The following is a 144,179-nucleotide window of genomic DNA, read 5'->3' as shown; positions in this document are numbered from 1 at the left end:
GCATGGGCTGTCATAGAATACTACTGGCAGTTTATTTATTAGTCAGTGTAAACCATACTGGATTACATCAAAGTATAACTAAAGGCAAAACTTTTCTTTTTTTTATTACGAATAGAGGGAGATGGATTAGAACACCTGTCATTTTGTATTTCTGTCTGTGTCCCCAATAGGGAGATTCACCCTCTATATCTGTCCTGTTTACCATTGTCATTTAAAATTTAAAGTAAATGAAAATCCAAAGTTTTGGGTTGTCCCCAGAAAAGTAATAGAGGGGACATTTTCCAATGGGGACACTAATTCTGATTAACTAGGGGTCCTCAAGAGCTTCCTTTAATTTGCAGGGATTTCCTCTCCTGTTTTGGCTAAGGAACAGGAAGTGAAGGCAAATCTCTCTAATGGGGTAAATAAGGCAAAAATAAATTCCACAGGGGTTATAACCCTCCCTTACTCTATCCAAAATAAACAAAAAAAGTTTTGCTATTGTTCTACTTTTAGTATTATAAAGCACTGTGTAACAAAAAAAATGATGTTTACAATTTTAGAAAATACTGCTTTCACATTTTTCCTCTCTTGTTGAATCTCAGCGCAGCTGTTCTTTTCCAGCCTTTTTGCAGCCAACATTCTATTAAATTGTATATACTCCAGCAGAGGCTACATGACTTTGCTCTGGGTGGGCTTAATGGTGACAATAGAAAAACATTCCTGTTCAATGAGGGCCAGAATAGCCACTTATGGTCTTCACTGCGCACACATGTGACAGGGTTACAATGCAGGAGAGCAACTGGGAAACAGGGCCAGAGCCTTGGATTCCAGAAGAACATACTGAAAAAGGGTCTGGGAACTTTTAGTTTTGCTTGTATAGTCAGATGAAGGAAAACCTTAAACACGCTCAAGAGCTTTAGTGAGACAGCTCTCATACACCTTCCCTCGATGGGTAACTAGCAGAACTTGGGTGGACTCAGCAACTGCTGTCAAGTTGTTGTTACATGTATAGTGTTCAATACTGATATAGTATTATAATATAGATCTAATAGAGATATAGATCTGTTAGGTTTAGGTGGGTTTGATAATAAGGTTGGCAGTGCCTCCACATAGAAAAGGGCCTTTGTAAACAGAAGGGATTCCCTTCCTAGGAAATTAAGCAGTAATCTAATCAAAGTAATTGGGAGAAGAGGAACTACTGCTACCCACATATAATATTACCATACGTATAAAGATTCACACCAGTATGGAAATAATAGAAGCCTCACATAAGAAAAGAATAATTATAATACATACATCCAATGTACAAACAGGTATTATCAGCAAAAAGTTTGATAGAAGTCCTGGTGGAATTGTGTGCATATACCCTGATACATACAGTATAGTTACAGTATGAAAATAAATACCTCTAGATAAACGTTGCAGCAAAATCCGGCTTCAGGGGTCTCTTAGGATGATTATGTGTCAGAGACTTGAAGACAAGTTCAGCAGTAATGGGGAGATCCTCCAACTATTGTCCAACCAGCCTGAAACACAGTTGCACAAATTGTGATGTGGCACTAGAACTTGAAATCAGCTCACGCTTTAGTCCCTTCCTAGTAGTTTCTAATCTGACATACAACTGGACCTCTAATTACCATAAGTGACCATTGGATGCTTTACATAAAAAATTTAAAATTAAAATAACATAGAAAGTGAAAAGTTCATATATCATAAAGAATAAATACAAAAATATAAAGTTCATGCACAAAAATAATGAAAAGTCCAACACCAAATAGTATAATTCAAGATGAATCCTAGGATACAGAAGTTCAAGCAGAAGAAGACACTTTGTGTCCTTTCAACCAACATGTGAGTATGCTTACCAAAGCTAGTGGGACTCTCTTTGCAGAGAAGTCAGGAAGTGCTTATGTGAGTGACATAAAGGAATGAACCAAATGGAGCAGACAGTGTAAATCCACTTAAAAATGCATTAATCAAAATAAGGGAAATGCACTTACAGACATCCAAGGTATAAACACAAGTAGTGGACACATAAGTTAGGCTGTCTTTGGCTTGGCCCATTCCTTTATGTCATTGCTTGAATTGGAGCCTGCTTCTGCCTACACCTGCTATACGTTGGCATTAGAGTGTCCGAGATTACAGCACCAGTTTGGAGACCCATTACACACCATGTGAGCCTGTTTGACCCATGTACTATATGGTATTTTGGGTTCAATCTTTCTGGTGAGCGCATACATCAATCCCTGTTGGTGTCGGGATCTGGTGTGCACTGTGATCACACACATTATTTTTTATTGTTGTGTTTACTTTTATTTATATATTTATGGTATTCTCAACATATCATATAATTTCCAGCGCTGCACTTTTTATACACTTATGTCCCTTTGTCAACTTTTTTGTCAGTTGAATGTGCCAGCAGCTCATGCTATTGTTAGCGCAATATATCACATTTTCCTTTTCACTATTATTGGCATCCCTGGTTTACATGCCTTTGCTAAAGTCTGCTTAACTTCTGTAAAAATAAGGAATCATTTAAAAAGATTAGGGATGCAAGAAGAAGGTTTTAAGTTGAGTAGGGACTCATAAGAACTTTTGGGGATGTTTATATCTATGACTTTATAGATTAGTTTATAAACATTTGTCCAGAAACATTCATGTTTCGGACAATCCCACCATGTACTGTATGTACTAATGTGCCAGCCATGTCGCAGCCCCAAAAACAACTATCTGATGAGCTCTGTGTAAATCTTGCGAATCAGAAGGGTACCATGTACCAACAACGTAAAAGTTTATAATTGGTCTCCAAAAATGGGGAGTTGATAGATTGTGAGCTATATTATCGCAGATTTGGCACAACTGGCATACTTCCAGTGGGTATCTTAGAACTCTCTCCCATTGTGAAATGTAGAGTGGAGGACTCGATTCTCCAGATAAGATGGATTTTTTTAAATTAAAGACAGTACACCCTTGGATAAAGGATCTGTATGACAGATAAGTTCTAAAGAAGTCAGGGTAAGAGGTGATTTTTTTTGTTTGAAGTTATGTAATATATAGTCATGACACCCCCAGTGGGAGCAAACTGTGTCATGGGGGACAAACAACGTTCCAACCTAATGTAAGATATATGCTGTAGAAGGCATGTTAATGAAGTAAACAATTAAAGATCTTAGTTATAATACATTAGAGGCGTACCGGTGTGTGAAGAAGGAACTGACCAGCCACTCAAATAAGCAGAGGTCAGCCCTTCTCCCCTATGGGTAGACCAAACCCCTAATGAAGTAACTGATATGACTAATAAGGTAAATATGTTAATACTTGTTGAGCCAGTTAAGAAAGATTAGAACAGGAAAAAGTAAGATGATCTCAGCAAGAGGGATGGGTGAAGGACAGGGTGTCCATATAAGGAAAATAATAGGAGGCACCTAGGAGTCTTACAAGGCAAAGTAACTTGAGAGGAATCACAAAGGATGCTTGATGTAGTTCTTTCAAGCATCCCAGACTGCTTTACATTTTTCAGATGTGTCCAGTAGAAGATTAGCTGTCTTCTCCTGCACCATAATCTAGGATTCTTTTTGCTTAGCTGTTGTAAAGAATACTGAAGGTTGTTTCTAAGCCTGGGCTACTGTAATCTTAGCCCCCCAAAAATAAAGTGTATAAGTCTCTGGAGTGGTTTGGAACAGCTAGCTTGGTACGGTTAACCCAGTAACTTTATGCAGCAAACAAAATATTATATTCCAGAAGCCCCAGGTTCTAGGGCATTCCCACCAAATGTGTATGAAAGATCCCAGGAGGCCACAACCTCTGAGGCATAGTGGGGAGGAATCCAGGAAAATTTTGGCCAGGCAGGAGGGCACTAGATACCAACGAGTTATAACATTTATGTTAGCCTCCATAAGGGAGACATTTACCATTCCCTTAAAAGATTTTTGAAACAAAGAGAACCAGGTCTCTGACTGCCAACTGATCCACAAGTCCTGCTCCTAGCTCAACGCATATGGGTGTTTGTCTAAGATCTCCGTCAGTGAGGCATAGATCAAAGAAATGCACCCCACTGATCCATAGGTTCAGAACACCATTTTTCATAAGCAATAACTCTTGGGAGAACAGATTTCAAATCCCACATAGATAGAAGAAAATGGCAAATTTGATGCAAGTGAAATTGTTTGGATGCAGGCATATCCAATTTAATGATACAGTGGATAGCCGACAGAGGTCCTGAGGAGGAAAGGAAATGACCAATCCTATATAGGCCCTTATTTGTCCACCACTGAAACGCCCAAATATCAACACCCGGGAGAAAAAGAGGGTTATGAAAGAGATATGCTAAAGGTTTGAATCCAGAAACCAGGTAAGAATATTTATATAAGGAATCACATAAGGCCATTGATTGAGAGAGGGTGGGGAAGAGGATTGGGGGCTTGTCTTTAGCAGGGACTATACCAAATAATCAATAATATGTCCTGGAACTGCCTGTCTCTCTATATCTACCCAACTGGTTTACCTCCCTGGGAGTAAATAACGTAAAACTGAGCTTGGGCTGCTTAAAAATATTTCGCAAGATTGGGAACCCCTAGACCACCTTGAGTACGTTTTCTATATAAGATACTCTTCGGGCATCGATAGCCTTTATTTCCCCAAATAAGTCTCGTTATCTTAGGTTATCTCCCCACCTGTGAAGGACTTTAAACAAGTATGACTTATCGACCGTATCAAAGGCTTTCTGTAGGTCCACTGATAATAAATACCCTTCCTGGTGAGTGCCCCCATCCCATCATGTCCGCAAGAGCGATATTATTTTCACAGCTCTACATATTTGGTCCGTGCCTTGTCTCCCCAGGATGAAGCCCACCTGGTCTTTATGGATGTAGCCTCCTATAAATGTAGATAGTCTATTGGCCAAGATTTTGGTCAAAATTTTTAGATCATTGTTGATTAAGGATATAGGCCTATAATTGCACACATCTGGTCTTTACCCGGTTTAGGGATGTCCGAATTGGATCTCTTCCGAAGAGTGTTAAAAAATCGCATTAAATAAGGGGTGAGAGTGTGGGCTAAAGTTTTATAATAGCAGGAAGAAAACCAATCAGGACCTGGGGCAGATCCTTTTTTTTAAGGTTCTTGATATGTTCCAGAAGTTCAGAATCTGTTATAGGTTTTTCAAGATTTTGTCTATGCTCTTTTTTTTAGTTTGGGTAGCGAGATCTCATCCAAAAACTCAGATAGTGAGTGTGGGTAAGGTCCCCCATCTGCCTTATATAATTTAGCATAGAAATCATGGAAAGTATCCATGATCCATTTAAGATTCTGCCTGAGTGTCCCTGCTGAATCGCAAACTTTGGGGAATGAGAAGGAGCGGGGCTTAGGAGATAACTTAGCAGCCAGTTTGGGGCCTATTCTATCCCTATGAAGATAGAACCGGGCGTTTGTCCACCGGAGGTGTTTTTCTGCTTGGGTGGTCAGGACAAGGTTCAGGGAAACCCAACTGGATTCTAATAAGGCTTGCGACTTCGGGGTAGGATTATTCTTAGGATTTATAATATTTTTTGAAACTCTCGTTCTATTTGTTCTATATCTGCCTACCTACCACTCCTGGTTAAGCTTAGTGGAGAGTTGGATAATCTTCCTCCTGATCACAGCCTTATGAGCAGCCCATAGAGTTGAGGAATACGTTTTCCCATTGTCATTGACTCTAAAATATTCTCCGATGTCTTTTTCAATTATGGTACAGTGGACCGGGTTGTTTAACAGGGATTTGTTCAAGCGCCAATGGAACTGGCCGTCAGTCACATGTGATGTACTGATATGGATCATGACCATTGAGTAATCAGATAACAGGGAGTCCCTAATAAGCAATTTGGAGACAGAGGGGATTGTCGAGGCCGTCATAAAAATATTATCTATTCTTGCTAAGGTTGAGTGGGGGGCAGAGAAATGAGTGTAATCCTTTAGGGTTAAATTCCCTCCATATATCCACCATCCCATAAGAGTGTAGAAGCTTGGCTATCTTTAAACTTTGTTTAGGGGGCCGTAGTAAACAAGATTGACCATTCCCAGGTCTATCCAACATGTGGTCCAATGCAACATTGAAGTCTCCTCCCATAATTTGGGTGCCCAAAATATGAGGGGACAAAGAAGTTAACAGATTTGAAAAAAGGCGGCTTGTCCGCGATTTGGGGCATAGTACGAGACAAACGGGGATAGGAATCCCTCTAAGGACCCTGAAATGAGAATGTATCTGCCATCCAGGTCTCTGATTTCTTGCTGAGGGGAAAATGCAATATTTTTGGAGAAAAAGATCCCCACTTCTTTAGTCTTGTCTGAAGCATTAGCTAAGTAGAAATTGAGGAATTTAGAATGCAAAAATGAAGGGCTATATTGTTTTGGGAAATGGGATCCCTGTAAAAGAAGTACTTCAAGATGCTGAGAATGGGAGTGTTGGATATATTTGCAGCCTTTCAGTGGTGAATTGAAGCCCTGCACGTTATGTGAGGCTACTCTGATAGGTCTCCTTAAAACCTCTATGAAAACCTATCTGCCTCCTTAAAACCTCTATTGAGGACCGCCAGGTTGAGGAACACTGTGAGATACCAGCCTCGGGTGTTACACTTATGAAGCCTCCTTGGTGCCTGATAAAAAAGAAAAAAGTGAAATGAGAAGAAAATAAAGAGAGAGAACAAACAAAAAAAAGAGAAGGTCATGGGTAAAAACTACCAATGACCCCCCCCCCAAGACCCAGGAGATAGCAGCCGTAAACCCAGCTCCCATTCCAACATTGGAAAATTAAGCCATCAGACATACATCTAACCCCAAGTGCTCCCACATTTAGCACCTAGAGGCAGAGGAAGGCGCATAGCAACCCTTCCAGCCCCACTAACCCCCTGATGTAATTAAAAATGGAAAATATTGGAGGGCCTGTCTGTGTTGGAGTAACCTATAGTTGAGAACTGAGTAAAGACCCCATTCCTTCCAGACACCCCCCCCCCCCAAGAGTTCATAGAGCCAGTGGGAAATCCAGAGGAAAGAGGTACCCCAAAATAAGGATAAGGAACCCCCCAGGGCAGGGGATAACTAAAGCAAGGCATTGTCTCCATGCCTAAGGGGAAAACTTGTAACGATGGGGTAGCCGGAGCTCAAATAGACATGTTCAAATGTAAAATCTTAACCAATTCAAATCCCCATCAGGAAGGGTCCGGAGACTGATGATGAAGGCAAGACTTCACCCCCACGCCCCAGTCCTGGGACCTCCCGGGCAAGCAGAGAACTAGGTCTTTGAAGGACCAAAAAACAATAACAAAGTATGGAACAGAGACTGACATTGAACAAGTTAATAGTTGCCTCTCTGCAGTATAATGACCAATGTATGATCTAATATCACCATAAAAAAGAGTCTTTCAGACCAAAAAAAGATTGGAGCCCTTGAATACCAAACTCAGGGGAAACTTGTTGAGAAAAAATAGGCAAAAGATAGGAAGTCTTGGAGGGTGTGAGTCCTTGGACCTTTTGGATTGTTGTTTTTGCCAGATCGGAACAATATGGCTCTGCAGTGAGGGTCGTTTGCCAGAACCAACATTCTTGTGGCTTGAGGTCGAGGACGATTCCAAGGAGATAAGGTGGAGCTGGACCAGCAGATGTTCCCCATCATGGAAAGTAGAGAAGCCGTGCATTTTGTTTCTATATGAAAAGGAAAGGCGAAAAGGAAACAACCACCAATACTTGATAGATTTTTGGGATAACACCTGGAGAAGGGGATTCAGTGATCTCCTCTGTTGTATGGCGAAAGGCGATAAGTCCGCAAAGACCTGGACTGGGTAACCATGTATGGAAAGTTGATCGTTATTTCTTAAAAAACGCATAGAAGTGAGGTTTGACCACTAAAATTCATAGTCCTTCACCCCATAAAAGTGCGGTTTGACCACTATGTCCCTGTGTTTGATTGGTTATAAGGTGATGCACAGTGACAGAGTGGTAGCTTCAATCAGGTGGATTTACATTTCATCTCAGCAGTTTCAAGCTCATTTGACCCCCAGACTGAAACAGCTGAGGGTCTATTGTTTCTGGTGAGTGGGGGATTCAGGAGGGGAGTGAAACACCCTGCACGGCTTGATTAGTTTGAAGCACCCCAGCACTTTTTTGAGGCACTCCATGCCCTTTTTATTAACAAGCACTATTTGCACATTTTATGGACATTTTATAGCACTATTGCACCTATAAGGAATTTTTTTGCACTTTATTGTCATTTTTGCACATGAATATTTATTATAATATCATATGATTGTTAATTTCATCATTGCAAGGGCTGTTTTATTGTCAGTCATTCATCTCTGAGTTTATACTTGGTGAACAGCAGCTGCATTTTTAATATATATATTTTTTTAATAATATTATTTTTGTAATTTTATTTATTTAGCACTTACACTTAGTGCAGGTTTTTAATAAATATTTTTATCCCATATTCTTAACGTGTTTCTAGTCAACATACTTGTGCTATTTGCCAGATCCCGATATGCCCGTGGGATTCAGACCACCTTTCCCACATCTGTCCCACTCTGTGTATCTTCAATTCCCACCCAGCTCCTGCCTTCCTTATTATGAATCCAATCTGCTATTCATGCTATAGAGATTCCCTGATAGTATTTCCTTAAGCTGGGCACTGCAACCCCCCGACCCTTTTTCTCTTTATTAATACTGTATAGGCTATTCTAGGATATTTATGTGCCCAAATATATTTCAATATTAGATATTATATTATGAGTCACGCGCTGTCTCAGGAAATATAAATAAACACTTCCTAGATGCAGCATGTATCGTTACTGAAAACTATGCAGTAAAACGCTAAAAGTGGGGGATGGGGGATACAGCGCTTCTGGGAAGTGATATAGGTAAAAAACGAAATACTTAAGTGGAATTCCAATAAGAGTTTATAAAATGTGAAACTAAAATACATTAAATTCATATGTAAATTAATCCAGCTAGTGTAAAGTGCATTATTAGTGTATTCAATAAATAAAGTGGATAAACCAAATTTCACCAAATACCATCGGGTATATAGTGCATTGGTGTTCATACGTCACTTCCGGTATAGCGGCCCATATACCGGAAGTGACGTATGAACACCAATGCACATGTGACGTATGAACGCGGAAGTGAGGACCGCGACCTTCCTCGTTTGTTACTCTAAGGCTTAATTTCTTGAGAGACAAATGTAAGTCTTTTTAATCTAGTATAATAAACCGAATTTATACGGCAATATTGCACTATTGTGAGCTCTTTATTCCCGAGATTCGGTGACTACTGGAAAGTACAGGAATTTGAGGCGGATCGATTACTACCATTCACTGTAAGCAGGGAAGGAGTGGAGAGGAGCCCTGGAAATTGTTTACAAGGCGCATGATATAAGATATGGAGGTGAGCGATTAGCACACCCAGAGAGGTACACAAGCGAGAAGAAGTGCCCCAATATTTTCACACGGTGTATGGTGGAGGGCTAATACCATATAAGGAATTACTTTTGCTCAGATATATTATTGGAACACTTATTTCTCACCTTTGTATTATTTGGGCCACCTGGGGCATCTGTTAAAGGACTTTATGATTATATGCACAATATTGTTTTACGCACTGAACACTTTACTTGTCACTTAATTTATTCCTATACCTTATTTATTGGAACATATGAACTTTGTAATGCACTGTACACTTTTACCTGTCGTTTGATTATTTTTACACTATATTTATTGGCATAAGAGTGATTTTATTACCTCTATATATTTATTTATTGATTACACCAATGCACTATATACCCGATGGTATTTGGTGAAATTTGGTTTATCCACTTTATTTATTGAATACACTAATAATGCACTTTACACTAGCTGGATTCATTTACATATGAATTTAATGTATTTTAGTTTCACATTTTATACACTCTTATTGGAGTTCCACTTAGGTGTTTAGTTTTTTACCTATATCACTTCCCAGAAGCGCTGTATCCCCCATCCCCCACTTTTATATTTCAATATTATTTCTCCTAATTTTCAAAAATAAGCTTGGGGAGGGTGATTGGGATCATTTGGAATATATATATAAGTTTGGGGAGAATTTTCATTTTTACTGCATTGACTCTACCCAGCCAAGAGAGGGGTCCACATCTCAAGAGGCTTAGTTGTTCTTTTTACCTTGTTCAGTATGGGTATGTAATTAGCCTTAAAACAGGTTGCTAAAGATCTGGTTAATTTAATTCCAAGATATCCCAATTCCTCTCTGCACCATACAAAGAGGAATTTGGGCCGGATTGCCTGTTGTTCTTTCTTTGATATTGTGATATTCAAAATGTACAATTTAGCTATACTAACTTTAAAGTTTGATAGTTCCCCATATCCGCCTAATTCCCCTAGCACCAGTGGGGGAGTTAACCTAGGGTTGGTTATGTAAAATGATATATCATCTGCATATGCTGCCACTTTATACTCACTGTTCCCAACTCAAACCCCTTTCATATCTAGATTTTTATGAACTGCCGCCAAAAGGGGTTCTAAAGCCAGAACAAACAGCATGGGGGAGAGGGGGCACCCTTGCCTAGTTCCATTATATAGCTCAAAGGCAGATGATAGACTGCCATTCACTTTTATTCTTGCCCCTGGATGATGATAAAAGGCAGAAATCCAGCCCATCACCCTATCTTCAATACCTAGGTGCCTCAGAGTCTCCAACATGAAGCTCCAATCTACCCTATCGAAAGACTTTTCAGCATCTACCGATAGTAAAACAGACAGAAAGCCCTTCCCCTTCACTTCATGGATCAAAATAAGAGACTTGAGGCAGTTGTCCCTCCCCTCTCGGCCTGAAACAAAGCCTACCTGATCATTATGTTTCCATCTTGGCAAAAAGGGTTTTAACCTTTCTGCTATAATTTTTGTGAATATTTTTATATCGGTGTTTAAAAGGGATATTGTTCTATAGCTTGTCAGTGCAGATGGATCTTTCCCTTCCTTCAGGATAAGAGTTATATGAGCAAGAAGAGATTCTCTTCTCAAATTCTTCTCCTTCCTGACTGTATTGAAATACACACATATATTAGGTACCAATTTTTTTGGAACCTTTTATAGTACATGATAGGATATCCATCAGGCCCTGGGCTCTTCCCCAGTGCAATATTCCATTTGCCCATTCCCCCTCCTCCTGTGTATTCAGGGCCTCTAAATACTCAAGCTTCTTCTTAGGCAGCCTTGGAAGGTCGAGTTTCTGCAGATATTCCCTCACCATCTTCCTTTTTACTTTCACTACCTTACTTATTTTGTCTGAAATTATACAGCTGGCTATAGTATGAGTGGAAGCAATGACCGGGGATGATTCTTATCTTTAATTTTTGGGAATATAAGATGCATTTTTTTCTCCCTTACTGCTTCTGCTAGCTATTTCCCGGGTTTATTTCCCCATTGATATTTTTCCTTTATCACTATAGGAAATGCATTTTTTGTCTCGTACTCCATAAGCACCGTTAGTTCTCCTCTCTTCCCAATTATTTCTCACTGCTCTGGGGTGCCATTAGGTCTAAAAAAAACACACACAGAGCAAAAGAGCGCCTGAAGACAGGCTTGTAGGTGAAGAAAAAAACAAATGGTCAATAATCACTAATAACCGTACAGTGACAGACAGAAGGCTCCACGGTAGTTGACATAAAAATCCAGCTTTTATTAGCCGAACGAACACAGAATAAAACCACAATTAAAAACCTTTGGATGGCCACCTGGATGGATAACCTTACTGTATCACTGTGGCTGCATCTGTGTCCTTGTCACACAATGGAGAGGGATGACCACGGGTGCCAGTGGAGAGGCAGGGACCGAGATGCAACTCCGGGCGGGGGACACAATGGGTGTACCAAAGAAACCCGATTGGCAGATGGACTGAAGCCGGAAGCCGGAAACCGGAAGCCGGAAGAGGAGATGAAAGCCGCGTTCCGAGACCGTGGAACACACTTGACAGTCAGGTGTTGACAGGGTGCCAGTGATGACGTCAATCACCGCGCCAGGAAGTCAGACGGCAGTCAAGGGAACAAGCAGGCAGTGGAGGGCAAGCCAATCTGAGTTGGTCCCGTCTCTATAGCAACATGTTTCGCGCGCCTGCACCTTATCAAGCAATGTGACGGGACGGACCAATCCATCTTAAATAACGATAATGGGAGAAGAGAAGGGCCGGGGGCCACACCCAAAAGGGTGGACTTAAAATGCAAATTAACATGTATCCATCTTCGGATATGGAACATCTATTATATCATAAATCAGGGCTATGCAGACAGGATGCACAAATATATATATATATATATATATATATATATATATATACAATAAAACATGAGAAAAATTAGTAGAAGAAAATAAAATAAAATAAAGATTAATAAAAAAATATAGCAAGAGAGGCTCAATGTAAAAAAGGAGGAGACTCAATGTAAAAAAGAAAGGGAGGGGAAGACTCTATATAAAGGAAGACTATATATGATATAATCTCAAACCTTTTTATATATTAATGTGAATATAAATATAAACAGAATATAAAATATGCAATACAGTTCATAATAGACCCACATGTTGGCGTATCAGAATGGGTGGTTTATGGTCCTGTTGAATGATGTTAAAACATCTAACTAATAATAGGAGTCTGGACAATACTACGGTTCAGGCCACAAACCATTGTGTGGAAAAAAACATTGTATAGAATAAATCTCCTCGCTATACTCTGAGACTTATATGGAGTGAAACCTATTGAAAATGTAAAAATTATTTTTAAAAAATTTTGACCTATATAGAGTCCAAAAATATATAAAATTGCACATTTCGACTTCCGGTTCCGGCGCCACATGAGGAAGGAGTGAGCGACAGCGGCTCCGGCTTCACCCGCTTATAAAATCGCCTGCACACCGCTCCAGTCACCTCGATCTCCGGTCCACCTACCTCCTTGGCACACCGACGCCCGTGGCCGTCCGGATGGATCGTTTTGTGGTCCACAACGGGACCAGAGCCGGCGCTTCTTCCCGGCAGGACTTACAGCAGCAGGGAGCGCCCTCCCCCACAGGTAACATGGCCACTGCAGAGCCCATGGATGGCGCGGTATCCTCTCCCCCTGCGGCTGAACTTCCCAACGCATCGGATGATGCGCAGTGCCACAGGCTGGCTCAGGCTGTAGCCGCGATCCTCTTACCCACCATTACAGAGGCTGTGGAGAGGGCCATGGCGGCGGGAGTTACTCAGCTCCGCAAAGACCTGGCAGACCAGGTCAAACGCCTTAATGAGGTGGAACATAGAATATCAGACATTGAGGATGAAATACAGTCTTCATTTGCCAATGATGCCAAATATGCCCAAACGCAACATTACATTCTTGAAAAGTTGGACGACCTTGAAAATATGTTGCGCAGGAATAATCTTAGGATTATAGGGCTGCCAGAATCTGTTAATACCGGCATGCTTACTGAGGTATGCACCTCACAGATCCCACAGGCCCTTGGCATCACTACAGCCTGCACCATAGAACGTGCTCACCGCCTTGGGTCCCCCTCCAATGACCGTAAGACCCCTCGCCCAGTGATTGTACGCTTCCTCAATTACTCTGACAGACTGGCTATACTCAAGTCTTTCAAAAATGCCAAATGTTTAGTTTTGGATGGCCATAAACTTTTATTGTTTGCCGACTACTCCCAAGAAGTTGCCCGTAAACGCAAAGCTTTCCAGCCTTCCTGCAACGCCTTGTACCACAAAGGTATAAAATTTACGCTTGCCTACCCTGCGGTATTGCGCTTCACGGATCAGTTTGGCGAATCCATGTCTTTTTCTCACCCTGACGAGGCAGCTGAGTACATTAAATCCCACCTGCATCTATCCATGGACACCCCTGCCGCTCCCTCCCTCTCTCCCTCCACCAGGGATCTACTCAGCCCCAGGAGAAACTCGCCCAAGAGGGCCCGCATGTCCCACAACCGCCGCCAGGACAGACCTTGCTGAACATTCCCCCACTTTGCCTGCCCAGTCATTACTTGATACACAGGGAGGTCCCCGTGCCCCCTTACTTCGTTTTTTTTTTATTATTGTATTAAGTAATGCATGGCTCTTGCCTACAATTTACTATTCCTTGCACTTCTACTACCTGTAGGATGTTAACTGCTCTGTTGTAACATCAGTGCTCTTTTAATGGTATTATATGTAAATTACTGCCTTCTCACAGCCTTCTCGGAGTCCTGGATCTTCTCGCTATATGCTACAAGCATGCACTCTAAGACATCTCCGAGACTTCATTCTCCTATGAGCGATCATCTTGTTACCTTGCTAGTGAGCGCACTCAGCCTCAACGCCGGTAACGCTGTTAGATAGTGTGAGTCTCATGTGGAAAAAAGTGAAATCCACACTTCTTATGTTATGTGTTTTGTTGTTTTCCGTAAATCCTTTCGTTATCTTGCATGTTATTTCCTTTGTTTTTGCACGTCAGGTTAGCACGGTATCTCTACCCACCTCAATCTGCGATTGGTATACCTTCCCTGTCCGCTTACTCTTTAACAGCCACTGCCAAGAGCTACTTCATCTTCCCCTAGTTACCTTACAATGTCACACTGTAGAACCCCTCTTGTTTGACACTCCTTGATCTTCATGTGATATCATGGAATGTCAAGGGGCTTCGCTCACCGAGTAAACGCATGGCCGTCCTTAGACACTTGAAACGCCTTAAAACCGACATAGCCATGCTACAAGAAACGCACCTCTCTCCGGCCGACTTTGCCCCAATGCGCAAACTTTGGGTGGGCCGAGTTTTTGGCTCAACCGCATCCAAAGGCAAAGCCGGAGTTATGTTACTCGTACACAAGCGCATCACTCTTCCTGTTTACACTGACGTCCATGGTAGGATTCAAATCCTCAAACTGATACACGGTCCCAAGGAAATTATTCTGTCCAATATATATGCCCCACACCGCCGACACATTCCTTCTTTAAATCCCTCACGGGCACCCTGGCACCGTACATATATCTCCCTATGCTGATAGGTGGTGACTTTAATGTAGTCATGGACCCCAGGGAAGACAGATCTCTCAAAACGACCACTAGCTTTACCCCCTTACCCTCACCCGCACCCACTTTATCCACGTTTGCAAATAGCCTACGTCTCACGGATGTCTGGCGCCTGGCCCACCCTACTGATAGGGAATACACCTTTTATTCCTCCCCCCATGGCTCCTTCTCCGGCATTGATTATTTTCTCTGTAATTCGCTTCTTCTGCCCACATTACACAAGCGCTTGATTTCTGATTTGGTGATATCTGATCACTCTCCACTCTCGGTAGAACTGTCCCTTTCTGACTCACAATCCACGCAAAAACCCTGGAGATTTCAGTCCTATCTTGCAAATAATCCTGATCTTTTGTCGTCCCTTAAGCTCACCTGGGAAAACTTCCTCCTCGATAATGCTGGCCATACTTCTGACCCAATCTTGCTGTGGGAGGCTGGGAAAGCTGTCCTTCGGGCAGCATTATAGCTTTCGCCTCTGCTTACAAGAGGAGGCGGAGTCCAGTTACAAGACAGCCAGCGACTCCCTGCAACTGGCCCACTCCAATCTCCTACAGAAAGACTCCCCTACACATAGAGCACAATGGAAGGAGGCTAAACATAGTTTTGACAAATGGGCCTTGGCCCATGAACAATTCCACCAATCTCTGTTAGACCTGCAATATCACAAATTTGGGAATAAATCTGGTAAATTGCTAGCCCGTTTATGTAGGGGATCCTATGCCCCGACCCACATCTCTTCCCTTAAAGACCAGATGGGCACCTTGATTGATACCCGAAGGGAGTTAACGCCATCATGCAGAACTTTTACGCTAAATTGTATGGTCCAGACCCAATAGATGTGACGAAAGCTAATACGTTTCTAGAAAAGGTTCATCTGCCTTCGATCTCCGAAGGCCAATTGTCCCTTCTAAACGCCCCCATCACCCCTGTGGACGCAGCCTCCTCCATAGCCTCACTTTCCCCTGGTAAAGCCCCTGGACTGGACGGCTACACATCCGAGTTCTACAAGTTAGCTCAGGACTTGATCACCCCCTCTCTCACCGGGGTGTACCAGCACATCATGGATGGAGGGAGATACATGCCCACAGGATCCCAGGCTTTTATAAAGTGTATCCCTAAACCGGGGAAGGACACCACTGAGCCTGGCTCGTACCGTCCGATCTCCTTAATCAACCTTGACGCAAAACTTCTGTCAAAAATTATCGCATCCAGATTAGCCATGATTATGACATCTCTCCTCCATCCATCCCAAGTGGGCTTCACCAAGGGGCGCTCTGCCACAGCCAACATCCGTAAGGTACTGGCAGTCCTAGCACAGGCAAATGAACACCCACAGTTATTCTTAGACACTGGACATCCTCTTCTCCCCCACCTCTTAGTGAAGTTAAGTCGGATCTGGATACCCTACTCACCAAAGAACACCTTGACTTGACTATCTTCAAGTCCAACCTGCCTCGCTTCTAGAGAAAATGGACTGCCTACACTGCCCGGTTTCACCCCCCGAACTCTCCATGGACTGTGTGCGTTCCTGGCAGGCTGAAAAAGGCTTGCAGTCCTCCCCCTTGAAGTACATTCCTTCCTCTACGGACTCCTCTTAACATTCCATCACCAATCATTACTACCACTTAATTCCATGCCAAACTTCTCCTCATATTGTGTTCGCTCTCTTGGCGATTCAGAGCTCCTGGATATGTTCGCCACTAATACCACTACTTGATACCTCCCCCATTGGCTGAATGCTTGCAATAAGTACAACTTGGTATACCTCATAGGTTTTCTGTACTGTACTGTATGCTAACCCTTCTGCCCTTATTCTTTCTTTTCATTCTTTTCTCTCCTCTCTCTCTTTCCTGTCTACCTTACCCTACCTTCTCCTACCTCCCACCCCCCCTCCCCCTCTTTCCTACCCCCCATCCTACTTCCTCCCCCACATTTTCCTTCCTCCTCCCCCTCCCTCAATCCTTCTTTCTCTTCCCTCTTGGACCATTATAGGGCCCCCCCCTTGAGAATCCTATTCCCCTAGCTTAACCGCAGAGCGTTGGGCCCCTTCCCATTGTTGAATGATTTCAGTGTTTTCTCTTGTATGCTGTTGTTTTGGATGACTTTTCCTGCTTTGTTAATGTTTTCGAAAAACAATAAAAATTTATTTAGAAAAAAAAAAAATTGTTCATTTCAATTTCTTCATTCAAACCATTGGGGGACAGTGAGTTCAATTTAAGATCCAAAAAGCCTCACTTTGCAAATTTATTTTTAAAAAAATTTAAATTTTCAGTAGGTTTTACTCCATATTGGTCTCAGAGTATAGCGAGGAGATTTATTCCATAGAATATTTTATTCCACACAATGGTTTGTGGCCTGGACCGTAGTATTGTCCAGACTCCTATTATTAGTTTGATGTTTTAACATCAGTCAACAGGACCATAAACCACCCATTCTGATATGCCAACATGTGGGTCTATTAACTGTACTACATATGTTATATTCTATTTATATTTATATTCACATTAATATATAAGAAGCTTTGACATTATATTATATATAATTTCCACGGCCTTCTTTTATATAGAGTCTTTCCCTCCTTTTCTTTTTTACATCGAGTCTCCTCCTTTTTTACATTGAGCCTCTCCTGCTATATTTTTTATTAATCTTCATTTTATTTTATTATCTTCTACTTTTCTACTTATTTTTCTTATGTTTTATTGTATTTATATATATATATATATTTTTTTTTTGCATCCTGTCTGCGTACCCCTTTTTACATATGAGCCATTATGCTCATGATTTATAATATAATAGATGTTCCATATCCCAATTTGTTTTTGTTTCCGTTCCTTGTCTGAGCCTGCGTCCTTGTGCGACAGTCAGAGATGGATAAGTGTTCATTTGCATTTTAAGTCCACCCTTTAGGATGTGGCTCCCGGCCCTTCTCTCCTCCCATCATCGTTATTTAAGATGGATTGGTCCATCCCGTCACATGGCTTGATTCCCTTGTTCCCTTGACTGCCATCTGACTTCCTGGCGCGGTGATTGGCATCATCACCGGTGCCCTGTCAACATTTAGCTGTCCAGTGTGTTCCACGGGCTTGGAACGTGGCTTTCATCTCCTCTTCCGGCTTCCAGCTTCAGTCCATCTGCCGAATGGGTTTCCTTGGTACACCCAGTGTGTCCCCTGCCCGGAGTTCCATCTCGGTCCCTGCCTCTGCACTGGCACCCGTGGTCATCCCTCTCCATTGTGTGACAAGGACGCAGACGCAGCCACTGTGATACAGTAAGGTTATCCATCCAGGCGGCCATCTGAAGGTTTTTAATTGTGGTTTTATTCTGTGTATGTTTGGCTAATAAAAGCTGGATTGTTATGTCAACTACCGTGGAGCCTCCTGCCTGTCACTGTATGGTTATTAGTGATTATTGACCATTTGGTTTTTTCTTCACCTACAAGCCTGTCTTCAAGCGCTCTTTTGTTCTGTTTGTTTTTTGGCCATTGACTCTCCTTCCCATGGAGGTTTTCCTTAGCAGGTAAGACTATCCAAGCTGTACAATTTCACCACTATCTTCTCAGCGGGTTCCAGATCTTCTTTTGTGGATTTATTTGCCATTAGATCTAGCCTGTTGTTCTAAATTATTAATTTCCATTAATAGCTGTCTCTTCCTCTCCTTCTTTTCCCTCTTTCTTTGTTTGCCAATGCCTATCAATAACCCCCTTATATAAGTTTTATGTGTTTCCCAAAGAGTAGCCCGTGACCGTGAGATCTCCAATGTATCATTATTCGCAACAAAACTCTCCAATTCCTTTTCCACCTTCTCTATTATTTTGGGATCTTGGATAAGGGACTCACTGGGGCATGATCAGGGAGTGTAGTAGGCAAAATAGACACATCCTTGAGGGAGGTTAATAATTGATGTTCTATTAAAATATAATCAATCCTTGAATAGGACCCATGTACTGAGGAGTAACAAGTGTAGGCTCTTGTTTTTGGGTGTCTAATTCTCCAAGCATCGACCAGCTGACATTCCCCCTAGTAAATATTTAAATTCATTCTGCTATTGTAGTGGGAGACAAGAAAGTCCCATCGATGAATCCATACATGGGTCTAATCTGATATTAAAATCTCCCACTACAATAAGCCTGTCTTCTTTGAATGTCCACAGTTTTTTCAAAATTTTCCTCATAAACTTATTCGGCTCTCTATTGGGTGCATAAATATTTGCAAGAATATACTCCATATCCAATAGTTTCCCCTTAATAAACGTAAACCTTCTCCCAGGGTCTGCCAGTTGCTCCTTTATCACAAATACTGTACTTCTATCAAACCCAATCGCCTCTCCTCGTGAGTGACTTGAGGACGTGTCACCATAAAACCACACAGGGAAGTGGCGGGATGATAATTTAATACCTGAAGCATGTGTGTTATGTGTTTCTTGTAAACAAGCTATTCAACCACAGTAGAGCAGTTCTCCAGTACCTTGTGCCTTTTACTAGGTGTATTTAGGCCTCTAACATTATATGATACTAAATTAATCAAAACCATGTGCGGACAAAGGGACAATTTTTCCTGAGAGAGGTTCTGTATTAGCCCTGCTAATACTTCCTTGGTAAGTGGCAAGCTTGCTTGGGGGTCACCCAAGTCACCTTCCAATAAGGCTGGACTCTCCCCTTTAGGGCCACTGTTTTGCATCTTAGATCTCCCTTGAGGGGCCCCTCCAATACTGTTAGTATTGTTGCCCCTAGGCCACTAATCCTCCTTACTGGAGGTTCTTCCATTATCGGTCTTTGCTTTCCCATCTCATTCCGCCCTGGGGCTTCTTGTCTAAGATTATCAGGCCTTTCTTCCCCCAAGCTGATCTCTGGTGACATGTAATGCTGAATGCCACCTGGGCTAGAGGCAGGTTGATTTGCTTTACTGGTTTTAGATTTACCTCTCATCTTTAATCGCAGATGGAATCAGTTGTATATTTTAAAGGGCACCAGCATAGATCAAGTATTAATCCTGTCCCTTTAAGACAAAAAAAAAAAGTAAAGCTTTTCGCTAAACGTATAGCTTATATCACAGTTGATCAGAGTATACAGCAACCAATCAGAGATTTCAGCAGCCAGTCAGAGTATACAGCAGCAAGTCCAGTCCAAACTATCAGAGAAAAACAGCGCAAGTGGTCTCTGCCAAGTATCTATGAGAGAACAGTTCTCTCAGGGGTCTTCGCCCTGGCCTTCCCCTCTCAGGAAAACATTTTCCAAGCAGTTTACATATGTATGTTAAAGCAGGCGTACCCCCTCCAGTCCTCATCAACAGGCTACTTCACTTCAGCCGGCTCTTCCATTAAAAGAGGAGGGAGGGGTGGAGAGGGGGAGTCCAGCAGTTCCTGGAACAGTTTGGGGAGTCAATCAGGCCGATAGACGGGGCCCTTCATTTGGCTCTGTAGCGGGGGGATCTCAGGCCTTTCACTCCAGCTGCATAAGCATCAGCAAACTATCAGGCTCGGGGTCCTTCAGCACTCCACCACCCCGGGTGTGAATGCATCAGTGGCAGGCGGCGACGGGCGGAGACATGCAGTGGTGGGGTTCAGCGAGGGATCACTTCAGAGCGGGCGTGCGTGTCATCATGCCAGAGCTCCTTCCCCCAACCAGAGAGGGCAGTGTCTAATTGAGCTTGTAAATCTTGTATATGGGCTGTATTTTGGTTAGTCCTGCTTTTTTATAGTTAAGCTTGTATGGTGGAGGTAATTTGGGCCACCATTTGGCCAGTCTTCTGGAGAGCATTTTAGAAAAGGTATTCATCATAATGTGAAAGTCCATCAGGTTAGCAGGAGAATTGGGGCCTAGTATGTCTGACATCTAGCTCTCTTTCCAGTAGGGAGACTGTGGATGCTGGTGATGGTATTTGAGGGAGAAGATTACTCACTTCATTATGCCCAGGCGGTGGATTGGCTTGTGGGTTCCCTGCACCTGCCTCCACGTCTTCCTCCCTGTCTCCCTCCTCGTGTTGAGCTCTGGGCGCCATTTTGGCGGCTTCTCTCTCCTGGCTGATCCTGGGTGCATGGGACTGTTCCCTGGCAGCTCTGCTGTCAAATGAGCCCGGGAGGAGAGGTCTGCGATCGGTATTTTGGCTGGAAAGTCCGGAGCGGGCCAGGAGTCCGAACTTAAGCTTCCATCTTGGAAGTCCTGCATATGCGCCTCCGCCCATGCTATTTTTTTTACTTTTTTATACTGGCTCTTATTTTGTTTACATTCTGCTGCCAGTGGGGAAACCTGCTGACAGCAGATGAGTCATAGCTGTTAAGAACGCGGAAGGTGTCGGCTCCTTAACAGCCAGCTATTCACTGGTTGTTAGGAACACCAGCAACTGCCGCCATTTTAATACCGCAAGTTTTCACTGTTAAAATACCTCATCACTTTAAAAAAATAGCACATTCTATGTTAGGGTGCCAAAGATATTTGGGTTATGAGTCTTGTGCATTTTGGTGCTGTTGATATTGAGGGTACGGACTGTGCTGGTGGCACAGAAGATTTTGGACAGTAGAGGTTGTATTAGTGTGCAGTACATATGGGGAATGCAGAAATATGGACTGTTTGTATTGGACTGTTTGGTATTAGTGATGGGCTTGATGTTCGAGTTGAACAAAAGTTCGACTCTAACATCAGCTTTTTCGTGTGTTCGCCGAACACAAGAATAAATGGGGCACTCGGCGGGAAGTTCACCCGCCGATGAGTGCCCCATAATGCACTGCGCTGGTGCAGTGAATAAATTACTGATGATTGGCCAAAGCATGCACCTGACCTGTGTGCTTTGGCCAATCACAGCACAATGTTCTGTCAGGGCCATGATTGGCCAAAGGCCCACACTATATAAGGCTGCTGCTTACACCACAGCCATGTATAGTGTGTGATAATAGAGATTAGGCAGGTAGTTAGTGGACAGTGAGTTGAGTTAGTTAAGTGCAGTCAGTGTAGTGTTCAGGTTATACCCCACTTCTATATGTTGTAGTCCTGGGTCCCCTCTCGATGCTCCCCAAGTTTTGTGTCCCTGTCACTTATAGTTCGTGAGCAGTGCCATGCCAAGCTGGCCAACATTTCCCATAGACACCAATGTTAGACAGTCAGCAGTGCCATACCAAGCTGACCAATATTTCCATAGACATCAGTATTAAAGATGGAGAGTAGTGCCCTGTCAAGCTGACCAACATTTCCCATAGAGGCCAAAGTTAAAGATGGGGAGCAGTGCCATGTCAAGCTGTCATAATACCCATAGACGCCAAATGTTAAAGACGGGGAGCAGTGCCGTGCCAAGCTGACCAAGATTTCCCATAGATGCCAATGAGCGCTGATAGCTGAAAATTGGTCTAGGCAGGAAGGGGGTGAAAGTGCCCTGTATTTAAGTGGTTAAGGGGAACCCTATGACAGAGTTTAAGAAAAAAAAAGCATGGGCCCCCCCTTTGGGTCTGGTATAGATTTAAAGGGGAACTTCACACCAAAATGTAAAAAAAAAAAAAAAACGGCATAGGATCCCCCCAAAATCCAAACCAGGCCCTTTTGGTCTGGTACAGATTTTAAGGGGCACTCCATGTCAAAATTGAAAAAAAAAATGCCGTGGGGTCCCCCCAAAATTCATACCAGACCCTTATCCGAGCATGCAGCTTGGCAGGCCAGGATAGGGGGGAGATGAGCGAGTGTCCCTCGCCCCCCTGATCCATACCAGGCTGCTTGCCCTCAACATGGGGAGGGTGCTTTGGGGTGTCCCCCAATGCACCTTGTCCCCATGTTGATGGGGACAAGGGCCTCTTCCCGACAACCCTGGGCTGTGGTTGTGGGGGGTCTGCGGGTTGGGGGCTTATCGGAATCTTGAATCCCCCTTTAACAAGGGGGCCCTCAGATACCACCCCCCATGTGAATGGGTATCGGGTACATTGTGTGCAAAAAAACCCCACAAAAGACAGTTTTTAAAAAGTCCTTAATTCAAAAATAAAAAAATTGTATCTCCCAATGAAAATCCATCATCAATGACAACGCTTGCTGCACCCGAAAAATAAAAAAATTTAAATACGCTTCCGACTTTTCTGAGGCGTACCCACCAAATGACGTTCTTGAGCTTTAACAGCTCTTTTATAGATACCCAGTTATGTCACCCGGTGGCACCGCCCCCTTCTGACGTCCCCAAAGCACCCTCCCCATGTTGAGGGCAAGCAGCCTGGTATGATTCAAAGGGGGGGGTGCCCCATGCCGTTTTTTTCTTATTTTTTTTTATCTGTATTACCGGGAGCCGATGATACAGCCGCGAGCAAGTTTAAATGACATTTTTTCCTTTAGAAATGTCAGTATTGCTGCAACAGGCTACATACATTGTACAGATGCGCCACCTTACAGGCACATTAAGGGGACCCCCCCCCCCCCCCCCCGGGACGATATTTAAAGGAATTTTTCATTTTTATTGTTTCACTTTAAGCATTATTAAAATCACTACTCCTGTAAAAATGGTAAAACATATGAGCCTTTAAAATGAGAACTTTTGATTTTTCATGTTTGTGTCCCATAGACTATAGACTAATAGAGTTTGCATGTTTTCCCTGTTCGAGATGTTCTGGTGCGAACCGAACAGGGGGATGTTCGGCCCATCACTCTTTGGTATATTGAGGTAGATAATAGGAGCTATGAGCTATTGAGCTATTGAGCTCTGTCTATTTGGAGACCATAGTATGTTTAAAAACTGCATATATTGAGTGTATACCTTATGAATGGGGGTTTGTTGTGTGTTCGTGTGCAATATATAAGGTGGGCTAAGGGATTTGTACATTAAGGTGCATAATATATGTGGATGCAGTACATAATGGGGGTTTGGTCTCTGTATTTATGGGTGGTGGAGATTTTGTGGATTTGGTTTGTTTACAGTAAACTGGAGTGCTGTAGTTATTGAAAACATAGGCTCTTTTTCTTAAGATGCACTAGATATTGAGGTTATTGGTTGTGTGTATTTTAGGGAACCCAAACTTAGCAGCAAATCCAAATGAAGTCAATGCACGGGAGGTGGTGGGGGGGGGGGGGTGGCACTTCTGTTTGTTTTTGGGACTAATAGGCATACTACTGTAAAAAAATAAAACACTGGGCACTGCCGTGGCAGATATTTACCAATGTTCAGAGGGTCTTTTCATGTGACTTTGAGTGCAACATCAGAACAACACGGATGCTTTTAATACCATGCTTTGGGGATACTTTAAATCTGTGTGTGGTGTTATGGAACAGTGCAGTTTCTACAGGTTGCACTCTCAAGTGCAGTTGCTCCAGAGCTTAGTAAATGAGGTAAAGGTTCTCTTTGCAATACCCAATCACATGCAAGGAAAAAAAAAAAAAAAAAACTGCTTTTTGGCTTGTGCATGATTGGATCAGGAAGTCAGCAGAGCTTCTGCTTATTTATTAAACTCAGCAACTGCACTTGCAGAGTTCAACTGCACTTTGTAAAAGTGCACAGTCTCTTTGCCTTTAGTAAACCAACCCCTAAGTATCAGGAGACCACAGATAACCACAGATGATAATTTGGTGCATAATTGGACATTGTTTAATAAGGGAGAATAGGCTGAAATATACTTGAGAAAAAGAGAACAGGCAGGTTTTTTACTACCAAAATGAAGAGACCGCAGATGAGGCAAGGCAAGACCCTAATTTACTAGAGACAACAAATACAGGCTGAGGCTTTACCACAAGAATAAAAATTCTGCAGAGGATACAGCATTGTAGAACTAGTCAGCACTAGGCCTTTCTAAGCATGCTGACCATAGCTTGAGGGTCATGCAGTGCATTATGGTTTTTAAAAAATTTTGCTGGTTGAGTCTGTGCATAGATTTGTCCCAGACCCATGATATCAAGGAATCCAAACCTCATCCCTAATACTCACATTGCTATTTTTTTAAACAAAACATACTTGGACTAGTTAACCCCCTTAGCGGTAACCCCGAGCGTGACTCGGGGTGTTTTTTTCATGCTAGGATCGGTATCCCCAAGTCACGCTCAGGGTAGATGTGCAGAGCCTGCAGCGTGGTTCCTTACCTTCTCCTGGCGATCCAGCGATGATCTCCCATTGCTGTGATCGCCGCCGAGATCCCCGCTGCTCTGTCCGTCGCTCTGATGACTTCCTGGTTCCGTTCCCTGCAGCAGCAATGGTGCATGGGAGCGGAACTGGGAGGGAAATTCAAAGTTGCACCAGCACAAACACATAAAGAATATAGATTATAATTACAAATAATTATAATTATTTGTAATTATAATTATAAATTATACTTATTATACTTATTATAATTATATAAGTATTATAATTATATAAGTATATATTATATTTATTATGCTTATTATAATTATATAAGTATAATTATACTTATTATAATTATAAATATTATAAATTATTACAAATAATTATTATAATAATATAATATAGATTATAATTCATGCGGTTGTGTTTCAGATTTATCACATCTGGGATGTCTACTAGAGTCTTGTTTTGGTCAGGTTTAAGTAAGTAATTGCTAATGCAATACATTGTACCGCTTTTGGTACATAATTCCTGACATAATCATACCGCCAGGGAGGTTAAACCAACTGACGCAACTATTTCAGCATCTGATTTTTCCTCTTCCAATAGAGTTTTGTGATTTGGTTAGCTCAACAAATGTTACTGCATTGAAAAAGATTGCTAACAAATGTTACATTTCTCAGTGTGGTGGGATCCTATGCATGTTTGCCTCTAAGACATTGTTATTTTTCAGAAGAATGTGTTTTAAAGCCTAGGTGTCATTTGGAATCAGCTCAGTGTTTACCCTTAATACATGGTATTTAAACAACGCTGGGCATATCTGCTTACCAATGAGGCCAAATGGGGTTATATAATTAGAAAGCTATGACTGCCAAGTGCCAGGGAATGGGTGCCAAAGCTCAGGAAAGAGGAAAGAACGGGCTATTAGATCGTATCTAGGGGACCGCAGAGTAACAATGTAGGCTTTGTGCCATTGTACATGGTGGAGAATGTGGCAGTTACTGGCACAACTTGGCATAATTATAATATTAGGCATTTCTGAGGTGTCCTCATAACCCCTTACCTTCCGCGTGTTGAGATGCTTTGCTCTATTCGCTGCCAAAAAAAGAAAATATATCTAATCGCTATGAGTTTATACAGATACTGTATTTATACTAATTATTTCTAGACTTTGATTTTTATAGAACCAGAGTAAAACAAGATTTTAAAATATAGGTTCAAATGTGGATGATTTAATGGCAGTCAAGAAGACAATAAAAGGACTAAAAGTTCAGCTGTGGTGGAAAACTGCTAGAAAGCAGCAACATGAAAGAGTAAAGCCCCGTACACACGTACCGATTGTCGGCCGTAAATATTCGGCCGCCGACCGATCGGCCGATTGTAGGTTTGTTAGTATGATGCTTCCGACAGCCGACAGCGCATTTTCGGCTGAACAGAATCTGTCGTGCAGACTTTAAAATATTTGTTGGCCGTCACCAGAACGGCCGATTGTTCGCCAGTCAGTACAGATTTTGGCCGACAGACAGCAGATTAGCAAGACTGGGCATGCTCAGAAAAGAAAAAAGACAAGGAAAGTTAACCATCACATGACATCACTTCTGCAGTCGGCTGTTGTTGGCCAACAAAATTCGTGTGCAGTCTTTTGCAGTTTTCAACAGACACGACAGCCCTGGACAAAAGACGGCCGATCGTTCGGCCGACGGTCGCTACGTGTGTACGGGGCTTAAGATAAATACTGTCACGGAAAAAAATGGACAGTGGACCATCTGTGCTATCTGCACACTGGACAAGGTGTGAGCTCCTAAAGGTGCTGAGAGACAAAGTCTAGGCCTGCCCCAGTTTTTCATCAGAGCACCTCACAAGGGGTGATGGACTTTCAATAAATGGATGTAATGCACCCTTGAGGAGGAGTAGCAAAAGGGCATTTTAACAGGCTCAATAAATGGTTGCTATGTGTCCTTCAGATGGAAGGGAAAAGGGCCAGGAACTTTATGCTATGTAGCGCTACTCCCACAGGAGCTGTTGGTTACTGGTTCCCTATATTCCTGCACAGTCAGGCAATACACATTTCCAGACACAAGAAATCCGTCCATGGGTTTGTTTTTGTTGTTTTATTGGGGAAAACCACTTGGATAGGGTATAGGGATTATGAGATGCCTACTTTAACTTAAAGGATAACAGGTGAGGACAACTTCCTTCCTATGTACAGTGAAACGACCCTGGACTGCTCTCCTTGCTAGAAACATCCAGTCTATTGGATCAGTGGCAAAGCTCCTTACGGACCAGGAGCTCCTAGCCCCCTTTGGAAAATAGTACAAAATGTTGCAAAACTGCATGCAGGAGTATTTCATCCCCTCTTAATACTTATAACTGCTCCCAGCTTCACTACCTGCAGGTACTATCAGCCCTCCTGGCTGCTTGTCTACCAGCCCCCCCCCCCCCACCCCCCACCTGCTTGTCTCCCAGCCAGCCTGGCTGCTCCGAAGGTCTCCTAGGACAAGGGATAACAGAGTTAAGCACAACGCTGTCCTTTGAAAGCTTGCTACATGTGGCAGTCTCTCTCCTTGTGAATTCCTTGGTGTGCTGATGTACACACACTGTCCCCCTTGCTCCCTGCTGCTCTTAGGCAAGATTCCTTCTCAAACTGGATGCTTAAAGGATTCTTCCAAGCCAGTTTGAGCCCCAGCCTGGAGGCAAAGCCCCCCTCCCCACCTTAGACCGGGATCTCCTCCTAGGCCACCAACAGCCTCCTCAGCACTCCATCTTCCACCTGACTCCCCTGCTGGCCAGGCTCCACCATATTTAAGGGCTGACCCAACCACCCTGTTTTTTTGTGGGGAAAAAAAGGACGTAAATTCATTTGGGTACAGCGACCACGCAATTGTCCGTTAAAGTAAAAGAATCGCAAAATATGGCCTGGTCAGGAAGGGGGTAAAATCTTCCGGTCTTAAATTGGTTAAAAATACGCTCATTGAGAATTTTTTTGTCAAAGACATGTAGCTAAATACGTTTTGGCCTAAATACTGTGTATGACAAAAATTTAATATATTGGATATTTTTTAACTGTCAAAGAAGAAAATGTAAATTTTTCGCAGCATTTTCGCTCTTTTTTTATTAATATCGCAAAAAATAAAAAGCGCAGAGGTGATCAAATACCACCAAACGAAAGCTCTGTTTGCGGGGAAAAAAAGGGCATACATTTTGTTTAATTTAGGCTTACTAGTGTTGGATAAAAAAAATTAGGTGTAGCAACTAAAACTACCTAAAAAAGTTTTTTTCCATGAATTAATTAACCTGATTGCTTTTCTGCTGTTGTATTTAAGCAAAGCTAGAATGAAAAAAAAAACATTGCACATACAAATTTGTAATTCTATATATGGATATTATATAATAGATTGTTATATAGATTTTATAGACATACATCACTATACTTTTTATATGTGATGTTTATGGCTTGTTTCACTTTTTAATGTTCTCTGCATATTAGCCCTGAGAAAGGGGGAAGCCTTTCTGCTGTAACACGTTGGCTTTATTTGATGCTATTAACCAATAAACATTTCAAAAAGATCTCTGAGTGATTTTACCTTTTGTACTAGGTGTTACTCAATATGTACCCAAGAGTATAACATCAAATACAGCTCCCAAGCATGCAATTAAAAGGATTAGTATATTTTTAATGTCACTCTCAAAGTTGCATAAAAAAGAAGTAGGCCAGGACCTAGGGAGATGCTGGGGAGGACTGTGCCCCCCCCTTCAGATTTTAGCTGTGCCCCCCAGGTCTCTGAGAGTGCATTCATTGATTCATGGGCATTCTAATGAGGACAGCTGATGTAAGGGGGAACTCTGAAGGGGAAAATATATGTAAAGGCAAACTCTGATGGGGAGCTTGATGTAAAAGGGGACTCCTGATAGAGACACTGTCTCCTGATGGTAGACACTGCTGTGTAAACTGAACCATCTAAACAGTATGCTGAACATTGATATTCAAAGGTGTGAACTTTTTAACCCCTTATTACCCTTTAGTTAACCCTAATCAGCCCTAATTAAATCCCTTCTCTCCTCCTCATAGCTATTTATTTTTCTGCTGATTTTTTGTATTTCAGGTTTTTTAACCATTAATATACAAACTTTTTTTCATTTTCATTAGGTTTTTATATTACTTTCATTGGCGCTGCATTAAAAAAATGTGCAAAATGTCAAATATGTCTCTTTATTTAAAGTTTCATTAAACCCACATCATTAAAAACTTTCAATAAATGCTGTATTACATATTGTTCACACTCAGTCACTATGGGATTTGTTTTCTGTATCCTGCAAAAAACTTGGTTGATCCTGTTGTTCTTTATCTCCCCTTTCTGTCCATGTCTCCACTGCAGTTGGAGACTTTGCAGAGCAGTGTTGGCAGCTAGTGCACATGCTCAGTTTTCAGTGTATTTTCTACCCTGAGCATTTCCTGCCTATCATATCTGAGCAGCCTATGTGACTATAGAGTCACACGTGTGGGTGTATTTATTCTGGTAAGTGACAGCCCACTCCCTTCCTCCTTCTCCATGCCCACTACCCAGCTAAACACAGTGAGTGCAGGATTTTACATCTTGATTGATGGTGGCTCCACCTCTTCGTTATTCTAAGACACTGGAAGGGGGGTGGCACCTGAGGGGGACACTCTTTCTCCTACTGAACACAAATACAAAGGGTCATTCTTCCTCCTACTGACCACCAATGTATAGGAAATTCTTCCCCTTGACCACCAATGTAAGAGGCATTTTCCTCCTACTGACCATCAATGTAAGAAAATATACTCCTCTTTCTTACTACCAATATAAGGGGGCCTTCTTCCACCTCGTGAACACCTATGTATGGAAGCAATCTTTATTTTATTGACAATCCATGTAAAATACATTCCTCCTCTTACTGACCCCCAATGTAAGGAGGCATTCTTTATCCTACTGATCCCCAATGTAAGGAGGCATTTTTAATCCTACTGACCCCCAATGTAAGGAGGCATTCTTTATCCTACTGATCCCCAATATCAGGAGGCATTATTTATCCTACTGACCCCCAATGTAAGGAGGCATTCTTTATCCTACTGATCCCCAATGTAAGGAGGCATTCTTTATCCTACTGATCCCCAATGTAAGGAGGCATTCTTTATCCTATGGACCACCATTGTAAGGAAGCATTCTTTGTCCTACTGACCATCAATGTAAAGGACATTCTTCCTCCTACTGATTATCAATGTAAGGGGGCATTCATCCTCCAACTATTTACAATGTAAGGGAACATTCTTCCTCCCACTGACCATCAAGGTAAGGAAGCATTTTATTTATTACAGGTATTCATATAGCACTGACGATTGTACATTCACATCAGCCCCTACTGTCAAGGAGCTTACAATCTAAGGTATATAACTCACATTCATACATACACATATTAGGGCCAATTTGGACAGGAACCAATTAACCTACCAGCATGTCTTTGGAGCATGGAAGGAAACCAAAGAACCTGTAGGAAACCCATACAGGCACAGGGAGAACATGCAAACTCCGTGGTTGGGATTCGAATTGACGACCCTAGTGCTGCCAGCTAGAAGTGCTAATCAATTACCCACTGATTCTTCTAAGTTTTAAATAGTTTTTATTTACTATTTACTTTGTTTCATATGCTGTTTCCAAAAGATTTTCATATTTATTTTCAAATATGTTTTTTACAGTTTTTGTAATTGTATCGTTTAGCACAAAGTGTACACATTTAATCGATAGCTGTAAGACAACATGTCAGGCCTGACAAAGTGCCACCAACTACCTTAACAGGATGTAGACAGGTTTACAACAGTGCTTGCACCATACACTGTCATTGCTTGCTTTTTAGGACACTGATCTTCTAGTACAGTACCTGTCTGGGTCTGGCCTTTGTGATTAACTTGGAACCCCACAATTGCCCAAAGTTCTTGTAAGCTCCTGAATCTTTTCTGCTATAAAGCCATTCTTACACACTGAATTCCTGCAAGCGACTGCAAAACTATTATTTTTTATAAAATCTATATTTAATAATACTCTAGCTATGTGATTTTGTTGTTTCTCTGATTTTGTCATGTTCCCTACGTGCTTCTAAGCCTGTGACACCTAGGCTGTTGTTCATAAGAACTTTCTGTTGATTGATTGCTTCCCATTATATGTGATGGAGTACAGATCTCATTGGCTTCCATGGAAATAGGAAGTATGCTTGAGTTCCTTTCTCACTGGGTACATGGATATTTGGGGGATGAGTTGGTTACACTGCAGCGCATATTTCACTGGTGAGATAAATAGTGGGTAATGAATTCTGTGAGCTCAAGTAAATACCATAGTGGTGGCATGTATACAGGAGAGCCATGTGTGCTGGAGTGGATATCTCACTGGTGCAATAGAAACTGGGAAGGGGTAAGGGGTTATCAACCTCTGTGTGCAGAGTGTAGATCTAACTGTTGGCACCATGGAGTGAGCTGTGAGCTTGGTACACAACACATCTCACTGCTTTCATGCCCACTGTATACCAAGAAGTAAGCTAATAAACCAAGTCCATTTATCACAGTCTTCACAGATATCTTCATTCTAAATGGGGTTTCAAGATTTACAAACAGACAAATTAATCTCCAAAGGTTTCTAAACCTCCTAATCAACTAGCTTTAGACGTTTGATGTAATGGGGATTGGGGAGAGCTATTTGTTTGCAATGCAGAACCAGATAATGCACAGTGCACCCTAGGTAGGAACCTAGGACCTTATGGATGTCCCCAGATGGATGTAGGCTAGATACAATGTTCATGCTCCTTCAGTAAACCAGAGGGATAATGCTATTAATCAGAGCTGTGCACGTCTGCCAATTCACAAGGGATGCTGCGTATAAGCTGTTGGTGTCTGATGGGACATTCTATGTCAGTACAGACATTAAAAATAGGAAACATTCCCTGTGTCTATTGTAATCCTTATCAATTTACGTTAAAGGTATGGGTAGCAAAACTGCTTATTTTCCTATGGCCCAATGTTAGTTTATTCAGTCTCTGCTGCAAGGCTTCGCACACCTTTGCATTCAGAAAACCCTTTCAAGGGGTTGTCAACTTTTCCCTGAGGCTTAGTCAGTTCCATTGAGCCCATCCTTAATTGAAATATAAGGATGTCAGTTACTGCAAATTTTAGGTTTTCATGTATAAATTTATGATAAATGGGCCCATCTTCCCTACTCTAACTGTTACCACCACCCTAAAATGCTCATAGGTGATGAGATTTTCTCATGGTGTTGGATTGCACCTACCAGAATTTATCTTGTTTGTCAGCTTATGGAAATTTTTCTGCTCTGACTATTTAACCTTTAGCATATTTCCTGGTCTTCAGAGTGTCTTTTCCTAGGACATTTCCCACATATCCATGCATAAGTCCAGGGGAACATTGGCCAGGACTATACATTGTTTCTCAAATTATTTTACTTTTGGAACTCTTTCAATGGAAGAACAAAAAGCAATGTAACACCTGAATGGTATGTGTCAACTGGCTTTGGCCTTGTATCGTTGGCTTTAGTTTGACATCAGTTTGAGATGCTTCTGAGATCATTCAAAATTCATTGACAGGTGTGTTTGACCTTCAATTGACCTCTTTGTGACCTGCATTTGACCTGCTCCACGTGGGTTTTTAAATCCCATAGAAAAGCCGGTCAACAAAGACCTTTTCTTAGTAGAGTAGAGAGTTGTTGAGAACCTATGTCAGGCTGCTATTGCTGTTTCCTTCCCCAATGGTAGAAATTGTCTATCACTTCCTGCCCTTGTGACACTTTAAAGCAGTGGTTCTCAAGTCCAGTCCTTGGGACCCACTAACAGGCCAGATTTTAAGTATTACTTTGGGGAGATGCAGACAAGAATACTGCAATCACTGAGTAGCAAATGAGATCACCTGTGATGTAATTTAGTTATCTTGCAAACCTGGCCTGCTAGTGGGTCCCGAGGACCGGAATTGAGAACCACTGCTAAAATAAAATAGAACTTCCATTTTCTTTTCCACTTTATCCAAAACTAAAGAAAACTCCATAAAAGAAGATCAAGAAAATAAACAGACACGTTTTTTCCTTGTGATATGGTAGATTTTGTTTTATTGATATGATATTATTACAAAAAAAAGTACAATAGGTGCAGAATCTGGGTGGTTGTTAAGTTGCATATTATGCTGAGTGCACATACAGTTTGGACAAGCTACGACCAAAGTACCATAGCATTGCCATTAAAAAAATCCATCACTTAATAACATGAAAAGCCAACAGTCCAATGACAGTGCACAGGAAAACATTTCCTTCATGTAGTGCCGAGGCCACTAAATCCATCCATGTGATCATGGTAGTTCCAGTTCTGTAGATAACAGATATAAATTGCACTGCACTTTGGCTGTGTAACATATAAACCCTCATCCATTGTTTGCATCAATAACTGTTTTAATTTTTCCAATAAGGCAGAAAGTGTATGATACAATATAGTGACAAAAAAAGTCCTGTAAGATTGATTGGAATCTAAGGAAATGCTAACATGAAAGTTGCTGTAAAAAAAAAAAAAAAAAAAACGGACACAGATGCTGTTTATGCTGTGCATGAATTATATGAATGTCCATTAACTGTTCTGTAACTTAATGGATAGATAATGGTACATAATAAAGGCAGATGCTCTATAAATGATGTGACGGCTGAATTATGAGGTTGGTGTTTTCCATTCAGCTTCCTGAATACATGATCTGCTAAGAAAACATCTGCCAAAGCATGAAACATAAGCAAGACAACCATGTTGATAAAAACAATAAAATATATTCTAACAATCCCTGCAATAAGACATAGCCACATACTGTAGTGACAGTGGCAGTCCCTCCAACAGTGAATGCATATGTACACAATATCAAATATCAGACCTGAAGTATAGACATCATTGCATTGCTGGTTACACATACTTCATAGACATAACAAAGTTCTTAAATGAAATGGCTCAGACCTGCTACCCATGTATTTTATGTTTAATTCATTTTTCCATGTTTTTCCTCTCTTTATAATACTGAAACATATCAGTTGTATATGTGAAATATGGTTTGTGAAAGGCAGCCGGTAACTGTTTTATAAATGTGTTTCTTGCTTTTTTTTTTTCCTTTCATTTTTTGTTTACTTATATATATTTTTTTGCTTATTTTCTTTTTTTGGTAAAAAGCATTTACAAAGTTCTAAAAGTACAAAAAGAAGTTGTCATTAAATGTTGCTTTCTCTTTCCCATATGATTTGACACTTGAACATCGATCTTTTAAGATCCCTCCCATTAATTTTGTAATACCAATAAATAATGTTCAGTTTATATTTGTTCTTCATGTCCAACATATTGTGATGTAAGGTTTTAATTCTGCGTATTTCTTTTTTTTTTTTTTTTTAATTTTTAGGTTTATTTTTTTACAAAATGTATCATGGCTCAACATTGCAAGGAAATAATATTAATATCATAAAAAAGATTACAAAGTAAAAATGCCTAATTACACATCCTGCTCTCCTTTCTAGAGCCCCAGAGCCCCCCCCCCCCCCCCCCCCAAGCCCTATTTCTCCCCTGTGATATGAAATATTGTACAATTCAAGTAGTCTTCCCGTTGTAGGTTTTTTTTTTTTTCTTATTTAAAAGAACAGACAGAAAAACAAAGACAACCAATAAAGGCATAGTGCCACCTAGTTTAGCTGCTGACTTAATTGTTGCCTGGCATCAAAATTTTGTAAAAGCCAATAACCTACAGAATTATTAATATTATTTCAAATCTGTATTTGCTCAAATTTGCACAAAGAAAAAACAAGTTGCAGACAGAGGCTTTTGTTATAAGATGTTTAAGTGAAAGTTTTTCAAAGGTGTCATTTATATGGAGAATATGTAACAGAAGAACAAATTAAATGTTTAAAACATGTAGGCATTAGGTGACTATGTTCTATCATTCTGTCATTCAGTAATTAAACCTTATGGTGCAGCAGCCTAGTGAAATGATTTTCATTTTAAAAACCCACTTAAAGTATATTCAAATCCAAGAACAAAAATATTACCGTATATTTTACAGCTTATCTGGCCTTAGATGTTGTGATTGCATTATTTTTATATTTTTTACTTTTACTTTTAATTTTTACCTGGCGATTCTGTCAATAATCCACTTCCCTAAGCTTACAATGATCACTCACTCACTGTACTGTATCTATGGAAGGACAGCTTTGTTACCTTAGACTGCCTGCTCCTGATTTGGAATACAGAACAACCTCCACCAACTCATCTACAAAACACAAGGGGTTATGGAGGTGTTCCGTAAGGAGGTGTTCAACAGAGGTTAACAGGGCAGGGCTGATACCACTGCTTGAGATTATAGTGCAGTATATGCAGCTTATTACAGGAAGTTACCAGATCACTGGATTTCTGGAAGGATCAGCAAGCATTTTGTGCACTTATAGGCCAAATATAACAAAATGCTTTTAATATTATATTTACAGGCCAAAAAGGTAGCAAATAAGAGAAGTTTATAGTTCTGTTTTACATACACTTTAGGTGCAGGAAACGGGATGCAGAACTGTTTATAAATCACCCTCATAGATGGAAGCATCGCAGCTAAAATATGTTTTGAGGTTACTTGAACCTTATTGGAATATTCTATTAAAGGTGTGAACATGATGCCAATGTCTGCTTCTAGGGGCAAAGATAGTATAAATAATTAAAAAAAATCCTGCTAACCTGATTAGTTGTCTGAAAGTTAGCATGGGTCAGATGAGACTCATTGACCTCCATCTAGGATTACTGTATTCACAGTTTTAAAGGAAATATGTCTTTAAAGGTTAACTATACTTTATTTAGATTTTTTGAATATACAGGGGTTGACAAAAATATGGAAACATTACATGATTTGCGGGTGTAAAAGTGACAACATGTTTCGCATTGAAGGCGGAATCGATGTAACTTTCTTTTGTTTCCGTGGTGTGATGAGACACCTAGCTAACAGGTGGGAAGCCTCACTTTCGTCATTCACTGCATGCGCTGCTAGTAATACTGAGTCATGTCAGAGCTTCAAAGAGGGTAAACTGTTGGTGCCCACTAAGCTGGTGCCTCTGTGACTGAAGTTGCCAATTTATTTGTGTTGTCGCGAGCTACAGTATCAAAGGTTATGACGGTATATACAGTTTCCAGGAAAACGTTGTCTTATAGCATAACATAGCATAGCATGACATGGTCAAATGACTGAAAGAGACAAAAGGACATTGTGCAGGATTGTGAACTGGATTTTTGCATGAAGAGTGGTTTTCGATTCCATTATCAACCATCCTAGACTTGTCAATTCCTAGGAGAATTCAGGCTGTCTTGGATGGCAAAGGCAGTCAAAAACCATATTAGGTAACAAAATCATTCTTTTATCATATTTGTTTCCATAATTTTGTCCAACCCCTGTACATTTGAAATATGTTAACTTCATGTGAACAATCTTACCAATATGTGTTTATAACTTGACAAAAAAAATAGTTTTAACTATCTGTTCATAGAGGTTACCTTTAGATCCACTTATCTCACTAATTTTGCAAAACAGGACTTATCTCACCAATTTTGCAAACAGGAGTAATGATTGGTAGTCAGCAACCATGTGATCCATGGTATAGGGCTAGGCTGTCTAGGTAGAGAACCAAAAAACAGCATTGTTTTTAATTTGTGGCAAGAAAAAGCTCTTTTGTTTTACACAGAATAATTACATGATTTGGTCATGCTGACTTGTACCCTACTTATTTATATAGAATGTGAATTTAATGAAAGTCCCCTTTAAGGCAATGTGGCAGTAAACAATAGTTTGAATGCATTTGCATTTTAGGCAGTGCATACACAAAAGTGAATGCATATGGCAAAAACAATGCAGCTGTAGGAGTTTGCTATCTACCCTTTAATGAAAAAAAAAAAAAACTACACACAGCAATCGGAATAATATACTTTAGGAAACTCAGTGAATTATTTAGCAATGGCCACTACTCAGGAATTCATACTTCCAAAGTACACCATAGTACCTTTATAACCTTATATCATTTTATTTTAAAATGATATATGATGTATTATTTGTTCTGTTCTTAGTTATTTATAATTTCAATTATTCCTTATGATAGCTGTGAATATATAGAAGGAAAGTGATTTAGTGCTCAGTATGTTTAGGGTGAAGAATTAAACAAAAAGAGCTGCAAAATGGGTTTTTTTGTAAACCTCTAGGTTAAACCTTGGGTCAACTAAGTAATAAAATCTAGTAAAACAGCAGCAAATAACTCAAATTAAAAAAATAATTTCCAAAGGCAAATGGACATTGACATTTTCATTAGGTCAGAGATGGGCAGTTTTTGACAACTATCCATTGATTTCATACTTGATTGCCCTACCAGCTTTTTCCAACAGCTACATTTTCTGTTCTTTTTAAACAGATGAACTGCCTCCCTGACACCCTTGCTACAGCTGACAGAAGCCCTCTTTTTCCTTTGGTCATGTGGTTGGTTGACCTAGCTACTTAGCTATCAAACATCTGAAGAAACTATTTAGAAAGCACTAAGGAGGAATGGCATACTGTCAGCTGCATTTTAGGCTGGAGTTAGTTGACACAAAGAAGGAATTTGCACAGGGTCCTGACCCCCTTTTGATCAGAAAGGATGGAGCTGACTGGTAAAATGGCAACTCAAAACTGGGCCAGTCTCTTATTGGAGTCGTGTTTTCTAAAAGTTGCTCTGATTTCATCAAGGGATGGCCTTTACTTTTTCAGAAACTTCTGCAACAAAATTAAAGTGGCTAACCCCCAAATATAGTTGAGCTAGCCGCTATAATCCAATGAATGAAGTTCAAATATGGCAGTTTTCCATTTTCCCAGAATGCAAAAATTGCTTATTACTGAACCAATACAGATAATTCTTATGTATATTGTCTAAGTAAGACTTCATTTACCTAAATTTTTAGTGGTGAAATGAATTTTGAAAATTAGGCTATGGCAAATAAAAAATGTCCTATTAATTTACTGGTCACATACTACCCCATACTAAAAATGTTCATGATATCATCACAGCTGTGATATTCCCAATATTATATAGGTAGTGTTTGCACTAGCTGCAGCAAACGCAATGATGAAATGTCATTGTCGATGCAATGCTATGCATTAAAATTATAACTAAATATTATGTTTGAATCTATATTTTATGCAAAAGTGCTCAACCATTTTAGAAGAAGAATGTATTGCATATCCTATAGAACCAAAGAGAACAAAATTCACTGTAATATTGCAGAATATATTATCTCCTAATGAATTCTTTTGAGTTCATAATTATATTGGGAAAAAACTAAGAAGGAAAATATATTTAGAGAAAATGCAATATGGATTTCAAGTTATAGGATAAATGTTTTGTAGCTTTTATAAATTAAAAAAACAAGTGTGGCTTGAATTTTATATTAAAGTAATTTGTTTTGGTCAATTCAAAAATAAAGGGCCTAAGGTTTAAAAGAAGTTTGGGTACTTCACATAAACTTTATATAGTGCAGACTAAAGTAGGCTTTGTAGAGGTTAACTGCAATGTGTCTCAATGGAAAATATGGAAAGGCAAATCATGTATAAAGTATGTCTGTGGAATTTACTATCTTGTTAGATAATGTGTATGCAGCCAGACAAGTCTGAGGGGTACAGGTCATTGTTCCACAAGATAGTGAAGAAATAGAGGGCCCATTTACACCTTGGAGTCCTGGTGAGTTGCGTTAATGCTGGCAAAAAATGAGTTGCACCTGCATTGAAACCATTTTTTTAAGTTTATTGGTCCTTCAAAATGGACATGTGTCATGTGTGTGTTATTGTATTTATGGCTAAATTGGTTGCTTTTGTTTTTTAGTTTAAAAGTGAAACAAAAAGAGAAGCATCAGTTTTCATTAGAGAAATTAGTTTTTAAAAATATTCAGTGCTGCATTTAATGACATATGCTTTTAAGTCCATATGGCAATTGAAATTGGTGGTAGACCATAAGGTAAAATATCTACAGTGTTGACCAAGTGGTAAAACCAGACTTCCCAACCTTTCAAGATGCAAAAAAACAGGATATCTTAGGTTAGGCCCAGGATCTTTCCAAAATCTGGCCAAATGTTGACTATAGTCTAGCACACATTGCTTACATTTACCAAACTCTGCTATTTTTATGGCCCTAAAAATGCGGTTGGGAGACAAACCTAAAACCAGTTGTTAATGGGTATGGCAATCTAGAATGATACAATGAATTCCCTTTTCCCCTAGATATGGCAAATCAGTAACGGTGCAACTAATTATTGGTTTATCTGAATGCATATGAATGGTTTTAGTGTTAGATTATATCCTCTATATAATTCAGAGGAGGGAAAAAACAGGTATACTTTTCCTAAAACGAAAAGCATTATTTTTTCAAGTTCAATATGTTCTCATCTCTTACATTAATACTATACTGAGGATTCATTCAAAGAAAGCCTCATAGGATTCAATTGTTGGAATGCAAGTTTATAGGAATCCTAGGCTACATTACAATCTCACTCCAGCTCTTCCCATCTAAGTGACATTAGCACCAAAGGACATCATATTTACATTAACGCATCCCCTTCTTTCAGCGCTATACAAAAAAGAAAGTTCCATAAAAAATAGTGCTTGACTTTTTTCCTTTTCACAAAAAAGTAATATAATATATATATTATACATATATAAAAAATCATTGTAATCTGTGGCATATGTGCAAAGCAGACAGAGCTCCCACTCAAACTTAAAAAAGGTGTCTGCCTACTCCCCCCTTCTTTTCTCTTAGTTCTCAATGATTAAAAGGTGCAAATACATTTGGAATTCTAGTACTCAACCCCTTTGATGCCAAAGATGGCAGCGCATTGCAAGAATAAGGCTGCAGAAGCCCCAGTGACACAAAGGAATAAGAGAAAAAGAAACCCTAAAAAACCTTACATGCCCTACAATTTTTTTTACAGGCATAAAAAAGGTGCAAAATAATTTTGGACATTGACATTGAAATGCTACAGGAAAACAAAGAAGACAATAAGTATTGTCAAGATGTTAAACCAGATGTATGAAACAGTGGGGAATTCTTTTTTCTTTTCCGCTCTCATTTGCCCCCTTTCCATCCTTAAAGTAATCATTTGGATGGATTTCTAAATAGTTCCACTGGTAAAACATTTTTGTTTTTCCTTAACGGCACAGCTAGGCCCAATGTGCCAGGATGATGCATATTTGTGTGCGTACACACAGACAAATACAGTTGTGTCTTTGCATACTTTTTCACGTACACACATACGTGCTGAAAAACTGTTAAAAAAACACAGAAAAGGACGCAAAAATCCACAGAAATATTTCCCACCAAAAGGCAATGTTGTTGTTTTTGTTCCAGCTTTGGTGTTTCAGTTTGCTCGTTTTACTCTTCTGTGAGGTGTCACATTGAACTTTTCAGGCTTCAACCCTGTTGCTTGGCTTGGTCTCTCTCCAGTTCAGAGAAGACAGAAGAAAAACAAACAGAACATAGAAACAGAAATTGAAGGCAGTGGAATCCTGCTTAGTAATGATTCCCAGCTCAATTATGGGAGGACTCTGAGTCTTGCTGAGTGGAGCGAGGTGGTGTCATCGGTGAGGTTGTTAATGGCCTATGTGATAAAACCTCCTGGGATTCTTCTTTTTGCCTCATCCACCGCCGATACTGCCTTGCCCGAATAATGGCAGGGACCCCTCTCCTTAAGCGGTGACTCTGAGTGGGCTTTCTTTGCCAGATATCATATTTAGAGTGCTTGGTATGAGCATGCTTATGGTATATTTCCTACAAGAAAAATAAAACAATGACCATAATTAACAATGTAACACAAGTAATGGATATTTCAACAAATATTACATCAACTAATGTAAACTTATACACTGGCTTCAAACAGGATTAACAAAATTCACATAGAAAGCGTTTCAACCAATCAGCTAACACCTCTAGATCTTTGACCAATAAAACTTTTATGCATAACTTGATGCATATTTTAATTGTTTTATTGGCTAAAGGCAAACAAAATATTGGCTAAAAAATATTGGCTATTTATTGGCTAAAGGCAAAGGCAAAACAAATAATTGTTTTATTGGCTAAAGGCAAAAAAGGAAGGCCTATTGGATTTTGGATGCTAATTAGTTTACAATGCTTTACTGTATATGTTATTAAAGTTAAGCACCCAGCACTAGACTCATAGCACAATTTTAAATACATATACTATGTGTGTGCATTTTAAACACTGGATTTGGAAAAGTAATAATTTTCCATTTGTAAAACATTGCTTTTGCCTTCAGTCTGCATAAAATAAAATATACGGCCATATTATTATTTGGCAATTAATAATTTGGCCAATTCTCAACCTGCCTTTATTTAAAAAAAAAACAAAAAACAGCTTGCAGATTAGTTTTTATGAAAGGTTTAGGGGAAAGGGTGCTATTTGAATTTAAATACAAAGTAGTCTTGTATTTTAAGGCGTTAATGCAACAATTTGTCTGATGATCTGCAACATTTCAAGGGTCATTTAGTGAAACATTGGCTGATGTCCTGGTACCCTCATCCTCTTCATCTTTTCTTTGGGTACAGATATTTTAGAACCAAGTCAGCAGATTGCTGTAGCAGATTTACGTTACCAGAACTTCTAAGCATTACACATTCCCACTCACCTTATTCAGAGATGGCAACGCAGTAGCAGGTGCGGTGGAAAGGTCTCTTTCATTCTTTGCCGGCTTTGCACAATATGTCTCTAATAAATCTAGGTCACAACTCCGAAAGCAGCATTCTTCCACAATTCCTCTGCTAGCTCTGCGATTGGAGCGCCCTGTAGTCCTTTCTGTCAAAAAAAAAAAAAATGTTAATCTATTTTAACATGAAAACATAATTTGACAACACTGACACTCCAATTAGGTTAACAGAAATCCAGATTAAAGGGATGAGTATTGAACTCATTGGTTCATCACTGATTTTATATTCTACAGGCTTACCTAATCCTGATAGTAATACAATGTAGCACAGACAAACTGAAGAGAAGGTGGAGGCCATAGAAAGATACTGGTTTATAATAAGAAGTGATTAACACAAATGGATGCCAACATTGAGTGTGAGATAAGGTGGTCAATTTATAATGCTTGGGACTTTGTGTAAGGCTTCTATAATCTAAAAGGGTAGTTTTATAACATTTTCTAGCATTGGTGAAAACAGACAGATTGGGTTTGTACCTTTTATTAAACTGAATTCTTAAGTATATATAAAGCAGACACGTCAAACTGGTGTCTTATGGGCCACATGTGGCATTCTCACTCCTTCTATGCAACATTCTAGAGTACGCTACCAGCTGTTCTCCAGTTAGGAAATATACACTTACATAATTTTGTAGTAAAGTACTTAAGGAAATATTATATATATTATACCCCATTTTTACTATAATGTTAACTTCTAAATTGCCATAATCTTTTTCTGGAATTAAGTAGGTTTGGCCCTCAGCATACATATTGTGGTCCAGAGTACAAATAATGTGTTTCCCTCTGGGATTTGGCTCTCTCAGTTTAGCCCACTGTTTTATCTGAGTGTGGGGTTTTGCACAGAGCAGCCCCGATCCTCCTTTTCTGGGGTGCCCCAGTGGCACTCCTGGCTCCTCCTCTTCATTGGGTGCCCCCACAGAGAGCCGCTTTCCATGGGGAAACCCTTGGGGGCGCGCTCACGAGTCCCGCTGCTGCGTCCATTGACAGACAGGACTCGGCCCCTCCTCCCGCTCCCATGCCACTGGATTTGAATGACAGCAGTGGGAGCCAATAGCTCCCACTGCTATCAATCTATCCAATGAGGATCCGAGACAGCCGCTGGAGCTGCTGGGCTCGTGCTCGTTACTGAAACAATAGGTTTCAGGTAAGAACAATGGAGGGCGGGGGGCGGGGGGTCTTGGGGACAGCTGCAACCAAGAAGGTTTTTTACCTTAATGCATTACGGCTAAAAACTTTGAGACTTTACAACTCCTTTAATAACAAATGGGATTGGCTTTGGAACCATTGCACAAGAGCTAACAAAGATCCCTTCTAAAGCAGCATTTGCATCTGTCAAAAACTTTTAATTTCATTGACAGAGGCATCACTAAAAATGCTTGTCATTCTCTTCCTAAAAGCAAACACCAACATGTTATTTTATTTATTTATTTATTTATTACAGGTACTCATAGAATGCTGTCAATTTACGCAATACTTTGCATATACATTATACATTGACATCAGTCTCTGCCATTCCAGTATGCACCGAAGTACCCGGAAGAAACTCATGTTGGTGCAACTTTTGTTTTGTAAAAGACTTTGCATGCAGTACTTTAGTACAGCCTTCTTCATATAACAATGAACATCATCTGAACACAAGATCCTATAATACTACTACACACAGTTGTTGAAGCTGTGTTGGATATACACTAAAATAACCCATCTACAATGTTTTTAAAAGCGTCCAAAACAGTTTGGAGGGTTGCCAACTGTAATTATTTAATGACATCTATACATTATATCAGACTGAAAAATGAAAACATATCAGCTTAGCTCTATATCTTTACAGAGAAACTGATTAAGTTTTAACTCCTAGGGACACCTATCCTCCTACTCTTAGGCTGAAGATTTCAGATAAATATTCATGTCCCACAGCTCAAATACCAGCAGAGTAAGCCATGTAAACAACGGTCTTGGATTTCACTCTTGGATTGGGGGGGTCACACTAAGCTCACTCAGCTCTTTTCCATCAATTCTGCAGTACTGTGTTAACTCTTTCGTGATCCATATATGTTTACGGGATTTCAATTGTAACATTCTGGAGAGATAGTTTGCAGATTCTTCTCTAACTGACATTATAACCGCTCAAGCTTAAAAAGCATATGTAATTTTCGTGACTAACATACCAAAATTTTCTCTCTTAGATTACTCTTTAAAAGATGTGTATAGTGGCTTAATTGTCATATGTAGATGTCTCCTGGTAGGAACCTAACATTTTTCCAGCCATGCCAACCTAGAAGGCCACAGGGGAAACCTAGAACATACTGGTGATTTTAATCTTTAATTTGGCCAGGGAATATATTTTATTCTCCAAGGAATGCTGGATACCACAGCTTACATGGGGCAGGTAAGCCTATCTGGATAAACAGGAGGATATAACCAGTAAGGTTACTATAAAACATAAACCCAGAACTGGGTTCTAGGCCAGATGCAGTCTTAAAATGTATTTTTGGGCTACAATAAAAATAAAAAAATAAACATTTTGGGTGATTCTCTACAATACATTCACATTTCTTCATGTTTTGTCTCTTTAAACACCACAAGCACAGAAGAAAAACTGTTGTTCCTGTTAAAAATCCAATGAGCTTATATCTTTCTGTGTTGCACTGAAATCTCAGGCAGTAATCATCCCTGCCTAAGAATTAAAGGATAAGTCTACCCTAACACTAAAATCTCTGCATCTATAGATCTCCACGATCTAACACTAACCTGTCTAGCCCTGTAAAGAAGAAATTAGTATACTTACCTGTTTTGAAGCTGATCAGTCTATGTGCAGGGCCATCTTAAGAGCATTAAAGGGCCCCGGGCAATGCAGTGCACTGGGGCCCTGCCTACATTATCACCCACGAGAATAAAAATGCAAATGACCGATAAGGCTATATTTATTGGTACAGCAGTGCCAGACCAATGACAGCTTCCAAGTTCAGCGGCTGGGTCCAGTGAACACACACACGTACGGGATTCAGACTCGACTGTCCTGTGTGTGCCTGTTCCCGTGGAGGCAGTCAGGCATTCCTGCAGTTGTGGGCTTCCCCTCCACGGTCCAAGGGGCCTGACAGTAGCGCAGGGCTGAGAGGCACTTGTCAACTACTAAGTGTGGTGGCGGGATTCACACGGGAATCAAGACTAATGCTTGGCAGGGGCTGGGTCACTGGGCAGGTGGGGCCCCCTGGGCAAGTGGGGCCCCCCAGGCCTATTCAGTAAGATGGCCCTGTCTTTGTGGACAGCTTTATTCTGGATGCCTGCATTCTTAGGGGTGCCTGATTTAATCATCAACCATGTGAGTTGCTAAATGTTGTACCTTCATTTAATATAACCATATTGCTACACTTAGAGGCACCTCTATTCTCTTTTATAATCTGTAGCTCCTGCTGGATTCTGCTTTATGCATTCCCTATTGACACTTTTTTTTGTGGTTGTGGAACGAATCATTTAAGTTTCCACTATTTCTTATGGGGAAATTAGCTTTGATATACAAGTGCTTTGGATTACAAGCACGTTTCCGGAATGCATTATACTCACAATCCAAGGTTTTACTGTATTAAATTTTTGTTTTTGGGTTAAGATACACTTTAACATATAAAGCCATTTACCCAATGTGTCAAGGTGTCTTATCTTGTATTGACTAGAACTAAAGGTGCCCAAAGATGTGAGATTATAGCCAGATTGTGCCTAGATGTCAACACAAGTACATCTACCAGTGCACAAGCAAACGCAAACCAATAGCTTAGCCAGGTTATCATGTTCACACCTAGGAAAATGTGAAGGTAAGGGAGGGGTGCCCAGAGGAAGAAAGACTTCCCATTTATGTTCCATGCTAGATTATTCTTGTTCTCTGTCATTTTCCTTTGCAGTGATGAATCTTGGTTGTTATGTGGCAACATAAACAGTCTGAGGCAGTTCTTCCCTCAGACATCTCCATAAACAAGGCCAACCGTAACTTGATAAACACTTCGTGATATGCTAAAAATTGAATCTGATGTGTATATATAAAGCACCGCTAGCTTGTTGTGGTGGCCTACTCATTCACTGCTTACCCGTTACTGAAAACAATCTCTTTTTCCTAAGTGGCGGTGTTAAAGCTGCGGTATCTGTGACACTAACTGGGGTTTTGCTGTATGATGTGGCCCATGACCAAGTGGATAAAATTGCTTTTATGTGATGTTTGATCAGGAGATCTATTTATACGTGTTGTTTTTTTGCAGTGACTATATTTGAATTTCTTAGAAATTTCACAGTGTTAATTATGCATATATTTATTTCAAATCATTTTCTCTATAATTACAAACTGCCAAAGCAGAGTCTAGTAAAGTATATAATTAACTTGAGAAAGTAAAAGCATTGTTTTGAACAGCCAGTTAGTTCGTTTAAATGTAGTCTGGGTTTTGAAGATTCTCACGTGTTTTGTGGATGTTTGTCTGCATACTTTTCCTTAAACTGGCATGCCATGTTCCTGCATGAAATGCTCTCATTGCTGATTACAGAAGTCAGTTAATTACCATCAGGTTTATTTATTAAGCAAGCAAAATGGCCTAACTTCATCTTAAGGGCCCATACTAATGCATTCATTTTCAATTTGCATGACCGACTCTCAATGGAGTCAGTTCACACATCTCCGGGGCGGCTGTGGAGAGGATTGCACAGGGGTCCTGTGTGTCTTTGGCTCCGTTCTAGGTCCGAATTCAGGCAAAAATGAAAAAAATTGCAAGTAAAATCATCTTCCTTTTCCATAAACAATTTTATTGATTTGTAAACTTGTTAGGAAAGTGTCAATCCCTTAGCACAGCGCCTTCCCTCCTTGTACATCTTAGCCTTCTGCTCTTCTGGGAGGGTCTAATTAATCCCTGCTGGCCCAGCTCCTCCACCCCTCCCTTCACCTTCATATACTGTACAAACTTCTATGTAGCTGCCAGGGTAGGATTAAAGGGGAATATATGTTGTCATTTATTTGAAAGCTCTAAATCTGCTGGACTGCTGGCATCTTGTTCCAGATGGCAGTGTCCAGCAACTTAAAATATGTTAAATGCACACATATTCTTATGCGAAGATTCTCACTGAAATGAATGGTCAATGATGAAGTCTCTTTAATAGACCAAAATGGATTAAATAATAGAAGGTAACTATTAGGCTGTACATACCCTTTAGACCTGCTATTAAACCCATTTTTTTAATATTAGAAGAGGAGGTCCACACTTCCATTAGATGATGATTCTTTTTTTTTTTTAAAAAAGTCTTATTCTCCTCCTGTTGGTCCCCAAACTGCTGACCTCTCCTGCCTGTTTGCCGGCGTGTCCTATGTCAGTGCTGTGTGCGTCTAATGACACACATAATGCCCAGCTAGCCAGGCCCCTACATGCTCCTTCCTTCTCCCAGCAATTTGACAGACACAAGCAGGGCCTGTAGCCCCACTGCCTTCAGTACTCTCCTCTACAACCCGGGAGATCAGGGAAGCAGCTCAAATTGTCCTGGACCTGGCAGCAGTGACAAGGGATGCTGGTAAGTGTTTAGGGGATTGGGGGATGGGGGGGGACTACAACCCGGCAGGTCAGGGAAGAAGCTCAAATTGTCCTGGACTTGACAGGAGTGACAAGGGCCACAGGTAAGTGTTTGGGGGATGGGGGAGGCATTCTACAACCCGGTAGGTCAGGGAAGCAGCTCAAATTGTTCTTGACCTGACAGGAGTGACAAGGGACGCAGGTAAGTGTTTTGGGGATGGGAGGCATTCTACAACCAGGGAGATCAAGGAAGCAGCTCAAATTGTCCTGGACCTGGAAGCAGTGACAAGGGACACTGGTAACTGTTTGGGGGATGGGGGGGGTGGGACTACAACCCGGGAGGTCAGGGAAGCAGCTCAAATTGTCCTGGACCTGACAGGAGTGACAAGGGCCGCAGGCAAATGTTTAGGGGATGGGGGGCATTCTACAACCCGGTAGGTCAAGGAAGCAGCTCAAATTGTTCTGGACCTGACAGGAGTGACAAGGGACGCAGGTAAGTGTTTTGGGGATAGGGGGGCATTCTACAAACCGGGAGATCAGGGAAGTAGCTTAAATTGTCCTGGACCTGGCAGCAGTGACAAAGGACATAAGTACTGTACGTGTTTTGGGATGGGGGACATAGAAAGGTACCGGGGCATTTTTTTTTTAAAGATACATATTTTTTATAGATAGATAATGCATTATGAAAAAAAGCCTAGCATTTAGTACAACTTTAAACTGCATCTATTTTCACATGAAGAAAAATGGTAAAATTATTTTCTAAGAACAAATGTTAAAGTTTCTTTGGAGGGCTCCAACAAATATACGTCCATTAATACTACAGGCTGCCAGCTCTGCCTTTGTCTCAGCATACAATAACCATCAAACAGCAATCAGGAAACACAGAAAAACTCCTGTTAGCAATAAAAAATTCTCTTGACTGTAAAATACTGAAGCAGAAAAAAAAATGGGTGTACTTTCTAAAGCTGTTTTTGGCAATTCTGATGGCAATAACTTTAGCAGCTTAGTTGAAAACGAAAAAGAAAAGGAGAAACATTTTTGTGGAAAGATTCAGCCTCCACAAACAAAACAATAACTCCCAGTGATTAGGAATGGCTATTCTGCAAAGCAGTCTCGAACATAAGAGCTAGAATTAAAGTGGACCTTTTCAGCAGCTATTTGTTCCTTAATTGAGGACTGGCAGATATTTAGAAAGTGCTTAGAAAAAAAAAAGAATCCCCATAGGTTAGATGTCCTGGTTTCTGGGGACAGTCCCCGGACTGAGGACACTGTCCCCAGACCAAGGCTGTCCCCGGTTTTGTCCCTGGCAGGGGTGGCTCCAGGTGGATTCTTGGGTGTGCTTTAGCACCTCCAAAAATTCTTTAAGCACCCTCATATCAACCCCAAAATTCAGATGCCACTACTTGCATATGTCACAATTTTTGTACGCTGTGCATCCCTAAACTCTGCCCTCTGTACATTGCGCACCCCTGAACTCTGCACCCTGTATATCCCGAACCCCTGAATTCTGCCCTCTGTACATAGTGCACCTCTGAACTCTGCACTCTGTACATAGCACACCCCTGAATTCTGCACTCTGTACATCCCACACCTATGAACACTGCACCCTGTACATAGCACACCCCTGAATTCTACACTCTGTACATCGCACACCCCTGAACTCTGCACTTTGTACATCGCACACCCCTGAACTTTGCACTTTGTACATTGCGCACCCCTGAACTCTGCACTCTGTACATAGCGCACCCTTGAACTCTGCACCCTGTACATAGCACACCCCTGAACTCAGCACCCTGTACATAGCAAATCCCTGAACTCTGCACTCTGTACATAGCACACCTCTGTGCTTCTTTGGTCAGAATAAAATACAAAATATGCATTAAAAAGTTTTTTCTCTATCTTATCTTCTTAACATTTGGTAGTCATATTCCCAAAAATTCTAAGAAGTATCATTTTTTTTTTTCATCTCAAGGCCGAAATGTGAGAAATAACGTATATATCATGCAATCATTTCATAAACACATACCACATACACTGCATATATAATTTGAGGAAAATCTGCTTATAAAATAGGTTACTATTTGCCAATTTGTAAAAAAAAATATGTCCCCGGATTTCATTTTAACCACCTAGGCGGTAATCCCGAGCGTGACTCGGGGTGGATTTTTCATTGCAGGAGCGGTAACCCCGAGTCACGCTCGGGGTGGATGTGCAGAGAGCGCAGCGGTGTTCTCTTACCTTGTCCTGGCGATTCAGCGATGATCTGTCATTGCTGAGATCGCCAGCCGAGAGTCCCGCCGCTCCTCCGTCCTCCGTCGGTGTGATGACTTCCTAGTTCCGTTCCCTGCAGCAGCAATGCTGCATGGGAGCGGAACTAGGGAGGGAAATTCAAAAAAAAAAAAAAAAGGTTGCACAAAACACAAAACACATTTTATATTTTATATATATATATATATGCGCATATATATATATATATATATATATATGCATATATATATATATATATATATATGCATATATATATATATATATATATATATATATATATATATATATATATATGTATATATATATATATATATATATATATATATATATATATATATGCACACACACACATATATATATATATAAAATTATATTATTGATTCAATTATAATTCATGCGTTTTATATATATATATATATACACACACACACACACATATATCTATATATAATATATAATGCATGAATTATAATCTAATCAATAATATAATTTTATTATATATATTATATATTAAATAATAAAATAATATTATTGATTCGATTATAATTCACGCGTTTGTGTTTCAAATTTATCACATCTGGGATGTCTACTAGACTCTTGTTTTGGTCAGGTTTAAGTCAGTAATTACTAAGAATTGTAGGCCTATAATACATAACGCCAAATTTCCATGAAAACAATTGTACCGCTTTTGGTATGTAATTCCTGACATAATCATACCGCCAGGGAGGTTAAAAATCTGGTCATCTTACCATAGGTCTGCTTTTCATGTGCCGCTGCCATGACTAAAAATCATAGCAGCGGTACAGCTGTTACAGCCTCATCTAGCCTAAAAATACAATGGCATGTAATAGTAATAAGTCCACCCTAAGGCAGCCCATACATTATGCAATGTGGTTTTTTCAACCACCAGATTGAACAAAAGAAAATACCTTGGTTCTCCCATCCACACATTTGATATGGATTGGGAATCCCTCTCGCTGTGGTATTGTATTGTGTTCTTTGCAAGCTGCTTCCCCACTGCACACTGACCACAAGGGCTGCTTGCTCAATATCACTGCCATTTAAACGCCTTGTTTTTTCAAATAAATACAAGGCATTCTCTGATTGGATGAGCTGAAGATCGTGACATCCACTCTGCCTCAGCCAATCAGAGATTGGCTTGTATTCACTGAAAAATATACAATACACTCTACGAATGGTAGCAGTGCCAAGCAAGCAACCCCATGGACCAGTGTGCAGAGGGGCAGCCAATTGGTACAGGATCTGGAAGATATCCTGACTACTACAGTGATTGCCAGCTTTCCCAGTGGCATATCAGTTATGAATATTGCTTACTTACATTGTACCAAGTGGACCAATATAAGTGTGCAATATAGTACATACCTGGAATGTAGCTATATGTACAGTCAGACTAATTTATCAAAAACATGTAATTCACATTTGCGTCCTCATACATATCCCAATGCCGGTTTGAATTGTTCCTCTGTCTGTGCGATAATACTGAAAGTTCTCATTTGAGATCTGAAGATAAAAAAGACTGGCACGCAGTAAAAATCTCTGAAAGGATTAAAAAACACTGCCAGCCACAAGCAATAATACTCTCCCTTTCATATTTCCAGTATGCAGCAGTGAAAGGAAAAATCTGGTTGCTATGGACAACAACATTCATTAACCATGACAGTCAGCCCCGCTGTACAAGCTGAGGCTACAGACAGTGTGCCTTGTTCTTCTGGGTGACAGCACAGCCCATTAACCAGGAAGACATGACCGGCCTGTCGGGCCTTGTAGGTTTCCTGCATTTGGTATTTTTCTCTCACGACATGTGTGCAGTAAATATGCTGGAAATTTCCTTTCAGCATCCTTCCCTTGTCCCTCTCTTACCTCAAACACCCACCCTGCTCTTTTACCAAATCAATCAAACTGAGTTAAAGGGGAATTTGAAGTAAACAATCTCCCTCCCCCCTCGGCTACTCTCACTGAGGAATGCAGGAAGCAACAAAGAGGGTCTTTGTGGGACCTAACTCACTGAACCGATGTCCCCCCATTCTGCCTCCTGCCTGGGTCTTCCTTTTCTTCCCTGCCAACTTTACCGGGAAGGATACACAGGGCAGGAATGTGCACAGTCAGCACAAGCTCCAGAGAACAAACTCTTATCAGCTGTTCATGGGGATGAAAGCTTGCCTCTTTCTTCATGTTTTCTACTAGAGACAGCTGTCACACCTTGGGGATTAAATACGCCACACTTTAAATGATGACATCAGAAATGAAAGCTTAAAGCGGAACTAAACCCATCAATTTAACAGTTTCCAAAAAAAAAAAAAGTTGTGTTTATAGCACCATAGCAATTGCAGATCAAACAGAGACTAAGATCGCAGCTTCTTTGGCTGTAAGACCCCTTTTCACACCAGCAGACCAATCAGGTCCACCTGTCCGTTTTTTAGGTGGACCGGATCAGACCACCCATTGTTCACAATTGGCACTTTTCCACTGAAAGTACCGGCTCGGCTCTACTCGGCCCTGCTTGGCCCTGTTTGCTTTTCCACTGCTGGTACCGCATGGTACGGTGTTGGAACGGTTCGGCACGGTACGGTATGGTTTGCTTTTCCACTAAAGTAGTACTAAAGTTAAGTGGGTGGGATAACAACGGGGTGGGTGGGATTCTCTGACCAATCAGTGGCTAGTAGTGACTGCATGCAAAGGATTGTGGGATATGGTACCGGGTATGGTACCTCTTGGAACCACAATCGAGGTAGTACTGTTTTTGAGAGCCGTACCGTTCGGGTTCCATGCAGTGGAAAAGCACCGCCGTACCGTATCCTACCGTACCGTACCGAACCGTTCCTACACCATACCATGCGGTACCAGCAGTCGAAAAGCACAAAAGCGAGCCAAACCGTTCGGTTCCATGCAGTGGAAAAGCGCCAATAGTCAGTGGACATGTGTCCGCTGTCACCTGCTGGCATATGATTCGGTCTGCTAAAAGCAGACAGATCGGGATACTTTCACCATCCGTCCAGCTGGTTGGACAATCAGATGCAAATGAACGTGCAGTCCATTTCCATCCGACCGCCCCATAGAGAGCTGACATGGACCTGTCATCTGCCTCAGTGGAGAGATCCCCTGCTGAGCAGGCTGATCCTCTTGGACGGATTCTGCCCCGTGTGAATAGGGCCTTACAGATAGGAGGGTTTAGTGCCACTTTATATTAGCAATGTACCCACATCTAGAGACTAGAGAAATACCCATCTACACTATATTTTAGGGTAGTTGCTAGGGGTATTCACATCCCGCCCCCTCCCCCCACACCAGATTTGTGCATGACCTCACCACTCCCATACATGTCTATAAGAATGCAGAACCCACTTGAAGCAGGTCAAATGCATGTCAGGAAGACATCAACTGCAGGTCAAATGCATGTCAGGAAGACATCAACTGCAGGTTAAATGCACCTGTCAGTGGATTCTGAATGGTCTCAGAAGCACCTCAAACTGTTGCCATCAACAGAAGTCCAAAGCCTGTTGATGCAGGCCCTAAGTTCTCTGGCACACTAGTGTTTTAAGAACAGAAATGGCTCTAATATATTGATTATGTGTCAGGCACACTACCATGCAGCAGAGATGCCAACAATCCTATTTTACAATAAGGGACAAAGTTAGGTGAAAGCAGGGCATTGGATGATAATATTCTAGTGCAGGGGTCTCCAACTTTCTAAACAAAGGGCCAGTTTGCTGTCCTTTAGACTTTAGTGGGGGGGGGGGGGGGCAGACTGTGGCCAGTGGGAGTAGAAAATGCCCCATCATTGATTTTAGAGGGAGGAATAGTTCCATATTGTTGGTATCTGTGGGAATAACGGTGCCCCATTCTTGGGATCTGTGGGAGGAATAACAGCCCATCATTGCTTTCTGTCTGAGGAATAGTGCCCCACCACTGGTGTCAGTGGGAGGAATGGTACCCCATCCTTGGTGTCATTGGATGGAATAGTGCCAGATAAAGGCAAGCAAAGAGCCACATCTAGCCCCCGGGCTGCAGTTTGGAGGCCACTGTTCTAGTGGATTATACTATAATACATGTAAATACACTTTAAATACTACATCTGATTACAACAGATGTAAACCCAAACACTAACATCTCATAGAAGATTTATGTTTTCTGTCCATCCCCACTGTGACTTTATTGGATCCGTACTCCTGGAGAGAAGGATGGATCGGCCAAGCTTATAACCGTTGTGATTGACTGTCAGAAAATGTCACAAGATCAGGAGCTGGTCCTGCCACTCCTGATCATTAGTTTGGACCAAGATCATTTGCAGTGTTTGCGATGTGTTTTTTTAGGCATTATTTGTGTTTATTTTTTATTTTATTTTTTTTGCTGAGTTGCATTGACGTGACATTTTTTTTTTTTAATGCACATAAAAAAACACCGCAATGGTAGAAACTAGGAAAATTGAAATACGCTCTTTTTTTGCATATGTGTTCATACTGAGTTGAAAAACGCATTTTTACTGCATCTGGTGTAAAAGAGGCCTAATTCTATAGCTTTTTTTTTTTTTTTAAATAATCCCTGGAGATCCTGCCATGAAGCACCTTGCTCCGGGACTGTTACAGGGTGACAACACTATCCATGTCTCTCAACTATTTTGTTTTGTGTTGTCACCCTGTCACATGGTAACTACAAGGGGCCCAGCCATGGTCACCATCACGAAGCCACTCTAAAAAATGCCAGGTGGGCTAAAGCGCATGCATGTAGATAAAAAGTGTCTGAAAAGTGTCTGCAGTGCCAAAATGCAGAATAGGAAAAAAAAAAAAAGTAAAATTAATTTTTTGTTTTTTAGAAATTGCTTGTTTAATGATATACTGAACTTTAGCAAATGAATTGCCATTTAGCCTTTACATCTACTTTAAGTTGCAGTACCCACGCTCCCATCTGACATCAGTCTTAAAGATAAAAGGAAAGAAATAACAGGATTCCACCATGACTGATGTTTTTTATTAGCTGAGGATTGCAGGTTAGGGACATTGGGGAACAGAACAATATTATCTCCTAAAAACAAAGGGTGTCTCTGCTAATAGTGTACAGCTGGCAATCCTACTGTGCAAACAAGAACTGCTTCTACTCCCACCACTGATGGCTGGCTTTGCAACGTGTACAAGTAGAATGCCAGACGGTTATAGCTTGTTCAGACCAGACCGAGTGCTAAAATGCTCGCGCGCTGATGTGCGTTGCATAGGACTGTTGGGGGGAGGGGGGGTTAGCAGTGCAGTGCATTAATATAGCGTATCGCACGGTTAACTTTTTTGTTTTTAATTTTATTGAAGTTCATTGCAGTCTATGTGATGCAGCCTGTTGCAACATACTACGCTGCAGTGACATGTGTAAAACTGCACACATGCTGCTTTTTGGGGCACAACACCTCAGTGCAGCATTATGGGTGAACATGGCACATAGTAAACAATTGCTGTCTATGTGCCCTTGCATTGAGCTTGCGTTGACTTGATCTATTCTATGGTATTTGGGTAAAGACACCCTTACTTTAATCACATAAACTGCCATCACTGGACTCTATGCAGATCAATGCAGCTCAGCGAATACAGTGTGTACGAGCACTTGCAAGTATCTGGTGTACGAGCACTTGCAAGTATCTGGGGGAGATTTACTAAAACTGGAGCACTCAGAATCTGGAACAGCTGTGCATCGTCGCCAATCAGCTTGTAACTTCAGGTTGTTCAATATTGCATTGGCAATCAAACCTGGAAGCTGATTGGTTTCTATTCAGAGCTGCACCAGATTTTGCACTCTCCAGTTTTCGAAACACCTCCCCCCGGTTCCGTGTAGCCAGTCCTAATAATTTATTGGCTCTTTAAGTGCCAATAAATTCATTTTCTTCTTCTCTCAAAACAATTTTATCTTTTTAATTTGGTAAACAAATCATTTGTGAATTAAAAAAGAAGTATGTTTTTTTTTTTTTGCAGAATTATACTCACCTAGGTGGATGCAGCATCGGTCCCCCCGGCTCTAACACTGAGAACCGAGCGATGAAATGCCACCAATCGCTCGGTTCTGAGGGCACCCTGAGAGGAGAGGTGGTAAATGTCAGTCACCGCTGTCGGCTCTGCCCCCCCCCCCCCCTCCCTCACTTCACAGGAGCGCTGGGCTGAGAGGCCGAGCCGGGTGCTAGTCCAGGCATGTGGGCGGATCAAGACTTCATTGTCGCAATCTTGCCCGAACCAACTCTGTGATGTCAGCCGAAAGCGAGCTTCAGCCCACTGTCTGCTGAAAATGGGTTACAGGAGAGCAGAAAGAACTACACTCCTGTGATCCACAGGAGAAGTACAGCCAAACAAGCTTTTGCTGTACTTCTTTTTTTCTCAAAACAGAAAACCCAGTCTTTGACCCTCTAATGTATATAGGGCTATAAGAGAAAAATTGGAAATCGTAACTGCTGATAGCCCCTCAACATTCCATATATGTTGATGGTCCATCCATATTAAGGGCTGGTTCACACCAGCAGCCACAGAATGTAATGCAATGTTGTGTACTGTGATGCAACAAAAAAGTGTAGCATGTCCTACCAAACTGGAAGGCTTTGTCTATATATATTGTCACTACATTTTGTCAAGGCTGAAGAGCAGCCCAATACATATGGTGTGAAGAGGATACTAATGCACCCTTTATGCCCCTTTCACATGGGGCGGACTACGATTAGATTAGCAGGTGGATCTGTCCACTGATCCCCTGATGATCACAACAGAGTGGGGAGATAACAGGTCCATGTCTGCCCAGTTTATGCTGAACGGACACGGACAGACACCACTCTTCTCAATGGGTGGCCACTGTCCATTTACACCTGGCTGCCTTTGATCTGGTCCTCCCAAAGGGAGGGGGACTTATCTGTTTTTTTTCCCTTCCGTTTTGTTTTTTTTTTTTCCAGTAGAATGGATCAGATTGGAGGTAGATGGCTGTAACTGGACACAATTCCGTTTACACCCGCCGGTCCATAAGGGTGACTGGTGGAAAGCCCAAAAAACTGACAGGCCTGATCATGTGAACGGGCCTTATTCACCAGCCCTTCAACCAACACAAGGATTAATCATCCAACACTTAGAATCCTGCATGGTTTTTCCCAGTACTGAAAACATAACAAATAGTTGATGGGCAACAAGGCAATGTTAATTTACTAATGTTGATTTACTCAAAGCAAATGGACTGTTCACTTTGCAAGTGAAATATCCCTAAGCTTAGAGAATGAAGTGAAGCTCTGCTGACTTCCACCATCCAATCATATGCCAGCAAAAAAATTTTACATGCACGTGATTGGGATTTTTCTTTTTTGCAAAGTGAATTTTCACCTCATTCTCTAAGCTAAGGGAAAATTCCCTTGTAAAATGCAAAGCCCCTTGCACTTTATAGACTGGGAACAGTCCACCGCTGGACTGTAGGGGAGTGCCATTTTCCAGTGGAATGAAGGATCCGCTAAGTATATAGCTTTCTCGTCACCTCTAGACAAAACGAGCAGTTGACCCGTGCAGCGTGAGTACAGCTCCACTCCATGGGAAAACTTTTTTTTTGCCCAGAGTTGGGCTTTTAAAAAGTTTAATATGGCTAACAGATTGACTTTAGCATGAGGCTCTGCTTTTGTAAGCACAGTCCTAGCAGAGGCGTCTGAAGCAGATTGGGATTCAATTTCAACTGAAAACTGCTTTGATAAACAGGGCCAAGTCAGATATGGTATTTATTTAAACACTGCAAAGCATTAACGCGGTTTTCACGGACTGCTGACACTGGCGCTGAAGAATTCCAGCGCAGGGTGGGTTAAATTCCTAGAATGATAAACGAAGTAAGATGTTGAATCTATTTCAGGAACAGAGAGGGTTAAACTGGACACAACTACAGCAAACCCTTCTCCGATGCGTCCTGGCCTGTTTGTAATCTTCTCTGTAGATGTTTGTTTTTTAGCAGGGTGCCAACCCTAGAAACCCTACACCACCAGCCGTCGTCAGTTTGTGACATTTCATATACCTTAGTATTTGATTCATGGTGATCATGCAGAGTTTTGTTAAAGCCTATCTAAACCCAAACAAAAATGTAATATATTACATTATAATATAATATATATATATATATATATATATATATATATATATATATATTATATTATATTATATTATATAATATATAAAATATATATATTATATATATATATATATATATATATATATATATATATATTATAATATATTACAGCTCACCAGTCCTTAGATGTGGTGGCTGCATGTGGTGGCTTGGTTTTCCGTTTTTTAGGCTTTTTCCCCAATTTTCACTTTGTAATCCCATCAGTATTACACATTCTGTCCTAGGGTGACAACGTTCACCCTTCACCTTCCTTCCTAGGGTGACAACGTTCACCCTTCAAAATCAGGACAACAGAAACAGGATAGGAGTACAGGACTCCACCCCTCATAAATGGGTGGGGTTCTGTAGTCCTTAAGCTGGATACACACTATACAACTTTTGTTGTTTGATTTCCTTTAGATTTACCTTCAACTATGAAGTGGAAGGGCCTGTCTGATTGCATACAAATTGAATGGGTTTAGGTTTGATCTCATATTATATGGCTTTGGTAAATCTAAAGGAAAAAATCTAGAGACAATTGTATAGTGTGTATGCAGCTTTAGAGATAACTAGTAACTGATAATAACTGAGCATAGGCAGAGAACACAGGAAGTTATCGGCTCACTAGATTTCTGACATGATCAACATGTATTTTTTTTTTTTGCACTTTTCAGATATAGCAAAACACTTTCAGTGATATATTTAACAGACCAAAAGGTCATTGTTAAAGCTTGCATACCCTTTAATTTGTGAATACACACAATACATACAATGGTGAAGCATGACATGAAAAATGACAATGAATGATGAAGATTGATGAATGGATGGGTACTTACTGTAGGCTGACTTACCGAAGTAGAAGCCTCGGTCTCCACACACAAATTGCAACGTGTCTACCAGTTCTCCACCACAAAGGGTCTCACCCTGGCATGAAACTATCGATGACTCTGCTGTGTATGCTATGAAGGTGTAGAGGAGTAGAAGGGCATGTCGGGGGACTGGCACTCTTGGCATCTGGAAGTGTAAAAAATTGTAGTTAAGTGTCTGGCAAAGCAAACATTTATATACCAAACTATTAACAACGTAATTCCCCAAATATTAATTACTTTCAGAGTACACTGTAAAGACCCAATGATATAAGTGTGTAACAAGCCATTGTGCTTATGCTGGTTCTGATTCCATCCCTGCTGGTGAAACCCTACATTTTAACCATTAAGAAAGAACAATCGAGTACTGCTCATGATCCTTTCTTTATTTGCACTAACATCCAAATTTATGGGACAAGCTTTTTAAGGTGCACCCACTTTTTCAAGATCCAAGCAGTGGAAAGTTTTACCAGAATGTTAAGTAAGACAATCTCAGATAAAAAAAGAAAGGCACAAACATACACAGCAAATGTAATGAAACTTGGATAGTTAGGGAAATAAGGTAGGGAGAGGGTTATAGACTGGGAGGTGGAGTAACAGTCACAGAGGTAAGGATGTTCAGAAAACTGTTGGATAGTGATTTCGAAAACCGAGGTCCATATGTATTTATTATCTTTGTGTCAGATAGAATTATCATACTAAAGCCCCGTACACACGCGACAGCGCATTTTCGGCCGAACAGAATCTGTCGTACAGGCATTAAAATTTTTGTTGGCCAACACCAGAACGGCCGATTGTTCGTCAGTCAGTACAGATTTCGGCCGACAGACAGCAGATTAGCAAGACTGGGCATGCTCAGAAAAGAAAAAGACAAGGAAAGTTAACCATCACATGACATCACTTCTGCAGTCGGCTGTTGTTGGCCGACAAAATTCGTGTGCAGTCTTTTGCAGTTTTCAACAGACACGACAGCCCTGGAAAAAGACGGCCGATCGTTCGGCCGACAATCGGTACGTGTGTACGGGGCTTAAGTTGAAAAGTTTTCCTTTCCTGAGTAGGTTTGAAGTTCCCTTCAAGAACCAGAGCATTCATGTCTTCCATGGTTGTGAGAAATTATGTCCTGCAGGTGTACAGAAATCATCTTACTTCAATTACCATCCCGACTAATGTCCCTACCAGTTTTTCACCGGTGCTGGCCCTCCCACCCCTACACATGGGCTGATGGTGGGAGGTCACCACACCAGACTAGCTTTATTATGCATTTTTAAGAGAACGACTGAAATCCAACCATACACATCATGTTTCCCCCTCATTAATCACTGCAAAGTTGACCACTTTTCACTTTCAGGATAGATCTGGGAGGATAAAACAAGACTTTAAACCATGGGTGTCCAACTTTTGGCTTCTCTGGGCCACATTGAGTGTAGAGAAATTTTCTCGGGCCGCATATAAAAAATATATAGTATAGTTAAGGTATAGAAGTAAAATGCCGCCGCGCCCTTCCCGCGCCGCCCACCCCCCTACCCTCGCACTAATTTAACTAGAAGATGGTCAAATGAAATGGAATCAGTATACAGAGGTTTACTTCTTCTGAGAGATATTAAAGGAACACTCTAACCACCATGACCACTTCAGTGATTTGAAGTGGTCATGGTGGTAGGAGTGAGAAACACTGCACATGCTCGCCTCCCCTCCGAGGCAGCCTCTGCCTACCATTAGTCGGAAGCCGCTGTGGCCATGCCTCGACCCGACTTCCTTCCTCCCCAGCAAAAAAAAAATTGTCAGGGGGCAGTGGGCCACATTGCCTGGGGTTCCGGGCCGCATTTGGCCCCCGGGCCGCAGGTTGGACATGCCTGCTTTAAACCAAGAGAATTTCTTTGTACCCCCCCCTTTTTTTTCTCTCTCTCTTTCTTCCTTCCTCCATCCTCTCCCCCTCTCTTTTTCTCCTTCTCTCTCTCCCCCGGTCACCTCATTTCCATCCCCTGCCCAACTTCTTTCTCAGTCTCCCTCTCTACCTACCGCATCCCCTTTTCCATCTCCCATTTTTTGGCTTTAGCTACAAAATAGATCTAATATAGAGCCCTACGGAACTATTAATTCACCTTACTTTTGGTCCCGCCCGACCATAACATCTGCACCTATTACACAAATTCTCCTAACTTTCTATAAGCACACTTGGTCTCTACAACGAGCTCACAAACCCCGTATACAGGTAACCACCTAAAAATAAAAAGCCACGCCCATTCTTATCTGCTACTTGCGCTTAATTCTGCCCCCAGTTTTATGATATCTTTAAGAAATCGACAAATTTTGGGCTTCATCTCTTCACGCCCTGAGTATTACCGCATGTTTGTATGCATTTCACTTCTGTTAGGTTCTTGTAGTTGATATCTTACCCTATAACCATAGATGCCTTACTCTGTAATAGACTACTGTACTGGACTAAAGTCGATATCTTGTAATGCTCTATGATGTTTTATCTCAAAAACTTTTTTGGGGAAAAAAAAGAAATCATCTTACTTATGTTCCTTAATGGTGTGTCTGTGTAAATTCATTCTTGTCTGCAATTTCCGACCTGTTTCCCCAACATGAGATCTTTTGTTGCATTTTCTACATCGGATGAGGTACACATTACTGGATGTAAATCCTGTAATATTGAAGGTCCCTTTTGTGTGTGATACTTTTTAATTGATTGATTTGGCCGCAGTTTGCAGTGTTTTTTGTTGGAGGGTTTGGTTTCTTTATCTGTGACTTCATAATCAGAATGATGTTTGCTGCCCATTAGTTTATGGCTGATGTTGGGTGGTTGCCTGAAAGCCAGTATTGTGGGTTGTTGGAATATTTCTTTATCCTCTGTTGCAAATCTTTGATTATCTTTCCTATCCCTTCTAGTGCTGGATTATATGTGGTTACTAGAGGCACACAGGTATTTGTTTTTTTCTCTTTGTATTGACGGAGATTTTCTCCTCTTTCCTCTCTCTGGGTTTTCAGGGCTGTGTTCATAATCACCTCAACCATTCAGAAAAATATGGTATATTACAGAGGCGTAACTAGAACATTCAGGGCCCCAGTGCAAGAAACCATAAAGGCCCCCTCCGACCCCTGGCCGGGGCCCTTCCCTTCAAGCCTGGGACTCTTCCCACTGATCCTGGGGCCCTTTATTACAGTCCTGCAGCGGGACCCTTTCACAAGTTCTGCAGTGGGCCCCCTTCCTGTCATCTTGGGGCCTCCCCACGGTGGTGGAATGCCAGGGCCCGGTCGCAAGTGTGACCTTTGCGATCCTGGAAGTTCACCCACTGGTGTCAGTCGTTTTTATTTTTTGGTATTTTAATTGTATTATTCTTTATCATTTTATTTTATTTTATATTTTTACAATGTCACTGACTATGACTCTGTCCATTCAGAAAAGGAAGGAACTGGTAAATTACATATTTACCGACCCCCTTCCTGGTTCTCTATTGTGACACATCCCCTGCAGCAGCCGGCAGGAGAGGGAGCACAGTGGGGGGGGGGGGGGCAGCACAGGGGCCCAGAGACAGCAGAACACAAGTGAACTGGATAGGAGGAGTGGCAGGGACAGCATACAGAAGAACCAATCTCCTCCATTTTTCTCCTGCAGCTACATGAGGAAAAAGGAGGACAGTGATTTCTCTACTTGCTGCCCCCACCGCCCCTCCTATCCATGTGTACAGGGGAGCTGCACAGGCCCCCTGGAGCATGGGGCCCGGTTTCAATTGCAACCCCTGTAGTTACTCCCCCTGGTATATTAGCATCGGCTCAGCTACTTCATTCCCCTTCAGGTCTCTTCTTCTGAAAACTACAGTGCGTTCTATAAAATAATGTTTTAACAAGCCACTATAATGATATACTGGGATCATACTGTATCTACACAGCATTGAAAATGCCCCATTCACACCTTTAAAATGTCATTCCCCTTTGCAACCAAACAGGAATAACACTGATTTTCTGTTTTTTTAAATGTTCCCATTCACATATGAATTTTTAAGAATATTTAAAATTAGGGCTCACCCCCTTAAGTACTTTTTCTCTGAAAACGCTGGGACTGAAAATCCCACACCATACTTGCTTTTTATGTAATGTTTATAAAGGGGCTGGTGAGTTGTGTTTGCTATAATTAAATCTAGTAATAGGTAAAATTGCTGCGCTAATATCATGAACATAAATCATACAGTAAAATCATGAATGAAAAGCCGCTGACACAAAGAAGATATGAATACAATATCTTCAAAGTACAATGGGAAAAAGGTGTCGCGCTAATCTCAGTATAAACAGGATCAAACTGTTGGTTTCACGTGGTATTCATAATGTCAGTTTGATCCTGTTTATACTGAGATTAGCGCGCCACCTTTTTCCCATTATAATTAAATCTGTATGTACTAACTTGGCAGATTTCATTATCAGTTGTAAACTATATGTGCAGGTCTCTCTATCCTAACAAAGAGTTAAAGATCTCAACTCAAGGCTTGGGTTGTGCATTGTATGTTAATGCACTGTCTCTCAGTCTATCCCTCCAGTCTGTCCCTTGTTTTCACATTGCCTTCTAGTCAAAGCAGTATAAGCTGCCTATAGTATCCTGTGTATAATCCTGGTCCACAGAAACAACCCCAAAAAAGTAAGCAATATTATTTTTTAATATTATTATCACTATTATTATTGTAAGTGTTACGCATACCACCCAATGAGGGAATGAGGGACACCCAGGGGAGGACTGGGCTAGGGGACAGGTTGTTAATTGCCCCCCCCCCCCAGGCCGCTCTGATGCCCCGTAAAAAGACACGCCTAAAGGATTCCTGGGGAAGAGAAGTAAAAAGTCCCCACACTTACTGAGTGTGGGATGAAGACAAGGACAGAGCGCAGGCCTCCCCCTCAGCATAAATGGTGTAAACTGTGTCTGAGCAGAGGCTGTTTTTTTGCCCCACTGGAGACTCTTCTCCCCTGGCGACCCCCCGACCAAGCTGTCCCAGCTCCCTCCCTCCAACCCCCCCCCCCCCCCCGGTAGCCAGGTCAGGAACCCATATTCGGCCAGTGAGTAGAAAGTACCTAGAGCAGAGCTTCAGCCTGGAATGGGGGTCAGAAGGAGGCCAGGAAGAGGGAGTGTGGGAGGAGGGCCGAGTCGCTGCACCATGGGCCTCTGGTTTGTACTTGCCCTCCTGGGCCGAAAGTTGCCAGTCAGCCCCTGGGGACACCTATTAGGAAAACTATATAGGCATACACACTTTTTGAAAGATAAATAGTGCATTTTATATACAACTATATAGATCAGACCAAAGTGAGGGACAAATGAGGAGGAAAGAGGGACAGAGGGACTTTATTCCAAATCAGGGACAGTCCCTTGAATTCAGGGACTGTTGGGAGGCATTTAACTGGGGGCATTGCAGGGGTGTATCCTTTTGCCCATACACTGTGCGCTAAAAGGTGCCCCCTTTTCTCATCTCAGAATGTTAAAAGGTATCTGATATCCTTGAATGGGACAGGTTATGTTGACTTGAGCAAGTAATAGCGAGAATGGAATGGGTGTTCATTTCCATCTTTATTTAGCTGCACCATGTAAGGCCCGTAAGGCTCAAGCCCAGTTCACACTGTATACACATAGCACAAAAAATACTCTTATCATTCAAAAGACTGATGCACCCCTTACTTGGAAATATTTTACCCTGAACTCTACCACTAATATATTACTACAAGCCTTAATACAAAGGCAGTGACTTCACTGGAAACAATGCTGGTAATCCTCCCATCTGTTTACTTTACACAAAGGAAATGTCTTGTAGGTCTGGGTCTTTTTTATCCTGGCAATTTTGTAATTGTTTTAAGAAGATACAAATAGCCATAAATCAACTGCCTTGATAGTCATGCAGAAAAAAGGAAACACAGACAGTGCCTTGCAAAGTATGGACCGTTATATTGTTCTGTTATTTATTACACAAGCTTTACACACTTAATCCACAAACTTCTGAACCCTAGCAGCGCTCGGCCTGATAAATTTAGCTACCGCTCGGCCTGATAAATTTAGCTACCGTCTTCAACTTGCTATTTCTTCTATAAATACCCTAGGACAATGAAAACCTTTTCAAGTACTTGGGCAAACATTTACATTGTTCCCATAAATTTGAGTTGTGAACCTTCAGCTGACTGTTCTGATTTATTGCAGTTTATATGCAACCTTCACACTGATTGTAGGCAATGCACACATAGGTGCTAGATAAAGAAAGGCGCACTGTGCTTGTGTAAACCTTCGGTCATTGGCACCTGCGTCAGACATAACTGGGCCCTGAAGATCTAAGGGTCCATGCACATTGGTTTAAAAAAAACAAACGCTGCTTCTAGAGGAGTTTTGCGTTTTGCCTTTAGGTGCAGCTAATGTTATCCTATGTTTCCATGCACATTAGACCTTTAGAGGCATATTTTAGGCTTAGTGTCCATTCGCTCTACCGTGACTTGTCAGGCGACTTGTCAGCCTGACAAGTCGCGGTCCGCCGCGGTCCATGCAGTGCTACAGGACCCGTTCTAATAGGAGTGACACAAGTCGCTCCGACTTAGAAAAAGGGTCCTGTACTACTTCGGGGCGACCTCGGAGCGACTTGCATAGACATTCATTATATGAAGTCCGTGCAAGTCGCGCCGAAGTCGCGGTGCACGCGACTTCACAGGTCGCCCCCGAAGTCGGAGCGACCTAGTGTGAACCGGCACTTAGCGTTTAGAGGTAAAAAAAGAACCCTTCTGTCTTGTGTTTTTTTGCAAGCAGTTTTCTGGCAGAAAACAAAATGCTAAATGCTTTTAAATGCTTCTAAGAGCTCCTAAACGCTCCTAAATGCTTGTGCAAAAACGCTCTATATGAGCAGTTTTTTTTACTGCCAAAAGAACTGTTTTTTTAAGCCCAGTATGCGTGGGTGCTATAAATGAATAAAAATGCACCACCAGGCTGACCATTCATTTTAACACAACACTATATTTAAAGGTGATCTTCAGGGAAACATAAAAGATGTAACTATAATGACGTTCTGTATTCATTAATAAATACTTTCAAATCATTTTTAATGTAACTAAGTGCACAAATGGTATTAGCCTCTTATAATGCCCTATACAGCAGTTCTTAGACTGGGAAAGCAAAGAGCATGCCAGTCAGGTGGGCTGCATGAAAATGTATTGATTAGGAACATGCTGATAGGAGGAGAGAGGTAAGTGAGCAGAAGGATGACTTGATTAGCATCCTTTCAGCATCTATTCAGCAGGCTGGGGGGTGAAGAAAAGACACCACTCTATTCTCTATTAGCAGGTTGTGTCATCCGTCTAGCTGTACTGTAACTAATATAAGAAAAATGGCGGCGCACATCACATCTATTTTGCCAACTTGTTCTGCTCCCCTGCTTGGTGGGATATTCTGTTGGACATAGGGGGAGCACAATACAGGTTGTGAAATGAGGGTACTATCCAGCAGGAAGAGGGATAGTTGGTAACTATGCTTTACCTCACCCCATCCTTTAAAGTGGAACTTCACTCTCTCAATTAACATGGACTATTTCTAATCCTCATGCTGCTAGCATTAGTAAATAGATAGGGAAATATATCATATTTACTTGTTCTAAACTTTTTTTTCCGCATTTCTTCAGTAACTTCCTGGTTTCCATGCCCGGGCAATATATGTCATATATCTCAGGAGTCTTCAGGAGGGGAGGGAGGGTTCTCAGCGCAGCCTATGTCTGAGCTAAGAGCAGTTGGGTTCCAGGAAGTAAATGCTAAATGTTTAATTTGCCCTTAGTCAACATGGCCACTGCCAGAAATGCCAAGGGGTATTTTTCAAAATGATTTCTCAGCAAAATAAAGCATAGAGATGGATGGATGGAGGTGTTTACTTTAAATATTAAAAACAAATTATATAGCATTTTGGGTTTGTGGTGCTCAGATGCAGTGCAGTTCCACTTTAATGAATCAGTGCATTGAGCCATTCAGTTAATTACATTTTTCTGCACGGAGAAGTATGGAGTGACTACAGAACACTAAGAAACACAAGCCAAAGGTTTTTTTCTCAGACAATGTTATGTGTTCCGAAGATAGGCCAGTTATGTCTAAAGCCTCTTTCACACCTGTTCGCTCCGTGGGCGGACTCCATTCTGCTCAGCGGGGGATCGATCGCTGAGCAGGCGGATGACTGTGTGCGGAGACAGAGGTTTCAGATCCCCGCTTTTCTCTATGGGGGAAACGGATGAGAATGGACCGCCTGTCCGTTCTCATCCGATCCGCCAGACGGATGGAAAACAGGGTTTCTATCCGTCCAGATTAGACGGACAGGATCAGAACGAATGTCAGCGAACATGTCTCCACTGCCATCCGCTGCCCCATAGAGATGCATGGGGCATCCGTTCAGATCCGCCTGAAAAATTGACAGGCAGATCTGAATGGTCCGCTAGTGTGAAAGGGTTCTAAAGAGTGCTGCTAATCTGCATTCCACAGGTGAAAACAGGTATGCCTGGCTGGTGCAAACATGCATATTTGTACCAACGTTTTTAGACTTTTTAGTGACTGGTAAGCAGTACAGTTAGCTAATATCAGTGAGTAGCTTTATGCTTTCCTAAATAGCTCCAAAGGATACAAATTTAGTGTGTGTTCACCAAATTACTTTTACATACCCATTTATTAGCACGTAAAAGTAGCAGCCATCATCACTGTGTTGTACATAGCCTGTGCAGAGAGCAGAGCATAAACTACTGGGTACCTGTAGAAAAGTACATCAGGGGCAGAGACAAGACCAGTCACCCTGCACAAGAAGAGAGAGCAGCAGTGACCAGTCTTTATTACAGGAAGCTCCTGCACAGAGGCAAAGCCTCACACCCATAGGTGTGCACAGCCTATTGCATTAGGGAGTGCACCTCAAAGCATGTGTGCATGTGTGTATATATATATATATACTGATGGTGTCAGTAGAGCAGTGGGCAGTGTCAATAGGGAAGAGATTGGTGTCAGTAGGGCAGTGGATGGTGTCAGTTGTTTTTATTTGTATTATTATTTATTTTTTTTATAATTTTTTACAATTTTTTTTAATTTATTTTTTTTTACATAATTTTTAGGAGCGCCGTTAGGGGGCTTTAGTAAAATACAAAAATCACACCAAGATTCAAGTAAGAATACACATGACTCTTGTATTTGAACAACATTTGGTAGCCCATCTTTAGGATGTATTGTCTATAACAATAATATTTAATTCTACCTACAATTCTAGAGTTGATTGGGAAATAGACAGGAGAAACTGAATTATTGCTATGGGCAACAGAGATACTTCTTATTTTTAGTGATTTCTCATCCATGACCCCCATGTCGGAGAACCCTTAGCCCTCCCCAAAAGATGAGAGCACATAAATGGAGCATAACAATAAAAACACAATTATAAATCCTAGAAAAAAAAAAAAATATGCAAGGCTTGCATCTGAGGACATGCAAGGCTTGTATCTCAGCGCTGAAACCTGCGTGAGCAGCATACAGATGTTTTTCACTTGCAAACATCTGCTAACATGCATTTTTTAAAATACAGACTATACCTTTAAGCACTTAGAAGAATTATACAGTTCTCAGCAGAAGTGAGTGACTTCAGGTTTAAATAAACAGGACCAAGTCCCAGTAGGTTAGGAGGCCTGAAATTACTTCCTTAAATCAATATCTGTGATGCAAAGCAAAATCTATTGAGAATTTCACAATAATATATGTGACCCAGTAAAAATGTAAATAAACTGATTTAAGTTTGGCTTAAACTGAGTAAATGATGTCTAGAGCTATGTGTTTGCAAATGGGATAGTTAAATAGTACATTCAGGTTTAGTATTCCCAAACATACTGTATGTTTCACTAAAGTTAAAGTGGCTATAAAGGCCTTTTACCTTAATCAATTTTCTGCATTAAGTTAAAAAAACCCTTGTCAGCTCCTACCAGACCCCTATCCCCCCCCCACCACCCCCAATACTAACCTGAGCCCGACCTCGATCCACATCTGTGCCCAAGAGTGGCTTTGCTGCTCTCTCTCTCCTCACTGGAAATGGAGGAAGCAGTGGGGACATGTTTTGGTCCAAAAGTGGGACCTTCACTCCAAATGTGGGGCAGTTTACATTTAGTATGAGCAGGTAAAAAGAGCTAATATAAACACATTCAGTCTATTCAGTGATCTTATGTTATCATTTGCAGAGTTGATCTCCAACAGAACACTGATACTGACAAAGTTTTTATTCAAGACAATCTTGTGCAAAGAAAAGAGCATACACCATCTAGACCAGGGGTGTCAAACTTAATTTAATCTCGGGCCGTATCAGCATTATGGTTGACCTTAAAGGGCTGGTTGCATCTGTAAGACTAGATGTACAGAGCACCCCACATCCTTTTTACATCAGATGTCAAGAGCCCCCCTTATTTATCGCATATCATCTTTACCTTGTTGCCGGGAAGGAACAGGGGGGGGGGGGGGTGCTTGAAAGCATAAAAGCAGAAAGTACAGGGTCTGAAGAAGGAGAGGGGGTGCTGTGGCTGCACAGAGAGGTGACCAATCTCTAGGGGGAGTTCTGTCCTTCTCTCTGCTGCTGACTGCTGGTATTGGTAGGGGGTGCTGCCCATCGGCCTTGTATTTGACACCTGTGGATTTAGACTGTCAAATATTACCCTGTAAGGTCCCTGTGGCTGTGTAATTGACCTATGTGGTCATCATGATCAATGGCTCATGTATTCATTTCTAACAATGCTGCAGGGTATTTTATTGAAATGGCAAACGAATAAGCCCCATTTTGCCCTCAAAGGCATAAAGCTATATATACAAGCCCTTATGTGTTTCGTGTATGCATTGATTTAAAAAACAAAAATTGCTATGTCAAAAAGTAGGATTCTTTTCTGTTAAATGTACATGTCCCACAAACTTAAAGCAAGACTAAACCCTCCTACCCTTTTCAACCAAGGAAGATGCCATCTTCTTTGGCTGAAACTGCCATGGTGCTGCACATGTGATTAGTTATGACTCCAGCCATTGGATGGTTTGATTGGGAGCACAAGCAAATGTGACAAATAGCATTCCCAGCATGCCAGGAATGCTGGGAATTAAATCAATACGTTTACTTCTGCTTTAACAGTGTATAACTCACTCATTGGGCTCTATCTATTTACTGAGAGAAAATCCAACTTTGAGTTGGCGGACAGGAGTAAAAAAAATCTTCCGGTTGGGTACCAATGACAACTGACTAAAAGGAATTTTCCCTTACTTTGACAAAACTTTCTCTCACTTCTTGTTGTGTCTACAGGTCTACAGGACATACAATGAAGGGTAATCTCCTTATGGGATACAGACAGCAAATATAAAATCTGACTTTTGGCTTTAGAAATATGTTTAAAATGCCAACCTGAAAATCTGTACCTGGATGCCAAGGAAGGTTAAAATGGAAACCTCTTCATCCTCATTTTCTGAATATTTTTGATTATGAGCTTGTAACAAGTACAGTTGTTGGGTCTTTGGTTCCCAAGGCTATTACAAGCCTTGACAGTTTGACAGCCAAAGTCAAATCTGCCAAGCACAGCTCTAATTTTGGACATGGGTGACCCCTTTGGCACCACCCAGCCTGACAAACTTCAACTGAAAAATTGAAGGAGCCATATAGAAAACTGTCAGTCAAACAGTGACTGCATCCTATCAGGTGCAGTCACTATGCAGGTATTCAAAAAACCATTGGTGCTGGTTGTGTGAATACAATAGCCAGCAGGGGGTCAATAATAAATCTGTACTTGTATGGCTAGCCTAATACACTGGCAATACACTATTAGTTTTGTTTTGTTCAGCTCAAAAACTGATTCCTCCATCCACACAAACAAAGGGGAACTCACAGTGGATGCAGCCTCTGATCAAGAAATGTTTTCCAACATGTTCCTTCAACAGAAGGCGATCAAACAATTGACCTCTGTTGAGCGGAGACAGCCAAACATATGGCTATTGAAGAGACAAGAACTCACTGCTCAAGGTGGTGTAATTGCCTGATGACTCACACCGGTGCATGCCCCGGCTCGCCTCCGTGAAAACTTGATAAAGGAAAAGGAATTGGCAGCACTCCAGGTTGAGTCAAAATCCAGATTTATTGACTGGACATCCAAATATGACAATCGTGACCTTTATCAAACATATGGCTAGCTTTAGTTGGAAGAGGCTACAACCTTTTTGAAGCAGGGAAAGAAGTTAGTTCACTCAAACTGCAACAGATTATATACAGCAAAACCAATGGAAAATACGGTGGATTTACTGACTTTTAGAAATGTTTCTTGGACAGCATAAATGTGTTACTGAACTTTAGCGTAACTTCTCAACTTAGTATTGCTGTAGTAAGTGGTCATCATGAATGACAAAGCTAGCTAGGCCAGCAAATAATCCACTAAGGTCACAAAGCTCCAGGGTTCACACCAGGATACCATTCAATACTTCAGCTAACCTCTGTGGCTTTCGCTTTGAGGAACCTGAAGCTTAGTTCTAGAACATAACGAGAGAATTTCAGAACAAAGTAGCTTTGAAAAGTTCTCTTCCCTAACCTCACATGATTCATATTTGTGTTTCAGATAATTACAATAATCAGATCCTGTCAAACTTAAAGAGGTGTGGGGTAACTTTCCTCCTGCACGTTGTTATTTCTGCAAATTCTGTAATTGGCTGGCTTTAAATTGTATTAGAATGTAGAAGAGAAAAGTCACAGTGTCCAGAATGAAGCTCCGGAGGGTTCCTATCCGGTGAAAGGAATTTTAGATCTCTGCAACTGCAAACAATTACCTGCACCCATAACCTATAGTTCATATTATCCTAAGTTAACATGAATGAAATGTCAGTGAGGAGATCTGGATAATTCATTTCTAGTGTGCCTGCTTAGAAAACCAGATTCAGAAAACCAGTATTTTCTGAGACACTGACGGCAAATGCATAGAGCTCACGTTAAAGCTCCAATACTGCAAATTATTTCCAGATCTGTACTGAAAACTTTGGATCATTACAGCCAGGGAACTAGTATTTTCAGAAGAATGCAACACAGCCTCCGTGCTTCCTCAGTAGACGTTTCTGTTAAGTGTAACTATAGACAAAATGAAAAAAATGTGTCTATTATTTGCAGTTTGCCAATAGCATTAACATAGCATAGTTCATTTTTCTGAGTCCGCTCTTTATTACCTGTTCTTCCTGCCAGTAAATCCTTTATTTTTCCTCTATTTGTAACAGGTCGAGTTGTCCAGGAAAGTGGCAGCTCTGGTTAGAGGAGGCCCCAGCTCAGCTGCTAAATGTAAAATACCCAACTGTCCCTCATGAAAAATGCACTATTTAACTACCAAAACTGTTATACAACACTAAAAGTTGAATGCATGCTCTAAATCAGGGATCTTTAAACTATGGCCCTCCAGCTGTTGCAGAACTACACGTCCCATGAGGCATTGTAAAACTCTGACATTCCAAGACATGACTAGCCATGATGGGAATTGTAGTTCCTGAACAACTGGAGGGCCATAGATTGGAGACCCCTGCTCTAAATGATTGTATTTGCTAGTTTGAAAAGCCGGTGTAAAGGTAAAGTGGGGGAGAAAAAAAGCACCTGAGTGTTTAACCAATAATTTCTGTGTATTAATTCTTTATAGTTCAAGTAAAGGGGGCATGGCAGGGGGTATGTCCTACGTCTACATGCTTTGTAATAAAAGATGTCCCTCTTTCTCATCTGAGAATGTTTGGAGGTATATAAAAGGTCAGAACAGGTGTCAATAAACCAAGAGAACTGATTGCATTGAGATGAATTCAAAGGGTGACCATGGTCCTGCAGCATTGAGTGCTGGTTGTCACCCCATTAAAAAAAGGGCATCAGAGAGAGCAGAAACCGGGCGCATGAACAGGTATTTATAAAACATTTAGTCACACAAGTAAAAAAATGCACAACTACATTTACAAAGCAAACAGGGAATTTATTTCACAACGTTAAGCCAACCATAGGTAGATTGAAATCTACAGGGACCAGAAAAGTTTCCATTCATCTATGGACAGGCTGGTTCTACAGAAGTCAATCTCTTGAATGACTTCTGTACAAACAGCCTGTTGGGGTTATTTTCCCTTGATCAGTGCTGCCAGCTATAGCCAGAAACACTGATCATTGTACTCTGCCGGCAGGGAACTCTCCCCACTGTAAGAATACAACAGGAGAGAAGATTCCCGCATCAACACCGAATCAAATCTTTTTTTTTTTTTTCATTCAACCTGCTAGCTGAACAAAACAGAAATATATCATCTATGGCCTGCCTTAGTATTTGGATTTATATACATTCTGAATTCCTGGTGTTCTGAGACATTCGTGGACCTGAGAGCACCACAGATATGATTTCTGTAGCAAAGATTGGCTCTGCTGATTGGTATGTGAGTATCTAAAACATGCCACATCTTAGTTTGAACTATAAACCTGAGATGTCAGTGCACCAGGGAACCATTTTTAGGGTTAAAGAAGCTCTGTCAGAGTCTCTTGAATGTCCACCTCCAGGCCTGCTTATACTCACCCATCTGCTTATTTGCCTCTCAGTGTCTCTATTGAAGCCAAGAATCAAATCCATATTGGCTGGTATCGGAGCTTACACAGGGTAGATAAAATACTCTTTAATGGTCAGAGTTCAGGCCTGACGATTGGTCGTTTAGACCCTAGTACTACATCTTGTGAGGGGTTTATGTGCTCCTTCATAATCAAAAGCACCACAGAGAGAGCGCTCCGATGGATCAGTGCAGAGTCGGTAAACATACTGCAAGTGGATCAGGGATGAACTTTCAAAGTTTGCATAAATAAGCAAAGTCACAGAGTCGCTTAAGTGGTGACCATACATGCTTCGATACATGATCAATTTTTTTTCCGATCAATCACTTCCGATAGGAATAATCGATCCATTGTCAACAACCTATTCAACTGACACACCACACAGGAAAGTGGATTTACATCAATAGTTGGGTGACAGAATCGTAAGTTAATGACCATATCGTTTTTTTCACCATGAAAACCCATAATCTGATCAAAAAAATATGATAGCATTCATGACCTCAGTTATGCATATGCATTTGTTGGTTCAAACTTTTGATTAAATCGCACATCAATCAGACAATAGAATAAAAGCATGGATGGCCACCATAAGGCTCCATCCAGAATGTATCCAGCAAGTCATAAAGTAGACATCTGGATACATTCCTCTGGATTTGCAACAATAGAGGAACTTTTTTGCCTCTGTTTTACAAGTTCATTGGTTCTGGCTTGTTTATTTATTAGATGCATGTAAATGACGTAAAAAGATTATTTGACATTCCTTCAGTTTAGCAAAGCTTGTGTTAAGCAGTTCTATAAAATTAGTCATCCTTACTCTTCACTGGCATATGGGTCAAAAACCGTCTGTAATTATCAAAGCTTTGAAACCAGTGATCAGCGAAAAACCTTCATACAAAAAACACCTATACACTGTGCAGGTTAAATATTAATCAAGTAAACACACTATGCAATAAAAGCAAGCACATCTGTTTTGCAAGTTAATTAGTCTATACTAGTCTGCCTTTCCATAGTATTGAAGGAGTTTTGGCCTTTTTGCATTAAAAATGATATGCCAAATGCCAAAATGGCAAAATTGACATAGAATCCAGTCTACACTACAATATTTCTGTAATTTATAGTAGCAGAGCTGTTTTATTTGTCAAGGCAGCCTATAGATATTAGATGGTGGCTGAACATAACGGAATGATGCATTGCAGTGTTTCATTTAGACATTATGCTGCTGTAAGCACACCTATATGATGGTACCCTTATGTCATGCTCCAGCTCTGTCTTGAGTCATGATTATTTGGTAAACTCTACTGCTAGAATGTGCATGTGTTTTTTTTTTTTTTAATATATAAAACTACTTTTCCACTTTACAGACCTCCAAACAAGAGAAAGGAGAGACTTACTCAAACTTTCTAAACTATAAAGAGTCTTCACACTCCTCTCAACATCCCCTTCCCCCTCTTTTGCATAAAGTTATTTTATTGGATTGAACCACAAATGCCCAGTATGGTCAGAAGACAGAAAAAAAAGTTGTCATTGTTTGTACATTTTGAAATGTGGTGCTGCCCCTCTCCCTTTACCCTGCTGCTCAAGAAAATGCCCTGCGAATATCATTTTGGTAATTACAGCCCAGGCTCAGAATAGGAAATCTCTCGAGCATTCCACAAATGCGTAGGGTCACTTCTGCCAACCTTGCAAGTTTATGTGAATAACTAGATCTGTCCCTTTTACTTTAGTATAGTCTAGTAACAATTTTGTCTCTATTTCTGGAGCTTGAAAGGCTGTAGATATGCAAATAGGCTGATGTCTTAATCCAATAAAGCTGCCGGCATTCCCAAGTAGAGCTGAATCATGCACAAGGCAAACTAGGTAGAACTTTGGAAACCGATGGATGTCCAGGTGATCCAGCCACAAACTTTGTGTTCCTGCAGCAAACCAGGGAGCTATGACAAGGTCAAAACCTGATAAAAACGCCGAGGACCAGTGCGCTACCTAGAGGGTTAACCTCAGGAACTGCTTCTGATGTAATGGATTAAAAAGGTGTGCAAAAACACAAAGAAAAGCAGCCAATCTTAATCAGTGTCCCCACTGTGAACAATATCTTAAAAATCTCAAGAAGATCGGCGCTAATTCTCAATCTTCCAATAAATTACAATAAAACAATGTAAAACCAATGTGCTAGGATAAATATGATTGCAAAATGAATAAATATTAAAATCTGTTTTATGAATATATAACTTCTTATGTGATAATCTGCCAATCCTCACTAAGATAATGAAGCAAGTGCAGATTAATGGATGAGGTGCCAGTGGATGAATCCATATAATAAAATTGATTCAGAAAAATTAATATATTTTGTGTGTCTTCTATTTAAAAAGAAATTTGCTTCAAAGAAGCCAAAAATTCCAAAGATGCAAAAATTGCGGTGCAGGTGGAAAAATAATACAATACAAATGTGTAAATAAAGTAAAGAATGGAAAAGATCCATGATGTGTATGGGTTAATAAATATATCCTAGTGAGGATTGGCAGATTATCACAGAAGTTATATATTCATAAAACAGATTTTAATATTTATTCATTTTGCAATCATATTTATCCTAGCACATTGGTTTTACATTGTTTTATTGTAATTTATTGGAAGATTGAGAATTAGCGCCGATCTTATTGAGATTTTTAAGGTCAAAACCATGCTTCTGCCTGTCAGTTCTCAGTGGAGGATGCACTTGTTGGAAGTTGATGTCTTATGTGGTGGTCATGCCAATACAGGCAGTGCAGATAGGGTTGCGTCTCTTCAATTAAAGGGATGGGGGACACCAAAGCTGCTAATTTTTCCTAGTGCCCATTCTAACCTAATCCATCCTCGACTCTAAGGGTAAATTAAGAGTAGCAACTCTTAATTTTGATACAGAGGTCCACACAGGACCTCTGTATCAATATTGAAACCGAAATGGAAACATGTCGCTTCCTAAGTAGAGTCTATTGGATTATATAGGGGACTTATTTTGCTGAAAATACTGAACTGAGACTATATGGCATTCTGAGCACACTATTGCCATTCAAAGCTCAATGCCAGAGTAAAGTGTAAGTATTGTACAGAGGGAAGTAAATGACACATACAGCCCCAATCATTTTTTATAAAAAAAGTAAATGTTGCCCAGCAGCCCAACTTTAGAGCAATTTTTGTAGTACAGAACTAAAACTGAAGAAATTATTTCTCTGGCAGGGAAAGAGGGAAGAGCAATCTTTGTAGCCTCACCGCACCTAGCCAGAAATAAAGATGAAATCACAACTTACCTACTGACTCAGTTATTAAGATTACAGTACTGAGTCATTCACAGATTAATGATAATTAGTCTTGAAGAGGTAGAAAAAAAAACATACTAACTCTTGCATGTTATGATGGCAAGAGTAAAGCCATTGACGTCAAAACATCTTAATTACTCAGCCCTCTGTTAATGGTGTCTCTCCTAATATTTAATCATATAATGTAGCTTTAAATATAATAAAAGGAGTGTTCTTAGAATGCATTGAGCTGAGAGATTCCTATTTTCCTGGTTCCCAGAATGCCTTAGACTAAGGTAGGCTTGATTCTGCCATTAATGCAGGATTGTAGACAAAAAGCTACCATCAAATAATAATGACTTTGCAGAGTCACAGAGGCATAGCTAAAAGACTAATGTAAACCTGGACATCTTCATAACTCATCAGAACGCAACACATGATAACATTGCCTGGGAACTGAGCCATTTTAGGATCTATGTGTTCTAACTGATGAGCTTTGACAGCGGCTTCCTTTACATAGAATGAACTGACTGGTGTCACCTTTAGCACAACTATGCCACACTCAAACTACAGAGTCTTTGGACCTGTGGCTTTCTTCTTACTAATGTGAAACAACCCTTTGCCTGCTGTAAAAATGGTTCAAGTTTTAACTTGAACACTACTAGACTGTAGGACGGTTCTAACCCTACTACAATCTATACAACAAGTAAAGAGGTATGAGGAATGAGAAGTGACACTTTATTACACACAGGTTACAGAATAAGCATTCACCTGGTAAAAATAAAAAGAGGGAACAGTTATGGTTTGGCCCATCCTAAGTCTTTTTTTTGGATCTTGGACTGCAGTATAGACTTCATGAACTGTGATCTTGGGGTCATCTTGAGACTATAACGCTTTTACTGGAGCTTTTTTTGGTTCTTAAGCACCAACAGTTTGGTGAATTATATATACGTACCATAGATTGGTATAAATATGTTTTGCGAAATTCATTTTCATTGTTATTACGTCATTGCTTTAAAATCCCTGCTATTCTAACTATCATTTCATTCTTTTTACATCACTCCTTTCACAGCAATATCATCACTACAATATTATAATACCTATTGCCATGAATGTATTATTTTTTTAATTTTGGGTTAGGTTGCGATTTAGTACAGATAAATTGAGGTTTAGAATTTTAGGTTGAATTGGCATGGTAAGACTACGCCTTCTTCATTTTATATCACAATACTGTAAAGCTAATGATGACATCATACAGGACATGGCCTCTACAAGAATGATGGGATTTGAGTTGTGTACATTGGGTGGTAGTGAAAAATCTATGATATTCCCCCAAATGTTTGAATAACTATATGTCATTTCAACAGTGTAAATGTTACCTACTGGTACATAAAGCATTAATACAATTAATAGGTAAGAAAATAAAATCCATCACAGGACCTAAACAGTTGTCTCTGGAAAGTGACGATATGCCTATTCCTAATACTCTTGTAATGTATCTGAATAATACCATTTGGCTTGTCAACTGACCAGTCATATTTTAAATCAACCATCAAAAGACTTTTACTCTCTAAACACATTTATTGTACAGAGTTCCCTTTGTGTAAAATATATATATATATATATATATATTGCAAGGCAATGGCTGTCAGGATTATGAATGGTGTGTATGTGTCACCTAGGTTTCTTACATACATGGAGAAAACAAACTTTTTTTTTTTATCTGAAAATCTTAACAGTTTCTGGGCTGGATCCTGAAGCTCAGAGGCTTTGTAGAGAGTTTAGTGAGATAAGGTCCCCAATCCTATGTCTACATCTAATCTGGTAGCCAGTCCTCATTATTAGTCTCAGCTGTCCACAGAACTTTATCTTTGCAAGATTACTGATGCTCTGGGTTTTTTCTTGCTTTCCCTGTTGAGGGACCATACTTTTGGGGGGAAAGTATGTTGGGGAACCCTTAGGGTACACCCTGTTAGTGAAGAACTGACCTAAATGTAGTTTGTGGCTCAGGTGTTTAGTTGGTTTGATGCTATGGACTTGCTGTGCAAAGCCCTCCTGCATTGACATTGTGTTTGTTTGCTGCCTTGGTGAATAAAGGTGCAGGACAAACCTACTTGGACTGTTCCTGGGTTTCCCTGTCTTATGCATTGTTTATCACTGCCAGTGCCACTAACAGTTGAACATGTTGCCCTACAATATACAGTATATTAAAGGGATGTTTGCACATCTACATCTACTTTTTATATACTTATAAACTTACATTCTGATATGTTATTTTTAAGACCTCTCTAATCCATACAGTATCTACATTAAAAACAGAAAAAGTCCAGTCTCAGTCCAGTCAAGATGACAAAAGAAAAAGGACTGGTGTTGGCTGGTGCCAAACAGCTATGTCTGACTATAATACGAAAGTAAACATGCTAGTTTTATTGCATGAATTTAAAGAATCCTTTCTTAACCAGGGTTCCATAGAACACTTGGGTACCTTTTAGAGGTTACTAGAGGTTCATTAACAAGGGAGCATTGGTGGACTGATCTCCTGTGTCTACACTGACCAACAACTGAAAGGGAACATTTTCCACTGACTATCAATGTAAGATAGCAACCTTTTTACTACAACTTGCTGATCATATTTTTATACTTTGACATTTATAATATTTTAGCTTCAGTTCCCTGAAACTTGAAAATGATTTCAAGGGATAAAAAGATCGAGAAAGGCCTTACTTTCAGTTTTGCAGTGCACTTTTGATGGATAAATTAGTTTAATGTAGCTATTTAGAAAAGACAGACAAAAAGCAGGTTCTTTCTGAGGAACACCTGATTTTCTAAGCAGTGATTCTGTTAAGAGCCCATTCACACAGGGGCGAAACGACTTGCTGGGGCGACCTGTGAAGTCGCGTTGCACCGCGACCTCGGCGCGACATGCACGGACTTCATATAATTGAAGTCAATGCAAGTCGCCTCCAGGTCGCCCCAAAGTAGTACGACTTGTGTCGCTCCTATTAGAACGGGTCCTGTGCTAATCAATGGCAGGCGACTGACCGCGATCAGGCGACTTTGCACTAGTGTGAATGGGGTCTTAGTGAAAAGTGCAGGCTTTATTTATTTTATTTTAACCTGGCCACACTTATTACAATATAATTGTAAAATGTTTGTACAATTTTTTAGCTTTATCAACAGCTATAAAATGTAAGGCCTATTTTACCAATCTGTTCAATTTGTATCAGGCAGGCAGACAGGACCTTGCACTACATAGCTGTTGACAGATCTAAAGTAGGTTGTACAATCAGAGTGTATCATCGATGGTCAGCTTTAGGTTTAGTGCTCCTTTAAGTGGAAGATAAAACAATCCTTCCTCACTACCTACAGCTAAGCCTGACTGTTTTAGCTGACAAGTCATTGCACATCATCTTTGTTTTTTTCTGATTCTACCTCCTAGCAGCCCTGGCTCTAAAACCTGAAACTTTTTCTGGATCAAATCATCCCATCTGCGTTATGTTTCCAATACACAATTAATTGGGTATTTTAAAGGTGTAGAGCAATAGACTAGAGGGAATCAGCAACATCTGCTCACTTGCTGCTACTTCTGCATGTTAAAAGTTCCCTCACATGCCCCCTATTCCCTGTTGCTCAACAATGCAGAAGCCTTTCCAACTCTGCTCTCTCTCTCTCTCTCTCCTTCTCCAAACAATCACCGCAGAGAGAAGGCAACTGGGAGAGAAAGAGGAAGAAAAACAGAATGAAACAAGCAAACAACAGACTTTTACAGCTGGCCAGGTGCCACCACTTAGCTCTCTATTCTGGCTGCTTTCACTTGTTTTGCCTCAATATTCTGTCCATAGGGACACAAATATGATGAAGGGGTGTTTTGTTTCCAAACGTGCATTTACGGTCTGTCTCCCCTTTCATTCTCCACTAACGTGCTTGATGTTTTGCTGTCCGTTCCCCCAAAAGCAAAAGGACGCACTGTACCTTCCGAAGTAACACACAAGTTAAACCAATCTGGAATTATTCATTTAAGAACTGCTCGTTAAATATTAACCCATTCAGTTATCAAGGAGGCCAATTCTAAATTGCAACTTATAGGGTAATATTTTACTTTAGAGTCGGGCAGCCCATGGCTGTTGGAGTGGCTGGACCAGTGATGGCCAATAATCTAGATAGGTAGGCGGTCTCAAGCGCAGCCCCTGACATCACCAACGAACCTCATATAATATTTGCAGTATGTAACGCTACAAAAGACTGTCATTCGGAAAACGTATTACACAAGATAGTCATAGACTGAAACAGGAGATGGTCAGAGACTGCAGACGTGATTTAAGTGTGGCTGGAGACTAGGAACATGCTGCAAAAGATGGACAGAACCTAGGGACATGTAACATGTGACTTCTAAAGATGACTGCCATGAAAGCCCCTCACAGGTCAATGCTGCCACATCTGTATCCCCTACATCAGTGGTCCTCAACCCTGGCCTACAGGGCCCACTAACAGGCCAGGTTTTCAAGATAACTTAAATACATCCCAGGTGATATCATTTGCTGCTCAGTCTGCATCTCCCCAAGGTAATACCTAAAATCTGGCCTGTTAGTGGGCCCTGTAGGCCAGGGTTGAGGACCACTGCCCTACATCAACCTTAAAAATAGTTGTCACCACATTTGATATTTTCAACATCAGGATCCATTATAGCTCACACAAGAAAAAGAACAAAGCAAATTAATAGCACTATTCTTATCAGGTCTTAGAAAACACCTGGGCAACTTGCTAAGATCTGGAGGCTGCACGCGACTAATGGGCCATAGGTTGGACACCAGGGAACCAGACGGCCATATTGTCTATTTTCTTATGTCAATGTATGCTCATAAGGAATATCAGTAGGCAGCTTGACTAGAGAGTGGCAGCTTTACTGAATACAAATGGTACACCAGACAGCACAAACAGTAATAGAGTCAGAATAATAATGTGCCTTTTAAGTCTTTACTGGAATGTAAATGTGCTATCTCTGATATGTTGTATGCCTAATGTGTTACTAGGCTAATCCCTCTGAGGTTCTACTGCCAGAACATAACAGGCTAGCCAACTCCATTTAAAAGGTGGTATGTGCTGTTCTAGAAGACACAGAACTGCCTGTAATTACTTAATGAATTTCACCTTCTGTGACATATATCGATTACAGCTCTCTGTGGATATCTACACAAACAAAGGGATTGCCTGACCAAGTTCTGAAGCTTGTAACATGTTCTGCTTGCCAGCTGAAGGCCCAGCCACACAAAAATACATAAGGCAGTCTGCAATATGAACCCAGAAGAGCAGGACATTCTGCCCAAGTATGGTTAACTCACACCCAGGACGTGATTTACTACAGCAAGTTAAGTTTACACCATGGCAGAAAACCTATCTTCATTTTAAACTACATTGGGGTAGACCTCCAGCTTTTCTAAGCCATAAAGATGCTGCAAAAAAGCTTAAACTAAAAAAAGGACAGAGGGAACTGATGCCACATTGATCAACTACCTCGTAATCAATTATATCTTTGTATTTGTGGGGTATTTTGCTGTTGGATCTGATGTACACATTTACTCCAACAACAATTCAATCCACAGAAAAATTACTGAATGGTATAGCTCAGGCAATAAAGTGTCCAGGTTTTGTTCTAACTTATTGCTGGCGCTGAATTGCATTGTGTTCTTTAAACTGTAAATTGAGGTGAGTGTTATCCAAGTCTTTCTTGGAAGAATTTTGCATTTATGTTACAAATACACTTCCACTGCCGGATCTCATTAAACATATGATGTAATAATTTAATATCCCTGTGAGGTCTCTGGAAAGCTAGGGGCACAAAACAATAAACGTCTTTGACAAACCTGATTTAGAGTTATAAAATTACCAAGTGTATACATTATGGAGATGATTTACTAACAGTGTAACCTTTACAGTATTCAAAACTAATAAAGGGAGAAGACATTTTTGTCTATGCTTGCCTATAATCCATCAGAAAACATAGACCTGCTCAAGTGTTGTAATATACTCTTTGTAATATATGCAAAAGTAGACTCCAATCCAACCACCAAACCAAATCTCTTTCATTTTGCAGAATTAGGGTGCTTGGTTTGAATCCCAAACATGATACTACTTGCATGAAGTTTACATGTTCTCCCTGTGCTTGTGTGGGTTTCCTCTGTGTACTTTGGTTTCCTCCCACACTCTAAAGATAAATTGACTTGTGTAAGTATGCATGTGAGATAGGGACCTTAAATTGTAAGCCCTTTGAGGGCAGAGATTGATAAATACCTGTACGAATCAAATACATACTGTGACAGGAAGTCAGGTAAATCTGTGGGTGTTGTCACGGACGGGAGATACATTTCTGCCTTGTTTAGACAATTCAACAATTACTATCAGGTGTCGGCTGCGGAGGTAGCCAGAAAGGTTTAAGGAAGTTGGAAAGCTTCAGCTATTCAGAATGAGGCAATTAAGGCCTCTATAAGTTATCCAGAGGATGACTACTGATTGCTGCATCCTGAGGCTTTGTGCGTTAAGGAGAGCAGTGAGCTGAGAGACTTCTGAAGGTGGTGTTGACTTTTTCTGTGTGAAAAAGAAAACAAATAGACTATTGGTTTTCTGCTGTATGACCAGCAGTGTCTGCCCAGCAGTAGGTTGGGACAGACACCATAGGTAGGTTCCTGTGTTGTGAAGGTAGCCGCCCCAAGTGGCCAGGGTTTATTTTATGTTTGTTTGATTTATGCTGTTTGGATGCTTGCACTTGTTTCCAGCAAATTTGAAGAATAAACCATAGACCGTTGTTTTCAACCACTCCTCGGCTGTCTCTCTGTGTAACGAACCCCCCCAAGGGGTCACCCACACCCGCTACCGAGCTAACCCCTTACAATACACTTTGCCAGCCAGAACAGCATCATCATAAGTCAAACTGACACTGTAGCTTGTCCATGTTGATGTAATGACATTACTGGACTGTCTTTATCTGACTATAAAACAAGTGAAATTTGTTGGTGAGAAAACTGTTTTGGGCTTAAAAGTGTATCTCTAAGCACAATATTTTATGTTTATATAGAGTTGGCTAAGGTTAGACACTCTGTCAAGTTTTAATTGCTGTCTGTGTCCCCAAGGAGATAGAGATTCACCCCTCTTTTTGTATTGTTGACCATCTTCAACAAGAAAGAAAGTGGGGAAGAATCTAAAATGTCAGAGCTATCTCCAGAGTAAGAGGTACAGGCAAATTTTACAATAGGGACATCTTCTGTGTTCTGGAGACAACTGTCTGAGATGGGAATTCCCCTCAATTGGGGAGATTTGTTCTAACTTCCCATTCATGAGGCAGGGAGTTAAGGGAAAATTCCCCAGTGGTACACAAACAGCAATCCATCCCTACTCTATCTAAAACGAAAGAGTTTTAGCTTTATATATACACACTTTAAATGGTTGTAAATGGTTTTCAGTGCCCAATGAAAGCATTGGTTAAAAGGATGTTCCAGCATGTTTTCACATTTCATACACTAAATGCAAATTTGCTGAGAGTCAGTTATGGCAGATAGCGGTGCACAATTTCAACAGGAATTGCATGTCATTGGCTCCTGTCTAAATTGGCCCTGGTATGTGTATGTATAATTGTTAGTTAGGGAACATGGATTGTAAGCTACTCGAAGGCAGGGAATGCTGTGAATGTACAATATATACACTATATTACCAAAAGTATTGGGACACCTGCCTTTACATGCACATAAACTTTAATGGCATCCCAGTGCTAGTCTGTAGGGTTCAATATTGAGTTGGCCCACCCTTTACTATAACAGCTTCAACTCTTCTAGGAAGGCTGTCCACAAGGTTTAGAAGTGTGTCTATGGGAATCTTTTACCATTTTTCTGGAAGTGCATGTGTGAGGTCAGGCATGCATGTGGACAAGAAGACCTGGCTTGCAGTCCCTGCTCTAATTCATCCCAAAGGTGTTCTATCAGGTTGAGGTCAGGACTCTGTGAAGACCAGTCAAGTTCCTCCACCCCAAACTCTTTACTGTTAGGGCTACAAGATTGTGGAATTCTCTACCACAAGAGGTGGTTTCTGCGGGAAGTATGGTGGCTTTCAAAAGACTCTTACACGTACATCTCAAGAATCAGAACATTCAGGGGTATGCGAGATGATTACAGCCACACACATACCTACACAGGTTGAACTGGATGGACTATTGTCTTTATTCAACCTCACCTACAATGTAACTATGTAACTCGCTTATCCATGTCTTTATAGACCTTGCTTTGTGCTTGTAAAGACAGGCATCCCAGTACTTTTGGTGATATAGTGTATGTAAAGTGCAGCGTAAATTAACAGCACGATATAAGTACCTGTAATAAATAATAAATAAATTACAACAACAGTCCACTTTTGATTTAAATTTGTTATATGTGTCAGCTCAGAAAAAGCTCTTTTGAGCCATCACAGGGGGTGTAAGGTGGGAACCCATCCCCCCAAGACAATCAACAGCTTCAACAGGTTCATACACTGTACCCAATAACTTTACCACAGGCCACAAATAAAATACCCAAAGAACACTCTGACTTATATATTAGTGAATGATACATTTTTAGGGCTTGTTTCTCTCTGAGAAATGATCCGCATTCAGATCACTCTTCAGAGAGAGCTAGCGTGAATGAGTACTTAAGGTGTGTATAGTTTTTTTGGGATAGAGTGATAAATTGGAAAAACCTCCATCATTCTTTTTGCTGTCCCGTTGAGAAGAACTCCTTACTTCCAATCCCAAAGACACAACAGGAAGCAAGAAGATATCTCTGCAAAATAATAGAAAACCCCCTAGACAGCTACCAGGGGAACAGTTGTCTAAGAGGGTAAGGTTGGTGACAACCCAGAAATTCTGAGATTTCCATAACTTTATGTCACTGTGACAATGGTCACTGGACTAAACAGAAAACAGAAAGATTGAATCTCCCCAGCAGAGCCACAGACTGCAATAAAAATCTGTAAGTGCTTCTAATCCTTCTCCACTCTATCCAAAACTAAAAAAAAAAAATACTTGGCTAGAATTCTATTTTAAGTAGCCAAGAGCATAGCAACACTGCAGCAGTCTTATGTGATTAAAGTAAGGGTGTCTTTACCTAGATACTATAAATCGGTGATGTCGAACCTTGGCACCCTAGATGTTTTGGAACCACATTTCCCATGATGCTCAACTACACTGCAGAGTGCATGAACATCATGGGAAATGTAGTTCTGAAACATCTGGGGTGACAAGGTTTGCCATCACGGCTATAGATAGCCTAGATACACTTTAATTCGTAGCTATAGACTATCATCAAAATCTCTTAAAGATTGCCCATCTTTAAGACTATGTTTCACTGATTTATAATTTATTGACATCAGTGAGACACAAAATGTCCTATGCCACTGCAATGGCAGTGCTTTCAAATGTGCAATGCGTCAATAAGCAAAACCGCTATAACTGGTCGGGTCAACAACTGGCCGGGTCTGAGCAGACAGGACTGTTATTCTGTCTTGGGGACGTTTGTGAAACTACATTCCTACACATTCCATTGGATACAGAGCGCTGGAGGTGGTAAAGTGAACATATCTGGCCTGAGTATTATATTTCAGCCTCGAAGTATGTGTAAGCTAGTAACTATGCATACACTATACATAACATTACAACGCAGATGCCAAGATAATAACCCAGGAAAGTTAAATGACTTAGCTCACGTTGTTCTGCAAACACATCCAAATGCATGTTGTAAATTCTAATTTAAACTAGGGGAACTGTGTGTTATTTTGAGCCCAGTGGTAAGCAGATGCTCACAAAGCAATGTGTCTAGTACTTTCAGGACCGTGGTGGAATTTAGGTACTGGAGTCACTCCAGACTTGCTTGACTGGCACAAAGTTTAAGAAAGCTATTTTGTGTCATTGAACCTTTAAGGATAGCAGGGAGAAGCACAGATTGGTACTATAAAGCAGTACAGGACACAACAGGTTCTAAAACGTTAAGTTAAATAATGTACATATGTACATATGCGTTTATTACATATGCCCATCTAATGACTTTGTGAATCTTGGTGTATCTTTTCCCGTGATTTACAAAGCATTAAAACTAAGGAGGACAGCATCACCAATATGACTTACAATGTTTGTAAAGCCCTAACAATGAATTTTTGTGGACTGCAAATCACCTCCAATCTATGAGATGGGGGGTGTCTTGTAGTCCTGTCTTATGGTGACAACACTGCTCCTCTATAGACACTCTGTAGCAGGTAAGAGTTGTCACTCTAGAACAGTATCCCCGGAATAAAAAGCTTGAAAAATTGGAAATGAATGCAGCTACCTTAATCTAAAAGTTTGTAAGCTGCATTATATTACATTTGTGTTTTAGGGCTTAAATATACACTATATTGTCAAAAGTATTGGGACACCTGCCTTTAAACGCACATGAACTTTAATGGCATCCCAGTCTTAGTCCGTAGGGTTCAACATTGAGTTGTCCCCCCTTTGCAACTATAACAGCTTCAACTCTTCTAGGAAGGCTGTCCACAAGGTTTAGGAGTGTGTCTATGGCAATGTTTGACCATTCTTCCAGCAGCACATTTGTGATGTCAGGCACTGATGTTGGGTGAGAAGGCCTGGCTTGCAGGCCCTGCTCTAATTCATCCCAAATGTGTTCTATTGGGTTGAGGTCAGGACTCTGTGCAGGCCAGTCAAGTTTCTCCACCCCAAACTTGCTCATCCATGTCTTTATGGACCTTACTTTGTGCACTGGTCCAAATCATTTTGTGTAGGGGGATTATGGTTTGGGGTTGTTTTTCAGGGGTTGGGCTTGGCCCCTTAGTTCCAGTAAAGGGAACTCTTAAGGTGTCAGCATACCAAGACATTTTGGACAATTTCATGCTCCCAACTTTGGGGGAACAGTTTGGGAACGGCCCTTTTCCTGTTCCAACATAACTGCGCACCAGTGCACAAAGCAAGGTCCATAAAGACATAGATGAGCGAGTTTGGGGTGGAGGAATTTGAAAGCCACCTCTCTTCCTCTGTTTCTTACTGTGCCTAAAATTAAATTCAGCCCTGACTGAGCTTCTAAAACCCAAATAAAATCTCAGGTAAAATCACCTAAATACATTTCTGGTTCATCAAAACAAAATGTATGCAAAGGTCTCACAGTTCATTTTCTTTAGAAAACAGCTACAACCTTGTTGGAAAAATTTGGGCCCTGCCAGAATGGCTTGTACACACTCAGATCCACTGTTGCAACCAAAAAGGAGAAAATTAGCCACCACTACAAGTTGAAATTCTGAACTGTAAGAAATGTATTTAACAATCACTGCCACGCTCATATGGGAATGTAGCAGAGTTTTAAACTATGGTAGCCCTTACAGAGGCAAACATCTTTAATTTCTAATTTAGAGCATTCAGAGATTTAGCTTAATGATTTTCAAATATAATTTTATTGAAAAAATGGTGAAAGGAAATATTTACAAAAAAGATATTACAGAGCTGATAACAACAGTAAAAAAAAAAAGAGAGAATAAAAGTGAAAAATGTGTAAAGCTTGGCTAGTCTATGCTTTTGTGCAGAGTTCAGTTCACTTGTAGAGTAAGTCCAATTTAATGTATTGGGGTCAGGATGACTCTCCCAGCATCCTTGGTAGTTTTGATGTCAAAAGAGAGCTCCGGCTTCAAATTGAAGTATATTTTTATTGACCCTCTAGAGGGCACAATAGATACCAAATCAAAAGGTCTGAGAGGTATGATAGAGGGGTTTTAGAGAATGTTTTATTATGCTCACCAGACACACCCTTACTGCCCATAGCTCCCAACTGTTGCTGATTGAGAGAGACTGTCCCTGATTTGGAACGAAGTCCCTCATTTGTAAAAAAAAGCACTTATGGGTTTAACTAATCTTTTTTTTAATTCTCCTTTAAGGGGGAGTGGCAGGGGGTGAGTCCTATGCCTTTATACGTTTACTAATAGGTATCCCTCGTTCCCTTCTCAAAAAGTTGGAATATATGACTGCCAACTATTCTAAATGCATCTTTATTTCTATCTGATAAGGTTTTACAATCCAAAAAGAAACCTATTATTTAAGAAAGTGAATTAACATTTTTTAAAGACCAAATATGGCATAGATATTATGTATATCTCGCTGAGGATGTCTTTTGGACCCTGTAACTTAGGTGTGTTTGGTGTCTGATTGACATCTTTCCATACTACCGTATTTTGTGACCAGTTTTTGTGAAGGTAACTCTAACATAGCAGGAATTATGGATTATTGATAAATTATGACTCTTTACATTGTGTACAACAGGCCTTTTCACAATAAGGCCTAATTAGAAGTCTCTTGTAGAATCTACTAGTGTGGTTTTGATGCCTCTGCCTTCCATATAATGTTCTCTGCATTGATTCTAGCCTAGACTGTTTTCTGTCTTCTGTCATTGATTTAATGTTAGCAAGCTACTCACAGGCACCGGGGGACAAGGAGAATTGGTAAAATAGGGATTGGAAAAATTAGAAAAAGGTGTCCAATAACTATTGTTTTTACCCAATGAGCTGGCTGCATAGGTATAGCAAGCCTCCCCTGAATCTATCGAGACATATATCCCAACTGTCCCTCATAGAGAGGGACTGTCCCTCTTTGGAACTAAATTATTTTTCTTGTTCCTCCTCAGCTGTCCCTATTTCTGGTCAATGCACTAAACCTTCAATCAACCTCTAAATTGTGCCATTCTGTAGAACCCTGGGGTTCCTCCAGAGGTTGCTAGGGGTCCCTTGACCTGTGGCTGATTGACATCCCATCTAATGGTGCCTGCATAGTTCAGGTCTAACGCCACTTGGCAGATCCAGCAGTATGACATCAATTATCTTGTCTGTACGGATGGCATTCTGATCACCATCAATAAAATTAGCATTTTCCAAAAAAAAAACCCAATTATGTTTTTTTAGCAGGGGTTCTCTGCGTGTTATCTCTAAAACGGTGGTCTTGCAGCTGGAGGCCTAAGAAGTGGCATGTGGGTACTGTCATTTGGTTTTGATGCCTATTAGAACATTGTGACTCAATTTTTCTCTATACATTGTGTATTCATATTATGTCATTTATCGTTATTATTTGTGATTTATGGTTTGGATAATAAAAGGCTGCTATAGCCAATTAACTCCAATCTGTAGTATGTGGTTTTATTCTAATGAGGTGCGGGTATTGGTATAGTAGAATTTCACAAGCCATATTTAATAACCGTAGCCAAGAAAATTGTATAATGTGCATCCAGCTTTAAAAACATACTTAGAAAAATATAACGCGTTTCACACCCTGGTGCTTAATCATAGCCGCAATCATAGCTATCATAGTTACCTTGAGTGGTAACTATCTTTGTCTGTGTTTGTACCCATCCCTGGTGGTGGTATGTGTATCTGCGTGTTATCTCTAAAACGGTGGTCTTGCAGCTGGAGGCCTAAGAAGTGACATGCAGGTACTGTCCTTTGGTTTTAATGCCTATTAGGACCTTGTGACTCCATTTTTCTCTATGCACTGTGTATTCATGTTATGTCATTTATCGTTATTATTTGTGATTTATGTTTTGAATAATAAAAGGCTGCTATAGCCAATTAACTCCAATCTGTAGTATGTGGTTTTATTCTAATGAGGTGCGGGTATTGGTATAGCAGAATTTCACAAGCCATATTTAATAACCTTAGCCAAGAAAATTGTATAGCGTGCATCCAGCTTTAAAAATATACTTAGAAAAATATAAAATATTATATAAATATATATATATATATATATTATTATATAAATATTATATAAAATATAATATTATAAAAGTATCTTCAAATAAAAGTGTAGGATATACATCAATGAAAGTTCTCATGCATGCCTTGATATTTATGGTGGCTACATCCCATACATTATGTGGCCTAGTTAAGCCCCGTACACACGATAAGAAATTCGGCCGGGAAATTTCGTCCGACGACCGATCTGCCAATTTTCGGCTTGTTAGTATGGTGCATCCGATAGCCGACTCCGACTTTTCCGCCGAAAAAATCCTGGTGTGCAGGCTATATAATTTTTGTCGTCCGTAATACAACGTCCGATTTTCGTCTCATTAGTACAGATTTCGATGGAAAAAAATCTTAAAGCGGTAGTATACTCAGTACTTGCATATCTCCAAATTCCAAACAACGCCAGTAACATGTAATGTTGAATGAAATAGCATGTAAGCAATCAATTATAAGTTTTCCTTACATTTTTATTTTCATTCGTTCCAGTCGGTATTTTGTGAAGTTCGGCGCCGCCATCCTTGTTGTGGATTTTGTCTTCTTATCAGTGCGGTATTTCCGCCCACAGTATGTCTACTGTTCGGAAATCCCGCGCATGCGCAGTAGACGATGAAACCAAGCCTCGTTTTGGTTTCATAACCATTTGGACAGCCAATAGGAGGCTATCCACTATCGCCCTTACTACTCCACTAGCACCCCCCTGTGACGTAGCAAGTCACATGGGGTAGTGGAGAATTTTTTTTCATGGGGAAGGTCGGAGTCTCGCGGGAGCACGGGGCTGACGTCAAGCAGAGGAAATGACGCAGCCCCGCCATAGACCCTGCAATATTCCGGCAGCATAATTAGCTTGCCGGAAAATCAGGGTAAACGGAGCATGCGCGGGTGACGTCATTGACCAAAACGAAGTAAAAAGAAAGAGAACAGCTGAACTGACAGCCAGCAGAAAAGGTTAGTGATGCAATATGGACACAGATAATGTATATGGCTCAAAGTAGCAAAAACGAGTATACTACCGCTTTAAGAGCAAGACTAGGCATGCTCAGAGACGAAAGAACACATACAAAGCAATCCAACACATGACACCACTTCTGAAGTAGAATTCTGTCATACAGGAAAATTTGTGTGCAGTCTAGAGCACATTCCAACCAACGGACACGCACTCTGGACAAAAGACGGACGACCGGTCGGCGGAAATTCGTAGCGTGTGTACGAGGCTTTAGGATAGACTTTATAGTCAGGCATGCTCATCCAATAGGTGCGTGCATGTCTATCCTGCAGTAAAAAAAAAAAAAACAAGCTCCACATTTAAATTGCATACACACATCCGACCTCCACCTCACGCCTTTATCCCCTTCCATAAATCATCCTCCAAATGTCATTATTCTTCCCCTAGTCAAACTGTACGCACAGCCCCTTAAAGACCACCTACAAACTGAAGCAAAACAGAAGATGATGGGTTGAAAAAAAAAAAAGACCTCTCTGGATTGAATTCCCAAACATTTCCCAGAAAGCTGAGAGAGAAAAAAAAAAAAAAAATGATGTTGTACGTTTACACTAGAAAGCGTCCGGCAGGCGGGGGGTTAATCGGCTGCAGGGAATAACCCGTAGACAGATCTGTGCCATGTGTTTGGTGTCTGTGTGGGAAGAGCTCCCTACTAGGAACCTTGAGTCAGCAGTTAGCAGAATCTGCGTGCATGTTTTATCTGTGACACTCACAGTGTAACAAGCATGCTCTGTGCAGACACGTCACAAGGGCTCACAATCCTTATACAAAGCAGCACTTCAAAGGGCAGAGAAAACAAGCGTTTTCCTAGAAATGAATTAGCCAAGGGGCCCTCAATCCACTCTCTCTCTCTCTCACACACACACACAGGCTCTCAGATCAGCTGCAGTTCACGTTACACACAGCCTCTGGGAGGCAGGCGGAGAGCGCGGCGGTTCATTTACAGGGGAAGAGGTGGGGTGCCATCAATTTCCTACCTGCCCCTTCAAAAATACTGCCTTACAATGTGTGCGTCAAGTATGTGCCCTTTGTAAATTAGCGGCTTGAAGTTGATATGAAGCATAAAGTTTATTTTAAAATGATGTAAAACCAAAACTTTTTTTTTTTTTTTTGGAGTAAGTGAAATAAAGCACCCGCCATGTTTTTTTTTTTTTTTGCTATCTATTGTATATCTGATTGCTGGGATGTTCCTTCACTTCCATTCCCAAAGAAATCCTAAGGCCCCATTTACACCTGTGCACACAGAAGCACTCTTAACCAGGGCCGCTGTTAGAAAAGATGGGGCCCCATACAGCCCTCCTGACGGGCCCCTCCAGCCCTGCCTCCCCCCCCCCCCTGGGATGCAGTGGAAAAGCAGCGCTGACTTTATCTGCCTACACCCAGGGCAGCCTTTAGAAATTTTGGGGCCCCTTACACAGCTTTAGGCCAGGGCCCCTCCGGACCTGACCACCAACATTCCTTCAGTGCACCCACTTCTATTTTAACACTCTTAAATCTTAATGAATGAAAATTATTCCAATCCATCAAAGAGACATCCCCATATATTCAGCAAAGAGACGTCCCAATCCAGTAAAGAGACGGCCTCATATATACAGCAAAGAGACATCCTAATCCAACAAAGAGACGGCCTCATATATTCAGCAAAGAGATATTCCAATCCAGCAAATAGACAACCTCATATTTTCAGCAAAGAGACAGCGCAATCCAGCAAAGAGACATCCCTTCAGCTGCATCGGCTTACTCTGCAGCCACCATGCTTTAGCAATTGCTAGTTACTACATCAGCAACAACTCGGTCTTGTTGGTTGGGACCTGGGTGACTGGGCCCCTCGGAACGCCTGGGCCCCCTACATGTGTATGGGCTGTCCCCCCCTGATGGCTGCCCTGCCTACACCTGAAAAATTGAAAAAAAGTCCCTCCTCTGTTCCCACCTCCTTATGCCTCGTACACACGCATCGATTATTGGCCGGGAATTTTCGGCCAATGTCCGATCGGCCGATTTTCGGCTTGTTAGTATGATGCTTTCGACAACCGACTCCCACTTTTCGGCCGAAAAAAATCTGGTGTTCAGGCTTTAAAATTTTTGTTGGCCGTCAACACAACGGCCGATTTTCCGTCAGTCAGTACAGATTTCGGCAGACAAAAATCTGATAAGCAAGACTGGGCATGCTCAGAGAAGAAAAAACACACGGAAAGTAAACCAGAACATGACATCACTTCTGAAGTAGAATTTTGTTGGGCGAGAAAATTTGTGTGCAGTCTAGGCACATTCCAACCAACAAAACACCACTCTGGACAAAAGTCGGACGATCGGTCGGCCGATAATCGTTGCGTGTGTATGAGGCATAAGGGGGGCACAGGGAAATGTAATTTAAGCCCTGGTACGCAAGTAGGAGTGAGGGTGTGGACTAGTAAAATCAATTTATTCATTTAGGCAGAAATGAACAATAAAACTGCCCTGGGGCCCCCTTTTTAGCTAATGGGGGCCTGTGCCCAGTACAACAGGATTGGTTGTACCGCCTTATCAGCGGCCCTGCTCGTAACCAGTTCTGGACCAGAAGATTTTCCCCCTTAATGACCAGGCCATTTTGTGCGATTCGGCATAGCGTTAATTTAACTGAAAATTGCGCCGTCATTCGACGCTGTACTCAAATACAATTGATTTCCTTTTTTCCCCACAAATAGAGCTTTCTCTTGGTGGTATTTGATCGCCTCTGCGATTTTTATTTTTGCGCTATAAACAAGAAAAGGGTGACAATTCTGGAAAAAAAAAAACGTTTCACTTATATAACATACCCCCCCAAAAAAAATTTTTAAAAATCGAATTTTTTTATCATTTTAGGCCAATTTTTATTCTACTACATATTTTTGGTAAAAAAAATCCCAAAAAGTGTATTTTGTTTGGTTTGCGCAAAAGTAATCTAAAAACTAGGGGAAAGATTTATGTCAATTTTATTTATTTTTTTACTAGTAATGGCGACGATCTGGGATTTTTAGCGGGAATGCGACATTGCGGTGGACAGATCGGACCCCTAACTAACATTTTTGACACCCTTGGGGGGACCAGTGACATTACTACAGTAATCAGCGCTAAAAATATGCACTGTTACTGTAATATTGACACTGGCAGGGAAGGGGTTAACCCAGGGGCGATCAAAGGGCTAAGTGTGAGCCTAGGGGGTGTTTTCTAACTGTGGGGTGGGGTGGGCTTGTAATATCAATACAGATACCTGTGTTTCGTCAATAGGAGGAACACAGAAGCTCTGCATTGATTACTGAGAGAACAACGGTCTGCTGTGTTTACAACAGCAGACCGCTGTTCTCTGTTCACTGGGAGCGATCGCGGGTGCCCGGCAGCAATCGCGGCTGCCGGCCCCATGGATCGGCTTTCCCACTGGCGAGTGGGCGCGCGCCCCCCAAGGATCGCTCTCGTGGAGCGCCATACAGGTACGGCAATTTGCGGGAACATGCCAATTTGCCACCATATATAGGCGGCTGGTTGGCAAGTGGTTAAAGCAGTTGTAAATTCAGGAAGGTTTTTTTGTCTTAATGCATTCTATGCATTAAGATAAAAAGCCTTCTGTATGTAGCAGCCGCCCTATACTTACCTGAGCCCCCTCTCTGTCCAGCAATGTCCACGAGTTCCTCGGCCATCCTGGGACTCTCCCTCCTGATTGGCTGAGATACAACCACGGTGCCATTGGCTCCCTTGGCTGTCAATCAAAGTCAGTGAGCCAATCAGGAGTGAGAGGGGCGGGCTCGAACCACAGCTCTGTGTCTGAATGGACACACGGAGCTGCAGCTCGGCTCGGGTGCCCCCATAGCAAGCTGCTTGCTGTGGGGGAAACCGACAGGAGGGAGGGGCTAGGAGCAGCGAAAAGGGACCCGAGAAGAGGAGGATCAGGGCTTTCCTGTGCAAAACCACTTTTTTTTTTTTAAAACGAGGCTTTACGATCACTTTAATCTCTCCAACAGGAACAAAGACAGCAATAAAAACCTAATACGGGGCCAACTGAAATTCAGTTCATACCAGCTAAATACATTCCAAGCACATCAAAATAAAAAGTGTGCAAAGTCTTATTATACTATACTTTCTTTAGAAAGCAGCCACAGCTGAGTTGAAAAGCCTGTCCTCTGCCAGCAATCTGTGGAGTGGGGCCCTTGATGTGATGAAGTAGAGATCCAATACACCCCCTGCTGACTAAAAGCTACAGCTCTGAAATCAACAAAGTGTATGCTGCTGGTGGGAGAACTCTGACTCACCAGGGGCAAATATGTGCCAGAACTCTGCAGAGAGACCACTGCTTTCATACAGAGAGCAAGGGTCCTTCTTTTAGGCATGCTGGCAGAGGACAGGCTTCTCTACCCAATCAGTAGCTGCTTTCTAAAGTAAATCAACACTGTAAAACTTTGCACACCTTTTGTTTTGATGCACCTGCAATGTTTTTAGCCAAGTTTAACTGAAATTTTGGGTTTTAACGTTCCTCACTCTAAAAGCTAAAAAAAAATTTGGGGTGAGAAACGCTTTACCTTTTACGTTAAGCAGGGAGCTTCTATCAGGTTTTTATTGCTTTATGTGTCTCTGGTAAGGCTGTTGATGGGTGTTTAGTACAAGTGAGCTGCTTTTGCAAAGGTCTGCATTCATCACTGCAAGAGCGCCCCCACCTGCTTCACATAGGAATCACTGAACCCTATGGGAGCTGCTCCCGTAATGTACACATACACTGACAAATGAAGAGAAACAAGATACTTTGTAAGAAGCAGGTGGGTCTTAAACAACCTCTTAAGGCTCCATTCACACCTGAACGTATCGTTTTTAGGCTTTTTTTACGCTTTTTTCAGGCTTTTTTTTCCCTTTTTTCAGGTGTATTTTGGGCTTTTTTTCAGGCGTTTTTTGGGCTTTTTTTTCAGGCGTTTTTTGGGCTTTTTTCAGGCGTTTTTTGCAGGTGTTTGGAGGCAGGCATTGACATCTAACAAAACGCTTGTAATCTGCCAAAAAAGAAGCTCATGCACTTTTTTGAGCTTCAGGCGTTTTGCTTCAGGCGACAAAATGCTCATATGTGAACAGGGGCCATTGAAATGAATAGGATTTTGCTTGTTGGGCATTTTGAGACTTTAGAGATGAGCTGAAATACGCTCAGGTGTGAACCGGGTCTAAAAGTTGGTTGCCATCACCAAAACAGGAAGCGAGGGGAAATCTTCCAAATAAGAACACATTTAACAGTAAAAAGCAGCGCCTAATCCCTACCTAATCAAATAAAACTGTTTTATTGTTGTCTTTTTTTGGTACATTTCCACCAAGTTTCTGCCTCAGGTGACACCAGTTAGGGAAACAGAGAATACTGACAGCAGTAAAACATGACAGAGACCCTAACCCCCCCCCCCCCCCCCCCGTAAAACAGGACAGAGACCCTAACCCCCCCCCCCCCCAGTAAAGCATGACAGAGACCCTAACCCCCCCCCCCAGTAAAACATGACAGAGACCGCCCACCAAAAAAAAAAAGGACTTCCTTCCATCCTGCTGATGCACATCAACACTCTGCGGAAGCTTTGTGTGATTTCAGCAATGGTGGCTTCATATTGATGTATTCCTTTAAGAAGGTGATTTATGCTATGTAATCTTTTACTAACATGAATACATTGCAAAAAATAAAAAATAAAAGCTGTACAATTTTCGGTTTGGCTGCAACATTCAACACACTCCTTAAATGTATCAATCACTGTTTCAATATTCAGAGTCAGAATCTGCTGAACACATTTGAACATTCACATTTACATTTTGCAAGTTTTGCTCCAGAGCAAAAAGTCAAACTTCGTTAAATGCCCGCGACTCTGCCGCCCCCCAGTGGACAATGTGTAGAACGAGGCTAGAGCCTGGGCACACATTATTGCTGATCTGTCTTATTTTCTGCCCATTCCTAATCTTTTTTCTCATTCCCAGATTACAGAGAGCAGCACCTGCGCTGCAAAGCATCACTCTCCGCTGCTAAATCCTATTTAATGGCACCGCTAATTTACCAGGAGCCACAATCAGCGTCACCCCAAACCCCAGTGTCATCACTAACCCCCCCTACAAACTCTCATGCCTGTCAGGACATGATCCAGCACTGCTGAACTCAATGGTGTCACAGTCAGCCAGGAGAAGGTTAACTCAAGAAAGGAAAACATACACAGATGATTCTTCTAATTACAGCATGACATCATCGGAATAGCTCTGTGATGCAAAATTCATTCTATGGTCAGGCATCTGTATTTGTGTATTGTAGAAACACTTGCCTGCAGCTCTAAACATAGTAATTACATAATAAAGTTACAGTGTTACATTGCATGGACAATATTATTTCATAGTTTAATCCAAGAGAGGAAAACACACACAGATGACTCTTCTAAATTGCAGCGATGACGTCACTGCAACTACTATGTGATGCAAAGTTCATTATATAGGTATGGATCTGCATCAATATAGTTATACATCGATTCACAATACATCGATCTGCGAGCATTGCAATTAAAAAAAAAACAATAAAAAAGTTAAAGTGTTTTCTTTCGTTTTTCATTATATCAGCCCCCATATCAGGATATGCACCTAAGGGACACTATTGTGAGTCTGTCAGTGACGTCACAGCACCAATGCTAACAGATCTATATATTTTGATAATACCAACTATACGAAAAAAGGATGTAATATTGCATGCATAGCTCTCTCTATGATTCATTCATCATTTATAATCATTTATAATCAGATGCCCTAGTCAACCAGGTGACATGTCACTTCTGTAAAGCTGTCGGTGACGTCACAAATGCTAACAGATCTGTGTCCTTTAAAAATATAAATACTACACGAAATAAGGTTCCATCGCATGTACACATCTCTGTAGAATCAGCTGTAGAATCAGCATACAGCACGTTCATTGTTTCATTATTTATAAGTACAGATCAGCCTGTCGGTGACGTCACGTCACCAATGCTAACAGGTCTGTGCGCTTTAAAAACATCAACTACTCAAAGAAAGTCTTGCATTGCATGTAAACTTCTATAATCAGTATACAGATTATCTTGTCTATTTTTTCATCATTTCTGATCACAGATCCCCTGATGTCATGCTGTCGTTGACGTCACAGGAGATGTGCACTTTAAAAATATCAACTACACAAAAAAAGTCTTGCATTGCACGGTTCTGTCTAGGATCAATATACGGTATTGTCATTCATGATGTATGATCATCTCTGATCACAGGTCAGGGTGTCGGTGACGTCACATCACCAATGCTAACAGGTCTGTGTACTTTAAATATATAGATATATATAGTGCACAAAAAAGTGCTGCAATGCTTGCGCACGTCCTCCTGTAATCAATATATAGTATTTGTATTGTGTCATCTTTTCTGATCATTTCTGATCAGAGATGTCAGGCTGTCGGTGACGTCACATCTCCAATGCTGGGATGGGGGGATATCCTCTATGCTAGCAGATGTATCCAGGATTGACACTTCCTGGTGGGGGGTGGGGGGGGTCCATCTGTCATAATGGGATGAATTTCTATGCAGAGCAGAGGAACTTTCCTCCAGTGTCGGGATCACTCACCTGTGTTCTCCTGCATGGCTGGTCTGGGCTGCTGCAGCTGCTGTGACACCTTAGTTGCTCCATGTTCCAATGTTGGGGGTAAGTGTTCCTGGTGATGGATGAGGAAGGACTGCTGCTGGTGCTGGTGATGATAGAAGTGGCCTCTCTCTCCCGAGCTCCGGTATTCTTCTTAGCTGCTCCAATCCTAGGGAGACAGGCTGAGAAGGCAGGCTGCCCTTTCTTTTATACACCCGACCCCCCCTCTTCTCTTCCAGTGGGCGGCATGCTTCTGCTGCTGCATCCCACCCCCCTTCCCCCCCCCCTTCCCAAAAAAAAAAAAATAAGTGAAAGTTGTTTTATCAACAGCGAACCCTGACAGTCATTGTTGGCGCTTCATTCACAAGTTCTCTCTTCACATGGGAACACACCGCCGGCTCCTCTCTACACCCAGCTTATCCCGACACCGGCACCGGGAACCTCACCCCACTGTGCTGGGGGTCTCCCGGGATAGCACTGGGGACTAGAAGTCTCTATACACTCTATACTCTTATCACTCTTTCCTCTAAATAGAAATCACCATGTTTGTTTAGAAAGAATCAATAAATGTTTTATACCCATACTACATACATACTACATACAATATATAGATATACTACATACGTACTACATACAATATGCTACATATATACTACATTCAAACTACATACATACTACATACAATATACTACATATATACTACATACAGTATACTACATACATACTACATACATACTACATATGGTATACTACATACATACTACATACAATATATAGATATACTACATACATACTACATACAATATACTACATATATACTACATACAGTATACTACATACATACTACATACATACTACATATGGTATACTACATACATACTACATACAATATACTACATATATATCACATACATACTACATACAGTATGCTACATACATACAGTATACTATATACACACTACATACATATTACATACAGTATACTGCATACATACTACATACACACGACATATGGTATACTACATACATACTACATATATACTCCATACATACTACATACAGTATACTACATACATACTGCATGCAGTATACTACATACATAATACATACATACTACATACAGTATATTACATACATAATACATACAGTATGCTACATACATACTTCATACATACTACATATGATATACTACATACATACTACATACAGTATACTACATACATACTACATACCATATACTACATACATACTACATACATATTACATACAGTATACTACATACATACTACATATGGTATACTACATACATACTACATATTTGATACTGCATACATACTACATAGAGTATACTACATAAATACTACATACGGTAAACTACATACATACTGCATATATACTACATACAGTATACTGCAAACATGCTACATACATACTACATACGATATACTACATTCATACTAAATACAGTGTACTACATTCATACTACATACATACTACATACGGTATACTACATACATACTGCATACAGTATACTACATACATACTACATACATACTACATACACACTACATGCATGCTACATACATTATACTGCATACATACTACATTCATACTACATACGGTATACTGCATACGGTAAACTACATACATACTGCATATATACGACATACAGTATACTGCAAACATGCTACATACATACTACATACGGTATACTACATTCATACTAAATACAGTGTATTACATTCATACTACATACATACTGCATACAGTATACTACATATGTACTACATACAATATACTACATAAATACTACATACAGTATACTACATTGTGTATGGGATCTTTCATATACATGTGGGGTGTGCAGGACCCTAACACTTCCAGTCTATGTTCTTTCTTTCTTTCTTTCTTTCTTTCTTTCTTTCTTTCTTTCTTTCTTTCTTTCTTTCTTTCTTTCTTTCTTTCTTTCTATCGCTCTTTCTATCTGTCTATCTATCGTTCCCTCCCTTTCTTCCAATATCTATCTATCTATCTATCTATCTATCTATCTATCTATCTATCTATCTATCTATCTATCTATCTATCTATCTATCTATCTATCTATCTATCTATCTATCTATCTATCTATCTATCTATCTATCTATCTATCTATCTATCTATCTATCTATCTATCTATCTGTCTATCTATCTATCTATCTACCCATCAGCCATAGATGATGATGGCAGCACACATACAGAGGAATGCTGGTTTATCATTTATTGATTACATCTAATGCCAAAAGCTTTTACCATTGATCGTTAACACTTGATAAAGGTTGCAGGATGTGGTCTAAGCTTGTGGTGTATGAAATCATATATAAAGCTCATCTACCTTGGCTGCATTCACTTTTCACAGATAGATTGATAGCTAGATTGACTGACGTACTGTATATTAAGGGCCTGATTTATTAGAGTTGAATCCAAACTATTATTTCACTCTGCCTGGCCAGTATAATGACGCTGACTTTCTTGTGTCTCCTGCACAGGCACCTTTCTGCTCTCCTGAACCCACATGCTCACACTCGGTGGTCATTCTCTGGTTTGCGGCTCACTATGGCTGATGAGTTAACAAATAAATGTAGAGTTCATTCTGAAGTAATTCCAGAACTTGTGGGATATCACATGAACATCGTGCTAAATATAATAAACCAAAAGATATCCATCCACATAGAGGGAAAGAAAGAAAGAAAGAAAGAAAGAAAGAAAGAAAGAAAGAAAGAAAGAAAGAAAGAAAGAAAGAAAGAATGAAAGAAAGAAAGAAAGAAAGAAAGAAAGAAAGAAAGAAAGAAAGAAAGAAAGAAAGAAAAGAAAGAAAGAAAGAAAGAAAGAAAGAAAGAAAGAAAGAAAGAAAGAAAGAAAGAAAGAGAAAGAAAAGAAAGAAAGAAAGAAAGAAAGAAAGAAAGAAAGAAAGAAAGAAAGAAAGAAAGAAAGAAAGAAAGAAAGAAAGAAAAAGTAAAAATGAAAGAAAAGAATAGATAGATAGATAGATAGATAGATAGATAGATAGATAGATAGATAGATAGATAGATAGATAGATAGATAGATAGATAGATAGAAAGGAAGGAAGGAAGGAAGGAAGAAAGAAAAAAGAAAGAAAGAAAGAAAGAAAGAAAGAAAGAAAGAAAGAAAGAAAGAAAGAAAGAAAGAAAGAAAGAAAGAAAGAAAGAAAGAAAGAGAAAGAAAAGAAAGAAAGAAAGAAAGAAAGAAAGAAAGAAAGAAAGAAAGAAAGAAAGAAAGAAAGAAAGAAAGAAAGAAAGAAAGAAAGAAAGAAAGAAAGAAAAAGAAAATAATAGATAGATAGATAGATAGATAGATAGATAGATAGATAGATAGATAGATAGATAGATAGATAGATAGATAGATAGATAAAGAAGGGGGGGGGTATAAATAGATAGAAAGAGAGATGGATAAATAGATCAAGATATAAATAGGAAAAAAGAAAGAAAAAGAAAGAAAGAGATAGAGAAAGAAAGGGAGGGAAAGATAGATAAATAGATAGAAAGAGAGATAAATAAATAGAGAGATAAATAGACAGAAAGGGAGGTAGGACAAACATATAGAAAGAGATGCACAAATAGAGTTATGATTATGAATAGAGATAGAAAAGAAAGCAAGAAAGAAAGAAAACAAGAATGAAAGAAAGCAAGAAAGAAAGAAAAGAAAGAATGAAAGAAAGGGGGGAAAAAGGAAATAAAATAATAGATAGATAGATAGATAGATAGATAGATAGATAGATAGATAGATAGATAGATAGATAGATAGATAGATAGATAGATAGATAGATAGATAGATAGATAGATAGATAGATAGATAGATAGATGAACGAAAGATAGATTTGGTAAAATGCCCAGTTGTATTGCATATTAAATTCTATGGATATTAGGCTGCTTAATTTAAATAATACATTAATACATAATTTAAACCTAAGCTTGTAAATTTACAAACAAAAACAAACAAAAAAAAAAAAAAACAAAAGTCCTGAATCCAGTATAAATAAAAACAAATAGCACATTAAGCATGGGTGTTGCTGTTTATTTTAAACAATATATGTTATCTTCAGACACAAAGATAAAGGAAACAGTTATTTTCACATTTCTTTTTCTGATAGTTACTACTAAATTATTATTCCTCATTGTAGATAGAATTCTATTCTATTGAAGCCATTGTGTAGGCGCTTACTTTGAACTCAGTATACATTTTCTTTGCATATTTCTGCAGGTAATGCATTGCAAATTTTATAAGCGGCAAATAATTTATCCTACATTTCATCAATAATGCATTTCTGACTGTTAGCTTACAAGATCAGCCATCATAGCGAGGAATGGTATACACGTACCAGGCTCCAAGACTGGAAGCTTTTAGCAGGTATATTTGTACAAGAGGACTTTATTCTCTCTCTCTCTTTTTTTTTTAAAGTTAAATGATCATCAAATGAAAAAAATAATTGAAAATCATCCCTTAGAATAATTCACCAAGCAGGAAAACCGTATAACAAGTTGGTGGCTTTACTTAAATATATCATATTTGAAAATAAAATATATGCAGCCTAGCCCAACCGTCCTTTATAAAACACCTTCCAGTATTTGTCCCTAAAGCTGAATGAATTGCCCAGGCTGTTTGACAACTACACGCTAATAGAATGACCTTGTTGGACAAACACGCCAAGACTTATAAATTATATTACCTATGTTACTTTTAGGAAACAGTTTTAAAGGTGACAATAAACTCAGGTTGGACAAAAACAAATTCTATTGCAGTGCGTGTTCTTAAAACGGAGTTCCAGCTGTGGAAAAAAAAAAAATGAAAAGTCAGCAGCTACCATTGCCAATACTGTATCTGCTGACTTTTAATATATAGACACTTACCTGTTTAGGGAGCCCGCGATTTCAGCACCCCTGCCGATTTTTGGATCGGCTGCCGGGTGCTGCCATTCACTGTAAGGGAAACCGGCAATGAAGTCTTTCGGCTTCACAGCTGGCTCCCTACTGCGCATGCGCAAAGCGCGCTGCGCATTTTGATTGGCTCGCGGCGGGGAACAGAGAAACTGGACGGAACATTTGAGGGAAGGTGCTGTCTCCCAGAAGTGGGGAAGGGTACCTGTCAAAACAGTTACCTGTTCCCGTCTCCCCCCTGAAAGGTGCCAAATGTGGCACTGGAGGGGTGGAGGAAGCAAATGAGTGGAAGTTCCATTTTTGGGTGGAACTTCGCTTTAACCACCTCAATACAGTCCTGTCGCACTTTGAATGACAATTGCATGGTCATGCAAAACGGTACCTAAATTCGTTTTTTATCATTTTTTTTCACACAAATAGAGCTTTTCTTTGGTGGTATTTAATTATCGCTGGGTTTTTAAAAAATTTTTTGGTAAAAAAAAAAAAAAGACCACTAATTTTGAAAAAAATGTTTTTCTTAGTTTCTGTCAGAAAATAAATAAGTAATTTTTCTACTTCATTGATGTGCGCTGATGAAGCTGCACTGATGGGCACTAATAGGCTGCAATGATGGGGACTGATGAGGTGGCACTGATGGAGACTGATGAGGTGGCACTGAAGGGCACTGACGGGGTGCCACTAATGAGGAGGCACTGATGGGCAGTGATATTTGGAACTGATATGCACCACTGATGAGAACTGACAGGCGGCACTAATGGGCACTAATAGGTGGCACTGATGTGCGCTGATGGGGCTGCACTGATGGGCACTGGTAGGCTGTACTAATGGGCATTGATGGGGTGGCACTGATGGGCACTGATGAGGTGACATTGAAGGGCACTGATGGGGTGGCACTGATGAGGAGGCACTGATGGGAACGAATAGGTGGCACTGATATGCAGCACTGATAGGCGGTACTGATGGGCACTGATAGGTGGCACTGAGAAGCAGCACTTATGGGCAATGATAGGTGGCACTGATGAGCGGTACTGATGGGCAGCACTGATTGGCATCACTAATGGGCACAGATTGGACTCACTGATGGACACTTTTGGGGTTGCATTGTAATCAGGTCACTGATGATCGGCTCTCCTCTACTCTCACTCTGTCAGTGTGAGGAGATGAGACCTGATAAAGGGCATCTCCTTGTTTACATGTGATCGGCTGTGATTGGACACATCTGATCAAATGGATAAAGAGCCGCGGGCGCGCATTCGTGGCTGAACTGGGCTCCATCATATGACGTTGTCAGAACAAGAGCCTCCCGCTCCGCTGTCATTTGTCTATACGGCTGGCGGGAGGTGGTTAAACTTCCTTCTTTTGCTCTCAGCCCCCTCGAAAGCTCCAGATTCTTTTTTTTTTTTTTTTTTTCGCTGCTGTGATCTGACTTCCAGTGGCTATGCTTATTCCCTATGGTCCCACTCTGTGTGGGAATGTAGCCACTCTCCCTTGCTTATTTCTAAAATTGACTATATGATTTGTAGGGTGCAGAGAGCAGTGCACATGACTGTAACTAGCATGCACTGCTCATCCAGAGGACATTACAAGGAGGCAGAAAACAAAGTAATAAACAATTTCATAAAAAAACAAATAGAGAGCCATTAAAGTGGTTGTTAACCACTTAAGCCCCGGAGGATTTGGCTGCTAAAAGACCAGGGGGTTTTTTGCGATTTTTCACTGCGTGATTTTAACGGACAATTGCGCGGTCGTGCGACGCTGTACATAAACGAATTTGACGTCCTTTTTTTCCCACAAACAGAGCTTTCTTTTGGTGGTATTTGATCACCTGTGCGATGTTTTGATCATGCGCTATAAACAAAAAAATAGCGTCAATTTTGCAAAAATAACAATATTTTTCACATTTTTTTATATGAAATTCCCCCCAAAAAAATGTAAAAATCAAAATTTTTTAACATTTTCGGCCAATTTGTTTTATGCTACATATGTTTGGTAAAAAAAATCTCCAAAAGCGATCTGTGATTTTTTTTCGGTACTGCGACATTGTGGCGGACAGATCGGACCCTTGACTGACATTTTTGACACTTTTGGGGTTACCAGTGACATTACTGCAGTAATCAGTGCTATACATATGCACTGTTACTGCAAAAATGACACTGGCAGGGAAGGGGTTAACTGTATTGGACAGGGAGGGGTTAAGTGTGTCCTAGGGGCGTGATTCTAACTGTATAGGGACATTGCTATTGGTGTAAAAACAAAGATCAACGGTCCTACATAGAATGACAGGCGGCTTGTTTACATAAGCCGCTCCGCCTTTCTCCCTTCACCGGAGCGATCGTAGTGTGAGCGGCGGACATCGGGTCCACCGGTCACACGCACTGACTTGTCAGTGAACGAGCCGCGGCGGGCGCGCCCCTTGGCGCCCACGCGCCCGCCCGCAATTGGCTCTCAAGTCAGTGACAGGCGAGTGACGTATCCATACGTCACTCTGCCTGGCCGGGGCTGACCGCCGCAGTATATAGTTGTGCGGCGGTCGGCAACCGGTTAAGCCACTACTAAAAATAATTGAATCCCCTCTGCAATAGAACACTGAGTGCTCCTGTGCCTTATATGCGATCCGTACCTATATGAGAGCTTCTCCCAGCGATCAGCTGATCCCTCGGCTCTCTCTTCTTTGCCCGGCTGACAGCTCCAGTGGGCGGGCCCGAGCACTGCAGCTGGCGTCAGCCGAGGAGGAGGGGAAGAGAAGAGAAGAGAGAGAATCGAGCGGTCACGTGATCGCAGGGAGACGCTCTCATATAGGTACAGATCGCATATTTTTTATAAGATAGGCACAGGAGAACTTAGTGTAATAATACAGAGGGGATTGGATTATTTTATAATAAATATGAGAGCAGAAGGAGTGGAGGGGTGGGCGCTGACACAGCTGACAGGCAGGGAGGCGAGGGGGGACAAAGGGGACAGAGGAGGACACAGGAGTGCAGGGCTGCGGATGACGGAGTCACCTACACTGACCACGGTGTCAGGGCTCAGCAGCCATGATACACTGTGGTCAGTTTACAGGGGGGAGGGTAGAAACTGGCAGGATCAGCCACGTTTTTTAGGTGATAGAAGGGGCCAAATTACACAGCACAAGCACTGTGCTGTGTAACATGCTTTAAGGAAACAGTATCTGTTTTTTTTTTTTTTGTTTGTATTTTAGGGTAACAAACGCTATTAGTAATGGATGGGAATAAATTATTTTTAGAAAATATAAATATTACTTAGTGTCACTTTAACCACTTCTGGACGGGAAGGATTTGCCCCCTTAATGACCATGCCATTTTTTGCGGTTTGGCACTGCGTTACTTGACAATTGCACAGTCGTGTGACGCTGTACCCAAATAAAATTGATGTCCTTTTTTCCCACAAAAAGAGCTTTCTTTTGGTGGTATTTTATCACCTCTGCGATTTTTATTTTTTGCGCTATAAACAAAAAAATGGTGACAATTCTGAAAAAAAGCAATATTTTTCACTTTCAGATATATAACATTCCCAAAGAAAAAAAATTTCAAATCAAAATTTTTCATCATTTTAGGGCAATTTGTATTCTGCTACATATTTTTGGAAAAAAAAAATCCCAATAAGTGTATATTGATGGTTTTGCGCAAAAGTTAAAAGTAGGGGAAAGATTTATGTCACTTTTATTTTTAATTTTTTTTACTAGTGATGGTGGTGATCAGCGATTTTTAGCGGGACTGCGACAGATCAGACAGACCAGTGACATTACAACAGTAATCAGTGCTAAAAATATGCACTGTTACGGTAATAATGACACTGGCAGGGAAGGGGTTATCACCAGGGGCGATCAAAGGGTTAAATGTGTCTCTAGGGGGTGCTTTCTAACTGTGTGGGGGATGGACTTATGGAATGAACACAGGGACCTGTGTTCCTAAATAGGAGGAACATAGGAGCCCTGTGTTCATTGCTGACAGAACAACTTTCTGCTGTGTTTACAGCGGCAGACCGCCGTTCTGTCTCCACGGGGAGAGATCGCGGCCACCGGAGCCGCAGATCAGCTCCCCCTGTGTCCTTTCATGGGACAGAGCCGACCTGCCGCACTATATGTACTGCTGGTGGTCGGCAAGTGGTTAAAAAACAAGATACCAGCTGATTTACTAAAAGAGTAAAGAATGTTTACTTTTAAAAAGTAAATGTTAGCTTTGTTGTATTATCTTTTAATTCTTGGCCATGCTCCAGTTTAAAGTGATACTCAAGTCTCTTTTTTTTTTTGTTTAAAAATAGCAAACATGTTATACATACCTGCTCTGTGCTGTATTTGCACAGAGCAGCCTGGATCCACCTCTTCTTGGCTCCCTCGTTGCTGCTCTTGGCCCCTCTCTCCTGCCGAGTGCCCCCACAGCAAGCAGCTTGCTATGGGGGCACCTGAGCCGAGCCACAGTTACGTGTGTCCTTTCAGACATGGAGCCATGGCCCGGCCTTTCCTCCCTCTCGCCTCATTGGCTCGCTGACTTGGTTGACAGCAGTGGGAGCCAATGGGGCTTCCCGGATGTCTCATCCAATGAGAAGGGACAGTTGTGTCTCTTGTGCAACATCGCTGGATGGAGATGGGACTCAGGTAAGTATAGGGGGGGCTGCTGCACACAGAAGGCTTTTTATCTTAATGTATAGTAGAATGCATCAAGATAGAAAAACCTTCTGCCTTTATAACCTCTTTAAGCTGGTCCCATGACGGCTAACCTAGGTTTTCTGCTTCAAGGAGGCTCTTTTCTCTTGCAGTGTCCTGTGGAGCTACCCTTGCATGAGGGGACTAGGGTTGTGCAGGGCCGGTACTAGATTATTTTGCACCCTAGGCAAGACCAGATACTTGCACCCCCCCTAAAAAAACACATTGCCCCCTTCCTGTACATAATGACCCCCCCCTTTTAATCCTACACTCCCTTCCTGTATATACTACCCCCTTTAATCCTACACCCCCTTGCTGCACACACTGCCCCCCCTTTAACCCTACACCTCCCTTCATATATACACTGCCCCCCTTTAACCCTACACCCCCTTCACACCCTATACACACTACCTTCCTTTAATGCTACACACCCATTCTTGTACACACTGCCCCTCCCCCCCTTCCTGCACACACTGCCCTTCTTTAATGCTACACCCCCTTCCTGCACATACTGCCCCTCTTTAACCCTACATATACACACTGCCCCCTTTAACCCTACACCCCCTACACCCCCTTCATATACAGACTGCCCCCCTTTAACCCTCTTCACACCCCTTCATATACACACTACCTTCCTTTAATGCCACACACCCCTTCTTGTGCACACTGCCCCTCCCCCCTTCCTGCACACACGGCCCTTCTTTAATGCTACACCCCCTTCCTGCACACACTGCCCCCCTTTAACCCACACCCCCTTCATATACACACTGCCCTTCTTTAATGCTACACCCCCTTCCTGCACACACTACCCCTTTTTAACCCTACACCCCCCTTCCTATACACACTGCCCCCCTTTAACCGTACACACCCCTTCATATACAAAGGAGGTAACAGGAGAGCAATGTTGCACTGGCCATGGCTGCGCCCTAGGTGGCAGTTCATCCTAGGCGGCCGCCTAGTTTGTGGATAAAAATGTGGATAAAAAAGGCCGCCTAGTTTGCCTAGTGGAAGCACCGGCCCTGGGGTTGGGTCTTCCTTCCCTTTGTGCATCAAGAAAAACAAACAGCCCTGTATCCCAGGAAGGCACTCCTCTTCTTCCCTCCTTCCTTTTCCAAGCTAATAGACTGACTTGGGACTGCATTGTCCATTGTTGCCTTTTTCTTGGAAAATCAGAGAAACAGCACTGAGGGATCAGGAACCAGCAGCATTACCCACTTGCCGACCGCTCCACGCAGCATTACTGTGGCAGGGTGGCTCGGCTGCGCATAATCATGTCAATCTACATGATTGTGTGCATGCGGTCTCAGCGGCGCTTGCGCGCCGCAGGAGCCGCGCTCCCGCTGTGATTAGACACAATAGGAGCCAGACCATGGGAGGAGCGGGCACGATCGCCGCCGGCCTCCTGTGATCTTCACAGAAACTGACAGAAGAGCTGCATGCTTATGTAAACAAAGCAGGCGGCTCTCCTGTCACACAGACACAGAGAGATCAGACACAGAGCTAAGCTGAAACACTGATCTCTGTGTGCCTGTCACAGAGCCCCCACAGTAAGTAAGCACATTTAGACATACATTTAACCCTTTGATCACCCCCAGTGTTAACTCTTCCCTGCCAGTGTCATTTATACAGTAACAGTGCATATTATTTAGCACTGATTACTGTATTAATGTCACTGGTCCCCACAAAGTGTCAAAAATGTCAGTTAGGGGTCTGATCTGTCTGCCGCAATGTCGCAGTCCCGCTAAAAATCGCTGATCGCCATCATTACTAGTAAAAAAAATAAAAATAAACAAAAAGTCCAAAAATCTATCCCATAGTTTGTAAACACGATAACTTTTGTGCAAACTGATTAAAATATGCTTTTTGGGATTTTCTTTACCAAAAATATGTAGCAGAATACAAATTGGCCTAAACTGATAAAAAATATTTGATTTTTTAAATTTCTTTATTGGGATTGTTATATAGCAGAAAGTAAGAAATATTGTGTTTTTTTCAAATTTGTCGCTCTTTTTTGTTTAAAAAATCTAAAAACCGCAGGGGTGATCAAATATCAACAAAAGAAAGCTCTATCTGTGGGGAAAAAGGACATCAATTGTATTTGGGTACAGCGTCGCACGACCGCGCAAATGTTAGTTAAAGAATCGCAAAAAATGGCCTGGTCATTAAAGGGGTAAAACCTTCCGGAGCTGAAGTGGTTAAGGTTGTAAACTGCAACTGCTGGGGTAACAATTTGAACAAAAAGTGTTCTGTGGAGTGTTTATTTGATTTTGCTCAATGTGTTAGGTTACAACATGCTTTGGGTATAACAGTAACGTAATGTATTTTATGGATATTTTTTTACCTGTGAAAGCCTCCTTTGGAAAGAAAACATAAAGCTCTGAGACTGCTGCCATCTTGGATGTGATGTCAGCAACCCTTTAGCAGACTCCTTGCTGTCACTAAAGTGACACTCTATACCAGGGTGGAGAGGTGGGGATCTACCTGAACAACATGAAAGAGATCAAAGATCACAGAGGCTTGGTTTCCTTTTTTTTAAAAGAAATTTTTTTTTTTTTTTTTTAAATTTGACAATTTTTATTGGGTTTTATTTTTTACAAATACAGACCAATTAAACCATAAAAAAAAATAATACATACATCAGGATAAACAACAAGAAAAGAGGAAAAAAAAAAAAAACCCAACACACACCATAGTCCCTACTTCCGATCCACAACGCCAACAACTGTCCGTGTATTTCTCATCCATTTTATGTAGCACCTTAGGGACTCTATACCACCTGGTAAGTATTTTGTAGCCCATCTCCTGGATCTTACAATCCATAGATGTTTTATGAACTGTAGTCAAAATTTTGTTGACTTGCCCAGGGGTTAAGGATATCTCAAGTTCATGTTCCCACCTCTGTATAAACGAGAGGTGTTGATCTTCTTGCTCTTCTGACAACCATGTATAAAATAAAGATATCAAATGTTTGGGCGGGGCCTTCGAGATACATATCTCTTCGAAGGGGGTTAAGTTCCTAGGGACATACCCCCCTTTCTGATATGTCCTCAGGAAGTGTCTTAATTGAAAAATACTGAAATAATCCAGATCAACATCTGGCCATTCCGCAATCTCTTCCTGTGTAGGTATTTGCCCCTTCTTCCATATATCATATATACGTACTTTACTGACATATGCCAAACTTCGTACCTTTGCGCTTACACTTCCCGGAGGGAATTCAGGGTTCCCTAAGATGGTATCAGTGGGGATGGGCTGGGGGATATCTTAGAGAAATGTTGAATATGTCTGGTTTCCCGTATTGTCGTCCCTATAGTAGGATGTGCATACACCTCGTCCGCAGAAGAGTATATCAACCATGGCGCAGGAGGGGTCATTTGGCCCGCCTCGTTTACCTCAAGCCCAACCCATCGTTTAAGGGACCCATTGCAATTCCAGTCCACTACCCGTGTCAAGTGAATAGCTCTATAATACCTACGAATATCCGGTAATACTATCCCCCCCCCCCCGGTCTTTGGGGAGGTGCAGGGTCTCCCGCGGGGATCTTTGAGCCCAAATGAAAGAGCAGAACATCGTCTTAATCTGCTGAAAAAAAGTAGAAGGAATTGCAAATGGTAGGGCCTGCATTATGTATAGAATCCTAGGTAAAACATTCATTTTTAGTGCATTACAACTACCAAACCAAGTTAAAAATAGCTGTTGCCAGCTTCTCAGGTCTCCCTTGATCTTCCTCAATAAAGGTAGAAAGTTTTTCCTATATAAATCTGAGGGGTCTGCTATAATCTGGACCCCCAAATATTTTATCGAGCCCTCAGCCCAACAGAATGGGAATGATGTGCGAAATTGGAGTTCCTCCTGTATTGACATAGAAATGCTCAGTGCCGACGACTTAGTAAGATTAATTTTGTAATTAGCTAAAGCTCCGTATTCTCTGAGTGCCTCCAGTATATTTGGGAGAGATACAATGGGATTAGTAACGAAAAATATGAGATCATCTGCAAAGGCAGCCACTTTGTGCTGCTCACCAGCAACCCACATCCCTGATATATTGGGAGATCTACGTATTGAACATAGAAAAGGTTCAAGTGTCAAAATGAAAATGAGAGGGGACAACGGGCAACCTTGCCTGGTCCCGTTCGATATTAAAAAAAAGTCCGATCTCCACTCATTCACCCATACAGCTGCTGATGGATTAGCATATAATGACAGAATGAATGTTAACATCTGTGGACCCAATCCAATATATGACAGGGTGGCCTTGATAAAACTCCAGGCCGCCCTGTCAAATGCTTTCTCCGCGTCAGTAGAGAGCATCGACATTTTGTTACAGGAAACATGGGCTGCATGGATAATATCTATGACCCGGGTGGTATTGTCCCTTGCTTCACACGACGGAACAAAGCCCACCTGGTCATAGTGTATTATATGTGGAATATAAGGAATGAGGCGATTTGCAAGTATTTTTGCTAAAAGTTTCGTGTCGCAATTCAGGAGAGAAATTGGGCAATAACTGCCACAGAGAAGGGGATCTTTCCCCTCTTTCAATATAAGCGTTATATACGCCCTCAGTGAATCTAAAGGCAATGCCAAGCCGTCCCGAAGAGAATTCATATGCCCCAAAAGGGGGTGTATCAGGTGAGACCTGAAGTGTTGATAATATAACATTGTGAGTCCATCTGGACCCAGAGCTTTATGTGTCTTAGCCTGGAATATTGCAACGGCCAGTTCTGTTTCTGTAATCTCTCCTTCCATTGCGAGTGCTTGTTCCGCAGCTAACACCGGCATACCAGAGTTTTGAAGGTGTGATTCAATCCGTTCTAACTGTTTATTTTGGTTTACTTTTCCATTCCCTTCACTCTGCTGATTATATAAGGATTGATAGAATGTACTAAATTCACCTGCAATTGCCGATGATGTGGTCACCTCTCAACCTCCCGCCCCCCTAATGCGGGGGATGTGCGTTTGTTGCCTAGGTCCCCTCAGGGCCCTTGCCAACATCATCCCTGGTTTGTTTGAAAATTCAAAGGAGTATCTTTTAAGCCATATCAATCTCCTATTTATCTTTAAGAATAAGATACTATTTAATTCCTCTCTTGCCCGGGTAAGAGGGGCCAGATGTTCGATGGCCAGGGATCTTTTGTGGAGTCTACTTAATTCTTCAATTTGAGAAAGCAACTCGTTCACCTTTTTCTCCTGGATTTTTTTTTGTTGAGAAGCCAGCCGCATAATAACCCCTCAAACCACAACTTTATGGGCCTCCCAAATGATTGGAGGAGATAAAGAGTCATCTTTATTTTCTAGAAAATAGTTTTTCAACGCTTCCTCAATTTTCCCCCCCGTCTCTGGATTTTGCAGAAGTGATTCATTCAAACGCCATGTAGTAGGTCTAGGTGGCATAGAATCCCATCCCATGCAGACATGAGTTGGGGCATGATCTGATATAGAAAAATTGTCGATGCTGGAGGAGAATACCAATGGAAGATCTGACTGAGAGACCAGGATGCGGTTTATTCTAGAGTAGGCGTTGTGGATCGGAGAATAATAGGTATAGTCCCTTACATTCGGGTGCATTAACCGCCAAGGGTCGACAAGATTTAAGATAGAAAGTTCACGCTGCAGACGCCGCAGTCGCGAGTATGAAATACAGGAAGATTTCTTTGAAGTATCTATAAGGGGTTCTGGCACGAAATTAAAATCCCCCCCAAGACCAAATGACCTTCCCTAAAACCCAAAATGACCGGTATCAACTGTTGTAGAAAAGCTAGGTGGTCTGAGTTGGGTAGATACACATTCACCAGTGTGAGATCTGTCCGTCCAATACTCCCCTTTACTAACAAATATCTTCCCATGGGGTCTGCTAAACTCTCCTTATATGACCACACTTTCTCTTTGGAAATAATGATACTGACACCCTTGGACTTAGCAATAGGAGAAGGGGCATGATATACCCAGGGAAAATCTTTATTGTATAATTTGGGTATAGACTCCTTCCTGAAATATGTTTCCTGCAGGAATGCTATTTGTGTATGGCTACGTTTCAAATCCTGCAGTAGGCGTGCACGCTTCTGTAGGGTAGATAGCCCTCTAACATTGAGGGTTGTGACTTTACATCCGATTTCCCCTCGTTTATGGGTATTCGGTGTTGCATGCGGTGTCCTCCCCCCTCCCTCCCCCCCGCCCGCAATCAGGTATTCAGACATAGGGAAGAAAAAAAAACCCCCAACAAAAAAAAAAGGGAGGAAAGAACTCTACCTTCGCGCAACCATGCGCGTAAGAAATTTACCTTCGCGCAACCAGGCGCGTCCTATAGTGGGGTAAAAAATGTGATAGACAAGCTCCGTGAGGTTCCCACAGATCAGATAATAGAAAATAACAAAAAATGAGAAAATTAATTGCCTAGAGCTCTGAGCGCCGCGTGCCCTCCTCTGATCTGAGGGGGAGGGGGGGGGGGCGAGAGGACGGACGCAGCCCCCCCGTCACCCCCCCTAAAAGAAATTAACTAGCAAAGCCAAACTAAATAGTAAGAAGAATTTAGAAAAATAAAATAAAACAAATGTCACTGTAAAAATATAAACTTAGCCTACCTAAAAGTGGGCAGTGTCAGTCAGTAGGACAGTGGATGGTGTCTGGACAGTGTAAGTAAGGTAGTGGACAGTGTCAGTAGGGTAGTGGATGGTGTAATTAGATCAGTGGAAGGTGTCAGTAGGGTAGTGGATGGTGTCATTAGATCAGTGGACAGTGTCAGTAGGGCAGTGGATGGTGTCAGTAGGGCAGTGGAGGGTGTCAGTAGATCAGTGGACGGTGTCAGTAGGGCAGTGGATGGTGTCAGTAGATCAGTGGACGGTGTCAGTAGGGCAGTGGATGGTGTCTGGACAGTGTCAGTAAGGCAGTGGATGGTGTCAGTAGATCAGTGGACGGTGTCAGTAGGGCAGTGGATGGTGTCAGTAAGGCAGTGGACAGTGTCAGTAGGGCAGTGGATGGTGTCTGAACAGTGTCAGTAGGGTAGTGGACAGTGTCAGTAGGGTAGTGGATGGTGTCAGTAGATCAGTGGAAGGTGTCGGTAGGGCAGTGGATGGTGTCTGGACAGTGTCAGTAAGGCAGTGGATGGTGTCAGTAGAGCAATGGATGGTGTGAGTAGGGCAGTGGATGGTGTCAGTAAGGCAGTGGACGGTGTGAGTAGGGCAGTGGATGGTATCAGTAAGGCAGTGGACAATGTGAGTAGGGCAGTGGATGGTGTCAGTAAGGCAGTGGATGGTGTGAGTAGGGCAGTGGACGGTGTCAGTCAATGGAGCAGTGGACGGTGTCAGTAGGGTAGAGGATGGTGTCATTAGGGTAATGGATGGTATCAGTTCTTTAATATTTATTTATTTCTAAATTATTTTTTACAATTTTTTAGCAGCCCTTTTGGGGGGGCGGGGCTTTTGGTGAAATATTAGGTGTCTAAGCAGGCCCCTGATGTCTCACTATGCTTCAGTTAGGAATTAACAGAATAAGTGATCGGTACTGATCGCTCACTGTGTTCATTCAGAAAAGGAAGGGGCCAGTAAATGACATATTAACTGCCCCTCTCCCTTCTCTCCAACTCTCCACCCTGAAACACCCCCTCCACAAGAGCTGGAGGAAGATGAGGGAAGCCGACAGAGCTGCAGGGGGGACCAGGAGAGCACACAGGGGGCCCAGGCAGCAAAAGGAAGATGAACCTGGAAAGGAGGAGTGGCAGGGGCGGCGTTTACTGGAACTCATATCCTTCCCCCCTGCAGCAACTGAATGCCAATAGAAGGAAGAGAAAGAGGGAAATGGTATTGGTTCCAGTAAATACCACCGCAACTCCTGTCCAGGGTCTAGGAGTCAGCAAGGAAGGGACATGATCTATCGGTCACCTGCCCATGAGTGACTGCTCTATACTATTCCCCCTTCACTCCTCTCCACACAGCTGTTTAAAAGGTTATGTGGAGGGGTGGGAGAAGGGAGGGGCAGAGGAGCTGGATCAACTCACACGGTAATTAGACACTCCCAGAAAAGAAGGGGGGGGGCTGTGTTAGAGAATTGCCTCTCCTGGAATTCTCAATTTAGTTACAGTAGCAAGTTCGAAGGCGCATGGCATGTGAATGGAAAAGGAAATTCTTTATGGTACATGTGTCAAACACAAGGCCCGCAAGGCAAATCCGGCCCCCTAGACCATTTCATATGGCCCCTGCACCTCTCCTGCAGCTGCGGCATCCCCTTTTATCTCTGCTCCCTACTTGTCTCAACAGAGGAGGAGGATATATCTCCTCTGCCAGATCCTGTGCTTCTTCTTGTAGCTGTAGAGAGGCCAATCTCTGTCAATTTCCCCCATGTCAGTTGTTGGTAGCAAAGGGGATCACAGAACTTCTTCTACAGATCCTGTGCCTCTCTGTGCAGCTGCAGAACTCCCTAATTTCTGTCTCGTTGGGTCTCCAGCCTCCTCTGGTCCTCCACCAGACTCTGTACTTTCTGTTTCCAAGCTTCACCCCCAGCAGCAGCACAAGATAAGGGGGTACATTGTAATGTAAGGGAGGGTTGGGGTCTCTTGACTTCTGATGGTGGAGGGGTGGAGGGTCTCTTGACAATTGATGTAAAGGGTGGTGGGGTGCTATGGACATTTGCTTATAATTATTATGGGAATAATACAATTCTATGCCAGTTGAAAAGGAGGACTGCACATTGCTGGTATCCACAAGAAACTTTATTGGAAACTGAATCTTAGTATATTATACCAGTTCCAGGGACAACTAACCACATCCACATCCAAATATATATCACATAGAAAAAAGAAGGAGGGGACAAGAAGTACCCCTACCAAAAGGGGCAGGACTTTATAGAAAGTGGTGTTGTCACTGAAATGAGCAAATACACATATATATCATAAAAAATAATATGTTTTATTGTATAAACATGATTAAAAAGGTCTTCAATTTAGACATAGAAACATGTGCACAAAACCATAGCACATTGGCTTCAACTGTTACACATTTCCAGTGCTTTCATAAGTACATTAGGGTCTCGCAGAACACATCAGACCTGATCCTGGAATTCGAACAGAAGCCAGTTGGTCATTTTAAGACCTGGGTTTTACCATGTGCGTTTGGAGGTTTTTAACAGTGTACTGTGGCAAAATTGGTAGGCACAGATATTCACTTATCTATGAATAATTAGTGTGTATTCCTAATTAATTTTTGATGTATACTATGTTTTTCTTTTCTCAAATTTCCTAATAATGTAGATACACTTTAAAGTTCCCTGAAGAAGCAGAGAAAGTGTTCAACGAAACACGTTGGACCTTAACCACTTTACCACTAGAGCATTTTGCTGTCTTACGTCTGAGCCACTTTTTGCGATTCGGCGCTGTGCGACTTTAACTGACAATTGCGCGGTCGTGCGACACCATGCCCAAACAAAATTTACTTTAATTACTGCAGTAATCAGTGCTATATATATGCACTGTTACTGTAAAAATGACACTGGCAGGGAAGGGGTTAATTTTATTGGAGAGGGAGGGGTTAATTTATGCCTGGTGCTTACTGACGTGTGGGGGGGGGAGGTGACTGTGTGAGCCAGGGACAGATCGGATGTTCAGCTATGCTGAACACTCCGATCTGTCACTCCCTGTCACTTGGGAGATCCGCCCGCTTGTGTTTACACAGGCGGGCAGATCTCCACACTAGATCCCCGACGATCGGGGCAGAGTAGCGGCGATCGCCGCTGCTCCTCCCCTTGCCCGACTCCCGCTGTGACTAAATACAGCGGGAGCGAGCCTCCGGTGGCGCGCGAGCGCCGCCCACAAGGGGGAGTGTCTGACGACGTAGGTCTACGTCGTCAGACGATAACGAGCCACTTTGCCGCAGTAGTACTACGGTACTCAGTGGCAAAGTGGTTAATGTACTTATGAAAGCACTGGAAATGTGTAACAGTTGAAGCCTTTGTGCTATGGCTTTGTGCACATTTATATATCTAAATTGAAGACCTTTTAATCATGTTTATACAATAAAATGTATTATTTTTTATGATATATACATGTATGTGCTCACCCCATGGACAACACCACTTCCTATAAAGTCCTGTCCCCTTTTGGTAGGGGTACTTCTTGTCCCCTCCTTCTTTTTTCTATGTTTATTGGAAACTGCTCAGACAGAACGTCATGGCAAAACCATGTTCTATCTGAGCAGTTTCCAATAAAGTTTCTTGTGGATGATACAAGCGGTGTGCGACCCTCCTTTTCAGACTTGCACCATTTGCTACAGGAGTATAAATGAGCTCCATGCTAGTCTGCGCCTGCCCTTCACAGCTTAAGTCTTAAGTTATTACTTAAACCAGTAATAATCAAATGCAGAGGCAGTTATCTTAATATGATAAAGAGTAGGTACATTTATATAGTCTTATGGATACAACCAGCCCTTTAAGGGCAACCAAAATGCTGATGCGACCTGCAGTGAAAGTGAGTTTGACACCACTGCTTTATGGAAAGGAAAACATTGCAATTAAAGTAGAAGTCTGGTAAAAACCTAACTAGCTTAAACCTGCTCCCACCCCCATTCTAAGCTCTATACTAACTACCCTATAAAGGAAAGATGTGTATACTTACCTAATCGTAGGGCGCTCTGGTCCAGTCACATAATCTCCCCAGCGCCTGGCTTCAGAGGAGAGGAAAGATCGCTTGCAACGTCTGCAGTCCCTGTGCGGAGACATACCTTTAAGTTTACTATTGGGCATCCATTGTCTGCTGTTCCTCCTCTCCACTAAAGCCAGCACTGTGAGCTGATCACATGACCGGACTAGAGCGGCATTACATTAGGTAGGTATACACATCTTTCCTTTAAAGGGATTGTTAGCATAGGTTTTAAATGGGTGTGGAAATAGGTTTAAAGAGGAAGTAAACCCTCCTCTACAACTTGTACCTATAGGCAAGCCTATGATAAGGCTTACCTATAGGTACTGTAAATATCTCCTAAACATGTACCGTTTAGGAGATATTTACCTTACATGTCGCCAGTGACGTCACTGGCGCATGCGCTCTGAAGGAACGGCCGATCGTGCCGTTCCTTCAGAGCCCCGTGCCGTGACTGTCAGCTCCCGCGCGCGTGCGCGGGAGTGACGTCACCGCGGCTCTGGCCAATCAGATGGCCGGATGCCGCGATCCCGGAAGACGGGCGACTAGACATGTCGCCCGTCATAGAGGTGAGTGAGCGGCACGGCGGGGGCTCGTTCTGAGGTAAGTATTGCATAATGAGCTAATATGTGATGCATACTAGCTCATTATGTCTTTCTTTTGCAGGGTGTAAAAAAAAAAAAAAAAACTCAAACGAGTTTACAACCTCTTTAAGTTTAGGACTTCTACTTAGAAATTTCACATACCTATTTTTTTCTGTATATGCAAATCTAAAGAAGGTCCATAGATTAGGAGGCACAGGTGCAGATTTACACCTCCACAATTCACCCTCGGTGCTCCACCGCAAGCCCCCTAAGTGGGGATAACTCACCAGAAGTTTTTGCCTCACATAGAAAGCTAAGCAAATGTAGCCTGTAAAATTTGTATTGTTATTATTTATTTTATTTATTTTAAACAAATGTATTTGTTTTTAGTAAATATCTGGTGGTCCTGCCAGTTCCTCTTGGTTGCTGTTTCAAACTTGGATTCCAGTTTCAAGATGTCAAGGTGGCACCTTTCTCTTGCAGCATCCTATTGAGCCACCCTTGCATTCAGGGACTTGAGTTGTGTCTCCCACCACCTTTTATGCATCAATAGAAAACAGTCCTTTAACCTTGAATGGCAAGGAACTACCTGCACACCAGTTCCATTGGCCCTTGACTTTGTAGATAGCCCATTGGGACAGCCCTACCAGGCTGTCACTGGGTAATGTGGCAGAGCCTGACATAAGAGGAGTGGTTTACCGGGTAACTGGCGTGGCACAGATTCACCAGAGGCGCAGAGTCTAAGTGTTAGCCGGTTTTCACCAGGGCCCCAGATGGTGGGGATGGACTTGGCTGCTTGCTAACACCAGGTCGCGGTCCCCCGGATTCCCTGCTGGAGCCAGGATCAGGTCCAGGACCAATAGCCGGTAGCGGATAAACAGATCAGGATCAGGCAGGAGAATAGTCAGGACAAGCCAAGGTCAAGGCGGGCAGCAGGTAATCAGAATCCAAAGACAAGCCGGGTCAGGTAAACAGGAACAGCAGAATATAAACAGGCACAGGATACAGGAGAGCTGATGATAACACAGCAATTACCTGGAGTGACTGCTGTGTTTAAATAGGCTGTTTTGGTGCCAATTTAGTAGCCTCGAACTATTCTAAGGTAGCCTCGAACTTATTCCAAGGTAGCCTCTAACTATTCCAAGGTAGCCTCTGACTATTCCAAGGTAGCCTCGAACTATTGCAAGGTAGCCTCGAACTACTGCAAGGTAGCCTCGAGCTATTGTAAGGTAGCCTCTAGCTATTCAAGGTGCCTCTTCGTATGCGCATGCACATAGGCATTCGCCGGTTAGCGGCGCCAGTGCGCCTGCGCAGGGTATTGATTCCCTGACACAGGCAAAGTCTTTCTTTGAATTCACCGGATACAAGAGCAACAATAACTTTCAGCTTTGGCCTTTTTGGATGGCCAATAGAAACGATCCCTAACTAGCTTAAGGGTTCTATCCAACCCCAAATGTTCATTGTCATCATGAAGAGAAGAAACAATTGCCGAACAACTTCTGGTTCCTCAGATGGGCCTTTCCTGTATATGATACCGTCTTCAAACTGCATTCGTTCCCATTCTTTGTAAACTACTTTCGCACCATCAACAGAACTTTTCAGTAGCATCTGAAAGTCTCGAGCTACCAATGCCTTCTTAACAAGATTACATAGTGGATCTTCCCGCTGATCCCTTCTCAAGTCTTCCTTTGTCAGCTGAGGGAATTCTTGACTATGCACTTGAGCCAGATCACAGTAACACCGAGGCACTCCAGCAGGGGAAACTCCCACGGCTTCAGCTCCCATGGCCTCCTTATGATGATGCTCTACTCCCTGACACACTGTGTGAACTCCAGGAGTCAAATTAACCCAGTTCCTTGCATCCTCATCTGAAACATACAGTCTTCGAGATAGGGCATCTGCACCCGGTTTCCTATCCCTGGCCGATACTTTAAGCTGAATTCAAACTCGGACAGTGCGGCCAACCACCAATGTCCAGTGGCATCTAATTTAGCTGTAGGCAACAGGTAGGTCGGAGGATTGTTATCCATTGTGACCACAAATGTAGCTCCATATACAGTAAGTAGTCTCGCAGCTTGTCCACTACTGCCCACTTGAGGGCCAGAAACTTTAATTTGTGCACAGGATAGTTCTTCTCAGAGGGAGTAAGACTCCGACTCACATAGGCTATAGGACAAAGCTTCCCTTCCATTTCTTGATATACAGTAGAACTCCTCCTAACCCATCTCGGCTAACATCCACATGCAACTCATGAGGCTTGGAAGAGTCAGCGTAGGCCAAAACTGGGGCTTCAGTGAGGCTCTCTTTCAGACTTCTAAAAGCCTTCTCACACTTTGAAGTCCATTGATCCTGAATAGACTCATGTGGTCTCCTGGGCCCAACTGCCTGGGCTCCCCTGAATTCAACTTCTGGGAACCTTTGTTCACTTCCTTCTGCAACAACTCATTCATAGGCTTCACAATTTGTGCAAAGTTTTTCACAAATATTCTAAAGAAGGAGCAAAATCCTAGAAATTACCTCAACTCTTTAACAGTCCTTGGTCCTCTGGTAGAATTGACATTTCTCCAATGACAGTTTCAGTCCCTCAGTGTTGAGTCACTGGAAGACCTTCTCCAGTCATGCTTCATGTTCCTCCAGTGTCTTACCGAAGACAATGATGTCATCCAAATACACGAGCACCTCTATCAAATTCATGTCTCCCACCCTGTTCTCCATCAACCTCTGAAAGGTAGCAGGTGCTCCCGCCAGTCCTTGCGGCATGCGATCAAACTCAAAAAATCGAACCGGGCTGATAAAAGCTACCTTCTCTTGGTCATCAGGATGCATGGGCATCTAATACCCGCTTTTCAAATTCAATAGGTTAAAACACTTCGCTCCAGACAAGCGCTGCAAAGCATCTTCTATACGAGGCATGGTATATTGGTCAGGAATGGTGCTTTGGTTTAGCGTTCAATAATCAATGTACATCCGAATAGAGCCATTCTTCTTGTGCACCACCACAATAGGAGATGCATAAGGACTCCTGGATTCTCTGATGACTCCAGATTTCTTCAGTTCAGCCAACTGCTCCCAAAGATCTTCAAGATCACTCAAGGGTATTCGCCAAGCCCTTTCTCAGAAAAGCTTGTCTTCACTCGAATTCAGTGTTGTGCACTCTTAGTGCAACCCACATCAAAGTAATTCTTGGAATACATCTCTTCCCATCTTGCTAACTGGGCTTTGATCTGCTCTTTTCACTTGAGAGACAAAGCAGGACGCCGAACTTGGGATTCTCTTTCATGGTCCTCGGTGGCCTTCTGGACCAAATCATCCAACGTCACAGGTGTAGCCACACACGTCCTATCACCATAGGAGGCTTCAGGCTGACAGGTTGACCGGTAATGTTTCGGACACTGATTCTTCCCCCGGTCCTCGACAACCTCTTAATGGGTACTATTTCTGTAACCAATTCTATCCCCGTCTCTTCTCTCACACCTCAAACTGATCTGGCCGATCCCAAGACAACTTGACAGTGGCCTTCATACACACTCTTTCCCCAGGCTGTAACACTCTTTAATCATGTGAGTTGCTAAATGTTGTACCTTCTGTAGCAATATTTCCAGGCATTGGGCCTGAGGTGGGTCTGCCATTGTTACCGGAAACACTTCCAACACATTTAAGTTGAAAACCCAAGTGTGAGAACTAAGACAATGACTATTCCGGCATCTTTGGTTTGTGTTGTTTATTTTATAATGGGGATGGGAGAAAGAAATGAGTGGGATACTCCTCTGGCTCAACTAGGTTTAACTGGGACACTGTACAGAAAAATGCCCGTTGGTACTGTCCTGACGCCTGCTGAATGCCAACCAACACTCCCTGGCACTTAAAAATACTGTTATGCTGAACTTGTGCTAGAACTTCGATTTTAACTCCTTGGTTAACTCAGAAGATCCAGGACTGTAATGATCCTTGACACTCTGTCTAGCTCAAAAGTCCTGTGTATGACTCCCTCCAGCCCTTCATTGACTGAGGTAGCTCCTTGTAACTGCTTGTACTGCTGCAACTCTTAACACTGCACACTTGACTCTTCAGGGCCCAACCGCCGGCGCCCCCTCTACACTTCCAGGGTCCTCTCACTAGGCAGCCCCCTTTACACTTCAGGGTCATTTCACTAGGCAACCCCCTTTACACTTGCAGGCTCTAGGATCCCTGGGACCTTCACCGGAGTGGTCCCCTCTATGCTAGGCAGACCCCAGGAGCACTCCACAGTACTCACGACCTTGGAAGGCTTTCCTGGAACTGACCTCTTTCTCCACTGGTCCTCGGCACACCGGATCCTCTCTGCAGCTCAGCTCTCCCTTCTGGATACTCAGGCAGCCACCCAAGACACCCGATCCTTCTGACAGGAGGAGAGGCAGCCGTACTCTTCCTCCTGGGACTCTGCTTCCTGCCAAAGAAGCTGCGACATGCGCTCCCCTCAGACTTATACCCCCTCCCAGAATCCTCTGCAGCAGAATCTGCCTTCTGGGGTAGATACAAGTCCGAATGGGCCACTGATTGGATTTCCTCCACTGCCTAATAAGAATCCTCTCACAGAGCCAGTGGGGAGACTCCCCTCTCAGTAACCACACCTGAGAGACATGACAGCCCAGCTGAAAACATGGCCCTACTGTTAGGCAGCCAAGGTCCATTATACTTTTACCCAGCACCTACCTGTAGGGTGCTACACTTCTTTAAGGCTTAGTTCACACCTCGGTGCAGATTGGCTCACAGCAGGGGTCTAGTGTTCCCTGTTCACCGTTTCAGGTCCGATTTCGGTCTGAATTTTTGGCTGAATTCCGACCTGAAACGGAGCAGAAGGCGCACAGGACTCCTGAACAATTCGCTCCACGGCCGTCTCTGAGCTGTGTGAACCGACTCCATTGAGAGCCAGCCACAGGCTCCTGACATGCAAATTGGATTCGGGGAAACCCGCATTTAATTTGCATAAGTGTGAACCCAGCCTAAATGTAACCATATTACTACACTTAGAGACGCTCTCTTCTCTTTTATACTCTGTAGCTCCTGCAGGATTTTCCTTCTAATCCCCTTGTGGAGGCTGCCATTTGTAGATGGATATTTTATGGTTACACAACCTATCACATTGCTATAATCTTTTCATATGGATTATAAACTGAAGGACTTATGAATAAATGGTCTTCAATTATTTCTTATGGGGAAGTTTGCTTTGATATACGAGTGCTTTGGATTACAAGCCTGTTTCCAGAAAAAATTATGCTCGCAATCCAAGATTTTACTGTATTATGCAGACACTTTTAGGGAGAGATTAAAGTGCAGAGTAGATAGGCTGACTCTAAGTTCCAGTGCCACATTACAGCTCCTGCTGGTAAGAAGTCTCATTCCAGGCTGGTTGGACAATAGTTGGTGCATAACCTGTGGCCGCTGATCTTGTCTTCAGGTCTCCAGTACAAAGATAGATGCTGTGTCATCCTAAGGGGCCCCTGCAACTTGACTTTCCTGCAACAGCCATCTGGAGATACAGTATCTCTATTACTAACTATAAATACCCGGATATACATGCACAATTCTACCAGGACTCATATCGAACCTCTTTTGCTAATAATATCTGTTAGCATATTGGATGTTCTGAATGTAAGGTTATTAATTTCTTCTTAAATAAAGTTTGTATTATTTCTATACTGGTGTGTATCTGTGTACTTATGGTCATGTTATATGCTGGTTGCAGTAGTTTTTCTGTTCCCAATTATTTTGTTTAGATTACTGGTTAATTTCCCAGGAAGGGAACCCCCTCTTTTCACAGAGGCCCTGTCCTTGGTGGAAACTCTGCCAAACTGCATTATCAAACTCACTCTCTCACTCTTCCACTTAGCAAAGGTTACTGGTTCTCTTATTTACCTAGAGGTGTATCGCAATATCCTGTTTGAGAAAGGCCATAACCCTCCATGTCCTTTTCTGGTGAGATAGACACTTCTTATCGGCTTTCTCAGGGTCCAAAGTCCCTCGTTACAATGAAGGATGACAACAAGACCAAGCAGCAGCAGGCCTAATTTCATAGATAATTTTTAATAAAACCCCAGTGCACATCCCCAAAACACCACAACAGATGGTTGAGAACCATATTATTTTTTCTTTTTTTGGAATATTTTATTTTTTACCCTAGTTATTAGCTGTATGGCTATGCTTACTTTATTTTCATTTTCATATTGGAGAAGCTGTCCCAAACCCTTTAATAAGATATTTATATATGTGTATATATATATATATATATATATATATATATATATTTTGAACAAAATTATAAACGCAACACTTGTTTTTGCCCACATTTTTCATGAGCTGAACTTAAAGATCTAAGAAAACCTGGATTTATCCGTGAAGAGAACACCTCTCCAAAGTGCCAGATGCCATTGAATGTGAGCATTTGCCCACTCAAGTCGGTTACGGCGACAAAGTGCAGTCAGGTAGAGACCCCGATGAGAAAGAGGAGAATGCAGATGAGCTTCTGACAGTTTGTACAGAAATTGAGATGGTTTCTGACAGTTTGTGCAGAAATTCTTTGGTTATGCAAACCAATTGTTGCAGCAGCTGTCCGGGTGGTTGATCTCATACAATCTTGGAGGTAAAGATGCTGGATGTGGAGGTCCTGAGCTGCTGTGGTTACACGTGGTCTGCAGTTCTGAGGCCGGTTGGATGTACTGCCAAATTCTCTGAAATGCCTTTGGAGACGGCTTATGGTAGAGAAATTAACATTCAATTCATGAGCAAAAGCTCTGGTGGACATTCCTGCAGTCAGCATGCCAATTGCACGCTCCCTCAAAACTTGGGACATTTGTGGCATTATATATCCAAAGTGCCAGTGCTTAGGAAAATAATAAACATACAATAAAATAAGCTGCTGCTGATAAAAAAGGGAATACCTTTTTAAAATTGATAAATAGAATATGTATCAGCGCTGCTCAATAAATATGTGAAAAAATACAGTGTTTCAATTATTAAAGTGTCTAAAAAATGAATGAAATACTATACCTTGCTATCTCAATAAATATATTATTGATACTAATGCAACAGTATTATATGCAGTGTAAACTGCGTGCTATCTATCAAAAGTGCCATACAGTGTTACTACTATAAATAAATAATCAACCAATTTGATAAATATACTGTGAACTCTATCCCCTCTTTACACACACAGCTACTCCACCTCACCCCACCTTAAGCGTATAAATTCAATGGTTCTGACTTTCAGTACATGCGCTCCTCTGCCTCTTCTGCTGCTTTTCGATACCATACTGCAGTGATGCCCTGTACTTAGACTCTTTAACCTCTACGTCTTGCATTCGTATATATGATGAATCTCTCAGTTCCCTGACATTTATACTTAATGAATGCACTTTATCGCGGTTTCTGCTGATGTGCTCTACCTCTGTTTATACGCATTTTGTATACTGTGTTTTCTTTGATATTTCAATAAAGTTAAATTTGAAAAAAATATACTGTGAACTCATATCATAAAAAAAATGAATATACATCACCATAAGATATAATATAAAATAAAATAAAGTGTCCAGTGCTCAAGTGACTAAATAAATAAATGAATAAATTCTCTTCAGAAAGTGCTCAGTGCTAGTCTCTATATCAATAAATAAATCTTCAAAAAAAGTGTTCAGTGCTTGTCGAAGAACATAAGACATCCAAAGTGCCGGTGCTTAATGTTGCGATCAGGTGCTCCCCTCTCGGTCCCCTACTCACGAGACAAACAATGTAAAACAGCCTTTGTATTGTATTCCTCACTGGTCTGGATCGCAAGGTTGTCACGAGATAGCAGCACCATACACAATAATTAATAAAGAAATCTCCAGCTCAAAGCATCCAGGATCGATTTCCCCCATGCGGATTTAACAAAGAGAGAGAAAAGCCTTCATCGTGCAGTATATTTGAACTTTATTTTCAGGCTAAAAAGGTTACACTTACGACATTCAGAAGATCATATTCGGTTAGATTTCCTGGTGCGGGACGCCAAACATGGCCGTGCGTTCCACCCGTATGAACTCGGAAACCGGAAATGAGGTGGTACGTAAGATTGACAGCTTGACGCGTTTCGCTCTGCCAATCAGAGCATTCTCAAAATCGAATGCGTCACTCTCATGTCCAGCTTTATAAATCCTTCATTAACTTACAATCACAAGTCACCTGGAGAGACCAGAAGCCCTGTATCTCCATATTGGAACACCCCCTCTCATCTACTTCCTTTTACTACGCCATCTTGGTACTCCTTTGTACTTATACTTACAATACTAAACCCCGGAAGTGTTAGTTTATTACGGACTGCTAATATACAAAATAATAAATAAATTAATATAAATATAAATATGGGGGTCAATTATCCCTTCCAGTAATATTACATCTTATTTATCAATTTAATATGCAGGGAATTGAAACACAAACTCATTATGTCAATGGCTATGATGTCTCCATACAGACTGTCATATAGAATGTCTATACATCCAAATCTTATACATACATGAAAACTAATAAATACATATTACATACAAAATTACACTATACACTACATAATAGGTAATTACTCTATATGCTACCTCCAATGCAATAATCTATACTAATTTGTACAATCCTACCTCAGCCATTTTGTTTACATCAATAAGTTAAATAAATAACTAAGATTAATTTAAAAACATAAATTATTATTATTATTAAAACATTAAAAATTATTAATAAAACAATTGATATCAAGCTCTATTTTCAGGCCTGCAGGCGTCATACTCTTAAGATGTTGTATCCACCATGTCTCATTTTGGGACACTGCTCTTTTCATGTGCGTCCCCCTGCAATGCATACTGATTTTATCTATTCCACAAAAAATCATTTTGGTGGGATCTCTATTGTGAAATACTCTAAAATGGTTTGACAGGCTGTGATTGCAGAAGCCCTTTTTAATGTTATTAATGTGTTCTCTGAGCCTCACCTTCAGTTGTCTGGTGGTGCGGCCTACATACTGAAGGCCACATTCACATTGTAAAAGATAGGTAACATGTGTACTACTACATGTAATCAGAGGTGTAACTAGAACCTTCAGGGCCCCGGTGCAAGAAACCATGAAGGGCCCCTCGGACCCCTGGCCGGGGCCCTTCCCTTCAAGCCTGGGGCTCTTCCCACTGATCCTGGGGTCCTTTACTTATGTTGCGGGGCCCTTTATTACAGTCCCACAGCGGGACCCTTTCACAAATTCTGCAGTGGGCCCCTTTCCTTCCATCTTGGGGCCTGCAGCTACAGGAGGAAAAAGGAGTACAGTGATTTCTCTACATGCTGCCCCTGCCGCCCCTCCTATCCAGGTGTACAGGGGAGCTACTAAGGCCCCCTGGAGCATGGGGCCCGGTTGCGACTGCAACCCCTGCAACCCCTGTAGTTACGCCCCTGCATGTAATGAACTGCAATATCTCATAGTTCTTTTTAGTAGTATGGGATTTGAATTGTGTGATTTTCCTCCTTCTATCTTTAGTACAAGTTTTACAAGCAACACATCTGCCGCATTTGAAAAAGCCTGTCTGATCAAGGAAAGTCACAATCTTTTTAGGGGGATTGGGTATGCTTTTTACTATCCTGTCTTTTAATATAGGTGTTCTTCTGTAGATAAACTTAGGTTTTTTGGCAGAATTTCTTTATACACAGGATCTCTTAATAATATGGCCCTATGTTTTTTAATGCTCTTTTCCACTTGACGATACTGCTGATTAAATTCAGTACAAAAGGCTATATCAAAGGTTTTTAATATTTTTGGTTTACTAGCTAATAACCCTATTCTCTCTGTATTTTTTATAAGTCTTTTCTTATATCCTTTTTCCTTCTTCAATAAATCTCTTTATCAATGTATTTGATTGCTCTTCGAAATCTGCTTCTTGATTACAATTTCTTCTAATTCTTAGCAGTTGGCCTTTGGGGACAGCTGTAATCCACTGAGGATGGTGTCCACTGCTAGTAGGAATATAACTGTTGCGATCGGCGTCCTTAAAATAAGTCTTTGTAAATAACTGTGGGCCATTTTTAAAAATTATAAGATCTAAATAATTTACCTCACACCTATTAAAATTTTCTGAAAAAGAGATGCCATAAATATTCTCGTTCATATGCGTGATAATATCTTTAAAACCCTCTTCTGACCCCTCTCAGATAATGAAAATATCATCTATGTATCTTTTATACATAATTAAAGAGAGACAGGGCCTATTAAAAATGGATTCCTCTTCCCAATAATCATGCTTTCTAATCAGCATCTTGATATGCCACACCTGTGAGGTGGATGGATTATCTCGACAAAGGAGAATTGCTCTTTAACACAGATTTAGCCAGATTTGTGAACAATATTTGAGAGAAATAGACCTTTTGTGTACATAGAAAAAGTCTTAGATCTTTGAGTTCAACTCATGAAAAATGGGGGCAAAAACAAAAGTGTTGCATTTATAATTTTGTTCAGTGTATATACAGTATCTCACAAAAGTGAGTACACCCCTCACATTTTTGTAAATATTTTATTACATCTTTTCATGTGACAACACTGAAGAAATGTTTGCCACAATGTAAAGTAGGGAGTGTACAGCTTGTATAACAGTGCAAATTTGTTGTCCCCTTAAAATAACTCAACACACAGCCATTAATTTCTAAACTGCTAGCAACAAAAGTGAGTACACCCCTAAAAGGTCTGAATTGGGCTCAATTACTTATTTTCCCTCCCCAGGGTCACGTGACTCGTTAGTGTAACAAGGTCTCAGGTGTGAATGGGGAGCAGGTGTGTTAAATTTTGTGTTATCACTCGAACTCTCTAATATTGGTCACTGGAAGTTCAACATGGCACCTCATGGCAAAGAACTCTCTGAGGATCTGGAAAAAAAGAATTGTTGCTCTACATAAAGATTGCCTAAGCTACAAGAAGATTGCCAAGACCCTGAAACTGAGCTGCAGCGCGATGGCCAAGACCATACAGCAATTTAACAGGACAGGTTCCACTCAGAACAGGCCTCGCCACGGTCAATGAAAGAAGTTGAGTGCACGTGCTCAGTGTCATATCCAGAGGTTGTCTTTGGGAAATAGACGTATGAGTGCTGCCAGCATTGCTGCAGAGGTTGAAGGGGTGGGGGGGTCAGCCTTTCAGTGCTCAGACCATACGTCGCACACTGCATTAAATTGGTCTGCATGGCTGTCATCCCAGAAGGAAGCCTCTTCTAAAGATGATGCACAAGAAAGCCCACAAATAGTTTGCTGAAGACAAGCAGACTAAGGACATGGATTACTGGAACCATGTCCTGTGGTCTGATGAGACCAAGATAAACCTATTTGGTTCAGATAGTGTCAAGCGTGTGTGGCAGCAACCAGATGAAGAGTACAGAGACAAGTGTGTCTTGCCTACAGTCAAGCATGGTGGTGGGAGTGTCATGGTCTGGGGCTGCATGAGTGCTGTAAGGACTGGGGCGCTACAGTTCATTCAGGGAACCATGAATGCCAACATGTACTGTGACATAGTGAAGAAGAGCATGATCCCCTCCCTTCAGAGACTGGGCCGCAGGGCAGTATTCCGACATGATAACAACCCCAAACACACTTCCATGTCTCCAGACCTAAACCCTATCGAGCATCTGTAGGGCATCCTCAAACAGAAGTTGGAGGAGCGCAAGGTTTCTAACATCCACCAGCTTTGTGATGTTGTCATTGAGGAGTGGAAGAGTATTCCAGTGGCAACCTGTGAAGTTCTGGTGAACTCCATGTTCAAGAGGTTAAAGGCAGTGCTGGAGAATAATGGTGGCCACATAAAATATTGACACTTTGGGTCCAATTTGGACATGTTCACTCAGGGGTGTACTCACTTTTGTTGCCAGCGGTTTAGACATTAATGGCTGTGTGTTGAGTTTTTTTGAGGGCACAGTGAATTTACACTGTTATACAAGCTGTACACTCACTACTTTACATTGTAGCAAAGTGTCATTTCTTCAGTGTTGTCACATGAAAAGATATAATAAAATATTTACAAAAATGTGAGAGGTGTACTCACCTTTGTGAGATACTGTATATACATATATATATAATATTATCAAGAGTATTGGGACACTTGCCTTTACACGCACATGAACTTTAATGGCATCTTAATCTTAGTCCATAGGGTTTAATATTAAGTTGGCCCACCTTTTGCAGCTATAACAGCTTTAACTCTTCTGGGAAGGCTGTCTACAAGGTTTAAGAGTGTGTCTCTGGGAATGTTTGATCATTCTTCCAGAAGTGCGTTTGTGAGGTCAGGCACTGATGTGGACAAGAAGGCCTGGTTCGCAGTCTGCACTCCCAATGGTGTTCTATTGGGTTGAGGTCAGGACTCTGTGCAGGCCAGTCAAGTTTCTCCACTCCAAACTCGCTCATCCATGTCTTTATTGACCTTTTTTTGTGCACTGGTCCAAATCATTTGGTGGACGGGGATTATTGTGTGGGGTTGTTTTTCAGGGATTGGGCTTGGCCCCTTAGTTCCAGTGAAGGGAACTCTTAAGGCGTCAGCATACAAAGACATTTTGGACAATTTCATGCTCCCAACTTTGTGGGAACAGTTTGGGGTTGGCCCTTCCTGTTCCAACATTACTGTGCACCACTGCACAAAGCAAGGTCCATAAAAACATGGATGAACGACTTTGGGGCTCTCGTCAGTAAGAAGAACCCACTGCGAAAGATAGCACTGGACCCAAGAAACTGGTAAGTACTTGATTTTAAAAAAGTCAGCAGTGAAATTATTTCTAATTACGGACTTAAAAAAAAAAAATATATCAAGCTGAATTTTCTCTTTAACCACTTGCTGACCGCCCCATAGCAGTTTTACTGCTACAGGGAGGCGGCTGTGTGCAGGATCACATATATATATATATATATATATATATATATATATATATATGTGTGATCCCGCACTTCGGGGTAGTGGGTGCAAATGTCTTTAAAACAATCTTCTATGCAAAATGTTTAGTATTGTGTGCATAAAGTATTTAAGGAAAAAAATAACTACAGAGCGTTTTTATGACACTATGTTTGTTCAGTATTCTGGGCTTTCGTGTTATTCGGCCCAGCAGTAGCTGATTACCTTTGAATTGATTTTGTAGACCTTGAATTCCCTATACAGAGCCATAGACACTAGAGATGAGGAGGGTGTATATACCTACTCTGACTCATTCAGTTCTACATGGTCTGATTAACTCATGCATGAAAGGTTTACTTGTCTGAGAAGTCAGATGTCCACAGCTAGAGAGTGAAGTCTGTCCAGATATAGTTAAATCTGTGCCGACTGTCTGGGATTTTGTCTTCTATTGGCAGAAAATCTTGTGTCATAATTCCCTCCTCCCTATCTCCATAAGAATGGGGCCCCTTATGGGTCAGCCTGGGGTCACTTATATAATGCTATAACGTAGCGTTGGTCTTCAATGTGGAGAACCTCTCCGATAACACAGGAGTTGTTTGTACAAGATCCCAATGATATTTGTTTTAGATATACAAGTTCTAGGAAATGAAGCAAACCTATGGGATACTGTGGACCCTACTTGAAGGGGTGGGGGGTCAGCCTGTTAGTGCTCAGACCATACGCCTCACACTGCATCAAATTGGTCTGCATGGCTGTCGTCCCAGAAAGAAGCCTCTTCCAAAGATGATGCACAAGAAATCCCGCAAATAGTTTGCTGAAGACAAGCAGACTAAGGACATGGATTACTGGAACCATGTCCTGTGGTCTGATGAGACCGAGACAAATTTATTTGGTTCAGATAGTGTCAAGCGTGTGTGGTGGCAACAAGGTGAGGAGTTCAAAGACAAGTGTGTCTTGCCTACAGTCAAGCATGGTGGTGGGAGTGTCTTAGTCTGGGGCTGCATGACTGCTGCTGGCACTGGGGTGCTACAGTTCATTGAGGGAACTATGAACGCCAACATGTACTGTGACATACTGAAGTAGAGCACGATCCCCTCCCTTTGGAGACTGGGCCACAGGGCAGTATTCCAACAAGATAATGACCCCAAACACACCTCCAAGACGACCACTGCCTTGCTAAAGAAGCTGAGGGTAAAGGTGATGGACGGGTCAAGCATGTCTTCAGACCTTAACGCTATTGAGCATCTGTGGGGCATCCTCAAACGCAAGGTGGAGGAGCGCAAGGTCTCTAACATCCACCAGCTCTGTAATGTCAACATGGAGGAGTGGAAGAGGACTCAAGTGGCAACCTGTGAAGTTCTGAACGCCATGCCCAAGAGGATTAAGGCAGTGCTGGAAAATAATGGTGGCCACACAAAATATTGACACTTTGGGTCCAATTTGGACATTGTCACTTAGGGGTGTACTCACTTTTGTTGCCAGCGGTTTAGACACTATTGGCTGTGTGTTGAGTTATTTTGAGGGGACAGAAAATGTACACTATTGTACAAGCTGTACACTCACTACTTTACATTGTAGCAAAGTGTTATTTCTTCAGTGTTGTCACATAAAAAGATATAATAAAATATTTACAAAAATGTAAAGGGGGGTACTCACTTTTGTGAGATACTATATATATATACAGTATATATATGTATATATATATATATATATGTTTGTGTGGGTGTGTGTGTGTGTAACCTGGACTTTAGCTGATAACTGCTGTGGAACAATGGAACAATCCCATGCCCCTTTGGATTAGTAGTTATTCGGTTGCCTGCTAGAAAATGTTGTGCTTTCTTCAAGGTTCACAACTTTGTCGGCTAAAGTTTTTTTTCATCAGCCACTTGCCAGTATGACAAAACAGGTGCTGTTATAGCAAGTTAGGACTGTCTTTATTTACTGTTATATTATATACCTATATGCTAGGTAAATGCAGTTCAGTTCTGTAATAATTACTGTTATTCAGAATACTGCAGGTGTTTAACCATGTCTCTCAAAGTAACGATATTGTCCTTTTGATTGTTTGTGCACTTGCTAAATCTTTCTTCTTTTAGGCTATGCTTGGCCTAATAAAGTCTTTGGAATACCCTAAGGTGTGCTGGATTGGTACGTGCTGGGTGTGTAAGGTGTGTCATCTTCAGGTGTGCAGAGAAATCACAAAACAATTCAACAGCTTCTCTGGGGGTAGCATTATGTAAGGTGACACACATGCAGATAGCTATCCAGAGATCTGTCGTGAAACGCCACTTAGCATGAAGTACATGTGACCTTCATCAGGGCCGCAACTGGGGAGGGGGAAAGGTATGTGCCCCGGGTGCCGCATTGACAGGGGCGCCGCCCTCCTCATGCTCCTTCAGGGGGTTCGTGCAGCCTGTCTTGCACCAGAGTCGAATCCAGCATAAGCCTACTTAGGGGCGGGTAAAACGAGCAGGGGACGGGTCATCTCTCAGGTCTCTCTGTGATCGACGAGAGACCCTCCTCCAATCTCCCTCTCCTGCAATCCATCTGATCCTCATAACCCTCTTTACGACCAAAGAGAGCCCATCCCCAGGGACATGTTCCTGCCCTCTCCAGCCATGCTGGCTACGTCCCCCCTGGATAGTGATGTCACCACCCCCCGCCTGAGATATGGGCGCAGAGTGACCCCACTGGGCAATCAGCGGTGTGGGATGCCATCCTCATGCTCTTCATCCTAAACTGCCAACTGAAAACCCTCCCAGTGGCCTACTTCATCATATTACTTCATGTGACTCTGGACTGGGGGAATGGGAGGGTGACGATTGGGGAGTCACTGTACACTAATGGGGAGTAGAAGAGTAGTGTTAAAAGGGAGAGGAAGAGAAGGATCATCATAGAAGAAGGTTGAAGATGACAGTATAGAGAATAATAGAGATGATAGAAATAGATGAATTAAGGGGGGGATGGGGGGGGGTGACAGTGATGGGGATAAAAATAAAAGACGGTGAGGATAGAAATGGCAGGGATCGTGTATAGTAATGGAGAAAGTGAGAAAAGTGATAGTGAGGATGATGATGACAGTTAAGAAGATGAAGATGTTAAGGATACTGCAAGTGATGAGGATGATTATTATGGAAAGAGAGAACAAATTGTGATGACAAAGATGAAGATGGTAATGACAGTAGAGCAAAAAAATTATGAGGATGAGGAGGACAGGGATGACAATGACAATGTAAATTAATGGGGAAAGCAATGATGGGGATGATGATGCAGAAAATAATAATATGGATGAGTATCAGATGCAGATGCAGTGGGAGGGGACACCCCCTCACCCGCTTCTCGACGGTGTCTCTTGGGCTTACCGTTTTTACCGGCCCATCCCAGAAATGATCTGACGGTGTGGCCGGCTGGCCATATAGGTTCCCAGAAACCAGATCATCTCTGATCACCTCTATAGTCTTGGAGCACTGGAGTAAATTAATGATGTCACTGCCTCTCTAGGGGGAAATAAACATTTATATATTGTTTTTAAGGCAAAAGATAATTTTTTTTATTTTTAATCTTTTGCTTTTAAAGGTAGAGGAGAGGTTTGGGGTCTTATTAACCCCAGATCTCTTCATAAAGAGGACCTGTCATCCTTATTTCTATTTTTATTCTATTGTAATATTTATATTACACTGGATGTTTATATTACTAGTAATAAGATTTTAAATTTAAAAAAAAAAACAGTGTAAAAATAAGATAAATAAGAAAAAAAAATCATGTTTTGGTTTTTGGTATTTCATTAAAGGGCTCTTTCACACGGTCCGCCTCCGTAGATCCCAGCTGAGTAGGAAGATGACAGCTCCCTCTCCGCTCTGTGTGTGGAGAGGGAGGTTTCAGAGCCCCATGCATCTCTATGGGGGAATCAGACGGTCCGCTCTCATCAGAACCAATCCCTTGGACGGATGGAAAATAGGGTTTCCATCCGTCCGGATTTCACGGACAGGATCGGATGCGGATGGCAGCGGGTGTCAGCGGGCATGTCTCCACTGACATCCGCTGCCCCATAGGGATGCATGGAGGATCCGATCAGATCGGAGCGCTCGTGTGAAAGGACCCAAAGTGTATTTTTTCCAAACAAATGGAATTTAAAAAACTGCTGCTCAAATACCACAGGACATAAAATATTGCAACAATCGCCATTTGGGGGTATAATGTTTCTAGCAAATACTGATTTGCCCCCTTCCTGACCAGGCCCTATTTTGCAATTCGGCACTGCATTACTTTAACGGACAATTGCGCGGTCGCGCGGTGCTGTACCCAAACGAAATGTACGTCCTTTTTTGCCCACAAATAGAGCTTTCATTTGGTGGTATTTTATCACCTGTGCGATTTTTAATTTTTGCGCTATAAACAAAAAAAGACAATTTTGAAAAAAAAAAAAAACACAATTTTTCACATTCTGCTATATGACATTCCCAAAAAATATGTTTTCTGCTACATATTTTTGGTAAAAAAAAAAATTGCAATATTCGTATTTTGATTGGTTTGCGCAAAAGTTATCGCGATTACTAACTACGGGAAAGATTTATGTCATTTTCATTGTTTTTTTTTTTTTTTGGTGAGGATGATAATAATGATAAGGATGATGATGATGGTGGGATAGTGATGACAGCAAAGAGGATTACAAGAGGACACACTTTAAGGAAAGCAATGGGGATGATAATACAGAAATGACAACAAAGTAAAGTAATGGGAAAAGTGAGAAAAGTGATGGTGAGGGTGATATGGATAATGAGGATAAAAGTGATAGGGATTATAAAGATAAGGATGAGTATATTGATGCTAAGGAAAGTGATGACCGTATAGAGTATGGGGGTGTTAAACCCAATTTCATTGCAGGCCGCATGAACATTAAAGTTGCCCTTCAAAAGGCCAGTTGTATCTGTAAAAGTAGATGTTCAGAGCACCACCCCCCACCTTATATCAGATATCAATGGCCCCCTGACCTTCAGAAGTCAAGAGTCCCCCACCCTCCCTTACATAGCAGAGCCCCACCAAACAGGGTCTTTGCCCCGGGTGAAAGAATGTCTAGCTTCACCACTGACCATCAGGGTAAACCCAGTCGAACGTAGTCAGTGTGAGAGGCAGGGGCGTAACTACAGGGGTTGCAGGGGTTGCAATTGCAACCGGGCCCCATGCTCCAGGGGGCCTGTGCGGCTCCCCTGTACACCTGGATAGGAGGGGCGGCGGGGGGCAGCATGTAGAGAAATCACTGTCCTCCTTTTTCCTCCTGTAGCTGCAGGAGGAAAATGGAGGAGATTGATTCCTCTGTATGCTGCCCCCGCCACTCCTCCTATCCACTTCACTTGTGTTCTGTTGTCTCTGGGCCCCTGCGTACTCCCCTGGTCCCCCCCCCCCCCCAAACTGTGCTCCCTTCCCTCTCCTGCCAGCTGCTGCAGGGGATGTGTCACAATAGAGAACCAGGAAGGGGTCGGTAAATATGTAATTTACCAGCTCCTTCCTTTTCTGAATGGACAGAGTCATAGTCAGTGACATTGTAAAAAAATAAAATAAAATGATAAAAAATAATACAATTAAAATACCAAAAAAATTAAAAACTACTGACACCAGTGGGTGAACTTCCAGGATCGCAAAGGTCGGGCCCTGGCATTCCACCACCTTGGGTGAACTTGTGAAAAGGTCCCACTGCAGGACCGTAATAAAGGGCCCCACAATGAGAGTAAAGGGCCCCAGAATCAGTGGGAAGAGCCCCAGGTTTGAAGGGAAGGGCCCCCGCAAGGGGTCTGGGGGGCCCTTCATGGTTTCTTGCACCGGGGCCCTGAAGGTTCTAGTTACGCCTCTGGTGAGAGGTAGGGTCACAGTGCAATGGAGCAATGAGTGAACATCAAGTTTTGCTACCAATTGGGGAAAACTGCTACAGATACACATGAAATGTTGGTGCAAGTGTACGGGACAGAAAACATGAGCAGAAAATGTGTTAGGTTAAAAAGCTTTTGCAACAGCAAGGAAATGACTAATAATAAGCCACGTTGGGGTCAGCCCTCGACAAGTAGAACCTCGGACATGATCGAGCGAGTGTGACAAATGCTGGCACGAGATCGGCGACTGACTCTATGAATGATGGCGGAGGAATTGAGTATTAGCAAAGGACATGGTGCGCACCATCTCTGAAAGGGGTGCAAGCCCTGTCAATGCTGCAGGAATCAGATGAATAGGAAAATCAGATGGCCACACTCCCAATGAAGATAAAAAAGGTTTTATTTAGAACAGGGGTGTCAAACTGAATTTCATCGCGGACTGCATCAGCATTATGAATGCCCTCAAATGGCTGGTTGTATCTGACTAAGACTAAATAAATATATTGCTTAATAAATTATTGCCTAATTACTGGTTTTGGTAATAACTTAAGACTTAGAGCTGGTTCACACTACTCCGACTCAAAGTCGCCCCATGAAGGAGCGACTTTTTAGCGCTGACTTTAGCTCGACTTTGTAGAGACTTTGAAGAGACTTTGAAGAGACTTAAATGATAGGCGACTTTGTCTGTGGGGAATGCCTGGCTAATCTTTTTCTTCTTCCTGGAAAGTCTGTTAACAGTCGCTTGAAAATAGATAAGGATCCAACTTAGAGGCGACTCCCATTGAAGTCTAAGTGCACAAGTCGGATAGAGATCACCTTGAAGTAGTGCAAGAACCTTTTCTGAAGTCAGAGCGACTTCGGTAGTGCATATTAAGATGGCTCTCATTCATTTACATTGAATTTGTAATGACAAGAGACTTGGGGCGACTTGAGGGCACACAAGTCGCGTCCCAAGTCGGAGTAGTGTGAACCGGCTCTAAAGCTGTCAAGGGCAGGTGCAGACCAGCATGGAGCCCACTCACACTCCTGTAGCAGATGATGCAAGTCTGAAAAGACGGGTCGCACACCGCTGGTTTTATCCACAAGAAACTATTTTGGAAACTGCTCAGAAAAAATATGGTTCTGCCATGGTGTTCTGTCTGATTAGTCTCCAATAAAGTGTCTTGTGGATGATACCAGCAGTGTGCGAGCCTCCTTTTCAACTGGCATCGAATTGTATTATTCTCATAATAATTATAAGCAGATGTCCAGAGACTGCCAGAGTCGGCTGAATGCTGAGACTGGTGGAGGCAGAGACGAGTGGGTCCTGTAGCTGCACAGAAAGGCAAAAAATCAATAGGAGGAGTTCTGTCCTCCACTCTGATGTCAGCTGCTGAGACAAGATGGGAATGGAGACAAGGGGGGTGTTGCAGCTGCAAGAGTGGTGCGAGGGACACATGAAATGGCCTTGGGGACTGGTTTCGGCCCGCGAGCCTTTTGATTGACATGTGATGTAGAGGAAAAAGGGGTGGAAAAATGGACTAACGCGTTTTACACATTTCACGTGCTTTTTCAAGGAGTTTTCTGGAGATTTCATTACCATGTGTGACCAGGATCCATCCTTTCTGCAAACCATCATCACAGGGGACGAATGATGCTGACAGTTTTATCTGGAATCCAAGTGGCAATTGATGGAATGGCGTTCACCATCTTCCATCTGGCACCTGTGGACTTCCTTCTGTTTCCTCACCTGAAAAGCGTCATGAAAGGCGTGCATTTCGAGGATGTGGCGACAATCCAAGAATGTGTGACAGCGGTTCTGCGATCGATTTCTAAAGAGGCCTCTGCTGACAGTTTCCAGAAGCTTTATGAACGTTGCCATAAGTATGTTGTGAAAGGTGGCGATCATTGTGATGGTAATTTGTTTGTATCTTCTGTTTCGATTGTTTTTTGATACCATTCACCAAACTTTTTAAACACACCTCGTATATATTTCTATACACTATATCGTCAAAAGTATTGGGATGCCTACATTTATACACACATGAACTTTAATGGCATCCCAATCTTAGTCCGTAGGGTTTAATATGGAATTGGCCCACCCTTTGCAGCTGTAACTGCTTCAACTCTTCTGGGAAGGCTGTTCACAAGGTTTAGGAGTGTGCCCATAGGAATATTTGACCATTCTTTCAGAAGCAGATTCGTGAGCTCAGGCACTGATGTTGGACAAGAAGGCCTGGCTCGCAGTCTGTGCTCTAATTCATACCAAAGATGTTCTGTCGGGTTGAGGGCAGGACCCTGTGCAGGCCAGTCAAGTTCCTCTACCCCAAACCCACTCATCCATGTCTTTACACATCTTGCTTTGTGCACTGGTGCATACTCATGTTCGAACAGGAAGGCGCCATCCCAAACTGTTCCCACAAAGTTGGGAACATGAAATTGTCCAAATGGTCTTGATATGCTAACACCTTAAAAGTTCCCTTCACTGGAACTAAGGGGCCGAGCTAAACCCCTGAAAAACAATCCCCCATCATAATCTCCCCTCCACCAAATGATTTGGACCAGTGCTCAAAGCAAGGTCCGTAAAGACATGGATGAGCAAGTTTGGGGTGGAGGAACTTGACTCACACCTATGGGATGAATTAGAGTGGAGACTGCGAGCCAGGCCTTCCTGTCCAACACCTCACAAATGCGCTTCTGGAAAAATGGTAAAAAAATTTCCATAGACACAATCCTAAACTTTGTGGACAGCTTTCCCAGAAGAGATGAAGCTGTTATAGCTAAGGTGGGCCAACTCAATGTTGAACCCTACGGACTAAGACTGGGATGCCATTAAAGTTAAATCATGTGTGTGTAAAGGCAGGCGTCCCAATACCTTTGACAATATAGTATACATTTATATATAGGTTTATATATATATATATATATATATATATATATATATATATATATATAGTATATCCCAAAAGTGAGTAAACCCATTACATTTTTGTAAACATTTTATTATATCTTTTCATGTGTCAACACTGAAGAAATGACACTTTGCTACAATGTAAAGTAGTGAGTGTACAACTTGTTAAACAGTGTAAGTGTGCTGTCCCCTCAAAATAACTCAACACATAGCCATTAATGTCTAAACAGTTGGCAACAAAAGTGAATATAACCCTAAGTGATAATGTCCAAAAAAGTGTCAATATTTTGTGTGGCCACCATTATTTTCCAGCACTGCCTTAACCCTCTTGGGCATGGAGTTCACCAGAATTTCACAGGTTGCCACTAGAGTCCTCTTCCACTCCTCCCTGATGACATCACGGAGCTGGTGGATGTTAAAAGACCTTGCACTCCTCCACCTTCTGTTTGAGGATGCCCCACAGATGCTCAATAGGATTTAGGTCTGGAGACATGCTTGGCCAGTCCACCACCTTTACCCTCAGTTTCTTTAGCAAGGCAGTGGTAATCTTGGAGGTGTGTTTTGGTTGTTATCACGTTGGATTACTGCCCTGCAGCCCAGTCTCAGTATGTCACAGTACATGTTGGCATTCATGGCATTCATGGATCCCTCAATGAACTGTAGCTCCCCAGCCCTCATGCAGCCATGACACTCCCAGCACCAAGCTTGACTGTAGGCAAGACACACTTGTCTTTGCACTCCTCACCTGGTTGCTGCCACACACGCTTGACACCATCTGAACCAAATAGGTTTATCTTGGTCTCATCAGACCACAGGACATGGTTCCAGTAACTTAGTCTGCTTGCCTTTAGAAAACTGTTTTTTGGGCTTTCTTGTGCATCATCTTTAGACGAGGCTTCCTTCTGGGACAACAGTCATGCAGACCAATTTAATGCAGTGTGCAGCGTATGGTCTGAGCACTGACAGGCTGACCCCCCACCCCTTCAACCTCTGCAGCATTCCTGGCAGCACTCATACGTCTATTTCCCAAAGACAACCTCTGGATATGACGCTGAGCAGGTGCATTTAACTTCTTTGGTCGACCATGGCGAGGCCTGTTCTGAGCGGAACCTGTCCTGGTTAAGCTCTGTATGGTCTTGGCCACCATGCTGCAGATCAGTTTCAGGGTCTTGGCAATCTTCTTATAGTAGTCTTCTTTATGTAGAGCAACAATTCTTTTTTCAGATCCTCAGAGAGTTCTTTGCCATGAGGTGCCATGTTGAACTTCCAGTGACCAGTATGAGAGAGTGAGAGTGATAACACCAAATTTAACACACCTGCTCCCCATTCACACCTGAGACCTTGTAACGCTAATGAGTAACAGGGAGGGAAAATGGCTAATTGTGCTCAATTTGGACATTTTCACTTAGGGTGTACTCACTTCTGTGGCCAGCAGTTTAGACATTAATGGCTGTGTGTTGAGCTATTTTGAGGGGACAGAAAACTTACTACTTTACATTGTAGCAAAGTGTCATTTCTTCAGTGTTGTCACATGAAAATATATAATAGAATATTTACAAAAATGTCAAGGTGTATATATATATATATATATATATATATATATATATATATATATATATATATATTAATAGATATACAGGTGAGGTGAAAAGCACTCAGATGTCTTCCTTGTGCATGTAATCAGGCCTTCCCACAGGCAACATATAGAGAAATAAGTCTATATCAATATTGCTGCACCTAAAATAGATTTTTCAGTACATTTTAAGTGCAACAACCCCAGACTTATGTCTCTCTCTATATACAGTATATATATATATATATATATATATATATATATATATATATATATATATATATTAAAGTAATTATGCTTTTTTATTAACTTACATTTAAAAAAACAATTTAAAGTGCAAAGCTCACCTCTGTAAGAATACAAAATCTTCACAGTAATAAAAGTAAAAAATGCTGAGTAAATTGTATTTCTGAAAAAATAAATGTAGGAACTATTTTGTTTTATCTGTTCGTTCAAAAGTTCAGGTTAAGAAATTACAGAGTTAATGTTGTTAAACATTTCCTGAAAAGCAGCATTGAGTTCAACAGAAAGGTTATGTAGGGCTCATTTACACGGGTGCATTGGCCCATACAGCATGAAGAGCTGTTTGTTTATCTGTTCTGAGCAGTGCTGAGTTGCACGCAGGCATCCTGTTTTTGTCAGTGGAGATGAAGTGGGTTTACGGACTCACATGCAGCTCGATTTGGATGGGTATGCAGGCACGGGTGCACAGGTCCTGATGCAGACAGTGTGCATCTGAGTTGCTAGCACAATGATTAATCTTTTTCTTTTTGCATAAAAAAATTATTTCTTGAATTGAGACAGGTGGGCATAGCCGAGAACCAAGTTGCACAGATAAGTAGTTCTAGGGTTGCCATCTGTCCGATATTTTACTGCCCTGGCTGGTAAAAATGGTATTTGTTTCCAAATAGAAAGGAGACCATAAGGCTCTCCAACCTCTATCGTCTCCCTGCCAGCTTCAGTGTGGGTAAGTTCAGTGCCAACGCTTATTGCCAATGCCCATATAGGCATGTGTACTGGCCTTAGACATTGAAATAATAAAAAAAAAGGCCATCACATAAGATATCATCTCTCAAGATGCACAGGCATTAGGAAAATGTAAAGAAGTATTTGCTTGTTTTGCAAGCATAAAATAATGTTAAACTTATGAGCTATATACACTTCACCTGTCAGGATTTTGTCTGTAATAAGGATTGAGTGTGCAAAACTTCAATGCGATGTCTATGTCAGTACTCTGAAATGACATGCTCAGGAATTTATGTATATAAAAAAAAAAAACAAACGCTGTCTATTTCCAGTAGATGGGGTTCTGTAATGGTTTCTACAATAT

The 144,179-nt window shown here is 41.5% G+C and overlaps 1 protein-coding gene across 2 annotated transcripts; it reads right to left on the bottom strand.

The window, feature by feature from the left end:
- Nucleotides 1-38,736: 38,736 nt before the first annotated feature.
- IGF2 (insulin like growth factor 2) lies at nt 38,737-98,992 on the bottom strand. 2 transcript variants are annotated; one of them, XM_082270014.1, is made up of 4 exons: nt 98,811-98,992; nt 58,579-58,756; nt 41,757-41,923; nt 38,737-40,881 (listed from the first exon to the last, which is right to left on the bottom strand). In XM_082270014.1, the coding sequence occupies exons 1-4, from the start codon at nt 98,871-98,873 to the stop codon at nt 40,642-40,644; spliced, it is 648 nt and encodes a 215-aa protein (XP_082126140.1). In that variant the 5' UTR covers nt 98,874-98,992; the 3' UTR covers nt 38,737-40,641. The 2 variants fall into 2 exon arrangements, with proteins under 2 accessions (XP_082126140.1, XP_082126141.1); XM_082270015.1 differs by having other exon boundaries at nt 38,738-40,881; nt 58,594-58,756.
- Nucleotides 98,993-144,179: the final 45,187 nt, after the last annotated feature.

Source organism: Pelophylax lessonae, assembly GCF_965119305.1.
Source record: "Pelophylax lessonae genome assembly, chromosome: 10".
In the NCBI taxonomy this organism is placed as follows: domain Eukaryota; kingdom Metazoa; phylum Chordata; class Amphibia; order Anura; family Ranidae; genus Pelophylax; species Pelophylax lessonae.
Note: the sequence above shows the minus strand (reverse complement) of the source record. Positions and strands in the feature narration are given on the sequence as shown.

What these genes read in the sequence shown, in the direction of transcription:
- IGF2 (XM_082270014.1), bottom strand. Translation starts at nt 98,873, where the DNA reads ATGGAGCAACTAAGGTGTCACAGCAGCTGCAGCAGCCCAGACCAGCCA. An exon ending in CTTCGGTAAGTCAGCCTACA is followed by an intron (nt 41,924 to 58,578) that starts GTAAGTACCCAT and finishes TTTTTTTGACAG; the next exon opens with AAAGGACTACAGGGCGCTCC. An exon ending in CGTTGCCATCTCTGAATAAG is followed by an intron (nt 40,882 to 41,756) that starts GTGAGTGGGAAT and finishes TTTTTCTTGTAG; the next exon opens with GAAATATACCATAAGCATGC.